The sequence below is a fragment of the Trematomus bernacchii genome, unplaced genomic scaffold, assembly GCF_902827165.1.
Source record: "Trematomus bernacchii unplaced genomic scaffold, fTreBer1.1, whole genome shotgun sequence".
Classification (NCBI taxonomy): domain Eukaryota; kingdom Metazoa; phylum Chordata; class Actinopteri; order Perciformes; family Nototheniidae; genus Trematomus; species Trematomus bernacchii.
In genome coordinates, this window is record NW_022987689.1 from 724,657 (window position 1) to 866,386 (window position 141,730).

Consider the following 141,730-nt stretch of genomic DNA (forward strand, 5'->3'; position numbering starts at 1 on the left):
GTTCTTACAAGGAAGATACATCAAAGTGTACACTTGCTCACTATCACATAACAACAATCCACTCATCCATTTATATATTTACCTTCACTATAAGTTTAGATGAAAGAGCATTTCCTTTAGGGGTGCAGATGGTGGGATACTCTTACTGGCTCCTCTAATTAAACCTAATTAATTGGTACTGGACAGTTTGTTCTAATCCCCTCAGGGTTTTCTGCAATATTGGTAAAAACACAATACAGAAAGCTATTATTAAAGCTTTCATGGACTCAGTCACATCTAATCCACATTTTACCTCACATGTCAGAGATTAAGCAGCCATGATACATGCCTTTTTTCCATTATATTTGGCAGCAGTATCACTCATCATAACCTACAGTTTGGTAGATTTGCATTAATGGTCTGTCATTTTTCCAGGTGTTTTTACATTTTGTATTATTTGGGCAATAATGAAGCACTTTTTTAAATGCAATGCATAAACAAAACAAACAACAACACTGACAAATAAAGCACAATCTTTATATTAACATGAGGTATTTGTAGTCTGGTTCATTTTATTAAAAAGTTATATTATAGTTTTCTCCTGTGCTTTCTCGTTTGTCTTGTTTTGTCCGGACTGTAAAACATTTATGATCAATTGTTGCGTAAAAAGAGCTGTATAAATATAGATTGTATTGTTAAAACATTTAGTAGAAAAAAACATAAAAGTATCCACACGGCTTTTAGCTCACAAACATGTTCCTTTTATATATAACAAATATATAACAATGTCCAAGCCTATTGGCTCGTCTGACATTCATTTTGCATATTTTATAAGTATCTCCTGAAACCCATCTATAGTGTGATGTCTGCTTGGGTTGATGCAGCAGATGGTATGCCTCTGAGTGACAGTAAATCCTATATGATCCCATATGTTTCCAGCTTCTGCAGCTCATCTTTACTGTACAAGACAAGCATAAATGAGCATGTTGTTAGTGGGGGTTGGTGCTTCTCAGTGAATGTTTTTCCCCAAAATGTACTTAGATGTTGCTGGTCCATCTGGGCCCTTTCATGCAGATCAGACTTTAGACCTTAAGGACAAGGAGTTGCTCCCCCACATCACAGTCCCATAACCTTTCTGCCTCACCGCACCACTTAATAAGACTCCTCGTGTAAACATTATCCTCCTATTGTTAAGCATTACCTGTACCTCAAATATGAACTGCATTGATTCACATGTATTTAAAATGTCCCTTCAGGTACATAATACCAGTATATTATGCACATAAGAGATGAAACATTTGAAAATATTGCAAGGTGGGACATGTATTTACTTTGCCAGCCAGTAGCTGTCATCTCTCCTCTCGTTCTTTCACACACTTTCTTCTTCTCTCACTTCTTTTCATCTTACTCTCTCTCTCTTTTGAATCCCCAGCGGTCTGGCTATTATTCTGTGTTTGTTTAGTGTTTCTGCAAGGATGATGGTGACATGAAACACCGGATGTCTTTCTTTCTAACTGTGGAACATTTCATAATTGAGACGTTGAACAGTGGTGTAGAAATCCACCGTTATAGAGAAGCCAAGGTGATTTCTTAACCTTTTTTTTTCCGTTTAACAAGTCTCCATTGTGGCTCAGTACGAGGTGAACCTTGGCTACAAAACATTGAAAACCAACCCATTTATCAGATTCAAATATATGAATCTAAAGTAAAGCACACATTTGATTCTCAATAAAAGTAAAATGGCAATATTTGACCTCTGTTGATCCTCTTTATGAGACTTGGAAAAAGCATAACCTTGTGAAGGGAATAACTTTGTAATTCAATGGAGCTCCTTCAGTTATCATTTCCCCCCTGACTTACCAAAATGACAAAGGCCAGGGATTTATTTTTCTGTTTTCCAATGACAGTGCTTGGACCATTTAAACTGGCAGTTGCATCACATCCACATCTCACTGAAAATAGCTTTATGTGCCGTCTCCTGTGAAATGTTAGCCTCACATTAAGTAATTTCTCCTCGAGGAAAATTGTCATAATTTCACCCAACACAATAACCCCTTCCTCCAACAGTACAACCAAAGACGATTTGCTGAGCCATTAGGCCGCAGTAATGAAATAAACACCAGTGTGAGAAATGATTTATATCAGTCCTGTCCCCATAGAGTCTGATCTGTGTACAACAACAAACACATTTAAGCAGCTTCACATCCAATTAGACTCGACTCTCATCAGACGGACACTCTGTCAACGGTCTAGACATTTGGTCCATTCAACTCCATGACATTAATACTGAGGGCTGTCTTTCATATATGCACATTAACAAATAAAGAAACGTTAAATGGTTATTTTTAGCGTCTTGAGCTTTGCCTTCATAGGTCAGATTTAATGAAACATCCAGAAGTCAGCTTTGACGTCCAAGATGAGTCATCCTTTTTTAAAATAACTTTCTTTAATAAGGTTTTCACCTCAAATAGATCGAGTAATACTTAAATTAGATTCATTTGTGTATGTACAAATCCAACAAATAGTAAATATGTGTCTGCAAAATGTACTTACATCTCCAGGTCTGTGGATACACTCTTTGATAACACTCAGCATCTGTGTCATTCCTAGCGCTTCATCTCACATCCTTAGTGGTCATTTTAGATTTTGTGTTGTTTCTTCAGGCCTTACGGTACATAGACTCGACCATCTTTCATTGTTTGAGAAAGATCAAATAGGTATGCTATGTGATATTTCAACATCACATAGCAGGAAAAGTGGAATTACAATATTAAAAATGACTCCACTCTATTTGCTTCTTCCAGTATCCTGATATTGTGCATTCCCACTCACAGGCTTAATGACTTTCTGGGACACTTACTGAGCCACCATTAATGTTATTAGTTAAACTCGTGCTTTTCCTGTTATAACAAATCAAATTGTCTGCTGCGAAGGAGGCCTACTGAATTTGTAGTTAGTGCAACATTTCATACATATGCTAAAGAGGCAAAGTCGAATTAAAATATGATTCCCTAAACAAATTGCATGATAGCCTATAGGGCATTTTCTTGTTCTTAAAGCTAGTATTCACTGACTCTGGGTACAATAAGTAGTGTCAAAGTCATAGTACTGTTCAATATGTAAGTATATATAGACGGATAAGTAATAGGAAGTTCCTAACATACATCTCTCCATACATGGTTTGTCCGCGAGAGAGATTTTTTTATAATTATCATGTATTTATTTAATTTTAATCGCTCAGTACTTGTCTTGGTCATAATTTTAATGTTTGTGTTTTTATATAAAATAATATATTGGCTGAAAAATCTGATAATCAGAATTGAAAAAAGAACAAAAACAGTGAGAGGTCAGAACAAAAAAATATATATGTGTATGGTTTTTCTTTGGGTTAAAAAGTTGGATAAAGTGTTTTTTTTTTTGTACTGTATGTAAGTTGAATATTTTCAAGGAAACAGACCATTGTATTCACTATACACTCCACATAATTTGGAAATGACAGCATATTGCATAATGATACCTGTAATTTTTTGGCATGTTTGGTCCTTACTTTACCTTTTAATTATGTGTACTTTTATATACAGCAGACTATTTACGAACGTAGTGATTACACCATACCAGTGTTCACATTTCTAGTTTCTGAAATCATCCACTGTGCCTCTACCTGAGGCGCATCTATCCTCCCTCTTGCTGACGTCAGAGCTGCCAGTAGTTTGTCCTCGCCGCACGAGCTCGGACTGCTGGAGATAATCTGCGAGGAGGAGGAGCTGTCAAAGTTTCCCAGGGAAGGAAAAGTCTTTAACTTAAGGATAAAATACACCTAAAGATTTTTCAGTTTTGATAAAGCGGAATATCGCCTGTTGTTGGCATGGAATGACACCTTGTGACCGGGAGCTTCAGAAACACGATGGCAAGCCGTTTGGTGAAGTGGATCATTCTCACCTCTGTCTGCTTAGGCTGCTGTGCTCTGGCGGAAAGGAAAGGTATGTCGGGGAGCTGTTACAACATTTACGTGGCTGGGTTGTAACGCTAAGCTTTCGTTTTTGTCTTAGCTTTCCATAAATCTCAGCGAAGTCTGCTCCAAAAGCCGCAGACAAACTTGATCCAGCGTGGTAGGAAAAGTTTCTGACCGTCTCGCTGTTCAGCCTGTGACCTGGTAAAAGTTACATGGAGACTCTAAAAGGTGTTCAGTGTCAACGTGGGATGGTTGTTATTGATAAGGAATCAGTCATAGTGGTTTCCAGGAAAGTTGTGTTTTTGTTGGCGAATTAGTGCAAAAGTGCGCAAATCCCGTGTGAAATGAAGATATCCAAGTGCGCAAATGTTCACCACAACCATGATGATGATGCTCCAGGGAGGGGATGTGCAATGTAAAATATACTGGTGTACTTTCTGTTCTAATCCCTTTGTTTCCTCTTTTTTTGTAATATCTTTGATATCACGGTGAGCAGTGGAGTGTGAGCACTTTATGATGACTTTGGCCTACTTACGGGCACAAATAGAATACAAATAGAACAATTCTGTCACCTTGAAAAACACTAATAACTGATTCCTCCTCTAACTTTGTATTACATACACAACCTCCATATATGTTCTCATATGCTTTCCCCTCTGTAGCCTCATTGGTTCTCAAATGTGTTTTTAAGTCCTACATTTTGAGCATGCTCTTAAATAACAAATCAAACTGGGGCATGTGCCCAGTTTGCATCTGGTCCTAGAAGGAAATTAGATCAAAATGTGAAGACAGCCACTGTGTCCTAGTTGCAAAGATGATATAAAGCAGAGAGAGTCTGGGCAGTGTGGAGTGAGGCTGCTGAAAGTATGAAAACAAGTGCTGAAGTAGCAGGAACAGGTTCTTGATTTGTCTTGCTCCGCTTATATTAGTGCTCTATTTTGGCCTTGAAGTAAAGGTCATATAAATCTTATTATTTGTAATGACATGCCATTGTTTTGACTGCTACTCCAATGCTTTCTTCCTACATTGTCTTTTAGTAGCTTACGTTTCAGTTGTGAAATGAACACCTCACTTTAGACCGTGGCGAGATTTGTCTGGAAAATTAGAAAAATAATCCTGCATCTCTCAGTGGTAAAATGAAATGTTAAAGTGAGATTCACGACCTAATTTAAGTAAATATATGTATTCCAGATGTAGTTTGAGCCACTCAGACCCCATGAAGGCCAGATGTCTGTGGAGAAAGTGAGCAGAAGTATCACTTTACCCCCTAATGACTCTAACTTCCTATTCTCATGAATCATCATTGTCCACACTCATTGCACCGTTGTTCCTCCTTATACGCAGATAAGCTCAGATTGTTTGTTGCCAGCAGCGCACATGCAAGTTGCATCTTTCCTGTCTGCTCCAACAAGTCACAGCCAGCGCTGGTTTTCAGACAACCATAACAAATCAAAAGTGTTTGTGAGCCAAAAAGACAGAGTCCCTAAATATTTCTGGGCCTCTAAACAAACTAAACAGAGCACATTTCACGCTGCAGCAAGTCTCTCACAGTAAATAAGGATTTAAAATCTTTGTTAGACCTGAAAAGATCAGAAATGAGCAGCTGTGGTGATAGTTATGGTATGCAGTACAATTTGGTTTAATTACTTTTCATTTTCATTTCCAGGGAAATGCGAGGTCCGCCATATGGTCTGACAGTTTTAGCTGTTGTTATTGTTGTTGGTTTTTGTTTTTGGCCACGGGCTAACACAGATGTTCTATGTGGCACACAGTGTATTCCTAGCACGCAGTGTCTATAATAGTCAAAACTTAATGGGAACAAGATGTCAAACTCCAATTACCTTCTTTATGCCAAATGCTTTGATATGTGGAGTTTTTCACATCTTGATAAACACAAGTGACACATGTCTTAATGTTTTTATTAATTAAAGAAAGAGCAGTTGGAGGCTTGCACAATGGGTTCATGTTGTTGTGCCATCCAGTTTGCAGTTGGCTTAGCCGTTAACTCAAAATTAAACCCTGTATATCAGAGTTTCTTTGTGAGAAAGTCTCTTTCCAAAGGATAGACATTTAGATATTAGCTTTTTTACCAAATGTCAATTATATTTTGAAAGAGCTTTTCTTACTTTTCTTACAGAACCTGGAAATTCAAGATTTAATTTAGTCTCTGTCCATATAACTGGGGGGCTGACCATATATTTTTGAGATTTGTATGCATATCTGTTAAAACACAGTAATATTTGTTAATGAATAACTACTCGATGTGAACAAATGTTGCCCTAATGGAGATAAGGAAACTTTTACTTTGAAAATCAGATATATTATTTTCCTGTCTGGGAGTATAATAAAGGATTACTCATGCTGAATAAACCTGTCTGTGTGTCAGCTGTAAATCCACCTAGATAAAAAATATAAACAACGTTGAAATGTAAAGTAATTAAAATGGTACAGTACATGAGGTGCCATAATATACCATTGCCTTTCAGTCTCCAAAATGTCAAATCTTAAGAAAGAAAAACAGAATTGCTCAAAGCTAAGTGACTGAGATAATCTAAAGTGGTATGAATTTTTTTTTTACTAAGCCTTAAGAAGAAGGATAATTTTCTCAGCCCACAAAGGAGTATGTAATCCATCGACTTACCCTAAAATCACCAAACTGGGAGATACATGGTTTTCAGGGATGGACGACTGTTGTCCTGGATCTTTATTAGAAGAGTCTGTTTGACTTAAGAAGTGTTTGTGTTGCTAGGAAGCCGAGAACATCTGGTCAGCTGTTTACACCGAGAAATGGCAAAAGATTGTCAAGTCTAGAAAAACTCAAAATGGATCATGAGTAAAAAACAAACCCTTGGTGCATTTTGTTCTGCAGATGTTCTCTTGTGTATTTTGAGTGAAATCTGTTGTTGTGTTATCATTGTAGACTGCATGTAAACAGTGTGAGGATGGAAAACTAGACAAGTGTCACAAGAGTTACTATAGGGGAGGTTTTTGCAGTAATTTATGACAGTTGACTAAGTATTAAAAAGCAGCTGTATCCAATGATATCACATATATCAAAGATGCCCAAAGGTATTGAATGATAGATTTAAACGATTAAAATTGACAGATTGAGAACGCAAGGTCATTTAGCCCACCCCTTTTTTCAGTTGTGGGTTAGGGGAAAATTGAATTAGAGACTTGCTAATGCACCTGACAGTTGTTCCCACAGGAAACAACCTGACGGCCCTCTGCTCAGCGAACCTGTCATGGCCTTGTGGCTTCTGTGGGAGTCAGACAGGACCTGCTGAATAAAAGAAAAGCTGCTCGTCCCGCGCTCAGTTTATTAACTGTCATCATCTGTGGGGAGGTTGTAAATAATGCCCACGGTTTCACCCTGCAGCCAACCACAAGTAATAACTGTGGTGATTTATTTCCCAGATGAAATGTTAAACGCTCTCGGAATCAATCAAACTCCCCCTGTTTGTGACTGTAGTTGTACTGAAGAGGGGATGATTACATTTTTTACCTCCAATTTTTGTTCTACCTTTCAGTTTTGATTGTTTCTTTTCTAAGCTGCCAAAGTAGAGCCACAGATATGAGGTAAACCTGCCGAGAGCCGCTCTAACTGGGCTATGAGTTAACCTGTGAAAGATCAAACTAATCTCAGGGGCATGTTGACGGCTAAGTCCTTAATCCTTAATGCGAGGCTCCCCGGATCGCTTTGGGTACAGGATAAACCTGATTAAATATCAATATGCCTTTTTCTGAGTTAATGGGTTATTCAAGTTCTCCACAAAATGAGATTGAAAGATAATACATGTAGGAAACGTGAAGTCCAGCTCCATCAGTTCTGCATTTAAATGTGCTTGCACACCTGCAAAAGTGGAGCTGAATCATGATAAAATATCACTCCTGCAGTGCATTTCAGCATCCTGAGTAAGTGCTTTTCCCTCTGTGTTGTGTAGGGATCTAACAAGCCAGCTTTTCTCATCAGTCATCATTTCTTTTCCATCATTTTCCAAAAAACATACCTTTTCTTTTCATTACAGCCCACTCTCTGGGATTAGATGGATGTCTGTAGTCGTGAAATATATGTTATGATCCTGTGTAATCCTAGAATCTCTAGTCTGCGTTTTAGGGTCCTGAGTGGGCCTTACACTACTTGCTGCTGCGTCTTTGTTATATTCGTCTGATGACCTTCCCAGACTTCCCTCTGCTGCTCCCATTGTTGGAAATATTGCTTTTTGGTGTCGACCATAGGAGCTGGAGGATCATTTCTTGTCTCCCTCACTCCTAGCTTTGATAAACTCCACCATGTCTGAGTAGTAGAGATTTAAGGGAACTTCTAGTGAGGCGTAGGATTTTGGTTTCATTCTGGGACAATAGTGCCTCTGTACAGAGGCAGGTTATCTGGCAGAACTGATACTTTTGTAGACCAGGTGAGATCTGTGCCGTGCAGCAGACGCACCCGAGGCTAGGCGTGCATGTAATTGAGAGGAAACAGAAGTGAAGCAGCTTTTGTTCTTCTTCTTACTTTTAACCGTAAAGACACATCTGAATACAGTAAATCTATTGTGTCGCATTAACAACAAGCAGTTACTGCTCCTTTGTAGGCATTAATTATGTGTCTGGTTTCACTATTTTCAGTCTAAACAAACCACAGACAGTACCGTTTTATGTTTTATTATAATGTCTGCTACTGTATGAATGTTTAATAAGTTAGGAAATGCTGCCTGCTACATCACTGATTTTAATTATTGAAACATCTTCTTTGGCCTTATGTTCAAAGTAAACAGGGGTTATTGTGTTGTAGCCACAGCTTTTAAAATCCATTCTGTAGTTTGTATACATCCACTGAGAACCAGCATGGAATAAGTAAGTGAATGTGGTTACTCATTGAACAGATTTTGCGTCCTTTGTTTGTACACGGCAACAAAGAGATCCGCTGCATTTATGGCCTTTCCATGATCCACTGGCTGTGCATGGAGTCAGCAGTGGAAAGAGACCCAGGAATTCACATTGGAAAAAAAGGCCTTCTGCTATCTTCCCATCTCATCTGATGAAGTGTCGTGTTAAAAGGAAAATGAGGCCACAGCTCCAAATGAGTTATTATGCCGGTCTATGTATGTCTGTGTGCTACAGGTTTTATAAGTTAGGTGGTGTTGACGAGTATTGAAAGTTCTGTATGATTTCATTCTTTTGGAAAGCAAGGAGTGTCTCTAAATGTTACTGTCGAATCGGAAAAGAATAAAACAACATAAGCTCACAGTGAATTGATAACCACCGAAACATAGTGTTGGAAGAAATGCATAAATGGCTTTTCGCGCAATATATAATGTATATACTGTATTTCTGTTTGGTAGATGTTTGCACACCATTTACGTTTATTTATGTTGTAAATTACTTTTCATGTGTTTGACAAGGCAGTTTTTAAATGTGTCCTGTCAGGCTGCAGCTGCTGAAACAGCAGCTAGCAAACTAGTGGAGGTAAAGATGGAAAGTGGGCACCAAACATGTTTCCATCCCAGATCATCTCAGCTTGAATGAAAACCTTCGCTTTAATTTGCTCATGAGAAATGTGCAGCTCAGTGCAGTTTAGACTGTGAACAGGCCCTTTTCCATTACAGATAAATAAGGCTTTGAACAGCATTCGTATTCAGCACTGAGCTCTATGGGTCTTTGTGTCACAATGCAAATGTGAGAGATGTCAATGAGATGGACAGGGGTGGTGCACAGATTAAAGGAAGAATCACAGCGAGGGGAGAAAAAACAGGAAATTCGAGGATACACAAACAAACACCAGAAGGACGGGGTGATATCTTTGACTTTTATATTCGTGCCCTCCCTAAATCACTCATCAAACAGGCCTCAGTCTGATCTTTCTAGTCGGTGTTGCTTCACTTTAGCAGTTAAATTGGAGATCAGGGTCTCTCAACATTATCCCAAAGAGCTTCTGTAGGTGTGGCATCTTCACTAATGACCTGAGGGCCATTCTGGGGAGCAGTGTTTCAAACGGTGCGCGCCCAAAAGAGGAATCCCCTACAGGGAAAGGAACAATAGCTTCACAAACAAATCTCCATCGCAGAATATTTCAGAAGAAAGCATTGGTTTAAGGGTGGGGGCTGAACTCTGAAACGTGCTTCCCTTTAGTATTTAGCCTCTTCCTGTGTGGTCCATTAGCTTAGTAAACTAAATGGAGCATTTTAAACTGTGACTCACTGTTTGTGGCTTGGACTTCTGGCACATTATGGTTAATTTATGCCCTTTTTTTTTTTTTAAATGAATACCTGCGTTTTTTAAAAGCTTTTGGGATGGAGATACAGGATGTTTAATTTGTAATCCCTTTTGCAGTGTAAAGAGAGAGAGGGGCTTCCTGCCTCACATCCTGGTTAAAAGGATGTTGGAAGCCTTTAACCTGAGGGATTATTTTCCATTAGTTTGTATTGGCTGTGGTCTAGACTCTAGTATATTGCTTTACGGTTTACCTTTTTTTCCACACTCATACCTGTAAACAATGGAAAACACAGGACTGATTTAAAGATGTTCTGCTTCACTTGACTTTGACTGAGCATTTAACTCAGGGTTAAGGGTAATTATGTTAACATAAATTAATTTATAGAATACATAATTATTTATGCCTTTCAGTAACCCTAATTAGTCTTCTCTGGCAGTTTTCATAGCTCGACTACTTATGAAAAGTATGTTCTCTTTGCCACTGTTATTAAAGGCATTACATGCTTCATTACACAAGTGTGGTTGAGTGTCAATCAAGACGTACAGTACAGTATGTGCATTTCCAGTACTGAAAATATATTATTTGTGGTCCTCATGCTTTATCCTCTGCAAGTAATATAAAAAACAACCTCAGGAATTTTCTAACTTTTTATCTTGCTTCTATCGTGCTTAATGCTAGCCCTTAGATGCGTGCATGAAGGGAATAATAGCTTATTAACTTCCGGATTTGATTTGCACTGAAGCACATAGGGAAATAGGAAACTTTCTTCACAGAAAATACTTTCTCACAAGCAAAGTAAACATCTACAGACATGTTGAATCACTTGTTACCTGATTCCTGTGTTGCCTCCAGGTTTCTTCCAGTCCAGACCCTCTGTCACATTTTTGAATGGGCCTGGTATTGACAAGTTGCAGAGTGAAAAGCTAATACTCAATTTACAGTGTGCCTATTGTCGTATATATTCCCTAGTTTTCCCAGCAAGAGTGTCTTGTACAGAATAAAAGTTAATAAAGTTAAACTTAGACAAAGTGCATGGTGGGTAGGTGGCCAAATTGGTTGAAAAGACAACAGGCATGACTGACAAACTGAACAACTTTTCCTAAAGAAAAAGGAAAGTGAGTGAGACTAATTAATTCTCATACAGCTCCTGTGGCTCACATTTAGACCAAACTTGAATGGATGTCTCTTTCTTAGCAAAAACCCAAAGTCTATGAACAAAAGGTTCTTTATTCGGGTCTTTGTTGTCTCCTTTGACAGAGGCTTATCTGTCTTCCATGACCTTAACTTGCCGTGTAGACATGACTTTACAGCCCTGTGTCAACAATGAGGAGAAAGGCATCCCTGTATGCTAAGCAATATGAAGGCTGCTAGCGTAGGATAATCTGTTTAGCTGTTTAGGAGTGTTAAATTGGATCAAGGCATATAATTCTAGACACAAAAAAACAAACATTGAAATGATATCACGACTAAGACATCTGCAGCCATGCGTATGGCTGCACTTAGACAACCTAATTCTTTAAAATAAAAACATCAACAATCTCGATGATAATACCAACATGCTAGCAGGAATAATGTTTACCATGCTAATCTTAGTTTAGCATTTTAGCACATAAACATTTGATTATAGACACAAAACACAAAACACATACAGCTGAGGCTGATGGGACTTTTGTTATTTTGTAGGCATTTGGTCACAAAAAGTATTTGACATAGGGCCTGAATTTAAAACATATAGATTCCCAAAGGTATTACAAGTCATCATTTAGGGAAACATGAATATCACCATAACATTTAATAGTCTTTGAAAAATGTCAGTCGGGATCAACATTTTGGACAAACTGACCAAATGACATTACCATCTTCACAGCTATGCTCCTCTAAAAATGCTTAATCAGGTATTTTTATATGCCTACATGTTTGTCTCAAAGCTACAAGAAGTCATTAACAAAGAGGACTCAAACAAGTTATCACATAGACCAGTTGAATACACCGACAAGCAAATACCAGACGTCCCTCCTTGTGACATAGCTGTCTGTATTACGACGACGATGATGATGATGATGATGATGATGATGATGATGATAGGGCTGCTGGCAGACATTGTGGTGGGGTGTGTTAGAAAAACAAAAGAAGATGTCAGCCCTTCTCTCACCATGGTTCCAGCATTTTACAAGCCGACATCACCTCTCAGGGATTTCATCAGCATTGTAAAACGTATTTCATCTTAGCCATTTAGCGATGAGATGATAGGGTAATACTTTAGTGGTGGCAAGGCTCAGCTACAGAGTCGAAGTGATTTGTTTAACTCCCGGAGCTCTAAAACATAATATGCTTTAGTCACAACACAGCATCTTCTGTACCACCTTTTCTAATTGCCTAAGTTTCAACAACACCAATGCTTCATTGAGCTCAGAATTAATTTCCTGGTGGGACTTTGAGCGGAACATCTTCATTACCACATGTTTTCATAATTGAAGCCAGAGGCCTGTAAAAAGGAGGAACTCGGCTTGCTTCACTTGCAATGTTTCCCTCTATAAAAATAGGTGGAACTGACCTTGTTATTGCAAGATTAACCACTAAACAATTATTGAAGGCCATATATTATAAGTATATTCCCATGCACCGCATCATATTTCAGCCCCATGACACTTAAAGCACCGCTGATAAATGATCGATATCTGCTACTCTTCTTTCATTTTCATAACACACCACTTCAGCCTGATAGCCGTGTAGCATGGTGGAGAATACCCTGGAGTGCATAGTTGGACTCATGCCAGGCAATAAGGATTAGCCCCCCCCCCCCCCCCCCCCTCAGCCCTGCAGTGTGTCCACTACATCAACAACCTCTTCCTGAGCTGATTAGAAGGCTGTCTGAGATATTTTAAAATGAATGCACTTGTTTAGATTTGATCCGACTATTATTTTGATAATCAGGCACCCATATGATTTACAAGAGATTAAAAATACTCAAAGTGTAATTGGGTTTTTGGGTCAAAGGCCATGTAAACAACCCAATGAACTGGATTGTGTTAAGCAGTCAAGAAGGCAGTATTTGAAATATGCACGTTAGACTGGCAGGTGATATTCTGTATTTTATTCTGTACAGTATTCTGGCTTGGTAAATCAGCATTTTGTATACTTTTTATGTTCTGATATCTTGTGCTTCCCAGTAATAAAGTCATCTGAACTGCCCGAGATTTATTCTAGGTTATAAATGCTTGGCACCTGATGGTGAAAACCATCAGAAATGAAATCCGGGATTTGTGACTGGAAACACCGTTACATCTGTTTAGCTCTTTGTACGTGATCAAAAAAACATCCCAGCACATGGTCCATTTAGGAGCTTTTCTGGAGCGTTTGATCGTCTTCCTCAGCACAAATAGTTTTCCCAGTTAACATGGAATACATCCTTAAAGTTCCCTGGAAAAGGGAAATGTAAACCCATATCCCTTTTGCTGGGAACTTTGGGACTTTTTTGTTGATGTTGGCTTTAGAGTAGAGATGGAGATTTCAATCGTATACCTCTTTAGGAAAGGGCAGTTAGAAGACTCAGAACGTATATATCTTAAAAGTAACTATTGAAAGTATATTTTTGACATTGGAAACTGTAGTTGACAAAGCAATCTTACAGCAGTGATAGGGAGATTGCCTGAAATGATCTGAAGTGCCAGAACAGCTCAATGGATCTTGTGATGGCATTTTTGCCAACATAATTGTTTAGGTTGCATATGTGTAATATAAACAAACAGGTTTCACCAAATATAGGATATATATCGCATTAAAGAGGGAAGTATTTGATGATACTATTTACTTGGAAACTGACTGATTCTCAAATTCTTCCCTAGGTCGGACATTGGATCACTGTAATGCTGGAAAGGTTTTGTATCTTGGCCCACACACCGATTGTCCACTCTCTGGAGTAGCCATGAGAGTTCATACACAGTGATCCTGAGCCAGGGTTCTTGTGTTTAACAGTGTAGCTGATAGCGAGAAAAGAGTCTGCCAAGTCTGATGCCTTTGATGACTGATGCAAAGCAGTCAGGCCTTACGTTGTGCAAAAGACCCTCTGTGTCTCTGCAGTGAGGGGGCGGCCTTGAAACAACCGCCCTCCTCAGTCATAATCATCTTAAAACAAGCTAACGCATTGTTTCTGGGCTTTGTTAACCCTGTGCGATGTGCTATTTTTTGTCAGGAACAGGATAACGCCCCGCACGTTGACAATGGATGAAATCTGAGCCGTGGGCTTGTGGGAGAGGTGTTTGATGAAAAACTACGACCATTTTCTGTCAGTTGTTGCTGCTCACACTATTTCAGTGAAGATGGTTTCGGAAATGCTGTGAAGATTTTATCGGAGCACTGTTGGGCCCCAAGCACTTGGCAGAAGCACCACATTGCATTTCAAGCATTGTAGTTTGATGTGTCACCAGGAAGATGCAGCTTAATTCTTAGGAGCTTTCCTGGGCAAATTAAATTGGTCATGCTTTTGGCGAGTACAACGCAACATGTAACAAAATACCCTTTCAGAGTGTTGAAAATCATGAGCGCTCCTCTGCTGTCCAAACCAATTCCCCAAGCTCTGTTTGTCCCTGACTCTTGCCCTCTGAGGAAGAAACTACTCATCAGTGGATTCAGGGGCCTGCTGATGTGTAAACCAGAGGTTGAAATGGTGAGTAAGGCCTGAGCAACAGGAGTTACGCTTACTAATGCAAACCCCAGGGCTTTTGTAGAATATTCCTTTTATGGCTTCTCTCTCTGTGAACACTCCAGCGGGGCAGAGTTGCTGGAGACATGACTAAGGCAGTAACAGAGTTGTTGGCAGGCAACGCTGCGAAACAGCGGTTAGATCCACACAGAAATGAGCCTGTCAGCAATGGGGCTAAAATAAGAAACCCTTAAGAAGAAAGGGTGCTTCAAGGAGTCTCTATCTCTTTCTGTTTAGACGGATGAGGAGTCCAGTGAGTGAGAGTTATCTGTCCACTCTGTCGATGAGCTCCAATACAGATCTGCTGCTATGAACTGAGGATGATTAAACTAACAGGGGATTCCCAAATCACAGCTGCTTTCTCCTGCTGGAATGATGTGTGAAATGTGTGGGTTCTTTAGCTTGTGGTTGTTGTTTTTCTTTCTCTCTTCCTGCGCTCTTCTTTTCCAGGCATGGCTTAGTGCCGGTCGGTCGACGGGGAGGGGGGGGGGGCATTGAGCAGTGTGTTAGCAGCAGTGTGCTGGACGCCCACTCCTTCTCCAGTCTTCCTCCCGTGCTTCCTGTGGGATTGAAGAGGAGTATGGTTTTAACAGGGAAGGAGAAAGAGGAAAGAAATGTGTGGAGGGGGGTTGTCTTGGCTAGAATGGGTTTCAATAGGGAGAATGTCTGGATTTTAAAAGAGGAAGTGGGTTGAATGTTGGAGCATTTCAGGAGAATGGTGGGTTCATTATTGGAATTTAAATGGGGCTAACAGAGGTTGTGTGAGTTTCGGGTAACAGGAGTGGGCTTGTTTGGTGCATTTATGGAGACTAATGGACTTTCCAACAGGGCATGTGGGAAAATTGCCTTACTAATGATATGCATTGCTTAATTATTTGGGCCATCATATTGGGCCCCTCGTCTGTCTGTAACAGCTGGGGAGTAAAAGGAATGCAGCTGTGTATAACTAACTCCAATAAATCAACTTGGTGCCCAGTAGTTTATGCCCTTTTCAATGCATCTAAGATCATTTATGGTTTATGTATCTCTTCGGTCATGGATATGACTATTGGGTACTGAATGCATCAGCTCTTGAGATGAATGTGCTGCGTGTTGATTATTCACAGCAGTAGCTCAAATGATTACCAGCATGAATACAATGAAATACTGTCTGGTAAATTAGTTACTTCATAATAAATTAATGTTTTTCTAAATTAAAGGGTTGGCTCATTGAAATGACAAAAACATGTCTCTGCTGGTGTGTAGCCATGCAGGCAGTGTTGCTTTTAGGTTTTCAGATATTTGTTTCTGAGATCTGATCTGCCTTCAACCCAATATCATTTAAGGAGAATGGATTAATAGTGTGAGGCTGCCAATTTAAAAAAGAAAAGCTGCAAACACGAAATTGATATATAATTATCATATTATTTATTACATCAATTTTTATATGACGTTGTGTTTCAGGAAAACTGGCCAATATAGCAGTCTCTTTTCAACTGTTTATTATTACCTTTATGTTTTGTGGGAAGCTACTAAATGCTATTTCCACTATTTCCACCAGCTATAGCTGTAAGCTTTTTCTGTCTTTGTTAGCGTATATGCAGGTAGCATAATTGGTTTGTCAGAGCTTCTATGCTAAAAACAACTGCCTCCTGCAGGTAGAAAAAACCCAGATGAGCATTGATAGTGACTCAAAGCAGAAAACGTGTTGGCCAGAAAACCAACATAGTGAGCTGAAAGACACAAAAAGGGCTTTGAAACAATCTGAAAGATGGTAAAAAGGACTGTTTTGTGTTTTTTCTATGTTGGTGTGTAACCACAAACAACCTTTTCTCATCTGACTTTAATGTGAACAGTTTTCATTGGAAATACTTTTTACGGAATACTTTTTTTCAATTAAATAGTTTGCCTTTAACAGAAAGGTCTGTTTATTTTCCAAAGTAACAGGGACACGCATTCAAAAACACGGTTTAGTTACATTTTAAGAATGTCCTTTTAATGCAGTAAGCAGCACAAACTCTATATTATCAGCCTCCTTTGTACTGGGGCTGCACTTATTATTTGAGTGACCTGTGGACTTTTAATCCTATGTCGACCATGCTCTATATTAATATAAATCTAAGAATTTAAGAGAAAAACTGATATAAAAGTAAACACTGGATCTGGTTCTTAAAAGAGGCATTATAGTGGACTGATTTGTGTTCCTTAGGGTCTAAGAAATGCTGATCGCAGTTTGCAGGAGTGTGAGTATACATGGATGTATTCCTGTGTTTGTGCAGAACCTAAATCCACAGTTTCCTCATGCTGAGGCAGAGAGTAAACATTATGATGGGCCCAGCCACAGGTATCTGGAGTGTCTCACTGACTGTCGGAGAGTGCTCTTCAGGAGCAGAGAGTAAACATTAGCCTTTTTGGTCTTTATTTGGTCACTTTGTTGAGGTTTTAACAGACCTAACTTCAGTGACTGTGCTCAGACTCAGGCAGGCCCAGTGAGCATCGTCGCAGAAGCTGAACTGTTTACAGGACATGTGACATATTCTCTGGGATGCTTCGTTTGCTTGTGTTCTACAGCTGGCCGCCCCGGTGTTTTGTCCCCTTTGTTAGGGAAAAGGTCAGTGACGTTCATACATCAAGTGTGAAGCTTTAACACCCCCCTTACCACAGTTTGACCAACAGACGGACCCTGTGTCCCACATCTACATCTCATTTAGTAAAACCACAAACCACTCCATACTCTCCTTTTCCCTTTCCTCCTAACACTTCCTTTTTATCAGTTGTTCTTCTAAAATTGTACATGAAGTTGGATTTAGACTATCCTCCTCCCGTGGAGACGACAATCAGCTGCCATCTGGTTCAGCATCGCGGGGTAGCCGTCTGAAACTGACCCTTTGCAAAGACCAACTTCCTGTGAGGTCAAAGGGACTTGTGTTGATGCATTCACTGAGGATAGGGAGGGAAATGGGGAGGGGGTATCCTCTATTTCTTACTGGCTCCTTTTTTCTTTTTTCTGAGGCCCCAAGATGTTTTCTCTAAGGGATTGATGCATCTCCCACGCAAAGGAAGATAGCGTTTCCCCTGTACAGAGAGCAGGATATCAGGGAATTTTATGTCAAACTACAAAGTGTGTTTATAATAATATAAGTACATACCAGCAAATACTGCACATACTGTCTACTTCTGCTGCTGGTTTTCCCTTTATATGACATTTGATTCCTCATCTCCTCCTGAGCCGTTGCCAGAGAATCTAAGAGTTCGAGCTGAATGCACAGCAAGAATCCAGGGAGTGGATTTTGTTCCCTCTTCATTCCCAGATAGTGAGCTTTGAGAGATTTATGCCTCTCTGAAATCTGGAGTTCTGGAAATTTGAGCAACCCCAAGAGCACCCCAAATTCAAACTGAGGCCAATAAAAGCAGAATTTGTATACCCCCCCTATTATCAGCATCCTCTAACCATAAATACAGAGAGGATATGAGGGGGTTAACCATAAATTACCTTCTAAATAAGGGAATTAATCTTGGCATCAATTTGTTATCAGCGGAGGAACACTGCAGATTGAGTTACATAAGAGACTTTGCCGTAATGCTGTTGGCTTGGAGAGAGAAAGAAACAAGTCATGTCAGTTAGCATTGTAACTTCCCTTTAATTATGTATAAGTTTCCAGATAATGTAATTATCAGACTCTGGACACAGCGTAACTGAATTGCAGGTAGTAAATGAGAGGAAGCGAACGCGGCAGAACCATCTCTGCTGTCTGTAAAAGGTTATAAAGCATGATGGTTTACAAGTATAGTCTCAGTGTACGAAAGGAAACCATTAGATGTGTTGGAGAAGTTTTTGCCGTATCCCTGGAAAGTTTGGTTTGCATTTGTGGCCGATCAGTATTTCCAGAAAACGACAAAGCATCATCCAAACATGTATGAGACTCCACATTTTGTATTCATATTTATATTACCATAGGTTGGTTTTTGTATTGATATCGTACATCTGATCTTACCATATTTAGTTAACGTGTCTCAAATATTTACTTTTGCCGTCCGTGTGACTTTGGTTTATTACCTTGCTTCACTTGCTTTTCCCATTTTCTCTGTCTTATATGTTTTTTATAGCATCAAAGTCGAAAGACAATACGTTTTTACATTTAAAGATTGGTGCCAACATTGCCTACATGATTAATACAATGGTTATAATAATACTGTTACTATTATATTCAACAAAAGTAAAGGTTAAACAACATTAAACATTATTTTGTAAGATTCGAGTAGGATATTTACTCCTTAGCCACCAGCTCCTGGAAAGAAAAACTGGTTTGACTTGCAATCAGTAGCATGTGAATTCTCAATTTCAGTGTGGTTTTTGAGTGTAAACCTAAATAATTAGCACATTTTCTCACATTAATAGCTTAGCAAGTCTCCTTTTCTGCAGTTGTGCAGATCATATAGCCTCAAGAAACAAATATCTACCCACACACCCTTGACTTCCAACACCAGTCCCCATGTAAACATGAAAATAGTGATATGCGACCGCACATTTCAACAAGCTTAGATGACTAATCATCTGGTTTATCGAGTCTTTTGTTTAGCTCTGACTGGTGGCTGATCAGCGCAGTGTAATCCAGAGAATATTTTGTTCTCTTCAGAGAGTTGCACACATGCCTTTACACACACCCACACACACTCATGCCTACAGCACTAAAGAAGAGATATAACAGACCTGCCACTCCTTGCTCCTAGAGTAACCTCCTGGACATTTTGTGACGAAAATACAGCTGGAGGAAGTGAAGCAATCCCTAATTAGTCTTTGTCACAGTATCAGTTACGTCACTGCAGGCCCTACCCTTTGCATTTAAGCACATTGGCAACAGTAAGCTCAGCAGTGTTTCTGTGAATTTCATGAGTCAAAATGTAATCAGCTGTTATGGAAAAAACATTTACAGTAACTTCCATTCAGCACACAGGTGTCTCAACTTTGCGAAAGGTGCTTTGCAAGTTATGCAACCTTTTATGACACATATATCTCCGATACTGTATATGAGAGTCGATTAAAGGCAGTGTTGTTAAAAGAAAATTAAAGTCCATCTAGAACCATGAAGCCATCTTTAGGTAATAACTGCCATGTAGCTTCGACCTGACCTTTTTTCCTTCTCATGGGTTTGCAGCCTGATGAGGAAGTAAGTTTGTGGTCATTTACCACCTGCAACCAAGTAATGAAATCTACAAGTGGACAGAGGAGAATGTTTACTGTGGCTTTATACTGCGCCTTGCTTGAGCAATCAACTGTTTTTTTTTTCTTCCTTGTGCACCACACAAGTCTGAATCTCTGCTGGAGGAAGTTTGTTGAACCTTTACTCACCTGCAGCTTTTATGGCTCTTCATAAATATTAACAGAACAGACAGGAAGCAGCTTGGAAGATGTCCATAGATACTGATATGTACATGCATATGGTGATACAACGCACTTATTTACCATTATCAGCATCCCTATTAGCAGACTGTCATTCAGAATGTCCAAATCAGGTTGATTAATATTCACAGCTTCACACTCATGACAACCTTTTTGTTTATTACAGTATGTTTTCTCGGTCTGTGTAATAATTAGGGGGCTAATTACATCTCACATCGCTCCTCTAATTAAAACGGTCAGCTTGCCTTTGCTAGTCTGCCTCGGTTGCCGTGGCGTTCGGCTGCTGGACTGCAGGGTTCCTGCCAGGGAGATCCCTCAGGGACAAACTAATGAGGAGGAAGAAGAGGCAGGGCGGGAGACAGATGTTTGTTTTTTCATTTTCACTGATTAAGTGCAACATTGATGTTGTTTTGTGTGAATTCAAAACAACAACATGAGAAAAATGCACCTTGAAAGAGGAGAAGCCAAGAAATAGTCTTCAGATACTAGTTTGACTGAGCTAAAAGATGATGTTATGTCGTTTTTTTTTCAATTGGCCAATCAGAAAACACATCAGTGCGTCTAAGCTAACTGTTATGTACAGTTTGGTGAGGTGCGTTTCACAGTTTGGAGCACATGTTTGCCTTTCTTTGCAGTCAAGAGCAGACACGTTGTGGAATGTGACCCGAGATAAATTACACCAGCACCACTATTTCTAATAAACAGAAGGACAAATATTTTCCTATTTCCCACCTATTTCTTAACCCATAATACTTACAAAATAAAAAAGCAATTATATGCCTATTATGTGTGTGTTTGCATGTATGAGTGCATGTGTTTATTGGAGGGGCGTCACCCAGCTGACTCTTTGTTTTACACCAGTCAGAACCTGTCTGACCAGCTCAGACTACTGAACAGAGGAAGACGAGTTTCTGTCTTAATACATGCATTTATCCTTCTAAAGACTGCATGAGGAAAAGAAGCCTCTTGTGTGTGTCCTGCACTTATCAGATATACTGTCTTCCTTATCCAAACACTTTATTGCATAAGGCCAGATAGGCCGCATTATCAGCCTACAATTGTAGTCCTGTGAATATCTGTATGGCTTTGTTGTTATTGGCACTGAAAGTCTAAGAAGGTGCATGGATCAGCATTTGTTTTAAGCCTTAAATTGTTATAGAGTCATGTATAGGACTTGCCCTAAAATCAGATATGCAAAAAACACGGCTGAAGTTATAGAGGCCGTTATCAATTATGGGATTTAGAGAGCTAGAATTCCCCCAACTCACATCTCATGGAATCTGTGACACACCAAATAATTTCTCTGAAATGACACAATAGGCCTGGAGATGCTGGTCGCAGTGGTTGTTTTAACTAGCCACATAGAAGTGGAAATCTCCCGTCCTTTGCCAGTATAAATACAGCCAACTCACTTTGACTCATGAGCCAGAACTGGCTTTGTTAGTGAGATTTGATTCCTATTGTAGATTAAACCCAGAACGGTTATTTTCACATGAAAGTTGGCCAAGTTCTGACTGTGCAGACCAAACACACAAACAGAGACACACACTGAGACAGTCATACATTGAGCCAGGGTGTTACATAAGCAGTGAATGTTACAGACGCTTTGAATAATGCTTGTGTGACTTTGTGGATGATTTACAACCATTTTGTATCTGTTTCAAGAATAATTTGAATAAATCTAACAAATTCCCACTTGTTTTTGTTTTTTCCAGCAGCATGCCAAGGCACCACAAATGGTTTAAACCTCCTGGGTTCCAAAGAGGACCACTACCTGAACATGGTGAAGACTTACAGCAACTGCACTGTCGTCTTGGGAAACCTGGAGGTCACCCACATTGAGGATGGCCGTGACCTGTCCTTTCTCACGGTAAAGCCTGTACTCTGTTAGCAGTGGAGGCCAAACAGGCACATAACAGATGGGAGAAGTTTCCTATCATCTCTTTGGTAGTCTTAATCCAGTTTGCCAGACAATTTATCCTGTATCTTTGCAGGCTGCTCACTGCTCTTATCGCTTCAGTACAGATAATTAAAATCAGTGGAGAGTAAGTCCGTAGTGACAGATGATTCAGTGTGTTCATGATGCTGTGAACACTGTACTGGCAAGGGACAAGCACACTCACATGCAAGCTTACACACACAAAGCTTACAGTCAGCAGATATCGTGCAGTAGTCCCAATGGTCCCTAGTAGAGAAGGGGCTTCCTGCTCACTTTTTGAAATCCTATTTTTGTCCACCCAATTTTTTGTTTGATACATTTCTCAGATCAGAGAAGCTTTGAAGCAATAAAATGCTGTTTTGCTGATAGTCACATCAATTTCCTTTACACTCACTGCAATAAGTGTTAGTAAAATTGACTTATTTCCTGGCACTCTTTGCCCTAGGTTTTGACTATTAAGCTACATACATACTGCTCTAAACTGCTCATCGATTCAATAAAACTAAATGTAGTTTCATGCGTACACCTGTAATAAATAATCAGATATTGACATGCATTTCACCATTATTTTGGATGACCAATTGTTCCATATTGTTTTGTAAGGTTGATAAGAATACAGGAAATAGCATTCACCAAGGTTCAGTTTTTAACTTGTTTTATTTTCATTCTATGCTTGGGGAACAATTGACTTTGCAATTTAGCTACTTCAGTTTTCCACAAGGTTCCCATTTGTATTTCTCCACAGTCTATTGAAGAAGCGGGCGGCTATGTGCTGATAGCCCTCAACACAGCGAAGAAGATTCCTCTGCAGAATCTGCGCATCATTCGAGGTCATTCGCTCTACGAGGGATCGTTTGGCCTCGCTGTTCTGACCAATTATGACCCAGAAACAGACAAGGACACCGATCAGCTTCTTCTCACCAGCCTCACAGGTCAGTACACCTCTCCATTGCCTTAGTCCTCTTTAACATAATTACTGTAAGAATATCAATCAAATAAATTCTGTATTTTTATCAAATTAACGTGGCATTTTCTTTTGCAGAAATTCTTAAAGGAGGTGTACAGTTTGGGACTAACCAACCCTGCAATGTGGAAACGATACAGTGGTATGACATTGTCAACGGTGATAACAAACCCAAAATGGTGCTGCCATTGGACATCAGCCCTTCGCGATGTAAGTAAAACATTCACAGCGCAGGGCAAAAGACTGCACAGAAATGTTTTACATGAAATTATTTGTATATTGTTAAACAAGTTGAAGGATGTGAGGTTCACATTTTAAACGCTTTCTTGTGGTTTGCTTTTATAAAGGCGAAAGATGCGACTCAAGCTGCTCTAATGGCTCATGCTGGGCACCTGGTCGTCAAAACTGTCAGACGTGTGAGTATCATTTTGTGATTTATTTACCCTGGAAAAACATGTTTGGTGAGGTGAAACACTACAAACAGTTTTCCATGTTTTTAGATAGTTTCTATACTCTACTTTTGAGAAACACTGAGTCTTAATGATTTATATTACTTGGTCATTTATTCAAATGTTTCCTGCAAACCAACAACACCAAGTAGGAACACGTTAGCTAACGTTCTCTATTGTTTTAGCCATAACTTGTACATGCAGAATGTTAACATCAAACATAAATAGAAGAACACTTGCTACAGGTCATTCCAATGACTGTGTCCTGTTTTATTTCCAGTCACAAAGCTGAACTGTGCAGAGCAGTGCTCTAAGAGATGCAAAGGACCTTACCCCATCGACTGCTGTAATGAGCATTGTGCTGCGGGCTGCACAGGACCGCGGGCCAGCGACTGTCTGGTGAGAGAAAGACACCTTCACATGGGGCACACGCGTAATGATATCATAAAGGACATTGGGAAGATACAAACTTAAACAACAAAATAGTGTATTTAATACCTCTGCAATTAATCTGGATGAGAGACGTTCAACCAAACAAAGCCCTCACTCATCTGTTTTTATGATCACACATATTGTTATTGTTTCCAATACCAATGAGACACATAACTGCTGATTAAATCTTTCATTTGGCAGTGCCTCGAGTTTGCTCTCTCTCTGTGTGCAGCTCTGAGGATTAAGCTGTGGCTGTGGAGGAATGCAGTGTTATCATTAGAGAGAGGCTCTGTTATGGTCCCTGTGTACTGGATGACTCTTGTTTGTGCTGCAGGCCTGTAGGGACTTCCAGGACGATGGGGTGTGTAAAGACTCCTGCCCAGGCCTCATGCGCTACGACCCCAACCTGCACCAGCTGGTACCCAACCCACATGGGAAGTACAACTTTGGGGCCACCTGCGTCAAGAGCTGCCCACGTAAGATTGGATAAACAGAGAAAATGCATTACATCAATGCACACAATGTACAACAATATTTTGTATTACTGCCGATTTTTATTCCATATTTTATTCCTTCTTATTCCATTTCATTGCAAAGAAAATACTGTTATATTGTACTATATTTTTTATTATTTTAAATATTGCACCAGCTGTGTGTGTGGGTGTGTGTGTGTGTGTGTGTGTGTGTGTGTGTGTGTGTGTGTGTGTGTGTGTGTGTGTGTGTGTGTGTGTGTGTGTGTGTGTGTGGTGTGTGTGTGTGTGTGTGTGTGTGTGTGTGTGTGTGTGTGTGTGTGTGTGTGTGTGTGTTGTGTGTGTGTGTGTGTGTGTGTGTGTGTGTGTGTGTGTGTGATGTGTGTGTGTGTGTGTGTGTGTGTGTGTGTGTGTGTGTGTGTGTGTGTGTGTGTGTGTGTGTGTGTGTGTGTGTGTGTGTGTGTGTGTGTGTGTGTGTGTGTGTGTGTGTGTGTGTGTGTGTGTGTGTGTTAGTGTCGTTCGTTCCGGTGCACTCCGGCAGGACTATAGCACTACATTAAGATTAAACAAATGTCTTTCACTTGGGAATACACATATAACTATGGAGAACCAGATGTGTGTAAATTACTGTTCATGGTAATTTGAAAACAAATGCCGGTGTCGGACACACACACACACACAGAGCGGAGCTGAGCACAAACACACATACATCATGCGCCCTGGTGACCGGACATCTCCTTGATAAAACGAGTAATAGGGGGGAATAATCGGGCAGTTCGATGTGTGTAGAGGTGTGTGTGGTTAAACGTAGCAGCCTCGATCTCTATTCAGCTGTTCTAATGAAGGGAAACACAGTCAAGTAAACAGTAAAAGGCACAGCTCTTTGCAGCTGGTGCTGCTCTTCTCAGATTCTGCTGAGTTACACGTTACTGCCTCCAGTGCCCTGTACGACGAAGCCAGTTCAACAGACCTGGATATGTTTGAGTTACCCGGCTTAAAGGGGACCTATCATGCAAAATGCACTTTTGTGCGTCTTTTATACATGAATATGTGTGCCCGGTGTGTCAGGGAACTCACCAAGTGTCAGAAAACACAACCATCTCTCTTTTCCTCCATACCCAAATCTCTAAAAAACGGGGCTGCAACGGATCTGATACAGATTTGAAATTGTTCTGACGTCAGAAACAGGGAGCTCCGCCTATATGGGCAACTCTCCACCTATCAGGGGAATGGGGGGTTGGGCCACGGCCACGACCATTGCTGCTCGAAAGCGCTGGAGACGCTGTAGTACATATGCCAGGCCTGTAAGTGGCGCTGTAGTCTGCCACAAAAGCAGCGAAGAAGACTTCTCACAGAATCAGCCCTTGCAAAAACAGGGCTGGAAAAGAGCAAATAGAGCGAAATGAGGCATGGCTAAAATGCATGATCTGTTTGGTATTTTGAAAAAAAAATTCACAGACATGTTTTATATAGGTATGGCCCTACAATATATTATTCAAATATAGCATGATAGGTCCACGTTAACTAACCCTAACAAACGCGATCTCGCTAAGCGGTCCTACGAAGCTGGTTATCAACTCAGTAAATCAACCAGGGTTTCTCTGTCCGGCTGAGCGCGTTCACGTGAAAGGGACGGGGTTAGCAACATTCGACCAATCACAAACATGGAGAAGCGTGCTGACAGCGCAGCGTCATACTTCATGAATGAATAGTAAATAGCAAATCATGCTTCGTAGTACAGGCCACTGGTGCCGCAGAGATTTCATAAAGTGAAGGAGGTTTTCCTTCTATAAAACAGCTGTGGGCAGCAGATACTGTGAGAGTCACGGACATGAATTCATAGATCAAAGCAGACTGGTTTACAGACTCTTCTGTTTTGCGAATCCGGTGCTTAAACAAATAGCTCAACCCCTGGCCAAAATGTCCCTAAATGAAGTCCGAGTTTGAAATATATCTCAAATAATGTATGCACTGCCATTTCTCCACATAAACATAACAGTCTGCAATGAAACGGTTGTCTCCTCTGTGCTCCACTTCCTACTTGGCGCACCGGTAACAAAATACTTTCTCGTGCGAACCTTTAGGGGCTCCGTATGATTCTGAAACTTATTATTTTTGTTTTGTATTTTTAGCCACGATTGCTAATACATTACTTAAACCTACTATACAGTGATATAACATCATTGCTATAGATGTTTTCTTGACAGTCATTCAATCAAAGTAAAACTAGTAGACTTCACTAGGCAGTATGAAACACATCATGCATGAATATGAGCTCTTTCACATTGAGGTATGCTGAACAAGGGCCCAAGTTGTCCTTCAGGGTTACACTTTGTCCAAGTTTAATTATAAACTTTAGAAACACGAAAAAGAAAATGATTAAGTTTCAGGGCGTGTTAATGCACAACTGTTCTTTCTCAGTTTAACTTACTTACTCACAGTCTGTCCTAGTGTTACTCAGTGTTTACTGTAAGGCCCAGCATTATTATGTACCTATAATTGTGCTTTTGATAGAAACTTGTGCGAGAGAGGATTGGTTTTGATGTCATTCATACTATAAACATTAAACATAAAATGGTTATGAAGTCAACAGCTTGTGTTTTGGAATGATTCCAGGTAACTATGTTGTAACGGATCATGGATCGTGTGTCCGGACGTGCAGTGCTAACACATACGAGGTGGACGAGGGAGGAATCAGGAAGTGCGCCAAATGTAATGGACTGTGCCCAAAAGGTGGGGGCTCAAACTATCACTCTGCAACCTGGGGACATTTTTGATGCACCAACTACAATATGATAATGAAACTTTCATATTACTGAAACACTAGCTATGATCCAATACATACTTATATAAAACTTTAAGAAACACACTGCTGGTATAATGAATGGACTTTTAGTTGTGATACTTTACAATATGCTTTCAACAATTGGTACTTTTACTTTATATTTTATTTTGATTCTTGTAGTGAAGTTAAGGTTCTGAAATCTACTAGTTTTTCCAACACAGTTTGTCTAAAATGCCATGCTCAGTTTGGTTTAACCTAATACCAAAATGAGAGTAAAGTCAAGAACTCTTAAAAAGTTTCTTAACTGATGTTGTTTTGTTATTGTTTACAGTGTGTAATGGACTTGGAATAGGAGACCTGACTCACATTATGTCTATCAATGCCACCAACATTGACTCATTAAAAAACTGCACGAAAATCAATGGCAACATTGCTATCATCCACACATCAATTCATGGGTGAGTTAAGGACAGTAAACAGTGTTACAGCCTGTATGCCTGTGTATGCCAACTATATCAACTGCAATACATTACCTTTTACCTTTAACAATGACGTAAAACATGTACATTATCATTATTTGTAGGGATACATTTACCAAGACACCAAAGATGGAGCTTTCCCAGCTTGAAGTGTTTAAGACAGTTAAGGAAATAACTGGTAAGACTACATAAGGAATGAGTAATGCACGACACCTTAAATACACATGAAACAGTTTAACAATTAACAATCCATGTGTTGCTTCAGGATACTTGTTGATCCAAACGTGGCCAGATAGCATGAGCTCACTCAGTCCTTTTGAGAATTTGGAGATCGTTCGAGGAAGAACTAAACGGTATGTTCCTTGTAAAGATCCCCCTGTAGATTCACAACCTTTAGATCACCAGAAATGAATCAAGCGTTGAGTATTATTCAAGGCTGTCGTAAAATCTTTCCTTTTTTTTCTTCTCCTCTTCCTGCTCCACTATTTTATCCTTGGTAGTGGTAGCCGTAGTTTGATGATAGCTCAGCTCTCTATCAACCACTTGGGCCTTCGTTCCCTAAAAGAAATCAGCGATGGAGACGTGGTCATCTATCAGAACCAAAACCTGTGCTACACCAACAAAAGCCACTGGAAGAGGCTCTTCAAATCAGAAAGCCAGACTGCCAACATAGAGGGAGATGCTGATGCTGCCACATGTGGTAAATTGAAATTGGTTTCCCACAACAAATTCAGCCAGATCCTTTTCGTTGATTTGTAACTTCTGATTACGCAATCCACCAACCAGATTCAATTAATGAAGTCTAATCACAAAATTGGATAATCATACGGGAAAGATCCTTGAGATTGTTTGTTTGTTTTCAGCCCTGTTGAACAACACTTGCGACAGGAAGTGTACCGCGGACGGCTGCTGGGGTCCCGGCCCTGACATGTGTTTTGCCTGTCGAGATTACAACCGAGTTGGGACCTGTGTTGACTCCTGCAACATCCTGGAGGGGTAAGGGAGTTTAATGCCTTTTAAGCTCTGAAATGCAGTGTTTTTGACGTTAGACAAACAAACCGTCTGAACATCAGATCTGTGCACTTTACAGTTAACTCCTTCAAAGTCCATTTTCATACCACAAGCATTTCCAGACTAGACACTGGGGATTTGTTATTGAATCAATTTCAAAGAGCAAATACGATCCAAGGTATTTTAAATTAAACCTCCAGAAGACAGAAGACAAACACTGTAGCTGAAATGGCACATTTACTCAAATCTGTTGATTTTTGCAGATCTCTGTCAAACATTTAATCTTGACATGCTTACACTTTAACTTGTGCCCTCAAAAAAGGGATTACATGTAACTTAAAACGAGGCGTGCCAGTGGTGAGAGTGTGTCAGCTTTGTTTTTGTTTTTGCAGAGAGCTGCGAGAGACTACGGTGAATAAAACCTGCATCGAGTGTCACCCTGAGTGTCATCGCATGAATGGGAGCGCGACCTGCAGTACTCCGGTACGTTTGACACAACTGAACACAAACATTATACAGAAACATTACTGTAGAAAAGTTTGGCGAACATTATCTATTCATCTCAAATGTCCTTAGTAAATGTCAGTCGCCCAGATTCAAAGAGAACCACAAATTAACAATTACGTAGCATGAATTCCATGGCAGAATTTTTCTCCATCAACAGCAGCTTTATTAGACCATAATGCAGTGCAGCCACAAGACGTGTTGTGTTTGGGATGAGGGGTGTGGCTGTTTGATCTAGCTGGAGCACAGTCTACTTCTGAATGCCCATAATCTCTTCTTTGACTGAAAATAACTGTAGGGAATGTAGGGTTTTATTATTGACAAGAGAAGTAGGCCGTTTGAAAGAAAAGTATTGCTTTGCTGCAACACTGTTGTGCTTGCATAAAGTAAATCCACAAATTCTGGGTGGGTTTTATTGTCAAACATTTGCATCTTTATGAGGAAGATGCGCACATCTAGCTTTGAGAAATTATTATTATGAGACAGGGCAGTTTACATAATATTTACTCCTCTCCTCAAGGGAGTTGTAAACATCTCAAGGTTTCTCTTTGTCTTTCAGGGATCTGGAAACTGTACTAAGTGTGCCAACTACCAGGATGGCCTGTTCTGTGTTCCTCGGTGTCCACAAGGCGTGCCAGGGGAGGACGACATGCTGGTGTGGAAATACGCAGACGAGATGAAAGTGTGCAAGCTCTGCCACAAAAACTGCACTCAGGGGTAACGACTTCCTGCAACCCAGATGAGAACTGGCACTGCATTTCTCTGTGTTGCAAACATTTGTCTGTCGTAATGTTGATGCAGTAACTTAATCCGATCCAGAAGGGTCAGCTGTGCTGCCACAAATTGTGGAGAAATTGGCTCCTAATATCAAGATATTTTTGCTGAGATTAGTGGTGAAATTGATCATTTAGGAGGGGAGGTTAATGAAGATTATAGTACAATTTCTAGTTTTCCCATTTACTTAACATTTTACACATCATTACATGTATTACTTAAGCTCTTTTTCCAAAGCATATTATCATTTTATAGCTTTCTAGATGCTGTTATCATTGGTTTCCATTTGTTTGCAATGGATAGAGGTCTGCACTGCACCATATAACAGAACAAACCTAACTTTTACAGAACTGAAAGCAGATGTTATGTTCACTGACTATTAACTTTCAGCCATGGAGGTGTGTGGTTAATGGTTATCTTGGATATTGTTTCAACCAAACCTGTGTTGATTGGCTTCTGTAACCATATTGTGCAACTCGTGTTTTGACTAGTATAGTGTTTTATAAATACAAAATTGCACTACCTTTAAGGAAACTGACTTCAATGGACCCCAGTTATTGATGCATTCTTGGTATTTAGTCTTGTAGGAAATTGCAGAGAACTTGGAGGCTTTTACAATATTTGCATTATTGCTTTTAGGATGACTATCACCATCTGGCAAAGGGACTATCGGTGAAAACTAGCCTTTTGGCTAATTCGAGTACTTTTACATGTTTTTAATATGTTGATTAATGTACACTGTCCCTTGTTTTAAATAAATCAATTCAATTCAATTCTGGCAGAAGTCGTCTTTTTTGCACACAATCGATTAAATGTGTTACGAAACAGAATTTGGCAGTCAGGGATACAAAAAAATGTGTGGAGACTGATTGCAAAGCCTTTCAAGGATTGTTTTAACTTCAAATGTAAACAATGGACTCATAATGACCCGGTGATTCTGCAGTGTGAAATAGAAATGATAGTATATATTCAAACTTTTTTGCATTGATTTCTTTACAGTTGCAGTGGGCCTGGTCTTCAAGGCTGCCAGAATAAAAGGTGAGTACATATAGTAACACTGATGCTGAAGGATAAACTAAGTTAGGCATTCTCATCTCTCCTTCTCTCCTTGTTTATTGAATTTGTAAATGTGCTCTGTTTTCCCTGCGTTGTTAAATGAGCTCCCACCTGTCTCTCTGCAGCTCTGGCCTCTCCATGATCGCGGCTGGTGTTGTCGGTGGGCTGCTGGCTGTTCTTATTGCAGGCCTGTCTGTGTTTGTGTTGATGCGCCGACGCCACATCAAGAGGAAGAGAACAACGCGCAGACTTCTGCAAGAGAGAGAGGTGAGATGAGGGGACTGAGTCACCACTCTTGTCGAGACATCAAGCTGTCGAGTGGAGCTTTTTTTTCACATGTTAATGATAATGTACAGTAAAACAAGCCTGATTTATGCTGAGACGGTTATTTTTACCCATCGTCTTTTGCTTGTAAGGGCAAGTGCAGGCATCTGTTTCAAATGATATATACAGTATGGGACTTTTCTCAATGTTTACATTTTTTTAAAGACTCTCTATTGCTGTTACTGAGACTGTATATAATATATTCAATCCTTCCTTTCCAGTTGGTTGAACCCCTAACTCCTAGTGGAGAAGCACCAAACCAGGCTCTGTTGCGAATCCTGAAGGAACCCGAATTCAAGAAACTCAAAGTGCTGGGCTCAGGAGCCTTTGGTACAGTTTACAAGGTAATAACACGTTTCATGCTGGTTTTTGTCTCCTATCACCTTTTTGTCAAAATTCGGCTCCAGCGTCGAGCTTTATTAGAGCTGGAGCTGAGCAGTTCTGCATGTGCCAAGTTTACATAACCAACACCCGTCACTGTTTTCGCTCATCTACATCTGTTGTCAATTTTTCAATTACAAGACGCATTTCTAACTTGCCAGATCATGCATGAGTGACTCCACTCAGTGTACATTTACTTAGTATTAATCTCATCAGGATATGTGTTTACACAGTGACATTGTGGGGACTAACTTGTCACACAGAGACAAAAGACTGATCTCTACTAAGTTTTCTTTTAGGGTTGATTTAAGGTTAATCTTTGGGTAAATCTGCAGAGGGAAAATTTAAATAAACCCAATGTTCTTACTGAGTACAAAAACAAGTGAGTGCGTGTGCTTTTTAATGATTAAGAGCCATTTCAGTTTTAGACCTTGAGGGACATTTTGTAAAGTAAGGACATTCAAATGGCTATTTGAGTGTTAAGATTTGGTTATAGGATAAAGGTTGGAATAAGGTTAAAGGACTAGGCATTTAGTTAAAGATAGTCAGTGTTGGAAGAAGTATTCAGTCAAATTACCAATTTCACACTCTTTTAATTTGAATTCATAGTTCTGCATTCATTCATTTTCTTAAGTAGAATATCATAAAAGATAGCATGAGAATGTAGTTTGAGGTTTTAAAAGTAATTAAGCCATTTGGGGCGGGTCGCTGTTGAATATTACGTATGATTGTATTACTTTATTTAGGTCAACTACATGAAGTGGAGTCAAAAGTATTATAGTACACTCTGAAATGAAACATGAAAGTAGCATAAATAGAAGGTCCTTAAAGTAAAGCTCAGTTATTGAGTAAATGTGCTTTTCCCACTCCTGGCAGGGTTTCATTTGAGCAATACATGAGCTTCACTGTTTGTACATTTTACTGTACATTTTACTGTACATTTGCATGTTCGCACTTGTGTTTAGTTGATGATTCAAGTGTAATAAAGCCTGCAAAATAACAAAATGTGTCCATACAGGGCCTGTGGGTTCCAGAGGGAGAGGATGTGAAGATCCCTGTGGCTATCAAGGTTTTGAGAGAGGCTACTTCACCAAAAGCAAACAAAGAGATCTTGGACGTAGGTTTACTGATTCATGTGGTACATTTTGTAACTCTACGCTTACTGTAATACTGAGTCAGAACTAAAACAGCCATTCATTTAAAAATACATTTCCAAGAATACTACAGTGTGTGCTACTGGTAGGAGAAGAAATGTTAAGTCAAAAAGTCTGTGCACATTATCACAATATAATAAAATATAATGCTCAGAAGTCGGAAGTAGTTGATTAATATGAGAATAATTGCTTCCAGATGTCAAATGAATAAAAGGGCCTCCTGTAATACATAGCACATGCAACTTTAATTTAAATGGAAGACTTCCTATTTTTCTTTGTATTAGAGAACGTGTCAAGTTTCTACAAAGTGACCTGTTACTGGCCTGTAAGGAAATGAGATTAATTCATTGGAGGACTGTGGTGGGCGTTGCTTTGTAACCCAAGGCAGAGGTGTTCTGGAAAGGAATGTAGATCTGTAGCCGCACTGAGAGAGCAGCCGGCATTATGATAACTGATGAATGTGTGCATCTGAAATACTGTGATTTTGCGATCATGTTTCTCAGTCACCGTACATCTGGAAGTTGAATCAGACAAACGCGTCCTCTGAACCTTTTGCCTTGGGGGCAGAGGCGTGTTTTTTAAATTACAGGGCTCCTAATAATAAAGTGGCTATGCACTGAACAATGTTCATACTGTAAGAGTCCTGTGGATAATGTTTGGGGTACATTGAATGTAGGAGTTCTCCTTAATAAAGCTAAGTTTAAGTGCTGTTTGCATGGTTTGGAGGAAGCCTGTTGATGGTGGCCTGCGAGGTTTATCCCCATGGTTCTTTCTTTAATTCGCTTTTCTGTTATGGTGACTGAGAGTTTCCACTTGCAGCTGAGCCACATAAAATATGCTTGGCTGGTTATGACTGCTGCTAAGAAACTTATCACCAAACACTGGACATTTAAACAAATGTCATGTTTCTTATGCTATCAGTTTTTTCATTGAAGATGGAAACGGCTGTGCGAAGTATTTCTGAAACAGACAATTTATTCGTAGCTATTTTTAAATAATATGAATTGTCTCCTTTCGCCCATGCACTAGATAAGGGGGTTATTTTTTTTGTTTTTGTTTCACCTGACTGCTTCCAATTTATATAATGCATTAAATGAAAAAAATATCTAACTGTGCCCCACAGGAGGCTTATGTGATGGCCAGTGTGGAGCACCCCCACGTGTGTCGTCTGCTCGGCATCTGCCTGACCTCCACAGTGCAGCTCGTCACTCAGCTGATGCCGTACGGCTGCCTGCTGGACTATGTCAAAGAGAACAAGGACAATATCGGCTCCCAGTACCTGCTCAACTGGTGTGTGCAGATAGCCAAGGTGAGAGAAAAGCTTGTAAAGGCATCAACTTACATAGGACAGGGTCTGTTAAAAAGCTACATTGAGCTTTACTTGCAAACACAAAACAGTTTATCCCGTCTCTATGTCTACCATATATATGATAACAACTAAATAAGTGGGTTTTTTTGCAGGGCAAGTTTTGTTTTGGCAACTGCTAGAAATAAATACTGTTGACTGCTATGATGTATTTGTTTATGATGACAGGTTAATCAAGAGACCACTTTTATATCTTGGATCATGTCTAATCAAGCAATGTTTACATGCCATATCAGACAGCTTTTGAAAAAGAGAACTGCGCTTATGTAACAACTTGTACTCGTTTGTTTGACTAAAGGGTATGAACTACCTGGAGGAGCGCCGCTTAGTACACCGTGACTTGGCAGCGAGAAATGTTTTGGTGAAGACTCCTCAACATGTCAAGATCACCGACTTTGGTCTGGCCAAACTCCTCAACGCAGACGAGAAAGAGTACCATGCAGATGGGGGAAAGGTCGGTGTCTGTCTGCCATAATAATTTCCAAAAGAAAATGTAATACATCCACAAAAAGGAGTGTTATGAAAAATTGTATATTACACATTTGTAGTTTTGCTCTAGATTGTAGCTATTGTAAAAGCTCTGTCACAGAGAAGAGACATGACAACAGAAATGTTCCTTCTCTTATAGATGTTTCTTTGTGACACTGAAAGCAATATGTTCCACAAAGAAAATATGTAGTGTGTGAGCTTGTAAATACAGGGGGACCTACATTATAGACATTCTGTAGCGCCCAATAATGTAATAGTTTCACTATTATTATATATATTATCATACATCCCAAATATTTGTATTATTTTGCTGTATTTTGTGACACAAACTAATCAAATCCATTGCTACAATTGAAATCTATTATGTCTATGGTAAATGTTATCATTTCCAGATAAAAAGGGGATTTTTGTATGTTAGACTATTGCAATTCACCACCACTAGGTGACAGTGTAGTTACTTGTAGTATGTGTTAAAGACAGTGATTGATTTCAGTTCAACAAAATACAACAATTCCTTCTACTAATGAATTGATGGCATTAATCTTGTCAGCAAAAATGATCTGATGCAGCACCGTGCTGTATTCATTAAAAGACAGCTTTTTTTTTGTAGGAAAATATATTCTATGTTAATGATCCAGTGAAGTTTATTGTCCAAATGTAATCAAAGGCACATTAGGGGGGCATTTTTATGTTGTAAATGTGCAGGAATATAGCCTTTTTGGAAGGTGGCAGAGGAAAAATGTAACGTCACTTTGTTTTGTTCTGCAGGTACCAATAAAATGGATGGCTCTTGAATCTATCCTGAACCGAACATACACACACCAGAGTGACGTATGGAGTTATGGTGAGTCTTTACGTGGAGAACACATGCTCTGCTTCTAACCCAGTGAGGCATTAACACTGCTTGCGATGCAGACTGAGCTCGGATCCTTGTGAAACTTCAGATATGTAAAACAGCTGTGCTTCTATACTCCTGAGTTTTGGTGACCGTCTCACTGGAGAAATATTTATTCATTGCCAAATAAAGAGCTTAAACAGCGAAGGCAGTTTTGAAGATAGGATGTTGTTTTTGGATCCATCAACATTTCAAAACAGAAATTGAGAACATCTTGATAGCATCTGTGAGTTTTAGGACACAGGTAACACACCTACACAGCAGCAGTCTCAAATGGACAATAACAGAACAGAAGGGATTGTTGCCACAACCCACGTTAGTATTTCGTCCAGCACCAGCAGCACAGGTGCCAACACACTGAACAGCTTTCTTGCATTGGTCAACCTCCAAATCTTCTTTCCCCGAGGGTTTTGATGATGCCTTCCGCTCAATATGGCGAAAGCATCAACAGATCCTGGCAGAAGTGACAAGCTTCCTTTCCTCCTTTTCCCCATTCCTCAGTTCCTCCAACACAGATATGCATCCTGCTAACTCCCACTCCTGCAAGCAGAGCCAATTTGTCAACACAGTTATTTTGATTCTGTGTGATATTTGGGAAGCTTGCATCCTGTCATTCTCATTTCCTCTCTTTTATCGGGAGCCATACAAAGTGAATGACAGCTCAACAGACTGACATATACCAACTGTCCTCCTCTCTGTAGGCGTAACAGTTTGGGAGCTGATGACATTTGGGAGCAAACCGTATGATGGGATTCCAGCCAGTGAAATAGCCGGGGTCCTGGAGAAAGGGGAGCGACTGCCTCAACCTCCAATCTGTACCATCGACGTCTACATGATCATGGTGAAATGTAAGTGTAATGGGCTATGTTTAAAACCATTTTTTAATAGTGTATTCACATGATATATACCTTTTTGAATCAGATCTACAGGTCGGATGTAAGTTTTATATTATTTCCTTGTCTAATGAGGATATTTGCTGATGTGTGTGTACAGGTTGGATGATTGATGCGGACAGCCGACCACGTTTCCGGGAACTTATAGCTGAGTTTACAAAAATGGCACGGGATCCTTCTCGATATCTGGTCATTCAGGTAGGATTTCACATCACATCTTTAGTCACAGTTTATTTGTCTTTGGATAAAACCATTGTACACCAAGCTGACTAGCTACATGTTATTTTCTATCCCAGGGCGATGATCGCATGCACCTACCGAGTCCTTCAGACACTAAATTGTACCGCAGCCTGATCAGCGGAGATGGCATGGAGGACGCTGTGGACGCTGACGAGTACTTGGTGCCACAACATGGCTTCTTCAGCAGCCCGAGCACCTCCATCACCCCGCTGCTTCACTCCACAGTAAGCTACTTCCTATTAAAAAGTCCCAATCAAAGGTTGTGGAAAAGGTGTGTCTATGTGTATCTATCTCTCAGGCTCAGGTGTCATTAGTTGAACTTTGGCACAGATTTTGGCAACAGCTGAGAAAACGATGCATCCTGGCACAAACAAAACTAAGATGGGATTTATTCAATGCCACTGCTGATATATCAGAACAATCTTTCAGAGATGAACCCTTTCTGCTTTGTGGTCGGGTATTTTAAATGCAAAACGAATGGTATAATTTAGACATTTCTAACTTTATAAAGCCTCTAAAAACCTTACTAATCTAAAGCTGCTGAAACCACTGGTCCAATTCAAAAATGTTAATGCAATTTCAGGCCTGAAGAGTCGTTTTTTTTGTTGGTAAAAGTATTTTAGGCAAACAACCATGTACTGGCCAGCAAAATAGTTATTACGCAAATGGCCTCTGAGTCACTCATGGTGAAGACTGACTACTGCATGTGTATGTGAAAGGTGGAGTAGTTTTACTGAAATGCATACACATACATTGTATACAATGTATATACAGATTTGAAAATACTAAGCTACAATTAGTTGCATTAAGCTATTATATATGTTACCTGATCCACCACATTTACTTCTATTCATATAATGGTTTTACATATATTTGAGATCCAGAATATTATCACAATATTGTCCTGAGTAAGTTTTCAGTCAATACAGAGTTAACTGTAAAAAGAAAAAAGTAAATATAATGATACGCAGATACCTTTACATACACACACATCGAGTCACTCACATTGACCTTTTTTCCTATCGAAACAGTGTAAGAAGAGTAGCTTGCCAGATGCTACGGGGGAATGATTACATTTCTCAGAAAAGAAAGCAGCAATAATTGTTGATTAAGAAATTGCACCACATGCACCAGCAGTGCACATTTTACCGACATGCAGTCAACTATTTGACATTTTAATTGTGCTATTTTAGCAATGTTTTGGGAAATGGGGTTTCTGCATAAATCATTACCCTGAGAGACGGAGTGGAAATAAACTCAGTCATTTCTTCAGCTTGTTGGAAGTAATTAGCTTTCACATGAAACAGAACACTGACAGTTAAACTGAATCCAGGTGATCGAACAGCAACAGTCAAACTGATTGACCTTAAGTTGAATTCAAGCAGGTAGTCGTACCTGACTTGAACCCTGCTCATATTCTGTTTAACTGTGACCAGAGGGACTATTTCTCCACTTCCTGACCCCTACCCACTCACCCTCATCATCTTCCCCTCTCCCACATTTTGTCCCAGCTGCCCTTTGATTGATGATAACTGAAAAGGAGAACTCTTCTACCTCAGGTTCAGTGAAGGCCATGCGTAGGTCTGGCTCTCACACCTGGGAACATTGCCCGCACTGACAGCCTGGTTAGCCGATACAAACTTTAAAGTGTGATTACCTTTGCAGGCACCTTTTAAAAATCTGCGTCCAATAAAAGCTCAGCGGAGGCCTGCTTTTGTAATATCACAGTAGGGGCATGGTCCACGTGGTCAAGTTTTTTTACAGATGGTTGCTCCTTCGGCGCGTTTAATTTCCTTTTCTTGTTGAAAGTAATTGCATCGCCACAGCTGTCACTTTGTTCTCTGTATTCACCCGGTTTCCATGGTTTTAACACCATTCACAGTCCTTTCACTGGAGGATATGACAGACACAACAAAGCTGGTGAGATTGCCTGAATGAATATGAATCGGCTCGGCGGACGTTTATTTCGATCCTCATCAGCTTGTACAGCGATGACAGCTGTGGTTTCGCTGTTACCATAAAAACACATTATTATCACTTTTCAAAGGGAAGTAAATGTCCCCTGGGAGGCTTTAAAAGAAACCACAGTGACCGAAAGTAAATATTTGCCTAATTAAAATGAGCACTATCTTTGGAGTATGCATTGAGCTGATAATGCCTGTCCATTTAAATGGTAAACCTTTCTTCACTTAAAGTCTACTTTATGGTGCACAGAGGCTTATTAAAATGTGTGATGGATGTATTAAAAAAATGTCTTGCTCTGCATTTAAAGTGGTGTCATCATGAGATATTAATTAATGTCTATGTTCATTTACAGAGCCTCAACAGTAGCATTGGAACGTGCCACGGCAGAAATGGCATATTGGTAAGACGAAATCAATCATTTTGAACTTAGAGCAAATTGATTTCCTCTTTGTATGATTTCCTCTTTGAGTTTTATGCACCACAGCCCTAAAAATGTCCTTCATTTGTTGTAGAATGGATTCCCGAGCAGAGATGGCAGCATGGTCCTCCGATATATTCCTGACCCCACAGAAAAACTTTTAGATGACGCCTTCCTACCATCTCCAGGCAAGTATCCTCTAACTTCAAAACGCTTCAGTGGCACCACTATTTTATGTATGTAAAGTGAATCTCAGTGAGAAAGTGGGCCATCTAGTGGACAAGGTGCTGTACTTATTGCACCGCAAACTTATTTAGTATTGGTGGATGCAGTTGAGGGATGAAATGAATAGTGGCAGAATTAAGGCTGTACTCTTGACCATAACAACTTATATTATCATCTATGTATTAGCAACAGTACCACCTTATTTAGATTTTTCTAAATTCCATACAGGTTGTTTTTTCGACTCGTTGAGAGCACTAGCACTAGTCAGCAACCTTTTAGTACACACAAGCTTTGCAATTCTCATTGTTCTTTTGATGTCATCAGAATGTACTTCTTAGTTAAACATAGCTCATAAATGCAATGCTTTTCGACAGCACTAAACTTCCTTGAATGAACCATTAGGGAGACTTTTCAGAACCTACTGTATGCTCCTCAAAAATGTATTGACCCGTGATATAAGTAAAGCAAATGTACTTCTCACTGTGATAAGCTGGTTGCCTATAGCATGTTTAAAGTATTTTGTTAACCTGGTACTCAAATGTTTTTAGTATTGCCCTTCAATTGCAAGAGCCATATTTCTAAGAGATTGTTCAAAATCAATGCAGACAAGAGGCATAGACATCCCTATTTAATAGTTATAGCCCTTGTAATAATGAAGCTTAACAATCACTTGATGCTGCGTTTCCCATAATGTGTCTTAATAGGCATTCACTTGTTTTAAAAGTCCTGCCCATATATTACACAGAATACATTATATAAATGTTTTGACAGTTTCTGTCTGAAAGTTTGGAAATCAATCTGCAAACTTTTTGGTTTGACAATGATCCGCAGTGCAATGATTTAATGACTTGCAGTTAATGGTCTGAAACATACCACCATTATGTTCTGTTCATTTAATAAATGACCTGCTATTTTCTATATAAGCTGTGTGTACACTTAATGAGAACCTATCAAGTGTTGTTGCTAATGTCACTGACTTTCTTACAGAATACATGAACCAGAACGGAGTCTCTGATGTGATGAATCCCATCTACCAGCACCCGGGTCCTCCTCGCACCATGCTGCCCACCATCTCCTCAGACGACACAGAGTCAGAGTACCTTAACTGCTTTAAAAACGAGGCAACTGGACCCGAGTATCTGAACGAAATCCCGCTCCAAGCCACCCACCCACTCCACTCGAATGGCACGGTCCACAGCGTTCAGAAATACCAGCCACAGAATAGCATGGACAACCCGGATTATCAATATGATTTCACTCCCGCCTTCAAGACCCACGCCAACGGACACATCCCAGCGGCGGAGAACGCAGAGTATCTGGGCCCAGACTGAGGTCTTATTGGATACAGACAATACGTTTCCTGTTCCATTAAGGAAAGGCATTGATGTCTTGGATGGGAAAACATAGCTAAGTGGTACCATCAATTATCATTTATGTTAAGTGACACTTGGCTGAGCTTTCCGTGTTGTTTGCATGCAGCCACACAAAGCCCCTCTCGTTCCAAAGAGTTGTTCTTACTACAAATGACTTTTTCTTGATGAAAGTGGCACTCGTACAGGACTCAGTTAACCTGAGATTTGCTGGAAAAAAAGCGCTTCGTTCATCTGTTGTAACCCCTGTCAGAAAGTAAAAATCGCGTTTGAATGTTATGCGCCAAATGCTGCAAGTGATCCTAATGTGTCAGTGGAGGCAGAAGCTCTACTGCCAACAACAGCAACTGGCAGCTCAACCCCCAAAAAACCTAAGGTACATGTGTTGCAGAAACATTGGTTATATACGCAAGGGACACAGTGGTGCGCTCACTTGACACTGAAGTGAAGGCTTAGAGCGTTTCTCTGGGGCGACGGTAAGACGATTAAAGGGTTTTAAGAGTAAAATGCTGGCTGGACTGTTGGGGACCTCGGAGGCCTGACGACACTCATCCTGAGGGATGAGTCAACGAGGAAACAAAATGTTGCAATGTACAGAATGTATAGTCAGTTTAAATGGGAAACTGGTGAAAAGTTTAAATATGTTACTTTTATGGTCTAAGACAGTTCTGTATGAACTTAAAATGGGTTGCTTCCTCATTTAGATGGAAACAAAAGAGTGTGTGATATCACACAAACTTTAAAAAGAATGTAACGGTAAATAGCAATTGCTATTGTTGTATTTACACATCTGTGTTTAGCTGTTGGAAACTAGCAGGACCTCTGTGGCATGGGCCATATTTATGTGAACCCAAAAAGTGAAAATCTGAGTAAGTTTTTTATCAGTATCGCACTTTAGTGTGTGTGCTTATAAAATGTTTTACTTGGGAAGCTACAGTAAAAAGTAAAGGGAATAAAACCACCTCTGTTTAAATGCATATCAATAGTTGTACTTTTTTTGTATGTTACATGTGTCCACTTGTTTGAAAAATGCTGTTAGAACTGTCTTAGGTCATGTCAGTAATGTGTTTCCCTATAAACGTGAGTTGTTTTACAGACTATGAATAGTTTCATGTCTGGTCAGATACAAATATTTGTTCTGATGTATCTATTTTATTACCTGGAGACTTGTCTTTGTTTGAATTTCTTTTTTTAACAAAAGTGTATACAGTTGTTTCACGCCGGGTGTTGACACCATATCTATGAATTTGCTCTTAGCTTTTATGTCTTGTAGTCTTGCAAGAGCATTACATTTGCAAATATTCTTCCTAGTTTTAAAGGAAAATATTATTGTAGCAACATGAAAGCCTACTTTTGCAGATTTGACACAGGTACATGTACAGAAAACAGAGATTATACTGTAATATACCCCAAAATAGTCACCTATAATTTATACACAGGTTTTCACATCATACGTGAATATGCACTTATTCCTGAATTGTGATCATATCATTCAAAGGTGAACATGAATAAATCTTTTTGCTATGTAAATACCATTTGTCTGTTTTCTTTTCCCATAGCTTTAAAGAGTATAGGGCGTGATACAGGAAGAAGGACTTATGACCCCTGTGATTTTCTTATCAGTCTTTTTATCTTGATTCCTGCAGAACTTCAAGGAGCAATTTGATGAAACACTCTTAGCAGATAATAAGCGTCTTTTTCCAATAAACAGATCGAAGGTGGTGTTTGCGTTGATGTTGTTTATTCTCCTAAAATATGGTAATGCCTGCGGTGTTTAAGAATTAAGAAACTACATTAAATTAGTGTTTACCTGAGTGGAAATTAGTAGATGAATCACTTTGATTAATTTATTATAATGAGTTAAGAGCTCAGGATTTCTGAAAAATGTTTTAACTTTAGAGTTAAAGATGATAAAATCGAGTACGGGGTTAGAAATGGGCTTTTTAAGTTTATATTTTAGTTTTGCACATTTTAGAGATGTTTGAGTTGGTTTCAAATCCTAAATATTTCTTAACAACATCTATTGTGTTTGATTAAATCAAAGTGAGGGGGGAAATGATTCATAGTTAATCATTAATTAGCCTTATTGAATCCAACAAAAATAAATGTCAGTTTGATATGCTTCATCAGGACTGATGGCTGTGCTTTGATCAGATTTGACAATTTCCACCACACTTTATGCAGACAAACAGAAACAAGGAAGATGTGTTCACAGTAAAAAGAGCGCATATCATACTTGTTGTTTTATGTATATTTTGATTTAATATTAAGATTTGGATATAATGTTTTTTTTGTATTATTATTATCAATAATTTAATTAACAATGATAATAATTTGTCTTTCTTTGTTAAGCAAAAACAGATTTTTCTTACTTTTATTTTACATGGAAGTGCTCTGTAATGTTCATTCATGCAGTGACATAAACTGCCTTATTTAATTAAAGAAAAGTCTATCATGCATGCCTTTAAGGTAAAGGCAATACTACTTCAGGATGAAGATCCCTAATTGACTCATTTGTTTTAATTTGTGTACATTGAAGTTTGCATGTAAACATTGTCTTCAACAATTGTTCGTTCAATGACAAAGTATGATTTTAGTGTATCTCAAAATGTAAACTTTAATATCAATTGTACACTTCTAATAATCTTTTTATTACTAATTGGTTTTGACATTTTGAGAATTATGTAATTTGTATTTATATATATTTTTTATATTTTTTATGATTTGAAATACTTTAGATATCCAATTTGCTATCTTCATAAACCATGTCCATACTTTGTGGTTTCTCCTGCACAATGTTCAAACATGTTGTACTTGTTATATGCTACACCCAAGTAAATGATAATACAATAAATTACAATCTTGTGAAATAAAATAAATAAAATAAAATAAAATTGAATAAAATAAATGTAATAACAATTTAAATAAATTAAATTAAATACAAATAAATGAACAGTTGTAGTGCGTACTAGGCATCGCTAGGTGGCAGCACTGAGGCAACAGTTTGTCTCCGCCCCGAACAAATAATCCGACGTAGAAGAAACATCAACAAGAAATGCGAAAGTTCATGCGGACTGTCACTTCGAATCGGTCGTCTCAGTAAGAGGGATGGGAGTCCTACCAGGGAGAAGCCTTTTATCTTTACTTTTCTTCATTATTCTCTTGTTGGAGGGACATTTTCGATGGGTAAGTGAAACCTAACGCCCGATTTCTTGTGACTAAAAACATGACTCAGCTCGGTCGTTGCTACGCTGTTGTTTATCTGAGGCGGCTAACGAAACTAGGACGTTTAGCTATTTAAGATTTCTACTCTTGTTTTTATCCCAGGGCAAAAATAGCGTTAGTCACTAATTGGCTTAACAGTAAACAAAACATAATGGCTACCATCATTGCTAGTTGCAAACTGCACAGCACGACAAAATGATCACATAACATGTTAGCTTTGACATGTCTCACAGAAGGGTACAGGTTGTATCTTTCACTCTGAGCCGGTGTCGAAATAAGTTTCCTGCTCACCATCATGCCTTAACAGATTTAAAATACCCCCTAATTTGCATAACTGTTCAAACAAAGCTTAGGTTAGTGTGTTCATGACGGTTAATGTTGTAATTACCCAAAAATATGAATGTTAATACCTCACAAAACAAGTCATTCAGCATGTAGACCTTAGGTGGCTTGAATGCTAGGTGCAGCTAGCTACATTCATTTAAATATCCATGTTTGGATATGTAATATCTTTGTTATGCAATAAATAGGAGTTCAGATAATGCAATCAGATAATGCAATCATAGTGAGAAGACAGAGGAAACTTGAGTGTGTGTTTGTTTGAGCAGCAGTGTTCAAGGGTAATATATTAACTACTAAGAGAGTAAGAATAAATACAAGGTTAAATGAGCAAGTAGTACATGGACATTACAAGAGGAAAGACAGCAAAAATGTTAAACAGATTATTGATATAAAGGTGTAATACACAAAATCCACTGTTCCAGATGCCCTGCTGTAGTTTAATGATGAGTACTCTTTTTTTACACAGACACCATCAATTATATATCAAGTCGATTTAGTGTATTTTTGATAAGATGTTATTTCACAACAAACCAGACAAACAGATCTATTCACCTGATTTGATTGAATCAGATGTAGATACTCACTCATCAATAGTGTCTCCCTTGCATTGTTAGCATTCCTATTCATGTGGTAATTTGGTCAGCCCACTACAAAGCATAACCACTTCGCAACTGTGCTAAAGCAATACATCAGAATCTGATTGATCATTGCTGTTTCAGTGTACATGTCTGCAACTCTGCATCCTCCTTAAAGAAGTAGGATGTGGTACGACTATTAAACTATTAAAAACTATTGTAAAACTATTGACTGTTGGGAGACTGCAGATAAGCAGAAAGGCATTTCTTTAAAAGGTGTGTGTGCTAGTTCCTTTAGTTAGGTAGGGGTAGGAGGTGGTACATAATATTTATGATCCAGAAATCTAGGTGTAGTCATGGACTCTGACCTGAGTTTCAACAGTCACATTAAAACAATTACTAAATCTGCCTACTATCACCTAAAGAATATTTCTAGGATTAAAAGACTAATGTCACAGCAGGATTTGGAAAAACTTTGCCATGCTTTTATCTTCAGTAGACTCGACTACTGTAATGGTGTCTTCACAGGTCTCACTAAAAAATCTATTAGAAAGCTGCAGCTGATTCAGAACGCCGCTGCTCGAGTCCTCACTAACACTAAGAAAGTGGATCACATCACTCCAGCTCTGAAGTCTTTACACTGGCTTCCTGTGTGTCAAATAATTGATTTCAAAATATTGCTGCTGGTTTATTAAGCTTTAAATGGTTTAGGCCCAAAATACATTTCTGACCTACTGCTAAATTATGAACCATCCAGAACTCTCAGGTCTTCAGGGACTGGTCAGCTTTCTGTCCCCAGAGTCAGAACTAAACATGGTAATATCTGGAACAAACTCCCAGAAACCTGCAGGTCCGCTGCAACTCTGACTACTTTTAAATCCAGGCTGAAGACTTTTCTTTTTGCCGCTACTTTTAATTGAACTATTCACATCTTAAACTGCACTGTAACTTTTATTCATGTATTTTTTCTTTTAATGTTTATTTTATTATCTTTGCTTTTTAATGAATGTTTTTAAATGCCATTTTCTTAATGTCTTTCATTTTTTGTAAAGCACTTTGAATTGCCTTGTGTTGAAAGGTGCTATATAAATAAACTTGCCTTGCCTTGCCTATGTATATAAACCACTTTAAACAAATATTGCAGTTTCTGATCCTTGCCCAATAAATCCACCTTTCTTACAATTAGTCCTAAGCAAGTTGACTTAGGACAAAATGAAATCTTTTTGAAACACTAGCTGAAGCAATAATGACACACGAAAGCTGTCCTTGAACTATTCTCACAAGACGCAGTAGGACGGTGAGTAACACTGTGCTTACTCATAAAAAAGTTTGTAGAGTAAGTGAATTAACTTCCCCTCCCAACAAAGAACACGTGAGAGCTCTCATGCTGAATAAACACACAACGGACAACTTTGACTGCAAAAGCTATACATTGTTTTATACATTTACTTGTAATTCTATGTTATTGTATTTTTTCTACCATATATTCAAAGAAAATGTTTCAAGTGCTCATATTGAACTTTTTGTTGTAGCCATAACAACAGCGGCTGTTATGTTGCTGTAGAAATCCGACAACAGTTCTCCTTTCTCTGGCCTTTCTTGACATGGACTGCTGGGTACTGCGAGTCAAACAGTGATCACACGATGTGTCTACACTTACTCTTTATCTTTATATGCTTGAAACATTTTTGCAGAAGTGAAATTACTATTTTCAGACATTCAAAGCACGAGATATTAGAAACAAAGGAAATGAGACATGCCTAGAGGTTTGCTGTGGTTATATATATATATATATATATAAATCCTCAAGGTAAATAGGTAGAGCTTTAACATGAGATCAGAGTTGTCCTTTTTAGCATCCAAAACCATGTCGCATGTCACATGGCCTTTGTGGCATTTTAGAGGAACTATTGGTCTGTTTGGACTCTCTGTTTTCGCTTGTTGGCTAGACATTGAACTTGTCCTTAATAGATACGAATAGAAGCAGGCTCCTATCAGTAAAAACGACATAATATTGAACAGACTCTGGAAAAAAAAAAATAAGAATATTGATTGGATGCGAATAGACTAATATGTTTTTGCTCTAACACTTCACAAATCATCACTGTTTCTTTTGTTGTCTTTCTGTCAGGTTGAGGCCCAGCACTGTGTGTGGTATGGCGAGTGTGGGGAGTCCGCAAAGGTGCCCGGAAAGAAATACAACTGCAACGACACTGGTCCTCCCAAACCACTGGAGCACGAGGGTTACGAACTTCTCACGGTAAATACAATGTCATGATGCTGTTATTGATCACAATTGATGTTCAAAGTGCTCTTGTGTGACCATGCATACCTGCTTTATTTTGCACTGTGTAAAAACTATGCAAAAGTGCATCAAAGTGACCTCATTCCTTTTGTGTTTACTTACAGGAGCTTTGTCCTGGATATGACTATGACAACCGAAGCCTCTGCTGTGATATTAACCAGCTGAACACTCTCAAAGGAAGTCTCCAGCTGCCCCTTCAGTTCCTGTCTCGGTATGCACTGCGCTTATAACATTAACTAATTATGCACATGACATTCTTGGAAGGGCAGTATCATTCCCTTCCTCAAACAAAGAGTAGGAGCATCTGCTCTTTTGACAGCTTAAATGTCATATACTGTTATTCGAACATGCAAGCCTTTGCTTTCCATGTTTCAAATAATGGGTTTAAGACAGACTGGCTCCGAGGCCAAATGAATATGATTTGACTAGGTTGGCATATTTTCTTATCTTTGTAAGCTTTAATTACTTCACTGCATACTGTATTGCCTTGTTTTTGCCATGAAACTATTTTATTATTCTTAATGTCCTGCACATACTCCTTTTCTTAATTTGTTTCCCTTCTTCCTCTCACACTCACTTTGTCTTTGTGCAGTTGTCCCGCCTGTTTCTTCAACCTGATGAACCTCTTCTGTGAGCTGACATGCAGCCCTCACCAGAGTCAGTTCATGAACGCCACCAAGATCGAAGAAGGCAACGTGGTGGAAGTGCAGTACTACATTGGACAGACATTTGCTAATTGTGAGTTCACAGCCAAATGTTGATGTAGATATGAAAAGCAGCTTCACCTTCATTATTTCCATGGCATGTCACATCTGCTGAGTGTACTTGTTCCAGTTCCCTACTTAAACATACAGTCATGCTCATGGTAATGTAATACAGTAGGTGACTAACCGTTGTAATGAGTCATTTTGGTCAAATAAAATAGGGAATGAACCATTTAACCTTTGGAAAATCTTAAGCCTCGTCCTAAAATGATCAAATTGAACTTTTTCAGCCATGTACAATGCCTGTAAGGACGTCCAGGCACCATCCAGCAACGTGAAGGCCTTATCACTGCTGTGTGGGAAGGACGCAAAGGACTGCAATGCTACCAACTGGATCCAGTATATGTTTGATATCAACAATGGACAGACTCCCTTTCCTATCCTCCCAATATTCACAGGTAAGTCATTAATGTGTGTTCCTTTTATAGTTCATGATCCCGCTGTAGAAAAATACACCTACTGTTTCTTTTCAGCAAGTTAAAAAGATGTTTACCTGATGCTTTTTCTACGATTGTTTTTTTTGCTCTAGACGCCCCTGTGTCTGGTTATACTCCCATGAACAACAAGACGTTCGCCTGCACAGAGGGCCTGGATGACGGGTCGGGCCCCTGCTCCTGTCAGGACTGCACAAATGCTTGTGGGCCCAGACCTGTTCCTCCCCCCCTCCCCCCTCCCTGGCTGATCCTTGGTATGGACGCTATGACCGTCATCATGTGGCTCTCATACATGGCCTTCCTGCTTGTCTTTATCGGAGCTGTAATAGGAGCCTGGTGTTACCGGTAAAGGACATTGTTTTGTTTTTGCTTTCAGATTCATGTGTCATACCTGCAAACCCTTATCCACTGTGAAAAGAACATATTGTTTTGTATGCTTGCTTTAGAAGCTTGTATCAAATTGGCTTATGTTTTTTTTTTTGCATGCAGGAAAAGGACTGTCCTTTCTGAATATGGCCCCATATTGGACAGCAATAACCCTTTGTCTCTCAACGGGGACAATCCTGAACAAGGTATTGTGATGCTTCACACAAGTGAACAGTTTTGTATTCTTTCTGATTGTTGTGCCACTAAAGTTCCCCTTGTTTTATTCCTCTTTAGGTGTAATGCATGTAATCACATTGTTAAAGGGGCTCTATTATGCTCATTTTCAGGTTCATATTTGTATTTTATTCCTCAACTATGCTTTAATATTCAAACTGGTCTTTATTTTTCTCATACTGCCTGTGCTGCAGCACCTCTTTTCACCCTCTGTCTGAAACCAGAGCCAAGTCTGCTCTGATTGGTTAACTGGCTGGCTCTGTTGTGATTGATCAACTGCTTAGAGATGAGATGACCCGCCCCTTAACCTATCATGTACAATGTGTTGGACTGCTAGCCAATAGAAGGGCAAGTGTTACATAGTGATCTATGTTACAGAAGTAGGAGTCCAATGGAGGCATTTCAGACAGAGGGGGAGGGGGGGGGGGGGGGGGGGGGAACTTTACGATTTTAGCCTTTTCAGAACATTTACATACACAACAAAACCTGTATAACTCACTACAGCGAAGGGAAAACCCTAAAAAGCAAAGTAGGGCCTCTTTAAATAAGACATCTTTCTGTCTCCTCTCCTCTTAGTAAATGCATCATGCTGCGAAACTTTGGGTGAACGCTTCGAGAACTCTCTGCGGACCCTCTTCACCTCCTGGGGCTCCTTCTGCGTGCGGTACCCCTCTGTGGTCATTCTGGGGACCCTGATACTAGTGGTGGCCTGCTCTGGGGGCCTGATCTACATGCGCATCACCACAGACCCTGTGGAGCTGTGGTCGTCTCCGAGCAGCCAGGCCCGGCAGGAGAAGGACTACTTTGACAGCCACTTCGGACCCTTTTTCAGAACAGTGCAGCTCATCATAACCACTCCAATCGTGGACCCTTTTAACTACTCTCCATACTTTGGAGGATCTGATGTCCCATTCGGAGCCATCCTTCGTAAAGACATCCTGCACCAGGTTGGTTTGTGTGAGAAATCATTTAAAAAGAGGAAATTAGCATTTAAGCCGCTGTGTTTTTGTATAAAGAAGCATTGTTCCTGTCACCAGGTTATAGTTACTTTGCATGAGAAGAGCAGCTGCACTTCTGAAACTGCGGTTCATTTGTTCTCTTTTTTTGTCTTTGTCAATTTTTTCCAGGTGCTGGATCTGCAGCTCCAGATAGAAGACATCGTAGCCACATACGAGGGCCAAGACGTCACTTTAATGGACATCTGCTTGGCTCCGCTGGCTCCGTACAATAACAACTGCACCATCTTGAGTGTCCTCAACTACTTCCAGAACAGCCATGATGTGCTGGACCACCTCATAGGAGACGACTTCTATGTCTATGCTGACTTTCACAGCCACTTCCTCTACTGTGTCAGGTGATTTAATTTTGCTGGTTCACTTTTTCAATATTTTCCAGATAAGCTGGCACTTGTCTTAAATGAGTCTTATTTTCCAGCAGAAATCTGTTGAAGTTAAGGAAACGTTGATCTCGTAGAAAGGTTATTTTGAACCTCTTTGTTGAAGCTGAACACCTGCAGCTCACAAACCAAGTTTCCAGACTCTTGCATCTGCATTTTCTTGAAATAGTCCAATCAGACTTCCTCATTGTTTGTCACACTGCTGTTCCTTATCTCTCTTAAATGCACAGAAATAAGATCAGGTAACGGCACATGTTCCAGTCTATTAACTCTGTTCCTCTTTTCCTCCTCAGTGCACCTGCATCCCTCAATGACACCACTCTCCTCCACGACCCGTGTTTAGGAACCTACGGTGGGCCCATCTTCCCTTGGCTTGCCCTTGGGGGTTACGATGGTGAGCTAGACTAACACTTTTAGAGGGCGGAAAAAGAAGAACACGGAAGCCATTTTACAACTTCTCAGTAGATTGTTATATTGCACTAAGAAAATAAAAATCTGTGCACTTTGTGTCACTAACTTTCTTGGTGTGAATCCAAAATGTTATCCGTAACACTTGATATTGTGCTCTTTGCAAATGGTGCAGTGTGGCCATTGCCATTATTTGCAGCCAAAATGTTATTGCTGTTACCTTAGTATTTATAATAAGCCCTACACAGTTAATACAATATAAGGAGTTTCTGCAGCAGACAGGTGACATGCAAGATTTTTGCAATAGTAGTATAAATGTAATCAAGAAAAAATATAATTTCCACTTCCTCTAACTATTATAAAAAAAAACACAACCCTTTAAATTTTATTTTAATTGTATCTAGGCTATTTGTGTATTTCTACCAAAAGGAATGCTTAGCTTTAACTGCCAATTCAATACATTTTACACATTTGGTTGTGAACTGACATTTTTTTAAAGTGACGTTACAATGAATGTCCTTTTTCCTGCATAACAGAAACCAACTACAACAACGCCACTGCTCTTGTGATCACCTTCCCCCTCAACAACTACCTGAATGACACAGTGAGGCTGGGCAAAGCTCGCGCATGGGAGAAAGAGTGAGACAACTACTTATAAAACTCATTAAAAAACGATTTCTTCCCATGTTAATGTTGTTCCTTGCAACGCATTTACTCAATGTAATTATTGTGTGTGCTTTTCAGGTTCATCGATTTCATGAAGAACTTTAAAAATCCCAACCTCACCATAGCCTTCAGTGCTGAGAGGAGTATTGAAGACGAGATAAACAGAGAGAGCAACAGTGACATCAGCACCATAGTAGTCAGCTATGCCATTATGTTCATCTACATCTCCCTGGCCTTGGGGCACATCCACAGCATTAGGAGAGTGATGGTAAGCGCCCAAACTCACACCTATTACAATGAATCATCGCAGTAGTAAAACATGTGTCATGCATTTGTGACGCAAGAACTTTGATGTAACAGAACTAGTCAAACACGCTTGACGACTTCCTGCTACTCTAGCCTAAAAGGGAGCAGCTAGAGAGAAGAACATAACCTAATCCTCCATCTTTTCCCCTGCTCAGGTGGACTCTAAGATTTCTCTGGGTATCTCGGGGATCCTGATTGTGCTCAGCTCTGTGTCCTCCTCACTGGGGCTCTTCAGCTATTTTGGCATCCCCCTCACCCTCATTGTGATCGAGGTCATTCCTTTCCTGGTGCTGGCTGTTGGAGTGGACAACATCTTTATTATAGTGCAGACATATCAGGTAACCACCTCCCACCCAAATCCAGTCAAATGTTACACAATGACCCAGAGAGTGTATTGCTTATGCTCATCTTATGTAAGTCACCCCTTAAAGGTCACCTTTTATGCAAAATCCACTTTTTCATGTCTTTTATACATAACCATGTGTCCCCTCTGTGTAAAGAGAGTCTGAAAGTTTCAGGGGAAAAGATTCTCTCACTTTTTGTCCTGATCCATTTATATAAAAACCTGCCTGAAAATGAGCTGATCAGATTTTGGGCCCTTCATGATGTCATAACGATTTTTGGGCCATTAGCCAATCACCAACCAAGGTAACCTCCCCGCCCCCCTTATCACCTGAATCTGTAAAAGACAGAATCAGCACTTTTGAAACAGGGCTGAAACAGAGGGGATTATGGGATGCTGCAATGATCTGTTTGGTATTTCGAGCCAAACACTTCAGAGACATGTTTGTATATATCTGAGACCTATAATACGTTGATGAAAAACAGTATAATAGGGGACCTTCAAAAAAAAAAGAAAAAAAATGACCCTTTCTTGCAAATAGAACCTGTTGTACCTTCTAAAAGTGATTTGTATTTTTAAACAGAGGGATGAGCGGATGCCTCATGAGGAACTTCACCAGCAGATCGGTCGTATCCTTGGAGACGTAGCCCCCAGCATGCTCCTCTCCTCCTTCTCGGAGACAGTGGCCTTTTTCTTGGGTAAAATATACACTCTATAGTACAGACAATACAAATCAAAAAAGCATTCTCAACGTGAAATTGAAACATTGAAAGAAAATATTTCCTGATTGACGTAGTAAGTGTAATATGTGCCACAATTTCCTGTTGAGTCGCATGCTGATTAAACTGTTGACTTTCTTCTTCTGCAGGCGCCCTGTCCAACATGCCCGCAGTGAGGACTTTCTCCATGTTTGCTGGCTTGGCTGTTTTTATTGATTTCCTGTTGCAGATGAGCTGCTTCGTCAGCTTGCTGGGCCTGGACGCCAGGAGACAGGAGGTGAGTCTGGAGGAAGTGGTTCTAGAGGAGGGGTCACACATGCAGAGTGGGAAGTTTACCAGAGAGGGGTTTCCTGCTGATTAACAGCTCTTGTTTAATATACAAATGTATGACTACGTTTTCATCAGTGGTGGAAATTAATAGTACATTTACTAAAGTATTTTATTACAATTTTGAGGTACTTTATTTGAGTTTTATGCTACTTTAAACTTCCACGTCACTGCATTTTAGTAGCCAATATTGCACTTTTTACTCACCTATAATTATTTGAAAACGTTAGTCGTTATTTACTTTATATATTCAGATTATTAGCTAATACAAAATAAAAATCAAGTAATAAAAAAAAAACTGACATATATTTATAGCTAATGAAATATCATATCATTATAGGTTAAGATAACCAGCAGCAGTATACAAAGTAATTAAGATTAGCTAAATCATAAAAAGCTGTGATGAACACACATCAATAACATAGCAACATGTCATAGATATATTTCTGCACATAGGCCCTTACGCATAACAGGTATTTTAACTTTTGGTACTCATACGTTTATTTTGATGCCAGGTTTTTTATAATGATTAAAATGCAGTTATTTTACAATTAAGTATTGCTACTTTTACTTAACTAAAAGATGTATGTACTTCCATCATACCTCTCTCTGCAGTAGCTAACTTATATGATGACTCTTCTTATCTGTAGCATTGTCATTAATCAGTGAAACATCCAAACTGATTCAACACACTATTGAACCTTTAAATTAGTTAGAGTTAGTGGCACTTATTAAACGCTGTGCTGTCTTTGTGTTAAAAGGCGAATCGACTCGACATCTTTTGCTGTGCGAAGCTGCCGGAGGGACAGCAAGCAAAGACGGATAGCTACCTCTTCAGATTCTTCAAGAAAATCTTTGCCCCATTCATCCTCAAAGAGTGGTTGCGCCCGATCATAGTAAGTACCACAGTGACACTTTGTAGTATTCTAACATGTAACTGTTGTTTATTTGGAGTCATTATCTATTTGATGATTTTAATTTGCTTATAAAATGTGTTTCTTTGTTTTAGGTGGCAGTGTTTGTGGGAATGCTCTCCTTCAGTATTGCTGTGGTGAATAAAGTAGAGCTCGGACTGGACCAGAAGCTCTCCATGCCTGACGTAAGTGTGACGGAAATATGTTCAGTGATTGCTCGGGCACATTGCTTGAATTATTTTTCTTTATAGATGTCGTGGATAAAGTAGAATGGTTTTACTTTGAAGTGTGTAAACTGTTTCCTGTCCTGTCAGTCATCCACAAAGCTAGAGTAGCAACACATCTTTACCACAGCCTTCCCCATACAACATGAATACAAGTCTTGGTTTGCAGACCTGTACTTGTGGAGGTTTATTCTCATTATCTGTCTCTCCATATAGGACTCTTATGTGATGGACTACTTCAAGAACCTCAGCATGTATCTGCACACGGGAGCTCCGGTGTACTTTGTGGTAGAGGACGGTCTCAACTACAGCAGTCGAGAGGGGCAGAACGCCGTGTGTGGGGGGGTCGGCTGCAGAAACGACTCTCTCGTCCAGCAGGTCTACTCCGCCTCGCTCATCAGCAACTAGTAAGTCCGAGCTATTACATCAAAGACACGAGACGCAAAGGATATTTAAGATAAAATTAGGAAATGTTGGAGAACCTGTTTCACAAGATTTAATCACATTAAACATACATTGATTGTAAATGTCACCAGAACCTAAGAACCTGTGAGTTCAGATGAGGTGAAGGTCATGAAAGGACTACAGTCAGCCTGTGATTATAAGCTCTATTCAGTTTCAATGTTTCTTTTGCTTCCAGCACAACCATTGCCTTCACTCCGTCCTCTTGGCTCGATGATTACTTCGACTGGGTGAAGCCGCAGTCCACCTGCTGTCGATTCTACAACTCCAGCGGGGATTTCTGCAATGCCTCTGGTACATTTGTATTCAATGCCATCATGCCTAACAACTGTCTCATGATGTGTCGTTTTGATACAAGTTAAACGTTTTTCATCCATAACATGCAGCAAAATAAATATTTTTTAGGATAATGCATTAAGCAGAAACTAACACATGCTGTATTGTTAAAACTCTACGTGTAACTTTACATGTAATTCAAAGTCAAATATGGATATAGATTAAAATGCAGTAAATACTCTAAGTAACAACAGCTATAGTTTTTCAGCATTCAACCCGACATCTATAATAACCTATAATTCCCATTTACTGCTGATTCTTAGACTCAGTATTCAAAGAGGTTTTTGTTTATTTTTTGTGTCAAACCTTAACATGCAACTGTAGTTTACTACTTTGTTTTCAGTTCATGCCTTTGTCTCAACACACATTTATACATTCTCCATTCTTGTTGGTTAGATGTATAAATATATTCCTGCTTGTTGTGTTCCAGTGGTTAACCCCTCGTGTGTTCACTGCCGGCCCATGACTCCCGACGGAAAGCAGAGGCCAGAAGGAGAGGACTTCATGCAGTTTCTGCCCATGTTTCTGTCAGACAATCCAAACATCAAGTGTGGAAAAGGGTAATTGTATAGCTCTGCTGGATTCATTTCTTGGAATTGTTTTATTGAAAACACATGACATGTCATTGGATACTTTCAAATGAACTTTGGTTTCCACACAGTATAACAGTTTCAGTGTGGTTGCTAATGTTCCCCTCTTCTATCTCTCACAATGTGTTAATGCTCGTCCAGAGGCCATGCAGCCTACGCCTCAGCAGTGGACCTGTACCCCGACCACACCGGGGTGGGGGCCAATTACTTCATGACGTACCACACCATCCTGAAGGAGTCCCCAGACTACATAGAAGCTTTAAAAATGGCTCGAATACTGGCTGCTAACATCAGTCAAGCCATCGACCACAAAGTGTTTGCCTACAGGTAAATCCTGTTGTACTAGATGTAGTGCTCTCACCTTTAATGTTAAATAATAGCATTAATTATATAATAACACTTTTTTTTTCTGACCAATATATTTTTTTTTCAGTTTGAGCCACTGTCCTAGGGTTTTATGTTTAAGTTTTCTGTGATGAAATACTTGTAGCTGCACGTTTGCTTGTTTTGAAGTCAATGTTCAAAGGTAATTGAGTGTGTGGGGGGGGGGGGGGGGGGGGTTGTTAAGTAGGTCATAGATAAGCAAACAGCAAGAAAACATAATAAATGGCCATATAGCTCAATGTTTACCTTGAATTTATCTTCCTTCTGAACTTCGGATATGGAGGTTGAACCGATATTCCGAGAAACTAGTTTATTGTTTTGTTGTCTATCAAATTGTTAGAATTAGTTGGCTTTAAAGTCTCTTTTGCAATGAATGCCAGTAAAATGGATTCAATGAACATAACAATAAGAATAGAAAATGATTCCAATAGCTATTACAGACTTGCCACATGCTGTTTTTTCTGTTTCAAAAGGCAACAGTTGTCAGTGTTCTTTAAGGGTACACTAAGATATGTTTTCCTCCTTTGCAGCATCTTCTACGTGTTTTACGAGCAGTACCTCACCATCGCGTATGACACCGCTCTGAACCTGAGCGTGTCGCTGGCGTCCATCTTTGTGGTGAGCACGGTGTTGCTGGGCTTCGAGCTGTGGTCGGCGGTGATCGTCTGCATCACCATCGCCATGATCCTGGTCAACATGTTCGGGGTCATGTGGCTGTGGGGAATCAGCCTCAACGCAATATCCCTGGTGAACCTGGTCATGGTGAGAAGCAACAGGAAACACCTCACATTTACACTTATACAACACCTGAATAATATCAATAACAACACAATACAACATTTGTTTTAAATGAATCAAGAACTACTACAACTTATACATTAAAACAAAATTACTTTTTGTAGTTTTATCCATTATTTCTGTCAGGTATAACACCATTTTACCTGTCAATTTACGTGTTTGTTCTGGTACACGGCAGCATCACTAACATATTTTAGCATGCTACCAAAACCAATTATTGGAATGTGAAAAAAAAGGTTAATGTTACCGTTATGTTAATTATATTTTGCTAGTAAACTTAAATTAGCTGTATTATTATAGTCTTGTATGCATTTTAGGGCATTAGACAATTTCTTATAATTGAAGTTCATTATGAAATCTGTAAAGGCAAGATTCATCTGTTTTAATAATACAACTCCAAAGTTTATTAAGCAATAGATATTTAAAGATTGTAGCTTTCTTAAAGGTAGGGTATGTAAGTTTGAGAAACCGGCTCGAGATACACTTTTTGTTATATTCCATGGAATGCTCTTAACATCCCGATAGCAATAAATATCTTAAGTGCTTTGACAAAAAATCCATTAAAAAAAGTCATCTGTGGAAGCCGTAGTACTGTAAAAAGCACGACCAATCATTTTAGCCGGCCCGGCTAAAATAACTGGATGGCCTACCTGCCTGTCAGCCTTCCATCGGGGCACAAACTTATCTCGTGCCCTCATTGGTCATGTGCGTTGGAGGAGGGGCTCTATAAGGAAGTGGCAGATTTTTTCCGGCTGTGTATTTTCAAATTCTAGCGATCTCGAGCCGGTTTCTCCAAAATTACCTACCCCACCTTTAACTCCCCATAATTAAAAGGTAACTGCTTTTTCACAATCATGACTGATGTATAAACCACCAATCACCAAGCTTGGCATATTGTTATATCTGTGTATTAGAAGACTAGCTGATCAATGTAAGAGTGACAGCTGGTGCATGGCTGCATTTTGAATGGTGGTCATCACAGACTGCTCCTTTAAACTGCTGACGATCTGTCTGCTCCTCTGACCCCTCGGTTCACCCTGAGGGAACTTGTTCTAGTAATGTCCCCGCGTCCCTAGATATCACCACTTATGTTGGCAAACAAAATGCTGTCATAACATCAGAAGGCTTTTTTTCTCTTACTGTTAACCCATTCATACACATTTAAAGAATATTCCTTTGTTTGCTAAATCTAACAATTGTGTTTTTCATTGATGAATTGTTTCCTGTCCTCTGTTGCAGTGCTGTGGGATCTCGGTGGAGTTCTGCAGTCATATTGTGCGAGCGTTTTCCATCAGTGTGAAGAAGAACAGAGTGGAGCGGGCTGAGGAGGCGCTGGCTCACATGGGCAGCTCGGTAAGTCTCACTTTGACTCTTAAAACCCATGAGAGGAAGCTTTTTCAACATTAATAAGTGGATGTAAAAGGATTTCTGCACGCTAGTAGAGTGGATATCCTCCATGTGTTCTGAGGAAAACCTTATTTATATACAGCATCTGTTGTAACTGAACATTTTTTTTTTTTTTTTTTTTACATAAGTTCAGCTGTAAATAATGTTGGATCTCTGTATTATTACTGATTTCGGTCATCATCACATGGTATGACATTAAATGATATTTTTCCTTTTTGCAGGTCTTCAGTGGGATCACATTAACAAAGTTTGGAGGAATCCTTATCCTGGCTCTTTCCAAGTCGCAGATCTTCCAGGTCTTCTACTTCAGGATGTACTTGGCCATCGTGTTGCTAGGGGCGACGCACGGCCTAATCTTCCTCCCTGTACTGCTCAGTTATATCGGTCAGTAATCCACACATTGACATTTAAAAAAAGGGTATAAAAAACAGACTTAATTAAAAATTAAAATTAAATGTAAAATGTTGTGATTTGTTTCCACAGGTCCTTCAGTGAACAAAGCCAAGGTGTTAGCTGCTAACAGCCGCTACGCTGGAACAGAAAGGGAGCGCCTGCTCAACTACTAACAGTCCGTTTGGGACAATGAACAATGTACTGTTTGACTGTGTGGGTGTGAGCGCGAGGCGTTTCTGAGATAACTGACACACTCATCATCGTTGCCACTACTATGCACGGACTGAACTCAGGAATATTCTTGGGGATAGGAATGCCAGAGGCCTCTTCCAAATGTATTGATTTTCCTCAGAAGACTTTGGACTCTCCTCACACTACAGGACAAGCCCGGCTTCAGCATTTGAAGCGCGAGCAACATACCACTGAGCAAAGAAAACGCCACTTTGACAGCGTGGACATAGGAGACCCCCCCCCCCAACATCAGTTATAGACCAACCCTCAGTCACCCCCATATGCTATGAGCTTCATTTGGAAATAAGCTCTAAAGGGTGAAACTGGACAGTTTTTTTTCATGTTTTTAACCAGTAATTTGTGTTTTTAGGATATCATTTTGAAAAGTTTACTTATGGGGAACTATTTAATACTAGGAACCATACACTGAATCGAACCATGCACACAGTGGAGCCAACAAATAAGAATAGTTATATCACAGGCCCTTATAATACCTGGCTTTTACATCATATACTGTGTCTACATACTGTATTAGCTTGTTTTAACATTTCCTCTAGCAATAATCCGGTTCATTTATACCAAACACTGGATTTAAAAGGAAATCTGAAGTTAAAGAGCTGACTTTTAGCTGAAAGGACTTTTGGAGGTGTTTACATCCCTGTTGGGAGAGCAGTGAAGGAATTGTAGCCCCCTCTTACCTTTTGGGAGGATATAAAACATATAAAAAGGCTAAAGCTCAACATGGATGTGGACGCTAACACCTTCAAAATTAAAACCTCAAAGTAGTTGTTTCATTTTAAGTCAGTGTCAAGATCCTGGTATGCAGAGCCAACACGAATCAGTCCAAGTACGTGTTGCTCTCCAAACGGCATCCTGCCTGTACTTTTATTTCCACATTGGAAGGTATTTACATGATCCGGTGCAACATTTCATTTTAAAGCTAGTTCCTGTTTCTTAAGTGTCCTTTTTAAAGTGTTTGCATGACTAGAAGACCCTTTTAGGTGCTTTTACAGAAACCCCTGTGTGACATCAGTCATAATTCATGTTGATGCTAGCTAACAAGGGCAATTCACGGTTTTAGATTTACATTTAAAATACTCATTTTGAAGTTACTGAACAAACATGTGTTGCATTAAGAGTTAAACTGTAAATATCTTACACAGGACTAATTCAAAGGTATGCATTGTCATCTTGTTAATACAGAATTAAGTAGAACAACTGGATAATGGTACAGTCCTGACTTTTTCATTCCAACATATAAGTTATTGTTTTATTTTGTTAACTTTTAATTTGTTGTTACCATGCAAAGTTGTCTTGTACCCCTTCCACTGACCTTTGACCTCTGTTTTTAAGGAAAAGAAAACTATAACATCCCAGAACCAGAATCTGAGATTTAGCTCGTCGAGATGAACCCTCTTCATGGAGAATAGGGTTGTAAACATTTGGAAGAGGATTATAGAATTTTATATAGAAGGTGTAAAAGATGTGCGGGGATTTAAAAGGAACAGTATCATTCCTTGTTTTAATTTTTTTCCCGCCGTTTGTTTTATATGATGCAGTGTTTTTTGGAATGTAAGAAAGTGGATTAAATTTGTGAGCAACCGACTGAGAATGTTTTAACATGAATAACGAATAATTATGCTTGTTAACAGTGCTGTGCATTGAAAAATCTTTTTTTTTAATACTTTAGTTTTTAACAGTTTTAACACATAATAAATAGTTCTCAGAAAAGCATGTGGTGGAGTCCTTAACTGTTGTACGTTTAATGTTATATGTTATGAGACATGTCATGGAAATAATCATGGTGTAGTATGTCAGGAAAAACGTTTTTAAAAAATCAGTTGGGTAAAATAATTTGATAGAAAAACCATTGTATAGTACGTCTATTTAACTATTTAATTAATTTAGTATATTATGACAACATTATCAGAAAATAAATTCTAATCATAGTATGTCATATTTTAAAGTTGTAGTACATTAAGCCATTGAAATCATATCATAGTGTGCCAGAACAATTTCAAAAATAACACGAGTAAAAATGTAATTCAAGAAAGTGACAGTTCAGTATGTCAGAAACAAACCAAAACTATAGTTTGTCATGAAAATAGTTGGTGTATAGTTTAGTTCATAGTGTATATAGTTACAACATCAGAAAAATAAAGTGTATACTATGCCATAAAAAGTCATAGTATAGTATGATGTAGAAAGAAAGTCTGTAAAATACCATGTCATAAAAAGTAACAAGTAATGTAGTAGTAAATAAAGTTGTATAGCAGGTCACACAAATTCGATAAAGTAATACAATAGTATATTTGAAAGCAATCTGTATATTGCCATTAAAAGGTCATTCTTTAAGAAAAAGAATCATAGTAGCTACATCATGAAAAGTATCCGGAAAAGAAATACTCTTAAACAATATATGTAATACCCAAATTAGAGTTAAGTACTAGTTCATCCTTAAAAGCCACTTAAAGTGGTCCTCCTTAGTCGGTTGTTGTTTGTTCAGCTTCTGCTTAAAGAAAACTACGATCATTTTAAGGTTGACTGCAGATGCTTCTGTATAAAGAAAGCACAAACAGTGGTAGTTGCCCACACTGACCACTGTGTGGCGCCTGAGTCAGTCCATGAGCTGGGACTGCATCATGCTCTCAGTTATGTAGTGGGAGTGACCCAATTTGTATGTCTTAAAGAGCAGCAGTCTGCCTCTGCCATGCTTTTACATCCTCAGTGAATTACATTTCTGCAGGGTGCAAGAAAACAAAAGCCTAGCCTGCAGAGCCATTCAGCTAATGCATCTGAATGGAGCTGCTTCTTGAGCATCCACTGTAAACCTGCAGCTTTTGGATATTAACATAGAACTTTACAGCCCATTTTGAAGTGGCTCCCAATCCCCCGAGCTGTACTTCCTCCCAGCATGTGATTTTGTGTCTGTCTGTCCGCCCTGGTGTCACACAAACCTGCAGCTCATGATTTATTTATCCTCTGCCCTCTGAGAGCGGGGACTGTTCTTTGAATCTGGCTGAGAGATTAAAATATGAATTTCCTCTGCTGTGCTGTCTGCAGGGGGGGGGGGCACTATTATGTAATATATGCAAGGCTCGTCTCTCACCAGAATCTGACCCGTCCCCCTCTTTCACACAGGAACAACGAGCGCACAATAAACCTAAATCGAAATTGCAGTTTTTGCTGACAAATGAAACTGATTCAATTAAACTCGCTTATTTGAGTATAGTGCAAGATTTCCAAATATGTGATAGGAATATTTTGCTAAAATGTTGATACCTTGATGTTGCTCAGTTTACTGTGGCATCCAGCTTTTGCATCACCACATATCTAGTATACATACACTATGTATGAAGTATAATCTCCAGCATAAAAACACTCTGGTTGATTTATTATGAAATAACTCCCACTGAATGAAAGAGAACCTGGACTTTAAATCCCTCAAATAGACCATTTTAGATAAAAATGATTAATAGAAAATAATCTGTCAGTAATCTGATAACTATTAAAGCTCAGGAGTTCTAATTACAGCAATACGTTTCTTCAATTTAAAGTTATTTGTGAGAAAAATGAGTTTTCTTTTTTTAGATCTATTAATAAAAGTAGTTATTCAAGTGTAATCCCTCCCCAACTGACTACTGTTAACTGTTATATAAAGGTGCAGGAGGAATCACAAACTGACACATTATTTAGTCCCATTTTTAGAATGAACTTCTTAAATTATTGACAGTTTTTCACTCTTCTTTTGGAAAAGAGAAGGTCATTTTAAAGTAGAATTCAGCAGCATACTCATTGACCTTTTCTAGGCAGGTGTCCCATTCACATACATACAATCATACACACATGCTCGCTCACACGCACGCAAACGGCAGAGTGTCCAAATCTACTGCTATCAATGTGCAACAGCCCTTCCCTGTGCTCTCCTGAAGTTGTCCTTGAACTCACATTGAGGCCTCTTCACACGTACCTAAATCTATAAAGTTGATCTGTATGTTTTTTGAAGATCCATCAATAAGTTAGTGTATGAAGCGTTTAAGGTCCTGCTCTGCGTCACTGGTTTTCTGTTACAGTGGGTTCAGCTGTCTCTGAAATAGACTCTTGGGGTGGAACAAAAGAGATTAGGTAGCCTTGTTTAACACGAACAGAGGATCAGATTTTCAGGTCCACCTGCAGTGCTTTCCCCTCCTGACCATGGACCAGTGGAAACATAACAGTAGGAAGCAAACGAAAAAAAGATTGTGGATGATCCCACAAAGACTGGCCTGTTTAAAGCCTGTACTTTATGTCAAGAAAATGAAGATACCGTATGTACAACCTGACTGAATATTAATGATATCAAACACAGTGTCATCCCACCATTTGAGTATTTACTATTCCTCTGTGTTCACTACTTTCTTGTTTACAAACTACTGTACATGCTGGAAAAGCCCTGAGTCACAGTGTCATGACAGGAAGGGGGCAAAATGCAGTTTCAGCCAAATGTTGTTATTTTAAAGGGAAGAGCAATAGATGGCAGCTTGCCCCAAACGATGGTACATATATTTTCACAATGAGGGTCACTCACTTGTGTGTGAACAGGGCTCAGGAAGGGCTGTCAATAGACCCCTTTATGAGGCAGTGCGGGGGGGACTTAGGTCATCAATGGTGAGGATTAAGCCACGTATGCCGTGTGTCCAAACTCAGCTCTGGCCTGTTTGTTTTGATGGCAGCGAGAGACTGGCGTGACTGCGGCCTTGTTTACGTTGGATGAGAGTGAAGCAGGAGAGTTCCCACTGGATGATAAACTGACCTCTCGGATTGCATCAGAGCCAGAGGTGCATCCAGTCAAAACTTCCTGAGTCACACCTCATTCACTGTTTTCAAATAAAGAGTCATGACAGTTTGAAAATCGGAGTTATGCATATGACACCTGTTTGTCTTAGCATGGCTAAAAGAAACAGGGCTTATTGTGCAAAATAAGTCACTTTAAGAACTGCTTCTTCATATATATTTCTTGATGTATGTTGTTTTATAATAGTGACATTAAACAAATGATGAAAATGCTACTTACATGCCTACAGCAATGAGTAAACGTTAATTATTAGCTTTGTTATAATTGCAGGGCATCCAAAAAGTGTTTTGAAAATGTGCACGCACTTTAGACGTAAAAAAAAAAGAAGGCATGAGCTCATATTTAAAGAATGCCATAAGTGCAGACCATGTCAAATTGTGATAAATGTAACATGTATGCAATTTGACTTCGACATGCTCTGTAAAATGGGCTCAAGTTCACAGAGCAGCAGTTAGAGAAAACTTCAGGGACGCACTCGAGAGTCTCAGTCTGGCAGATTTATTGTAACGATGGTTCAGCCGCAAGGGAAGCTGCAAAACGCTTAAAAACTAGCCTGAACAGGCGAGTCTGGGGGGGAAATGTTCCCACAGTAACTAAGGATATACTTGTGTAACCAACCTTTGTGAAAATAAGCCCAATTATCTTAGGTAAGTCTGTCTTTACCGTAAATCTTATCAGCCCACACGTTCATTGCACAATTGATTTTGGAAAGATATTAGGAGGTCCTCCAACATTTTTTTCTCAATCAGGCCCTGTCTATGGGTGTTGGTTTCACAACAATAACTTCTCTGCCAAAGTTGGAAAAGTGTTACTTCATGAGAGATTTCTATATCTAGTATTTTGGCTGAGGATCTTTTCAAAGAAGTGAAGTGGGCGGGCCTTGACTGTAAAGTATTACATCACATATTGTTTGCACCAATCAGAGTTTAGAAACATTGCATTCAAAATCGGATGACAGTTGCAAGACTTATGTCACAACGACCTCGAAGAAACAAAACCACGCCAACGGCCGAAGGAGTTTGACTGAGTTTGTGATTAATAAAGATCTGTTTATCTTTTGTAAATTGTACAGGTGAACTACAGGACCTCTGACATGTTGGGTGTGGTCACAGGTACAACAAACCACATTTTTAATAACACCTTGTACAGAGGTGAAACCGGCTCTAATCCTTCCACAAGATAGGGCAGCAAAACATGCTTTTTACCCGTTAAGTGCTTCACTTGACATTAAAGAGATTCAAAGTAGGGTTTCCACAGGCGTTAACGGTGAATTTAAGGGGCTGTATGAAGAGTTAAAGGGGACCTATCATGCAAAATGCACTTTTGTACGTCTTTTATACATGAATATGTGTCCCCGGTGTGTCAGGGAACTCACCAAGTGTCAGAAAACACAACCCTCTCTCTTTTCCTCCATACCCAAATCTCTAAAAACGGGGCTGCAACGGAGCTGATACAGACTGATCCAGATTTGAACATTTCTCTGACGTCAGGACGGAGGAGCTCCGCCTATATGGCCAACTCTCCACCTATCAGGGGAATGAGAGGTTGCCGTGGCATGGTAACAGCATGGCAACATGACGCTCGTGCCTCGCCCCCCTCCTTTGCAGGGGGCCGTGGTCAGCTGCAGCTCATTTGCCACAGAATGAGCCCATGCAAAGACAGGGCTGGAGGAGAGCAAAATAGAGCGAAATGAGGCATGGCTAAAATGCATGATCTGTTTGGTATTTTGAAAAAAAAACTTCACAGACATGTTTTATATAGGTATTGCCCTACAATATATTATTCAAATATAGCATGATAGGTCCACTTTAAAGGAACTAAACCTGGGGAGGGGGCAATGACGCAAAAAGTGCAATTTCTGTTCAAGTAAAAACATGCCAGAGTCTTTTTTTGATTGAACAAGCAAAGCAATTTATTTACAAACATACACAGGAAATAAGAGTTGCCCACCAGTCTTTCCTCACAGAGTCTTCAGTGTGCATCTCATAGCGAACTCTTTGGGCTTGCAAACAGAAATAAGCTCAGCATTTGTTCACCTTTAATCACCATGCTTTTCTCATTACAATTTGTTTTGATATTGTGATCATTTTAACTCATATCGTCAATACTTGGAGCAGCATGAAATACCTTTTTCCTCAACACTCTGTGGTATTTTGTTAAACTATTTTAAGGTAATATAAAGAAGCTGAAATCAACTTGAGATACATGCCGAATGAATGTAACTATACTATAATTAGTTAGATTATTTGTTGTTTCTAAAAACATTATTTCCAAATCAACAAACTCTGATTCGAGTGATATGAAAATGTTGCATCCCTCATTGATTCCAGTCAGGATCTTGTTAAGATTTTCCTCCGCCTCAGAGATCAGGAATCAGGACAAATAAAGTGTCCTTGAAGCCTGAAGTACACTTCAGCAGGACGGAGGATTACTTGCACAGGGTTTCAGTCCAGGTAAAGTAATTTACTCTCAATACCAGAGCACCATGTGGCCAATCTGCTGCTAATCCTGATCACTGTTTAATGGCATTTTTGCACTCATGAACACCTCTTCAAACCTGCCTTCCTGACCCCGTTATAGCACTGTAAATGTGCTAGCAATATACTCTAACATAGAGCACAGGAAACTCAACACTGATAAAAGTGGGTCTTGTCTCATTAAGTCCATAGCAAGCATTTGATATAAAATGAATGGAATGGTAGAAAATGAAAGGAATGGTAGAAAATCAATGGAATACTTCAGTGAAAATAGGAAGTCCCATCTTGTCTGCAAGGACCTGTATGCAAACAATCAATACTTTTCGTGCAGATAGAAAATGAGATAAATAATCCAAAACGTTATTTCAAATGACTTGTGAGTGGTGTTTATGAACACAGCTTATTTTCCAGGGTTAGTTCAAGCTCATTAAAACTGTCTCTCTTCCCTCTATGTCTCGCAATATTAAAAAAGTGCACTTTAAGATGATTACTTGCGAAAAACACGAGTCACTCGGAGGAAGTCCAGCCAAAACCAGCCGCTTGAAAAGGCTTTTGTTTAGATTTTATGCAAGTCAAGAGGCAACCAATCATACATGGAGAAGATTAATGAAAAGAGATGATAAAATGTTACAATCATTGGTTGCTTTAACTGTCAAAAATGTCCCCATCAGATTCAAACAAAAAAGGCTCTCTTAATCAACAAGAGAGCTTTGAAATATACAATGTGAATATGAAGACGTTAAAACATGCAAACAACCTGTTTGCAGACGGTTGAACAATTTCTGTCAGAAGTCTGTGTTGTGAAGATGAATAAAGTCAAACAAGGGAGGAACGTTTTAGAAAATGTGTCCCTTTGGCTGATTTCAGATCTCCTGAGAGGGAGGAGAGTTGTCGGCTGCAGGTGAGTGACAGCCGGCTGAACCTCGGAGCCGTCAGACGTGGCAAAGAGAGAGGGGGGATGGAGGATGGGGGATGGAGGATGGATACCGTGGGAAGCAGAGGATCAGAAGGAGCTGGGCGTCCTCCTGATGGTTCACTAATGCTAGGAGGTCTGCAGCAGGCGTCTGTAGTGAGGCATGATCTCGTTTTCTGGCAGCTGCAGGTTGAACTCCAACGCCACCAGCACCGGGAACTCGAAGGCTATCAGCTCTCTGCGGTTCACTCTGAACCTCTCTTCCAGTTTCTGCCAGAGAAAAAGAGAGTTAAATAATAGATATACAATGCTGCATTCCTAATAGCGTCTTTACTACACCCACAGCATTTCATGAGGCCTGGCATGGTAGATGTTGCCTGTTTGGATGGTTGTCAGACTACAGTTGAAATTAATAGACAATACACAGCTGGTTGTGTTGGCCATTCTAAAGCACTGACTTAAAGGGGGACACATCTGCCACTATAAAAGCTTTCTTCGAAATAAGGGATTTTACAGATGAAACACTGTTTACAATTCATAAGAAGTACTACTCAGCCTGTGATGTCTTTTGATGTTATGAAAGGAGCTTTCTAGAGTCAAAATAACTCAGTGTTTCACGGTTAGCTCAGGTGCTCCCTGAGACTTGAGAAAAACTGTGATTTAAACTAGAGGTAGCCTAAAAGGGAATTTCATTTTTTACTTTTTTAAGCTTAGAGACACTTTTGTTTTTTCTTAGATGCAGGCCTGCTGAGGATTCTGGTTCACTGATTGGTTCGGCTACATTTCTGATTAGATTGTCCGTTAAAGATAGGGATCTTTTTAGAGAGGATGACGGTAGAGCAATAAGAGAACAAAGGTTTCAGATCCAGCGAGTCTCGAGACAAAAAAGGCAGCCCTCCAATTATGGGATTTCAAAGACAGCCTATTAGCAACATCAGAACAAGCGTTTACGTAAAAACAGGACCAAACTCTGAAGGTCAGCTTTGATGGTATTAAAAGGTTATGTCAACACTTAATCCTCTTATTTCTGACTGAGACTGCAATACTTATTTTCGCCTGACTGTCAATTTTTTCTCATCATTGTTTTAATGCATTATGGCTTAACTTTGTCCCATTCTACTTGTCCTATCAACAAAAACAAAAACTTGTGACCTCTATAACAGTTTTTTGTGATCTGGAAGCAATTTCTTCAGTCTTATATTTGAGTGTTGAAACCTGACAATTAAAAAGTCAGTCTCCGGTAATCTTCACATATCCCTTGTGGTATCTACTGTAGTCCATGTTTTGATTAATCAGCTGTTGAAACGTCTGCCACCAGTGGAAAAATCAATCGAAAAATCAATTTCCACTGCAGACAATTTTCACCCTTTTTGACCTGTGATTTTGGAAATGAGAATGTGAGTGATGTGAATATTAAACCTGGTGCAACATGAGGACAAATAAACATGAAGAAATGATGAGTGTTAGCAAAGGAACTTACGTCTATCAGGTGCTTGACCTCGTGTTTCTTGAGATCGCCGCCAATCTTGGCCGCCAGTAGGACACAAGCTCCAGCGCACAGTTTACGATTCTGCTTGTTCAGTTTGCCGTGAAGCACCAGTTTCTCAAAGTAGACGAAAGCCATGGCCACCGTTGGTTCCTCATAACCACATTCATCCTGGGCCAATTTTTTGATCTCTCTTTTCAAGCTGCAGGGAGGAGATAAAAGATGGAGATGGAGAAAAAAAGAGAAGCCAATCAATAAATTGATACAGAAAGCGTTAATTAGAAGTTGACTTTTGATTGTGTTCTGGTTTTATGTTTCAGTATTTGTAAGCAACTGTGACTGAAAGAATATTGCTTTTATTTAACTTTTTTATGGTTATTTCATTTTTAAAGAAGGGGCAGGTAAATAAGATGTTTTTCTCCCTGCTCCTTTCCACCATGCACTATAAATAATTAAAAAAAAACAGTACAAGTGTACATGTTTTGTTTTAAAATAACTGCCATGTGTGGAATAAACAAATAAAAATAATAATAAATATAAAAGGAAAGGAAAAATAACAGGGCATTGTAGAGTTAAACACTTAATATGACACATTTTATGCATTTCTGTAGGTTTTTACCTCCTAATCTTGCTGAGGGTAAGCCTTATGTGGGGGAACTTCTCCTTGAAGGTTTCGTTCATGTCTTTCTTGAGGTCAGAGGGTTTGACGTATTCAATGACCGTAGTCTGAAAAGAAAAACCAGAGGTGGTGTCACGATGACCACGCGTTCAGCACTGGGCAGAGTGACTGGATCCTCACACACTAGTGTTGGATTCCACGGTCTCACAATAAGAGCTGGTGTTACCCGTGTCACTTTAAAGATACGTCTGCTGATACTCTATATCTTTCTTCACAAATCCAGTGAAAAGACCAGAGCCAACAACGAACCGATCCCACTAACACACATCCCACTGTGTGAATCCAAAGCCTGACATATCACGTCTTCTTCTGTGACATAGAGCACCATTGTCGTCCAAACACACCAATAAACCACACTGTTGCCGTGGGTGACATAATCCTTCACTACAATGAACATGGGCACTGTGGTGGATTTACCGTAAATACTACATGCGCTATCATGCTGCTGTAAACACTCATTAGCACACCAAATATGTATCAATCCGCCGTTGAAAACAGTCCTCAGCTAAATAATAATTTACTTCAGTGTCTCGGTGTTTAAGCAAATAACAGAGCTTTATGTGCGTCGAACTGAATGACGCACACAGCGAAGCGTTGAAAAACATTGAGATTGGCTGAAATATATTGTTGGTTTGGATCTTTTCAAAGGATTTGCAGAGGATAAGAATAACACAGATTATCGCCGGCCTCTTCCTGTGGGCACAAGACATGCTTGATTGCTGACCAAAGCTTTCCATGCCTTCATCAGGTTTCTAATAAACAAGCTTTGGTGCATGTTATAACATGAGTAGAAGGAGGGTGAGTCACATTTAAAGGAGTAGTTTGGGTATTTTAAGTGGATCTTAAGTGGTACAGTACTACAGTATATTCCCTACAGTAGATAGCGGGTGGTAGGACCACAGTGAGCGTATCAGAAAACTTATTTTGGCCAAAAAAGACAACCTAAACAAATCAATCACTTGAAGTGTACGCTTTATTTAGAATTGTTTCACCACTTTACCTTTGAGACAACTCTTTTAGACACTGAATTATATATGCACTCTTTTTATAGCCACCAGACTACATTGAAATGGTAATTTTACATCGAAAGAACACTGGATTCGCTGGTAGAGATAGTTTGTAACATCCAAATGATCCCCTTAAGACAGTAAAATGAGGGGCTGAGTGTTTATCTGCAACTTACATTAAAGATGTTCTAGAGGAAAAAATAGCAAGAAGCCTAACTGCTAGATGTGCAGGATAATGCTGATTGATTATGACATGGGTCTTATTTCTGTCAACTAGGCCATCAATCCTCTTAGTAATAACAACAATCACCAATTTCATTCCTAAGATCTAGGAACATTATCTAAACCACTTCCTTTGGCTTGTTTTATTTATTTATTTACTTACCCTCACACATACATGCATACTGAAAGCCATTTTTTCACATGCTATCACAAGTATTACTGCAATAACATTTAACTGTATTGCATTTATGTTTTGTAGATTTATATCATCTTTAAAACTCAAGTTTAAAAACTAAATATTGGATTGTTTACATCTATTTGATCGTTGTTCGGTATGTGTTTCTTTAATAGCCAAACTTTGCTGTAGCAATGTCACTGAGTTTCCAGACTGAATACATTACCTTGTTGTAAAGCTAGCTTAAAACATGTAAGACATTGCTTGCTTTCCTTGTCACATATACAAAGGTGCTAATAACATAAAAATGACACTCAATATGTAGGCACCATATGAAGTGTGAAGAACCCACCCTGAACACCACGCTACTGATCATGAACCGTGATGGAGAACAAATGCCGATCGATGTTTGAAGCCGCGAGAAATGAAGCAAAGCTAAACACTGACTTTGCGTGACAGAAATAGTCCACCATGACCATGTTTTACACTTATGTCAACACATAAAGACATGTAATTATTCCATGTTTTACCCTGAGGATACTTTTACACTACACATATTACAAAGCGACAACAATGTTTTTAAACACATTTCAAATGACTTAAGTGAGGCTTTCCTTGCTTTCTAATAATATTCCAGGTGATACACATTTCCTGAATTGAACACAGAGCCTAGAAACTATTGTTATGCATAGTTTGAAAGTGCAGTTAGAGAGTCATGCTCTTTAAGTAGCCTGTGCTCAACCAGCAGAATACTGATGTAATGGTTCGGTTCCTTTAGTAAACACAAAAGCCATTGTTTGAGACGCTTGGTTTTGTAATTGGAGGAAAAGGAGAAGAAAAAAACACATAGCCTGGCCTTGACTTAACATTTCAACTGTGTCAGTCCCTGTTGTGTACTCTGCCAGTCTGCATAACAAAAACAGAGCCGAGGAAAGAATGAGGTGGGAGTCTAGTCAGGTTTTTTTCCCTGTTCCCCCATCCACAATAAAACATCCGTTCTTTTCCGGAAAAGAGCGAGAGTGATTAGGGCTCAGATACAATCGCTACACTCACTGTTGCTCCGGTGGCTGCTTAATATCTGCTGCTCACTATAGTAGAGGATAAATCATTTCCATTCATTCAGGGCCCAGAAGGTGGGAGAGAGTTTGGCCCAGTGACCTTGCTGATTAAAACTGAAACGTTCTCCTGGCTTCTTCTCAAAAACAGCTGATATAATTGAGTTTTTTTGTTGAGGCAGACACATCTTTCCGGTGTGTTATCTTTCCTGCTAGTGGTGGGAAAACTGAGCACAAACTGTCCTTAATGACACAAATAACCATTGAAAAAAAACATTAACTGTGGGATGTCCCGGTACATTTCAACAAAAACAGAGGTGGGTCTCTTCCAGGGAATTATGTCCTGAACAAAAATAACCTTTCCATTCCGGTCTCAAGAGGAAACGTTGCTGTAGTATGTGTTGTTCCTGGTGCTGGTGATGTGTTTATAGACACAGTGAAGAGTGTTTTCTCACCATGTATGAGGGGAAGATGAGGACCCTCTTGTGTTTTCCACAAGGCCACTGCGGGTCATCTAGCAGGTTGGGATCGTACTCACGAAATTCCCCCAAATCATTCCCTGATACAGGCACAAACACAACAACAAAGGTAGAGGCAGATGTCAGTAAAATAAACACTGGAGAAAAAAACAACAGAGTGTGAGTCATACGCCACATTCATAATGGATGAGTCGACTACTTGTTGGACTGACCTGTGTCTACGCTGCTCTGGTTGCTGTTGGCTCGGCCCAAACTGAGGCTTCTATGGCTGGCGTTACGAGACGCAGAGAAGGACGAGGTGGAGTCGATGGTGTTTCTACGACCACCCAGCGCATTAGTGGGATACAGGAACTGGGTGTAGGACACAGTCTGCAGACACAGGGGAAGTTATTATTTCCAAAGGCCTAAACATTATATGCCCTTATTTTTTCACAGCAGCATTTTGTCAAAGCAGGAGAAGCACAGACAAATAATATTAAAGGTTGGCTGGACTGGAACACACTAAGGGATTCAGGCTAAGAAATGTCCAAATGCTGCTTAAAAAAAAGCCTAGTTAAAAAATGCTAAGAACTGTGTTGAGGTCCTTTTAATATGAATCACAAATACATATTCTTGGTTTGAAAGGCAATACTTGAAACAAACAGCTGTGTATTAAAAATGCAAATAATGTGGCTGAATACATTGCCTAGTATCATTCTAGGCTATATTTATAATTATTACAATTGGCCCTTTTTGATGTTTTTATTCCTTAGGTGGATGTGCACAATATTCTCCTTTTAATAACATTTAGTGATTAATGATCATGTTTTTTCCATAAAGGAGCTAAAAAGCTATTTAGCTTTTCCATCACCTCTCAGTGTGACATTCAAAACTGAATGCGAGTACATCAAAACTGATGCTACTAATTATACTCTGAATTACATGCAATTGTACTTACAGTAGAACATTAAACACCTTAACAATATGTTTTTTTACTGTGTGAATCAGATTTTCCTAAATGGTTACAGTAAGTTTAGCACATTTCAGCTCACCTTTCCATCCGCTCCTAGCTCCACTCCCTCCAGTCCTATCACCATCTCCTTGGCGCTTCCTGACGGATGCCGCTGACGCCCTCCTCCTTCCAGCTTCACATCCCTAATGAGCACAAGACCTTTAGATCTTTCACTGAACAAATAAACCTCAAAGCTTCGTTTAACTCTCTTTCTCCACTTTCCTTAACCTTCTTACTGATGCCTGTTCTAGCCTACCTCCACATCTGTACCTCACAGATAGATCTGCGCTCATCAGCTGGACTAGGTTTTATAATTATGGCGTTTGGTGTATTTGTTTCTAGCAGGCCGATGTCTTCAGAGTCAGCTGCTGCCTCATTAATGCTTAATATGCAGTACTGCTGTAAGAAATCTGCAGGAGGTCAAAGGCTCTGCTGGAGTAGAAAGCTGCTGGAGAATAAAGTGTGTCAGTGGAGCAAACAGTGGAGAGCCCACAACTGCACACATTTTATATGAGCTGAATATTTATTTGCATTTAATGTCTGCTGCTGAGAACATATAGACTGGGGTGAACTTGCAAAACTAAAACCATGGGGAAATAATAGTAAAATATACTAATTCAAATAGACATTGGTTATCGACATGATTTAACATGCTATGATATAACTTCACTTGATGATCACTTAAATTGTTTTCAAACGATATGGGCTTAAAAAGTCTCTTGGACTTGCTTTCACGTCAAAGCGAAAAGACAAGTGCGGACAAATATTACCTTGCATTTCTGTAATATTAACTTTTTATAACCTAATATTCTTACATGACATTTCAGAATGTGAGCAGACAGCAGATATTAAATCGTAACAGTCTTGTTTTTCTACTCCTCCCTTATCTTCCCTAGCTCAGTCATGCTTTCGGTTAAAATTGTGTGCCCAGATAAATAGAAGGAATAACAGAGAGGGACTTCACATGACTCCCCCAGTGTTTTGATGACATGCGGGGCAAATCTGTTATAAATGAAAACAGTGTTATTTGGCAGACATGCACGTCAGGACACAATGTTGACAGATGCATCATAGACACAAAGATCCCCAGGCAGCAGACGTCCGACAGAAGAGTGGAGATTAAATAAAAAGGGGGAAACATACAAACAGAAAGCTTTCTAGGAGAAGAGCTTTTCTAAGAGGCGATCCAGAAAATAATTTGTTGTGCTTTAGTCTGCTGAAAGTAAGAAGAAATGAAAGGGAATTACAAGAAAAGCCGACATTCATGGATAGGAATCACTGGCAAATACCTGAATGTTAGTAGTGTTATAATATATGCAAATTGTTCATAATGCCCTACAAAATTATTCTAAATCTAGGATAAAGCAAATTAAGCATTAATATTAACAATACTGAAAGTATCTTGACCCTTGCTGGCCACTTTACTACTGAATGCTTTACAACTCAAATAAACAGTTTAATATTGGCTTGTAATAATATTCCACGGCAGTCTTGCCCAAGTTTCACACATAACACTACTTTTATGAGCATCAGTAGGTTATACTTTATTAATCCCTGTGAGGAATTTAGTCCTCTGCCTTTGACCCATCTAACTTTTTACACAGTAAGCCAACTTTTCTACAATTCAATGCCAGGAGCATTACATGCATGTATTTTAGGGTCAGATAAACTGAAAAATATGAGGAAGCCCATGCCAGCACAGGGAGATGCAGAGTCAGAAAAGCCACGGTGGACTCTAGCGGGGTTTGAACCCAGAACCTTATGGGTGTCAGGAGACAGTAACGCCCCATAAACAGACGACCAATCAAACAGTCTTAGTCCGCAAAGTTTCCTGTTTTTCTTTCTTTAATGGAATAGTTCGAGATTTTGGAAAAGCATACCTATTTGCTTTCTTACTGACAGTTGGATTAAAAGATTAATACTCACAAATCTCATAGCCATAGCCTAAGCATGTTAAATGCTAATATCTGTTAGCATATTTCAGCATTAAGACTTAAAACAGGGGGAAAACAGCTAGCCTGGCTTTTTTTGTTAAGAGCAGTAACTTAACTTAATCATTGTGAAAGAAGTCACTTCGACCGTCCATAATAATCCCCCATTTACTTCCTCAAATAAAACCAAAGCTAAGCTAGTTATTGCCCCCTGCTTCCAGTATGCATGTTAAACTCAGCAAGCCATATCCTGGCTGGCAGTAGTCTCATATTTAACAGACAGATACAAGAATGTTAATCTTTTCCTCTAACCTTTGGCAAGAAAGCAAATGAGGGTTTCCCGAAATGTCATTCCTCTGTATTCAATTATTTAATGTTTGAACTGTAGGATAATTGTCTCCATGTTACGTCCCCAAAAGTAGGGCTGAACTGCAAAATTGGCAATTTTGTACATGAGGCAGAAGTTAAAGACAGAGAGACAGAAGGAAACAACTACATGCGATCAGCAATTTTGGGCCCAGTCGTCTCATAAAATGTTGTTTTGCAGTTACAACATTTTAACTGAGGCAGCAAAAGCCTAACTGTTAACTGTCAATTAACAGCCAGATGTGTATATTGGATAGCCCTGGAGGTTAATTAACCCCCGACCTGGCACGGATTAGCTGGCTTTAGATGGATAGAGCTTTCTGTGCTCTTCACTTAGCACCGGTGTGGAGCTTTTCTTTCTGTGCATTGTTTTCACTGGTGTTTATATCTCCGATGTCACTTTCACTTCCTCCCAAACACACCGTTTCATGTGAACTGGAGGTCTAGGAGCCAAGGTCATACCAGAGCTATCCCCATGCAAGCCAGCCATAACACACCTACAGTTAAGCGTATACGTTTTCTGGGTCAGCACTAATAAATGTAAACTCTTAAACAAGGCAAAATGTGTTAATTAAAAATCAAGCAGCGCTGGCAGCAGCAACTGCATCTGCCAGCAAAACGGTAATAAGACCAACGAACACATGAAAAACGTTTAAGAGCTATAGTTTCTAAATATAAGAAGAACAGTAACCTGCAAAAGGTGAGTCTAAAGAGCAAAGCCAGCAGCAGTTTTAACAGACAAAAATGGGTTGATTGAACAAAAAGGGAAGAATGGCTTAACACCACCAGAGCCATTATGGGAAAAAGCAATACAAGCATTAAGCACAGGGCAACAACATAGTCTAGATATATAGGAAATTACGCCTTTGAAACCCATTTCAGCCCACTGTTTATTTATTTATCAGACGTTAATGGCAAAATGCATCCACCAAAACTAACCCTTAGGAGAGTACATCCACAGAAAAAGCGATGGGAGAAAAAAAAAGGGAAAGAGGCGGCACAGGCCGGAGGAGGTTACAAAGTTCGGCATGCTGTAGGATACATACCCTGCTTGGCTACAATCTCGATATGGCAGGACAGAAAAAACACTATAGAAGGATCTTCTGCCACTGATTAGGACTATCCTATAAAAACAAAAATGTTAAAAAAAAGCTGATCAATATCTATCTGACAAGATCCACAGATTAAAGTTGGAGCGAGTGTGCAGTAAAAATTTGAATGAAGAGAATGAGCTGCAAACTTCAGAGTGAGTGTGTGTTGGTTTGTAGAAATGTGGGACATGTAGCATGTAGTCAGTGGTTGAGGCAATCATGATGCATTTTTGTGTAAGATACCTTTAGTTAGCATATGCTATTATTATATTAAACTGTGTTCTACTAGTGGAAACATTTATAAAGTATCGAGTCAGAGAATTTCAAGTAAGATATGTAAATTATTTGTTTTAATATCTGCAACTCACAGACACTATATGAATCTTACAACTGGATATAAATAACATGCGTGTTATACCATATCTCAGTTAATAAACAAATATGTTCTTCTTAAAAGTTTGGAAAATACTGCACAAAATTACTCTACATCCGATCATTTAAACGGGAGGAACTTAGAAATATACACTGTTTTCTAAACAAGAGATACTGTTGTTAAAACTATCTACACTACAAAAAAACAACAACGCACTAGAACTACACTCACAAAACACCCTGAAAAAAAGCTAACCGAATTAGATTTCAAATCCAAAGAATGTGACAATGATGACATTGACCACAGCAGTAAAAACTTTCCGTGTCTCCTGACCTCGATTAAACAACCATTTTTCCTTGGGTTACTATAAGCAAACCCAGTAACATACCTATGCCATTTCATTTAGATTCAGACTGAGATATATGTGCTGCAAGCTAATGTAACCTGCTGTGACACAATGATATGCGATTTATCTTGTGATTTCACAATTTTAACAGTGAATAAATGAAGTTTCAAATCTGAATATACTGTGTGAATGGACAGGTTCCTCAATCGACTGCCTTTTATTTATGAGTAAGAATGACATGAAGTGAATGGAGCTGGCCTGCTTGCCTACGATGTGGCTGTAATGTGAGAAACATCCAAACTGCAGTTCATTGACTGGGGCAGCCTGCCATTATCCACTGAGGACTTGTATTGACTAAACGGATAGCATTGTTTGCCTTCATACCTTCCATTGCGCATATCATGTTGCCTCATGTTCTTTATGAAGTGGATCTTCTTAAAGCTCTTTGGTCGGGGTGAACCCGATAGGGTCCGGCATCTAAAATGTTAAACAAACACAAAACATCAGGACCTCAAAACACAGAGACACTGTGCCAGTGACTGGGATATATTACAGTGAGGGCAGCAGTGGAAAAGGTAATGGTATTTCTGTGCAGTTTATTACCTGCGAAGAGGAGCGTTCTCCTCAATGTCCTCTAGCGTTTCAAGCGAAGAGCGTTGAGAGATGAGTCTTCGTCTGGAAACAGATAGACAAAGGGAAGGTTTAAAGTCAGGGGCTATGAAGAAACATCACACCAACAAACACAGGACCAATTGTTCTAATGCAAAAAAACAGCTTTTAGAAAAAAATACATTTGGCAAAGATAATGTTGATAAAACCTTATTGTGATCTTGTTTGACAGGCAAATGGACACTTGGCCCATTGGAAAGCAATTTCATTAGAAGGCACAACACTTAATCAAATTATTTTCCACAGCAAAGTAATAACAAAAAATGCAAGAATAGACCTCGAAAATCAAATCAATTTTTCTTACACAATAAAGTCAGCCTAGATTTTAGAATAAAACAGGGTATTAGCAGACACAAACACTCTAGGGAGCTTAAACCCAAATCTCCTTTTTACCTTTTTGTGTAAAGCAATGGAAAGTGGAAAAAGCCATCGTCCAACACATTGCACTTGTTACACAACTAGTGAAAATTTGATATGACGCACTTTTTGAGTTAAAAGGTTACAGCCAAATTTCGGTTAGCATTCAATCATTGTTGAGGTTCTTCACAAGGACATGGAAAACTAAATATGTGTGGTCACTGAGGGCCTTTGAGCAAAAGGTCAAACAAAGTAGTTAAATTATGATCTGCCTCCGTCTGTTCTGTTATTATTTTACAAAAGCCAGTCTTGGACGGTTTAGTTGGGACCATCCATCGACAGCACTGTGTGCCTGTGTGGTCAATCATCACTCCTCAATCTTACGTTCATCACAGAGGTTTTTCCAGTGTCAGAGCTGCTAAGAGGATAAGGCTCGGCCAGCACTTTGTGTAACACATTTTGTCACACATGGCCTTTATTTCACACTAGTTTCATGACTCAACAACTCAACACTTTTATATGATCTGCTGCCACTTTAGAAAACAAACCCACATGTGACAGCTAAGTATGCCTGAGCTGTCCCAAAATTAGGTTGTAATTGTATATTTAGCCCCAGAATAACAACATAATCCAACCCATTAATCAGCTTACAAAGTGGCCACATTTAAAGGCAATGGAAATGAACAAATTAATGGTCAAATAACTAAATCGTGACATATTTTCCCAACGGGAGATCTGTCAATAATAAATACATTTTCAACAGGGTTGGAAAAGCCAAGTAAGAGTCTAAGCATATGTCCGTTCACAACATGCATACTGTAGATCATCTTGGTGTACGCAATCCTTTTCATAATTGACAAGTGTTGTAATGCTATGGCCATGAACGATAACAGAAGCTGATGACACTTGCCTTCCTCTTTAAAGAGCATTTCAGCCAAAGGAGGAGAAAGACAGCGGAGTGTTAAGCAGAGTGGCTGGTTAATAAACAACAGATCATGAGGACAGATTAACAAAAGATGACTCCAGCCTTGAGGATCTCCCAGGGTTTAAACCAACACAAGCTAAGTGAACAGTGTATGCTGGAGGAGAGGGGCTGAGATAAGTGTTTACATGACGAAACGCACCGAGCAGACGAGTAACCGGGAGCCATTATACTGGCTAACCTTCTGCACTGTATATTATGACCCCTATAATCATATCCTGGAAGGGGGAACATTAAGCTCTGATAAAAGGCATGAACAGAACATGTTATAGTCCACTTGAATATAATGAAGGGGTTGTGACTTTTACCTGAAAGTCAGATAAGTGCTTTCATGTGATTTATGGTCTTAGATCATCCTTCTGATGGAGCAGATAGCTTGGCTGGATAAAGATCTGACGACACAGATAGTTTAATGGCGCATTTCCACTACACGGTCGGCCTCGGCCACACTCGGTACGGCTCGGTACGGCTTGGCCGCGTTGGGCCTTAACAGGGCCGACTCACTTCATGCTGCGCTTCCATTACAGTTTAGGAACTGGGGTAGTTACTATAGTAACGCAGTGTAGGCGGAGCCGTGACGTCATCTTCAATGAGAAATCCAGAAACACAACACAGCCGTTAGCTGTGAGCACTCAGAGCTCACAGCTCCTTATATATGTTCAGAAACTCGACAAAAGTTAAACAAGTACACACCACAGACTGCCTGTGTCATGGTGAATACAGTCGCTGCCTTATTTATGTCTGTATAGGCCGTTGTTGTGAGTGTGGACGGTCGGGGCATATACTGCGTTAGCTTAGCCAATCTCCATCTAGAAAAACACGAATTTTAAAAGGTTTTTTCGCCTGCCGTCTGTCTGCAGACTTGACAAAGCATTAATTCATGGTTTTTACTAACCGGTATCAGTATGTTGTTACTTCGGCATCATTTTGAAACGTGTATTACAATTAAATCACGGTCAAATATGTCCATCTTGTTGTAGTTCTAGCCCTCTTGCCAGCGCTCCTCTCTCTAGTTTAGCATACTCAGCCCGACTCAGCCCTGTTTGTTGGCCCCGATAGAACCACAATTTTCTAGGGCCAGAAAAGAGGGGAAAAAGTGGCCCCGCGCCGTGCCGCGCCGGAACGAGGCCTAGTGGAAGCACAACCAAAAAAGGGGACGGCACGACACGGCACGCTTAAAGCGAGCTACGCGCTGCAATGGAAATGCGCCATTAGAGGACTTGACTTCGAGGTTCCTCGTGACGGCGTGACACTTCATCCCTGAAACTTCTGGAACAATTCAGGTCATAGGAAAATAGTTATGTCATGCTTCTGTATATTGATATGTTTAAAACCAAAACATGATACTTTTAATATCTTACTCATACACTTACTCAAAAAATAGTTTGGTAACCTGTAATCATTCCTTTTGTTCATACCTTCCATACAAGCCTTAAAGCGATCACTCCTAAGTGTGAATAGAGAATAGGACAGAAACTACAGTTCTTGTTCTGCATCTTAAATAACGCTGTTGGCAGTATAAGACATTAGAGGTCTGATTTAGACAAATTAAGTTAGTTATGGCCTTTCATAGTGCTTTGAAAGTGCTTGATTTCTCTAACTTTGACTGCTGAAGCCACACACAACTTAGCAAAGAAGGAATGTACACTGGATTTCTCTCATCTCTTACGGTGATAACTTAACAGCTTGTCAATCCTAAAGAAATGACTAAAGCGGCCAATATCTCTGAACCTTCATACAGGCATGAGTATTGCATTAAGATTGACAGAAACAGAAAAATCCAAACCTGTCATTTAACTCGGCAAAGAGTGTTACACTGTGTGCCCAAGAAGAAATAACCTCTTATTGAAGCCATCTGTTTCCATTCTGTGTGACGTTTTGTCATTTCTTTCCAAGCCAATGTTTTGTGAATTGTTACTGATCTTCAAAAAAATCATTCATCAGTTAGCCAAGGGGCATGTTTCCAGTTCAGGAGGACACAGCTGAACCATGAGGACTTTGATCCAGGCATCCACTGTGGCTCAACAGCAGCATTCGGACGTGTTTTTCATGCAAAATATGTTTTCCAGGCCTCTACAAATCCTGGAAACAATAACACTGGCCAGGCCACTCATTCACCTCAGATCCAACTCCTACAAACTATGGTTAGAACAGCCTGTTTCTACCCAGTTTGACATTAACGAGGCCTGGTCAGAAGCTTCAAAGAAACCTCAGTATAAATCGGTAGCAAAGGAGCAGCAAGCACACCATAGCATCTCAAACTATCCCTGCTATTGAAGCCTCAAGCGATTAAACTTAAGCATGTTTCATAAATGCAATCAAGGCACTCCAACACAATGACATCCTCCTGCAATGAGAGTGCTTCAAAAAGCCATTGATAATCCTACCCAGCAGTGCCATGCAATGAGCTATACAACTCAAGTGGACTATTTAGATGTGGAGATTAAACAGTTTTACACGTACGCCCTGTTGGCAGCGTGCCACAGGATATAGTCTTCCATTTGCCGGAGAGTCGCTGAGTGGAATTAGATGTAATGTTCTGGCCTTCTTCACACAAATACTGCCCGGGCAAACGGAAATGTGATTATTCTGATAAAGAAAAGCACAGCCGTTCAGCCTGTCTGACCTGCAAACACATAGGAGTAGAAAAAAATGCATGGGCTAAAAGGAAGTTAAAGAAATGGGAACACAGGGTGAGAAACAAGCAATATTATGGACATCTTTCCTCAGGGGTTTTACTTTAAACTGCAAGACGAAAGCATATGCTTGTTACTCAAGCATGTGTTACACTTCAAGTGGGTTTTTCAGTCAAGACATAAGGGGTTGTCTGAGTGTTTGTTGACAGCACACACTAGAAAATTAAGCATTCTTTTATAATCCTGCCAACCATGACCTCAGTGAACAACAATCAACCTCCTAACCAAAAGTATGTGACCCAGTGGCACAAAACTCCACAGGACCATTATAATGGGTTACACTGCTTGTTTTCCAGCCACAGTCTCTGGAGTCTCATGAAAACATAATCTCGGCACTACCTAACGGTTAACTAAAAGAGGCATGAGAAGACCTGGATGTGTTTTAAGGGGGAAAGAATGAAATGAGAATTGCTTAACACCTAAGGCAGACAAGACCAGATGGTAATAGAATGCTATATTTAAAATCTGCAGCTCTAAGCGTGCTAATTCATGATGGATGAAGGCTGAGGAGTGGAAGGAAAGCTGAATATGAAATCATCCATCATTTGCATGCATTAGATTTTGATGAGGATATGGGCAAAAAGCACTTTTGGCCTCAGAAAGTCTATTTTGGCAGTACATCAAAGGCTCTTTGACTTCCTGAATGGGAGCAGGACTGAGGGCCAAATGTCTGAGGGGAGAGTGTGTTTCTGAAGCCCCTGGGAGAGGAAGTAGAGGACAGAAAATACAGAGCGGAGAGCCAGGCTGCTTCTCAGAAAGCCTGGGCATCCTGCCTCTCCCAGCCAGGGACCTCTGGACACATTTCCACCAGCTGCCCTCAAAAAAACAAACCAGGCACTGTGCAGAGCGCTCGTCTGGTGGAATATGGCCACGTTCCATCAACAGGTTGCTTACATTGCAACATTAGAATACATTTTGTTTGTATATCCTCCAATTCATGTATTAACGGACTGAGCAATACAATGGCTGTGTAGAGACAATATGCAACACTTTGCTTAGGGCTAGGTGTTAAACCTCAATGCTCAGTTTGGTACCAACTGAAATGTGTCAGGAGCAGAAAATATTGAAAATGATGCAGTATTGTAGTACTGAAAGCTTATAGGCATAGAATGTAAAGGTTTATGAGTAAATCCATAATTTTGCCAGATTTTGACTGTACACCATTGAGGCACAGCTGCTAGCGTTTAACATTTTTAAGTTTGGCTTCTTTTGTTGCACAAAAAAAGTTTTCAATTTAACATAAAACATAACTAAAAAGGCACTCGGACAATGCAGACGTCTGCTGAGGACAAGAAGCCTTAAAAGGAAAGTAAATATTATTCTGTGTGTCTGTCCTGTAATGTGGAGCCTCTCCAAAATTGAATAGGCACTTCAATGTCCACCACGTTTCATTAAAAACAGGATGATAGTTCTTATGTGATTCTGCTTACAATATATTAATATAATGCTATTTGAAACCATTCATACCTATTTGAACCAAAAGTTCATTCTTTACCTTAGAAAACAGAACTTGACAGAGCAATCTCACCAAAAGGTCAATTTAGCATTTGTTCTGGAGCATTTTATCTTATCACATGATCTTTCTCAGCAGTTGAATTGTGCACAGCTGTCATAGAATTGTAGATCTTCACATTTCTATTTTTCTGAGCACTTGAGGATCTTAAGGAATCAATCATTTAAGAAGTTTGTACCTTCTGGTGAATGTACTTTTAATCTTGACTTTTACGCCAACATTAACAGGAAGTCCTTTAAGAGCTCTGGAAAATGGAAATTCAAACATCTTTAACTCCATGACAACTGGGCAAACACCATCTGCTGAGGAAGATGATCCAAAACAAAACAAAAACAGCAACTAAATTGTGGTGAAGCTACATAATAATGGATATATGGATATAACGGATTGTGCATTGGGAGGTATTTTTGCGGTCTCAGAAAAAAATGCAAATGTAAATGATTAATGGTGTCGTTAGTGTAATATAACCTAATTAGTGCACTTCTTTCAGTATGAAAAATACAAATTAATACATTCGGAAGCTGTTAGTTTGGCAGGGCAATTTCCATGAGGTCAGGAAGGGGAACTAAATGCTTGTTGAGTGTTTCACCACGAAAAAGATCTTCCTGAGAAAGTCTGCCAGAGACACCAGAGGAAGGAGAGGATTTGGGTAAGAGAGGGGCTCTGAATATTCTGACAGTGAGAGAACCATGAGATGACTGTTACTGACAGCTGTCCTGCTGTGAGGTGAGACCCTCAAAAACTCTCCATGTGCCTACAGTGTTACAACAAATGAGATGGACAGGGCAAATAAAATAAATGGAGCAGCAAGCCCTTGTTGTTTATGGAGTTGAAGGGGTGTAGAATTACAGGATGTCAACATCACGCTGAGGAGATGAAGGTAGCAGGTGTGCTATATGTTTTTGAAATTACATTCACTTATAATAATTTAAGGACTTTTAGAGCATTGGAGCAGGTTTGCAATAGGAAAAAAAGAAACTGCTGAGTTCCCTCTCTTGGGAAACCAGGTTACTGCTCCACAGCTGTTGGAACTTTGATCACACTGCACATATCTGTCTTTATCCAGACCAATGAACACCTGCATGCAGTAAATAAACAAACAGCTGGTCTTTGTATTACTGTATCCAGGCAGACTGCGTTGCTGAGAACCAACACTATCTTTCCAAAACCTAAAAGAAAAACAATTGCCCCAGTTCATTCATTCAGGGCCCTGGTAATGTGGTTGTGTGGAAACAAAACACAAACACTTACACTGGAAGTTCAAAATAAGTTGTGCATTATGTGTTTAATCTGAAGATCTACTAAAATGTAACATATGAAACAAGAATGTGCTGTAGTCTGTAGATGTAAACACAAATAAACTCCATTGGGTTTATCAGTGGTATCTTATTGGAGCTAATAATCGACCTATGCAACATGATTGTGAAAACAAATGAAATGTGTCTGCAGGACTAAGTGAGTTCAACAATCGTGCATGGGGACTGATTGCTCCTACTGATATCTCATGATTCCTTTAGTGACATGGTTAGGTTTGTGTTTGCTTGCTATGATGACATCAATGCACAGCCTGACTGTGCAGATCCTGCAGACAAGCTCCCACCTTTGACATCCCTGTACTAAATGTTCTCAAACACCAGACATGGTTACCTTGATCTCTGCAGCTCTATCGCAGAGTTGGCTATCTGTCCGCCCTCCAGGCTGTAGTTCTGGGGGTTTTGCCTGGAGTATGGGGCAGGTAGGATTCCCTGAGTGTACGTCTGCAGCCTCCCTCTAGTCGACACTGGCACCGCGGAGAACGGCGAGCTGAAAGTGGAGGGCAGGAAAGCGTCGCCCTCCGAGTCTGCACCCACCGGGGCAGCTGCGGGACCCGTCCCGAAACTACCCCGTCTGTTAGCTAACAGAGCCTGGTTTGCAAAAGCGAGCGCCTCGGCGGCCGTGGAGGCAGCCGCCGCCGCAGCAGCCGCAGCCCCGTACGCCGTGCGCTCCGGAGAAACCAGGCTCTGACTAGTCCTAGCGTCAAGTGAGTCCTCCTCCTCGTTCTGATTGTCTGCATCGTCTTGCACGGGTCGTCCATCCAGGGAAATGTTGCTGAGAAAGGACAACGCCGCTTGCCTCCTCCTCGGGTCTATGCGTTTCCGCGTATGCTCGATACTGGAGTGCTTGATCTGCAGCGTGGCTGTGGATGTGTTGCTGCTCGTGGCAGCCGCCATGGTCCGCTCCCAGTGGTCCGAGTCCCCGCAGCGAGCGATCTTACCTGGCCGACATTAATAAAGTGTTAATCGTGCTTGTGTTGGTGAATGGTAGTGGCCTGTCTTTTAAGTACATGCGCTTAACTGGGTGAAAACAGGGAGGTCACGTGTGTGCAGTATTGTGGCAGCACAGGAAAAATGTGGACCAATGGGCGGTCAGGAATACATGTGTTTTTTTTCTCTACCTTTTCCTGACTGCTGAAAGCTCCACTGGCTCGTCTGACAGGGTATGCCAACATTACGTAAACATAAGTACGGTGTATGTAAGACCGGCGTCTGACCTGCATTATATTCGTCTTAATGCTTACTTTTCACGTTTTTTATCAATTTGGAAAACCTCCTACTGTACAAAATAAACTTTCAAGCTTTTCTCATTTCAAATTTGACAGCATGCTGCATGGTGAATAACTTGCTTGTTGATGTGTCAGTCCGCAGAACAAGGAGCAGTGGTTTGCACATTGATCACTGGGTGCTGACAGAACAGGGCCTGGCTGGCTCAGTTTGTTTTGGGAAAATAGATCATTTTCTGAACCGTACAAGTCAGCATCTCTGCAGCAATTGCGCCATCTTTCTGCTTGACATGCAATGCGTGTGCTGTTTTTCCCCAATAACCCCATTAAATATGCCATCTAGAGGTTTTTGGGTGACACAACCACAATAACGTATGCAAGGGCGCATTTAACTGGTTCGTACAACGTCCTGTGAACGTTGAGACCCCTCAGCCAAACTACGGTGGCCCTGAAGTGCAAGACACCACAGCATTTCACAAAACACTACAGCATTTCACAAAACACTACAGCATTTCAGAAAACGCAACAGCATTTCAGAAAACGCCGCAGCATTTCAGAAAACACTACAGCATTTCAGAAAACACTACAGCATTTCAGAAAACGCCACAGCATTTCAGAAAACGCTACAGCATTTCACAAAACACTACAGCATTTCACAAAACACTACAGCATTTCACATTGGACGGAAAGGGTATAGAGTGGCGAAGTCCCTCCCCTTCCGGTTGAGCCCCATGGGACCTTATTTCGGAAAAGTTATGCATTGAAGTCAATGGAGAGAGAAAGATTATCTTTCGATCCCGTTTGAATTGTGCCACGAATTACACATATGATGTTTGTCAATTTAAAAGATAATTTTGCAAGTCAAAAAAATTAAAATGTGTCGTAAAACTGTGAAGTAACACATTTGTTTGTGTGAAAGGCTCAATGAACTACATCTCTGGTCAACCACACACGTCACCAAGATGGCCGTCACTACTGTCTTGTCAACAAACGATTGACTATCACCACAATGAAACACGTCCTGAAGAATGTCATGCAAAGCCTGCCTTCCTTTGATTCTCTCTGAACTGCCTGGTCGTTTTAATGTTTAATGTCAACCATTTGTGCAGATAGCATGAAGTAGAAAAGATCGCCGATGCTAACGTTAGCGTTAGCATTTCTCCCCCGGAATTAAATGGTGTATTATAGAATGATCACACCGGTGACAGTACTATTCAAAGGGTTCACGAAATATGACTACTACTCTTACTGTTTAACATGTTGGGTTACTTAATGTTACTTCATGTTAAGGCTAATAAAAATGACAAGGCTGTAATGCTAACTAACGTGCTAGCTACTAGCTAGGTAGCTAACTTGATCAAGCCACTCCTGGTCGTTTCATCAGACGGGAAGCAAAAGAACGAGCAAGACCCATTGCTGGTATAATAACAACCTGGTACTAAGCACACAGGCATCTTGTTAAAGTTATCTTATCTTAGCCAGCGCCATATAGATAGATTATATCTATATTGCGCTGATCTTAGGTATCTGAATGGTGGAGGTAAACAATTGTGACATCACTTACGCGACTCTGGGATTTGTAGTCTTTCTAGTTACGTATTTTTCATAGTCTTATATTTCAACAGTTTTACGACAAACTGTGACTTTTTTGACATGGAAATGATTTTTTAAGATTGACAAACATCATATGTGTAATTCATGGCACAATTCAAACGGGATCGAAAGATAAGTTTTCTCTCTCCATTGACTTCAATGCATAACTTTTCCGGAATAAGGTCCCATACCTTGGAAGTAAGTGGGAGGGACTTCGCCACTCTATTCCTTTAGGGAGAACACTTCTTGTTTGTGATTGGACAGAGCCAGCCAGAGAAGCACTGCTGTGATTGTTTGTTTTTGCTGCCAGTCAAGAAATGACGCTTTGTGATTGGTCAGCACCCGACAGCGCAACATGTCCCAACACATCAGCTGTTAGCTGTTAGCACACAGAGCTCACAGCTCCTCATATCTGTTCAGAAACTGGACAAAAGTTAAACATGTACAAACCACAGACTGTCTATGTCATGGCGAATACAGTCGCTGCTTTATTTATGTCTGTATGACGTTGTTGTGAGTGTGGGCGGAGCAGCTACAGGTTAGCCTGATCGATCCGATCTCCATTCAGAAAACACGCATTTTAAAAGGTTTTTCGCCTGCCGTCTTGTCTGCACACTTGTCAAAGCATTAATTCATGATTTGTATTAACCGGTATCAGTATGTAGTTACTTCGGCATCATTTTGAAATGTGTATTAAACACAGCTGACAGCCGCGGTGAAACTCGAGCGATTAGAGCGATGCGAATATTGGGTAGTCTACCATAGTATTTACATGGAGATAAGCTCCTTAAAAACCATGAATTAATGCTTTGACAAGTGTGCAGACAAGACGACAGGCGAAAAAACCTTTTGAAATGCGTGTTTTCTGAATGGAGATCGGATCGATCAGGCTAAACTAACCTGTAGCTGCTCCGTCCACACTCACAACAACGGCCTACAGACATAAATAAAGCAGCAACTATATTCGCCATGACACAGACAGTCTGTGGTTTGTCCAAGTTTAACTTTTGTCCAGTTTCTGAACAGATATGAGGAGCTGTGAGCTCTGAGTGTGTGCTAACGGCTGATGTGTTGGGACATGTTGGCTCTGTCCAATCACAAACAAGAAGTGTTCTCCCTAAAGGAATACCCTTTCCGTCCAATGTGAAATGCTGTGGTGTTTTCTGAAATGCTGTGGTGTTTTCTGAAATGCTGTGGTGTTTTGTGAAATGCTGTGGTGTTTTCTGAAATGCTGTAGCGTTTTCTGAAATGCTGTGGTGTTTTGTGAAATGCTGCAGCGTTTTGTGAAATGCTGTTGTGTTTTCTGAAATGCTGTGCCGTTTTCTGAAATGCTGCGGCGTTTTGTGAAATGCTGTGGCGTTTTGTGAGCTGTAGTGTTTTGTGAAATGCTGCGGCATTTTCTGAAATGCTGCGGTGTTTTCTGAAATGCTGTTGTGTTTTCTGAAATGCTGTAGTGTTTTGTGAAATGCTGTGGTGTCTTGCACTTCAGGGCCACCATACAAACCTTTACAAAAAACAACAGATAACCTTAGGGAATGTTTCCTCCAGGTTATACGATTTCAGATTTTTTTTTAAAGTGAAATACTCCCTGACTTGAACGGAGTCCTGGGGGGACAAAAAATACTCCTGGGCCCCATTGACCTTTGAACCCGGTTGTATACCCTGTTGCCCTGTTCTTGGCAGTACAGAACACACATCAGCTTCTTAGTTAAGCCTAGAAAACAACCAGTGCTCCCAGTATGTCAGTTTTGTTATTCTGAACTTTTGTTCTAGGATAACAGACCATGTGAGCTAAATATTAACTAAATGTATAAAAGTCCTATGACAAAACGTTATTTTCCCTGCCTCAAACCAATTGCACTGTGATAAACTAACATGGTTATAATCACAATCACACTCCTGGCCTTGACAAAGGGAAATAATATTTGCAGAAAGCCATTTAACTCAGTGTCTTTCAAAGCCATGTGACATCAGCAGAGGATCTTAATAAAAGGAAAACTCTTTATTTCTCTAAGGCAAACTCTGAATATCTGAGAATATTATCAATTAGTAGTTTGATTAGCATTTATCAATACCTATAGTTGTGACAAATAAAGTTAATAACTCAAAATCTAATTTTGGAAATGTTCACTTAAAGGTGGGGTAGGTAATTTTGGAGAAACCAGCTTGAGTGCGCTAGAATTTTAAAATACACAGCCGGAAAAAATCTGCCACTTCCTTACAGAGCCCCTCCTCCAACACACACGAATGCGCACATGACCAATGAGGGCACGAGATAAGTTTGTGCACAGATGGAAGGCTGACAGGCAGGTAGGCCATCCAGTTATTTTAGCCGGGCCGGCTAAAATGATTGGTCGTGCTTTTTACAGTACTAGGCTTCCACAGGTGACATTTTTTTATGGATTTTTTGTCAAAGCACTTAAGATATTCATTGCTATCGGGATGTTAAGAGCATTCCATGGAATATAACAAAAATCTGTATCTTGAGCCGGTTTCTCAAACTTACCTACCCCACCTTTAAGCCATGTTTAACTGAAAATGTGTATGTAAATGTTCCTATATAGTTGGACACTTGCAGCCACTCCTAAATAATGCTGATGTCATAAAGTTAAAACTTGTAATAGAGATCTATCTACCTTTTCCTCATCTGCAGATTAGGTCTTACAAAAATAGAGAAAACATGTTAAAAAAGTCAAAAGTTTGAACTTGTTTTGGACACTGCCAAGAACATAGCATTTTCTTCACCAGAAGAGGTCCCTGTTGTACCTTAAATCTGCACAATGCTGCATGCCTCTCACATTCTGCATTAGACAAAGGAGCACGTAGTAACTGATGTTTATAAAGCCCCTGGGTGAATGTACATCATAATATCAGTGTGTATACTTCAAACCCCTGGCTGTGTGTTTTATTGATTGCTGAACTGCTGTGACAGACACAGGTTAGAGGCACTGTTGATATACACTCTTTATTCATTGTATTCACTCATCCTCATACAATTATGGGTAGGATATATACAGCACCACTGATGATTAATGTTTAGTTAACTTTTTGTTTTCTCTAAATACTTAAAGAAGTTGTAAGTCTTGACAATGGTTTTACAGGGATAGATTCCCCAACATTCATAACCAGAATGCTACACACAATATACATTTAACATTTACCCATAGATCTATGTTCTGATGCCAATCTGTGGGCAGCCTGGGCAACAATAAAGTGTATGAACTGCAGGTTCTTTAGTCGCAGTTAATCTGAGCGGCCCATCAGTCCCTGCAGCGCCGCAGCAGAGACTCCTGCCCTCGATGAGAAACTCTGAGCTTCCTGTGTTTGTGTGAAGTTTCCTACTCATGAAGTACTTCAGCACCTCATTGTGAGTCTCCGCACACATGACTCTACTATTACTTTCCCAATGATTCAAGACAAACATGCCAACGTTCATCATACATTTCCCTTACTACCATAAGAGGTAGAAACACAATACTGTAATTTCTTGATTAAACTAATTTATTTTTAAATTGAAAGACTAATGGGATTAAGGTGAGAGGACAGATTCTGGACGGAAGAAGGCAAAGAGACAACAATAGGGAAATAAAACTGAGTCGTCCAGGTATTTATTGTTCTTATAAAAACATGGAACAAAGTTCTCACTGGGAGAAAATCCCTGTCAGTGACGTACGATTAGTGTTTCTGGTAATCCTACGCCTGGGAAAGGTTTCGCCCTTTTGTTTTTTTGCACCAATAACATTTTGAGCCATTGCAGGGTAAAGCAATTAAAATGCCTCACCATCTATTTCAGGGGTGCTAATGTCACTGCTTGCCTTAGTTGGTCTTGCTGGGACACACACTTTACATGTCTCACACACACACACACACGCACACACACACACACACACACACACACACACACACACACACACACACACCACACACACACACACACATACATACACACACACACACACACACACACACACACACACACACACACACAGAGGTGGGAAGTAGTGGAGTACAAATACTTCGTTACTGTACTTAAGTACATTTTTCTGTTATCAGTACCTTACTCCACTACTTATTTTTCTGACGATTTTTTACTTTTACTCCTTACATTTTCCAAACAGGTTCGTTACTTTAGTTTTAATCTGTGTTTGGTGGCGTGATCATTATTATTTAGAGCCTATTGATTTTAACACGATTCGTGTATCCATCATTTCCTGGTCTTCTCTAAAGAAGAGGGACCAATGAAAACGTTGTCATGTTGCCGTTGTTCAGCATCGAAACATTCATTAGCTAACAATGACATTATTGTTTTATTAATATAAATGTCAAAAGTCAGTTACTCTATAAAACAGTTGGTAGTTATGGGTACTTTTTACTTAAGTACATTTCGAAGCCCATATTTCTTTACTTTTACTTGAGTAAAGAAGTTTAGTCAGTACTTCTAATTTTACCAGAGTATTGTTAAACACGAGTATCTGTACTTCTACTTGAGTAAAGGATGTGTGTACTTTTACCATCTCTGCATACACACAGATACATACACTTTCAGGGCCATGAAAGCACGAAAACCTCACCTATGTGAGGAAACTATACCAACATCATATACAAATATACTGTAGAGAAGAGAATTCTTCTAATTCCAGAAATCCCTAATAAAAAAATCCTAACAAATCCCTATCTACAATACGATAATACCAATAGTTTGTTATTGTATGATTTTTGACCCTGAGTTCTCCCATATTCCCCAGTGGAGAATCAAATATATCAACATTAGCAGCAGTGGTCAGATAAGGTGTGCGTTGATGAAGGATTTAGATAAGAGCGAGTGTGTGAGTCCAGCGCTGAGCTCTCACACAGGGACAGCTCCTTCTAATGGGACCGGAGTCTTATCAGAGGAATCAGGAGAGCTCCCTGAAGTTCACCTTGCAGGCGTTTGGACGACACTTATATAGCCCAGTGATGTACTGAGCAGAAGGATGAAGTGAATAATATGGGTAATAGGTTCAGTGAAGAAAATCTTGTTTTTATTCTGTTCAGGGAGCGTTGCAAACTCAATAGTTTCTCGAGTTGCTGGGAAAAATGATGTGAAAATAATCTACTAAAGCTTTCGGAAATACACTTATTTATATCTTCCCAAGAGTTAGAGTAGAACATCAATACCAGTTTTATGTATGAGAGTGAATATGTTTAGTTAGCACAAAGACTGAAAACAAGGGGCGACAGCTAGACTGGCTCTGTCTAACATTAGATATTAGTACCTCTTAAGCTCACTATACATGTTTTACATAGGCTTATGTGCTGGAGCAGTCACCTTCATGGAGTATGGAGTATTCATTGAAAAGTGGCAGTTACACTGAATAAGTAATGTGTCTGTGTTTCTAATTCTTGCCATCTCAGAGTGTGCCTGTTTGTGCCTGACACACACAGATATGCTTATCCTGGTTGTGTGTGAGTGCTCTGTGGTCAAGAGGGCAGGGCTGGTTGTGGTCGAGTCCACGGTTAGAGGAGGAGGAGGGGGGAGGCACGGAGAGGTCTGCAGTTGTGGCCTGGGATTGATGACTCTGTTATAGGTCGTGGGGAAAGAGCCCACCCGCATGCCACAGACCCCCACAACATCAAACATGCCGTATTGTGTTGATCTATGGAGATGGCTGGGCAGCACTTTCAACTGAGTCAGGCCAGGTCCATCAAAGGATTTATCTCTTCACAAGATTAAAGGGGACCAAGGCGTCTGCCAAACAAAGGCTAACTCTGAGGGTCAGCCCAGGTCCTGAACTGAAAGATTTACACAACCTTCAGGTCGTAGTAAGACCCAGAAGAAGACATTTCAGGCTCTATGACGTCTGCCTTAAATCTGACAGCCTGTAAATTCAGTTAGCAGTTAGCTAGCTGATACTCCATCACGATTGTCCACCATGAATGATAAATGATCCATGAATATAATTTTGACGTGGATGTCTTTGTATGTTTGAATGTTAAGCAGTACCATCTGATGCTAAAAACACATTAGCACACACTTTCTGTCTGACCGTGAGGCAGGCAGAGTTAGAGTTATTCAAAACCTCCTTTATATTTCTGACATGTTCCTGGCATCCTTCGGGATTCCACAGTAATGACGAAATCACTTTTTGGGAACATTAGGTCAGTTATTTTTTCACATCTCTTTTGAAATAGTAAGACGGGATCTATAGCTAAACTTGTACGTGAAAATCTGAACTAATTTTGTACAATTTCTTGTCATTTCCAGTGACTTGTTCCTGTTTCTTTGACCTTTGAACCCCTTCCTATTAGTCACTTTGTAATGTTTTTAGTCTAGGAATGCAGGGCTGTTTCAGTGTTGCACGTATTCTTAGATGCTTTGGATAATCTAACAGCTAAATGCCAAAAACAACGTAATGCTGCATCATATTTATGTGGAGTACAATGAACATTAATTATTAACCATGTGTATCATTTCACTGCTAATGTTCTTCCTCATTTTCTGTTGTTCAAACACCAAATGCAGACATGAAAAACAATTTGCAAGAATTTCCAACTTGTGTTTTTCTTTTAGACGACTTTGCTCCTTTTAAGAGTATTAGCCAGTGTTTTTGGTAACATACTTTGCTGTTTTCGTTCTGTCTCACAATGAAAACACTCGTTTATATTCATTTGGAATTGAGTGGGTGAGAGACATAAAGTGGACTTGTGGCAAGATATGATCGGACGACATGGGCTCGCACACATGAGCACGCAGGGTTTTAAACAACACTCAACCTTGGGCAAGAAAGCCTTAAATCAGGGTAAAGCATTTGCAGGAATGTACCTTCACATAGCATTCACATGGGAATATTTGTCTCACTTATAAAATCCTAGCTTCAGAGTGTTAGGTGATGCTAATGGAAGAGTGAGATGAAGGGAAGAAAATACTTTTATTTGAGTTCTTCTGTTCCTCTTAAACTGTCAATCCATAATAACTTTAAAGAAGAAGAGAAATGTGACCCGTGAGGACTTTTTTACACCTCGTCATTAATAAATCTACAACACTGTTTTGATTGGCAGCCTGCTAGCCATTGTCTAATTGCAAGGATAACAATAACTATGCAGCTGAGCTTTTTGCAGAAAAAAAAAGAAAAGGTTTTGGACAATTAAACTTTCTAAAGCAGGCTTTACTCCTGCAGATTATGAACTTTGAATGTATTTATGCATTAAACAAATATCACAGTCTTTATTCTTTGAGTGTGTGTAGGTGTGTGCCTGTGTGTCTGTCTGTTGGCCTATCTGTGTATGCACATATCAGTATTAGCACAGTGTTGCTACGTGCTTCACCACCAAGCCTCGCCCATAGTAGGAGGAGAGTACAGGGCAGGGTCAACACTGTGTGAGCCAGAAGAAACGCTGTGCCTGGCACCACCACACACTCACACACAAACACACACACACACACACACACACACACACACACACACACACACACACACACACACACACACACACACACACACACACTCTCACACACACACGAGACAGGCAACCTTGGGAAACACAGCCAAAGCAGAACAGAATGTACATTAAGGAGGTCGTCTCTCCTATGCTCTTCTCCATATTTGTTTTCCCTACACCGTCCATTCTTACCACATAGTGAGGCTAAGAATGATTGGGTAAACTTATCTCTGTCTTATTTGTGCTACTTCCCATTTTCTGCACAATTGTGTCTATTTTCAACCCAAAACTATGGCTAGAAATAGCACCTGGTCCATTTTACTGTGATTTTTTGCGTTTTTATGTCTTTAGATTAAGAACGTTTAAAGGTTGAAGAGTAGAACGCCATAATCAGGCCCTCGCCCTGCTGCTCCCTTCCTCCTTCAGTCACTGTCAGACAGTTTTAGCATTGGAGGTCACATGGCTAAACTCTGCCTTGTAAACACCCATTGCACGGTTTTATCTTTGTGTTAAATGTCCTGCTTTAACAGTGCACCCAATGAGTAGCAGATGAGGGGAGTTGTGTGCGTAAAGTTTATAGGTGTGCATGTGTCAGTGTCGGGTGTGCTGTCAAGTAGGACTTGGAGGATCTATTGCAGTTCCTGGGACTTTAGAGTTAGTACGGGGGGGGAATAGTGCTCTATTTTACAGGAAAAATCTGAAATGGTGCCCTTAAAGGTAGCTGACCCACAGAAGAATCAAAGCTAGCTCAAAGCTAGGATTTAAAAAGGTCAGTGTTGAGGGTTTATGTTTCCATCAGGCACTACAACTTGAACTTTAAAATACAGACAGAAATACAAATTCTTAGACGTTTTTTAAGGGATTTATTCAAAAATGTTGCTGCATTAAATTATTCATTTTTATTAAATACCACTTTGGTCTTATAGCGTTACTTTTGGCCATTATTTCTATTAGCATAATATCATGACAATATTAATGTTAAGTAGTTCTGAGATCTGGAAACAATAAAATTGTCTCTTTTATCCAGACGGGTAAAAGAGCTTGATCATACAGGTTAAGAGTACCACAATTAAGTCAATTTTGGTCTGAGATCACGATTAATATGCAATGAGGGACCAGAGTGCCCCTATCATTCCCTAACTCTATCACAGTAGTTTCCATTTACAGTTATTGGAGAAGAAACTTTTTTTTTTAACGTTGTCATTGAACACAATGCTCTATTTGGCAGCATTGTCCAAAACCTACATTGTTGTTTGGTGTTAAGTTGTTCATTGTAAACATTCATCAGTTTACATACAAGCTTCATTGTGACTTACCATACTTGTAGTTTTGCAAGCACATAGTTTTCCTATTCAATGAGAAATGTCAGATTTGTAGCAAAACTGTCATATCCCTGGTTTGGTTATTCGTAGGAGCGCTTGATACATGCCCCTCTTTCCCTGTGTTTGATTTTTACATCTAAACTGTTAACTATCAAATAAATTCCAAAATGCCAAAATAATTATGTTTAACTGACATTATAAAAGTGTTTCTAAGTGCACAGATTTCAGTCCTGTCTCGACTGCAAGCTCACCACCTTGTCCTAGCAGCTTCCTGTTTTAGATCCCTGTTGCTGTTGATGAGAAAGGGTTGAGGGAGAGAAGAGAAAACACAAGCAGCAGATTTCAGGCATTCTACAACGCATTAGGTCATGAGAATTGGATCTCATGCTGTTTAAATGATGAAATGGTTCACCAAAGGGACCACGATTGAGGTCCACACAATTGGTCATCAAGAGGTCATCTCCGTCTGAGAGAAGAGAAGGAATGATAAATACACTCGGCTCCACACAATTATTACATTTCTGTCCCTTATTTTCTCTTCTTAACAGTAAATGAAGTTGTTGTTGAGGGCTTTTTTAGGTTTGAACATGATCTTTGTCTTCGTGTGGGAATTTAAATGTGACAGACACGCGGAAAGCGACGAGGCCCAGAGAACAGAGAGGTCGTAGCCAGACATTGGAGCTATTTTTGTTTGTAGAAATTCAGAAGTGGTCCTGTTACCCTGGAGGCAGCTCGTGTTTTCCATATAGCTCAGCGACTTGGCAGGCTTACAGGGCCAGTTTCTCATTGAGCCCCCTCCTGTCCCTCCCTGCCTCAAGCCACTCTCTCTCTCTCCCCCCTGCATCACCCCCACCCTCCTCCCTTCCTCCCTCCCTCCATCCTCCCACCATCCTCCTCTCACCCCCAGCAGGATAACGCTCGTGGCCCGCAATGGAGACAGCCTGACTGCGCAGGCGGCCCGGCAGATGCACTGGAGATAAGTTTGTGTGCGTAAGCTGGGCCGCGACCCTTGGCGGCAGGACATTGACCAGATCCTGTCAGTGAGAGGGCAAGAGCCGGCCTAGCACCTCTTCTGCTCATTTGCTTCTACAGCCCCCCCCCCCCCCCCCTCCTCCCCATCCTACTGTCTCCATGCCTGGCTTCCCCAGCAGCCCAGTGAGAGCCAGAGGGGAGGACAGGCCCCCTGGAGCCAAGACTTTCCTCTGGGATTCGAGACTCCAGCCTTGGTCTCCCGACACCTCCTGTGTGCACAGTAGAGGTGCCACAAACACAGTCAAAACTCCACCGAGCATACAATGGGTCCCCAAGATAACTTCCCCTGTCCCACGGGAAGATAATGGATAGTAGTGTGTGGCAGGCTTTGTGACAGAGACGCCAAACCACTTATGAAAACACCATCTTTCATGCTACATCAGCACTTTTGGTTTGTTTTGTCCGTGAAATGGTTTTGGAGGAAACACCTAGGCTAGAAATGTGAATGATTTGTCATGTGAAAGTGTAGCTGGTGGCATCAAGTGGGGACTAAGAGAAAGTTGCTTAGGTTTTTGTATAGTCAGGGTTTTTCCGCAGAAGTGGTAGTATACAACAGGAAGTCTTCTTGTCTTGAGTCATTAATTCAGAGAGTCAGTGAAGCTAAGAGGAAAGTTACCTCTGACACCATGATATCATAAAATACAGAAACAAGGTGTAGGAAAATTGTCTCTCTATATATATATATATATAAATCGCCTTGGCTCTGACATGTCTGCCAAGCAGTGGCAACAATTTCCTGGCCCCTAAGTGCCCGGCCCTAAAGGACCATGGGCAGAGATGAAAGAACTGGCACAACTTGAAATGTCATTGGGAAGTATTAACAATTTGATTGCTCTGAAGTAGAGATAATTGAGCTTTCACTAGTTTTTATCTTCTCCCGAGAGCTATATTTAAACCAATGTGCACTGGCCAGTTTCATGTAAGCCTAGATCATGTCAGTAAACGTATGTGGACACGGATCATAGACAGTACACTATGTATTGTAGAGTTTTAGACTAATAAAAAACCTTATTTGATACAATTACATACATATTCTACAATTACAGATAACAATGTGTTTCTATTTATGTTTTTGTTTTTCAGAGGGTCAATTCAATGTAGATATGCTAAAGCAATGCGCACTGACACAGAACATGCAATGAAAATATAACCTTAAAAAAAACAATGGACAACATGCTCTGTGATGGATTACACAACATGACCGTGCTTCAATAACCTGCTAATGGAGTCTCTTATCATACAGCATTTAGTTGAGAAAATATGCTGCCTGGAACTGAAGAATATACTCCAAAGAAACTGTACAACATTCATTGGAAAATAGTAAATAGAAAATAATACGTAATTTGTAGGAGCTAAGTGTTTAGAGTTAATTAGCTGTTTAAGCTAAAGTCGAGTGAATATTGGATGTACATGCAGTTGTACAGAAACTCAACTAAAAATAAATACCAATGTTGCTCCGTGTCTCTTAGATGTTTAGAACAAAGATAAAAATCTACTTTCTATGATAATATGTCAAAGTTGTGTTAACAGCATGATGCACTGCCCCCAAGTGGCCAAAAAAAATCAACAAACACAGGTTTAACCTAAAAAAAACACAAGGGAATCTGAATGCCTTTTGTCGAATTCAGTGAAGCATCTTAGTCTGAGACTTTAGGCCTAAGGTTTGCAAATGTTGAATTCAACTAGTAATAATGCAGAAAGCCAAACAATCTCAGTTTTTGTTTTACAATCAATTTGCAAAGCCATTGATATATTCCAATCTGTTAAAGTGATTAAAAGGTGCTTGTGACTCAAATCACACACTGCTGGAAGAAATCTGATTCCATACCTCCTGCTATCCTGAATCATAACCCATCACTAGAACTCATCTCTCACTAGAGAAGAGACTCCTCCACACAAGCAATAAGAAGCTGAACCCAGCTACTCATAGCCGAGAGGTTAAACCTAGTTTGTCATCAGATTCAGTGGGAGGGAGGGATGAAGACGTTGAGAAAAGAGCAACCAGACCCGTTCACAGGCAGGATCTGACTCTCACCGACACCTCTTCTAGGAAATCTCATCAGAAATTCCCTTTGAAACAAGAAGCTTCACGTCTTTCGAAACTCTCACTCCTCTTCTTGCATAGTTTTCCAGAAATATTTTTTGTGAGGCAAACCCAAGCATAATTTGTCTCCACTCAGAACCTCAGATTTACTTAAAGTTGATCCTAGTAAAAAGAGGTTAAAGGGCAAAATGAAACAGATGGTTTACATAAGCCAGTGGGGATTGATTTCATTTCTGTGCAACACTGAAATCAAGAAAAGCTCCTAGCCAGCTATTAGGTGTATTTCCTTGTGACTCAGAGATTCACCTGTCCTCCATGATAAATGACATCCAACAAACAAAGGGTTTACAGGAGAAGTTTACCAAAAAAATAAAACAAATGCTGCTGAGCTATTGACTCTAGCTTTAGTCAGAGCACATGTCAAAATGAGCTGCATATTATTCCAAGATCAGATGACATGATATCAGTCCAACCCAGAGCTGTGGAGCATTTGGGACAAAAAAAGGGTGTCGGACGTCACAATGTTGTTTTATCACCAGAAAAAAAACACGAAATTATCTACATAAAACAACTGTTTTGTTTTTTTAAAGTGACTACACATGTGACTCAATAGTGTTGAAAGCTACATTTTTGGTGAGTAATCTTTTTAGCAAACATCCCCCTCACACCCACTGCATGTCAATGAGGAAAAGTTATTGCAGGTCGTAGAGGCACGAGAACCACATGGGACTGAGACAGCCAATCACGGTGCTCCTTGTGGTCTAAAAGAATAATGTATAGTGACAGACATTTTGTTGTGTACAGCCACACTCCCTGATGTCCCACTGTGAATTTAATGAATTTCCTGTTGCATTGCACAACATTTTAGAGGCTGTGGTCCAAGGTAAACACTGTAATAACATAATTCATCATCTTTACAAAATGGCTTCATCATCAGCGTGCAGCTGTCACAGTAACATTTGGCTAAAAATAAATCCCCTTAATTATTGTAAAGCAGTGAATGCATTTTAGAGTCTGATGTCAGGGTCAAGACGTGTTAGTAAAAGTGTGTAAATTACTTGAGTATATCCATTTTATTTGTATCACTATGAGGAAAATAGACTTAGATTAGTATTAGATGCTTGACAAATGAAGATGTTATATAACATGATACTTGTATGAAATATGATGCAGATTTTTATATTTAAATGACCATACTTGTGTGTGTGTGTGTGTGTGCGTGCGTGCGTGCGTGCGTGCGTGCGTGCGTGTGTGTGTGTGTGTGTTTATGGTGTCAAATGTAGGCTATCCCATACTTCATAGCTAAGTAAACCATGTTGTTGTTTTTTGTAGCGTTTTCAAATCATTTCTAAGCAGATATTGAGTCTTGAGAAACTTTCTAAACTTGCGTAACTTTTGTAATCCATCACTGTGCATGGTAGTAGAGTTTTAATCCAAACTGATTTGTGTGTTTATGATATGACTAAGGAAAATGTATGCGCAGTGAATGTTCAATGTGATGGATTATATAACACAGTTGGTACATTTTAAGTCTGCTTAAGGTGTTTCCCTCTGCACAGAAATGAAAAGGTGTCCCTAACAGTAGCAACATTATGGTGTTGATTTAATTAATTGAATGATACCGGTCCTTGTTTCACCCCTGCTGGTGGTCTGCATCAAAGAGAGCGCTGATGTAAATCTCCTGTTATCAGCACCATGTGGATAAATGCATTCACTGTCACTTCATTATGTGTAGCATATCTTCCCATGAGATGATATCTACTGTTTTAGGTTGTTTCACTTTCTGCTGCCACAAAAATTAATGGAGAAATTGTTACACCATAACTCATGTACTTCAGTTTCAATTAGCGTGTGAATGACCATGTTCATGAGGGAGGGTCTTGTTACAATGAACGTTAGAACAGTCCCATTCCTGAGCACGGTGCTCAGCCATCCAGGGAATATGTCTTCAGTTCTTATGAGCGGGTCTTTCAGCACAAGCAACAACGCTAAAAGATTGAATGCATTTTAAAAACATGTTGGGTTACTTCCAAGATTAGAAGATCAATTATGTTTTTCCCCAAACTCTTCTGAGACAGGAAGGAATATTAGTGTGACAGATGTGGCATATTTATGGTGGCTATGGCGGAGCTATCCTAGGTTTAATTAGAATAAATCTTATTTTGATTTGGACACAATGTTACCATAAATGGTTGAAACTGTAAGGACCCACAACTTTGCAGCTTTAACACAAACCTCACCTACTGTTTGCTTTATAAAATATTACCGTCATTGAGCCTGGGAGTTTGTGATCACTAATGTTAGTTTGGTGAGGTGGAAGTATTTTCTTTTTTGTGTGTGATTTTAAATATCTTTTTTCGTTTTATTTATGTAATACGTTATACTGATTCTGACATAGGATAATAACAGATCATGAATGCAAAATCTGTATTTATCTGCAGCCATATGAAACAGATATCTTGGGGATATAAATGAGAGTATGCTTTAGAGTTCATGGCTCTGGTCTATGAAAAGACAAGAAGGAAGAAAGAAAGAAGTAGCTAATATATTAAAGAATGCAGAAAATCGCCAGCAAACAATGAGTTATTTATCAATGTCAAATAAACCCCAAAAATTATCTGGAATGCACCATATTAACAATATTAAAGAAATGATACCTCACATTAACAACCATAACATTTTTAAGCTGAGCTAACATAAACATTTAATGAGGCTATATTGCAGATGCTAACCCTCATCACCGCAAGACAGTTAATGTAAGATTACATTCCTATACGTATTCCTAATATCATTTGTCATACTAGTCATTTTAAATCCAACAAAGGTAAATTCCAGGAGAAAGTGAAAAAAAGAGTAGAGAAAAAACACAGTCCTGGCAGCCAGCAGCCTTTCAGTCAACATCCGCTGACTAAACCTGGAGTAGGTAAAATATTGTTCTCTGGTGTTTACCTCACAAACTGGCTGACCTTTAATCTCTAATCCCTCTCTTAGCCCTCAGACAACACAGGCCAGTGGAGCCATTGTATGGATTTCAACGTCGCTCTCTCAAGGTGTGTGATTAACCCCTACTGTACATAAGAGCAAACAGCAGATCAAAGGCAGCTCAGAGGGTGTCTGCAGGTGACGGGTCAGCGGGAGGTGAGGGGTCGGCCGCAGGCTGGTGGAGCAGTCTGAGCAGGCCTACAGAAACACAGAAACATGGTTGGCTGAGTCACAGACCAGGGTGAGAGTTTTCACTATTAACCCCTACTCCTCCACTTCCTCTGAAATGAAACTGTTGCCATTTAAAAACCCAATAGTCCCAATGTGCCAGATGAAAAATGAACCAACAAACACTGCCATAATGGGATAAAGTCGACAGGACAGATTCATCAAAGGACTGGCTGAGAATGCTGAGTCTGAACTAAGCAGTGATGTTGAGGCTGTTCTTTTAACTTATTTTTCTAACTTTCTGAGGAAAAAATGCTTAACATAAACATGTTATACTTATGTAAACCATATCCAGTATCAATATAAATTCCCTGTGATGTTGAAAACATAAGAATGCACAGACCAACATGACATATAACATGTGCTGGTGTTCCCATAACGCTCCTGCATGTTTCACACAATTCCAGAAATGGTTTAACCTCTTAGTCTTTGTTTTGCTTTTTTTTTTTACGGTGAACAAGAGTTCAATCCTCTGAAACTTAAAAAACATGGCAGATAGACAAAACCTCAGAAAATGACTTAAAATCATCACCTATTTCATAGCACATCAGGAATATCGTGCAGAAATGCAGGGGGAAAACAGCACGTCTTACACAAGAAAAAAAGTGACAAAACAAAAAAAAACGTTTCCAAGGTAAACTAAAAAACACTAACACAGTGAGCTCAATGTAGTGACATAGTTCTGTTGATCTATCTACTGTTAATACTTATATTTTAGCATTAAGATCAAGATAGGTCAAGTTAAGAGCAGTCATTAGTAAATGCAGCCTTAAGATAATTGATGTTGATGATCCCTAATACTGTGGAATTAAAATCCCAGCTATCTATAAACTGAATTATCGTGAAATACTTCAAACTCTGATATTACTAAAACAGCGGATTTAGCTTTTTAGGTCCTATTAATAGGCTAACTGTTCACCATAACAACAGAGCTAACCCCATTTACTATACAAGACCATGAGAGCTGGTTGAAAGCCCCATCATAAACTATGAAACCGTGAGTTAGGATTATTTTGTCAAACATTCTGTAAACTTTAAATAATTTGTATATACTAATTGTGCACTATGATTCATAACAAATCAAAAATGATAATGTCCTGACATAGTTGACATCACATGCAATGGTAAGTAAACGTACACATCAAACTGAGGGTAGAGTTAAATGCATATTTTCCTAAATGTATCCCTTATTAGCAGATTCAGCTGCAGGCCTAGTAGTTTTCATAGTTGGGTGATAGGTGTATTTAGCAGGTGTTAGCAACAATGTGGAGCCAGGTTGTGAAGTGATGTTACTCTGTGTAAACAGTCAGCACACACACACACTCACTCACACCTATCCCACCAACAGAGAACTCACCACAAGACCACACAAACTGTATTTACACCTTTGGATTTCTCTGCATAAACACCGCTGCTATTAATTGAGCTCACACTGTTTGTATACTAGCCTACTCTGTGTTGCCAGTATGGGTTTTGCAGAACAAAGATATTTCAGACCCCCCCCCCCCACCCCCTCCTCCTCCTCCTCCTCCTCCTCCTGCTGCACTAATTGAGTGATTCAGAACAGGGCTCAGACACGCCGCCCCTGCGACTCTATCTGACTGGGATATTATCGGAGTGGCTGTCAGACGAGGGTCCAGAGCGGCTTGGGAGGAATGCAGCCTACAACTGTGGGCCAGCAACAGACCCTCTGCACACTGCAGAGCCTCAATGCTCCCCCTCCTTATTCCCCCAAACCACCTCAAGCCAATCAGTCAACAGGACCCCAGGGGCCATTTTCAAAAACAATCACTCTCTCTAAGTAGTCAAGAGGTGCCAGGGCTAATTATAAACAAACTATTGATGTTCTAGCTAAGGATTGTGCTAGACTGTGCCAGTGCAGTAAATGTTTGTGTGTGGTGTGTTTGTGTATGGTGTGTGTGTGTGTGTGTGTGTGTGTGCGTGTGTGTGTGTGTGTGTGTGTGTGTGTGTGTGTGTGTGTGTGTGTGTGTGTGTGTGTGTATGTGTGTGTGTGTGTGTGTGTGTATGTGTGTGTGTGTGTGTGTGTCAAAGGAAGGTTCTGCTTGACAGAGCATTCAATTGGCCATTTAACAGACCTCACCCGAAGTGAACGTGCCGTGAAGATGGCGACGGACTCCAAATGACAAGTGCATGGGTTTCTCTAAATAAAATAGCAAGAAACTGTAAATATCAAAGAAGATACATGTCCTGAGAATGATAAATACTTTGTTATTGTTCAGTGAACAAATCCAATATTTGAATGCACTTGAAAATAAGTCAATTGGGTATTGAGTGTAAGGTACGGCCATATTTACCAAGTAATTGAAAAAAAGTTGTTGTCTGTATAAGCTTTTTCAAATTTAAAAAAGGGACAGCAACACTAAATATAAAAACATTTCAAAACATTAATACGGGAAATTAATTCGAAATTATAGATGATCAGAATTAGTCAAGAAAAATGGTGCAACGTACAAATATTTGTCTTCCAACAAGTCTAAGGGTGTTTCTCAATGTCGAGGACGCTTCCTTGGTAGGACATGTCTTCAGAGTCAGGTCCTTCAGAGGCTAGGCAAGAATCCTTCCTGGCATTCGGAGAATGAAGAATGGAACAGGCTAGCAAGTGTGCAGGTGTGCGTCATATGAGAGGCCCCGCCTTAAATTGAGCGCGATTGGTTTGAAGACTCATAACTGATTTGAGAAGATCGAAGATGTAGGGTAGGCCTACCTACTTGAGTAACTGTATTTTGTAAAATGATCATCTCTCCAGGACAGAACCACTAAACTAACATAAAACGTTCTCCTTCTGTTTGCAGCCTTGAAAAAGTCCTGGAGGATAAGCAGCCATAAGAAAATCATAAAATCACCATCACCAATCAATAATAAAATGTGCATTCATATATCATACTTGATGTCTGCAAACCTTTCTTACACATATTGGTGCACATTGTAGCATAAACCACAAATATCAACAAAAGAGGCAAAGTCAAAACAAGGTTAATTTAAATTATTTATTTAGGTGCAAAACGCTTCTCATTCAAACCGAATAGTCCGCTTCTCTGGTGCGCACCAGACGACAGTTTGTTACATTGTTTCATTTTTCAGAAGGTTCGGTTTGCGTTCACACGGGCAAAACTCAAACGGACTATAAACTTTAAACACAAGTCATGTGCACATTTACTACGCCACTGAACATACTTACATTTAAATGTCTGGATTCAGCCATTTTCCGCCAAAGATTTTGGAAATTGGTCCGTGCGCAAAGCATTGTGGGGCTTTTAAGACCGCCGAGGATACGCATGTGCATCCTCGAAATGTCCCGCAACGAAGGACTCAGTCCTCGGTAGAATTCCAAGGATCCTGTACATTGGAACAGTCCTTTGGCGGGATTCGATGACGTAGCATCCTTGAAATAGTGGCTCTGAAGGATCCTTCCTTGACATTGAGAAACACCCTACAGTAAGTGTTTACAGCGAAGTGAAGTGTTAGGCTAAATGCTATGCAACATGTTCGCATTGACCATGTTAACACAATGACAAATGTAATGTGTTGTTCCTTGGCCCATGCCACCCAGTTTCATGAAATCTGACCAGCGTGTCTTTATATAATGTTGTTGACAAACAGACAAGCACAACAACTCACAAACCAACAAAATAAATCACAGTTTTAACCATTTTTACCATCAGCAATATTGGTCATAAACAAGATTTGACATGATTGTGGCTCTATAGATGAAACGTTCAGGAATATCCAAAGTTATTCCAAATGGGGAACAAGAAAGTCTACCAGATGTCACAGCAATCCATAACTAAAAGCATGTATCACCCACATGGTGGCAAATAGAGGAAAAGTCACAGAGTCCCCAAAGCCATTTGGACACATCCTCTGGGTACCATGAATGTTTGTGTAAAATGTTATGGCAACCCATCTACAAATTGTTCAGATAAATCAGTCTGCAACAAAGTGGTAGACTTACAGATTTTGCCCTAGAACTATGCTGCTGTTAAAGCTAAGTTGTGTTAAATAATATAAAAATCACTGCTCAAACCTAAAGCTCAGTCTCAGGACATTAACTTCAGAGTGACACCGAGTGAATCTGGTTTCACCGCTGAGTGTTACCCACTTTAAAATAATGTATTTAGGTCTAAATCATGTGATAAGGCCGCATACTGCTGGTCTGTGTGACGGAGACAGAGAGCAGAGTGACGGACGCTCTGCAGAGCCAGAGAGTTCCATCCTCCTCCGGTTAAAACAACAGCCTTTCCCGAGGAGCTATCGCACTATGACACATGGTCTGATCCAAGAGAGCCGTATTTATTTTCGTTTGGGCTACATTTCTTTCCTTTAAGTAATGAATTAAGAAAACAGAGCCTGGCGCTGCGATTTGGAGATGTGTGGGAGAGAGTTGTGTGCACTGTCTCACTGCAAACGGGAAAGGAATGGAGTTGGGCGTGAGGTATCCAGGGAAAGCAGCATTCCCATCATCCTTTCATCCTCTCATCCTTTCATTTCTCGACCCTGCAACCTTTCTCTCTGCTGAAGCCATGTTTTCAGTCCTCCGTCTCACAGCCAAAACTTGGGAGGACTGGATGAAGTGGGAGACGGAGAGTAGTGGAGTTCAAGGGAGTGGGGGGGAACAGTCTGAAACACTTAATGGCAGAGAGAAGACAGCAACTGTGTGTCTCTACATGATACTATATGAATCTGCATGGGCTTTTATGTGTGTGTTTAGGATATGGGCTAAGGTTGGTAACAGGTCAGCCAAAGAGAGTGGGGAACAGCTCCCCCCCCCCCCTGAACACCCTCTACGGAACACCTTCTGCAGAAGGGTTAAATAAATGTTAGTGATGTGATAACCAGGCTGTTTATTGAGGGGCCTCTAGCAGGACAGCTAGTAGGCCCGCTTGGGTTTCCTCTTTGATGATGTCATACCGCCAGTCCACCAAATCCGGCACGTCTTTGTTTCTCACTGTTTTTATCCGTTCTCATACATTGCTTCAGAGTTTGACAGACTCGTAAAACACCCAGCAGAGACACTCTAAGGGTCCTTAGAGGGCATTGCATCAATGGTAATGCAATAAGTTAAAAAGGCAAATATTCTGCACTGTAAGTGTCAGCTATTAAGACCTGTGAAGTGTCCAGTTTTGCAGAAACACTTTGTGACAATTGCTTGAGAATGACTGTAATTCAACACTTGACTTGCTCTGAATCCAAGGCCAGGATCCTCTTAATCTTGCCAAATAAGTCATAAGTCAGTTGTCCTGTTTCCTCTCTGTTTAAATGAACAAATTACAAGTATGTTTTCTTTCTCTTCAGACCTTGAAGAATGACAGGAATTCAGCCACTTGGGGAACAATGTTAACCATCACGTTTTACGCTGCGATATCTTTTGTAAATGTTACATTGCAAATGCCACCCCATAGCTCAAGGAAATCAAATAGCAGCAATACAAATGATCGAATAAACCACACCAATTGGGGCTGACTCAAAAAAGTTTAGGGTTGGTGAGTCTAAGTTTGCCATCTTAAGCCGCGTTTCCAAAACATGGTAAGATACAACTGACACAATTATTTGTAAATGTTCTTCTTCAGATACAAACCCATTGAGTGTTGGCGGGTTGATACGGTTTTCTCACCGTAGCAACTGAAAGTGCCGTGTAGTACACCCTAGCATCAGTACACCCTAATATAAGAGAACATCTCTAGAATTAAATGATCTCTGCTATCCACTCTCAACATAACTCAGTGCCTCTTTATCACTCATCAGTCAAAAGGTGAAGCTTTTATCCATAATAAGTATAGATACAAAATTCTCATGTAATTTGTTGATGTATGTTTTGATGGGACACACCCCCAGTAGATTCACTTATAACCTCACTGATCTGACTCAGAGATACCACAGCAGAGAACAATACATGGTATTCACCTGAAATAATGTGTCACTTTCCACTGTACTACATTCTTAAATAAGACCAGCCTCTTCCAGGTTTTCTAAAGAAATATGCCACATAAATTCCACCTTTTAAAATGAACCAGCCCTGGTTTATGCGTCCATGTACGTCTTCACTTTCTCCTCCTTTTTCCTGTTTCCCAGTGAAAAACACAGAGGGGTGAGGCCTGGAGCTGAGATGCTGTTCAAAGTTTAAAAGGGCAACACTGAGAAACACTGGCAGGTGTTCAACAACTATGGTGCATTTATGATAACACTCAGCTTTACTTAGTGCTCTTGAACACTGGCTGTAGATTTAGCGTAACAGAGAAAAAAAGGCAGAGAGATATGAAGTGTGTCGGCTGTCAAGGTCAGTTTGTCAGTTTGTGTTCTGACTCCTTTTACTCGGCTAACGTGGCGATAACAAAGCCATACAGTGAAGCTGCTGCAAACGGCACAATGTGGACGTGTGGACTGTGTCCGGACAGTTGAATTGTGCAGTGTAAGTGAAAGCTTGACCTCATAACTGCTTAGTGTTAATACTGCAGGAATTCACTGGAATTTTGTTTTCATAAATGAGGACAGGAAAGGGTAACAGCGGAGGCATAAATCAGGGTATTTCTTTCTCTCTCCTCAGAATAAGTGACCGCATGAGTGTAATAATAAACATCTCAGGCAGAGATTGATGTTGGATGGGTCTGACTCAGGGCACGTAGTTAGTAATCCGTGCACGGGCTGTGCCCACGTTGGGCACCAACCCGACTTACAATTCCCACATTATTCGGGGCGAAGCAGGAAGAAATGACAGACATCATTTCCCTGTGATCAAACATTGTTGGTGTACATTAACACTGCTGATACAATCTAGGCACAAAATAATTAAATGTGGTGAAATTTGAAACTATTTTGAGGTATTTCCTCTCTTTAGAGCGCCAGGGCAGATTGGCTTAATTAAAGAGGGAAAAACAGGAAGTTTTAAAGTCACGTCTATAATTAATTGGTCGCCTCAGCCAAAGGGTCTGCCTGGTCAGGGCAGTGTGAGGAAGCAGCTCTGTTGTTGTGCTCAGTCACTGGGTTCACATTCGACCTAATACAGTCCACGATCCTGGGGATGTTTCTAAAATGGAAAACTTCAGTTTATTTTAACCTTGGTTGTATTTTTGTAATTCCGGCCATTAGTTAAAAATATTTGCTGACAACTAGGAATGCATGAACATTGTTAAAGTAAGTCTGAAGAGGTCACAAAGACAAGCGATCAGGCAATCATACAGGCAACACAAGTAAAACGTATAAACTGGTAAATGCATGTCTAGTGTTGCTAATCATTCCTAATTGCCGGAGTTTGCACGAGTCTGAACATGACACATGAAAACATGTCGTTTCAGTAACCTTAAAAGCTATTGTAGTTTAATTGTAAAAGATAATCAGTTTAGGGACACAAACAAAATCAAACTGCCAGGATTCATGTTTCCTTCACTTGTCTTCTAACCATTTTAGACAGCTTAAATTCACACATTTCAAAACACTATTGTTATCTTTAAAGATATTCGCTTCACTCAGTTGTGATGGTTTTGTGTTGTTATCATTAAACTAAACTAAAGTAACACGACTCAAATACAATTATAAGTCTAGACGTTTATGTTAGAAACTTGTGTAAGATGACTTCTGTGTGTAAAGTGTATTGTCAGAGCTGGCTGAAGCTATTTAGAAAACGTGTACTTTTATTTTATTTTAAGCTATAAAAAGAAATTGGTTGGTTGAAAAGAATTTGACTTCAATGGCTGGTTAGATTTTAATGAGCTGCTGTATCTTCTGTTTGGGAGCCTGCCATGTGTCAGACTGTTATTTATGTTAGATGCTCATTTGGTTATCAGTGTTCGTAAGAAGTCTCAGTGACCAGTCGCCCAATCAGCAGGCAGGAGAAGAGGAGCCTCACTGGTCGTCTTCACTGCACGGCTGTGCTGCTATCTTGAGCTCTAGATGAAAATGTATTACATTTCAAGTCTTCAGTGAGCCAAATGATGTTTACACAAGCATGCCTCATTCTAAGGTCCAAACGTCTGAGATGCTGAGCTGCATTCTGGGTAGGATGGGGCTGGTAAAATCCCACCAAACTTTGGATGACCCTAATGACTAACACAATGACTACAAGCAGATTCTCCAGAAGTCTGGAGACTTTGAGCTGAATAACTGATATCAGTCGGGAAGGTCCACCCCTACCTCTTTATCCAAGTCAAACACAGACACACAAACATACAAGAGCGTCATGGAGTCAAGGCAAAAATCACCAGTCCTCAACGCTTTCTATTGTTTTTTCCTTTTCACACTAGACCTGAACAACAGAGATAATGGCAATAAAGTATTGAGAGAAAAGATTTATGCCACCAGTTTTCACAACATTTAATCAGCACAGTATATTTCCCATCAATCTTAAAACTGAACTTTTGTCTGCGAGTTCTCTCACAATCAGGATTGACTTCTGATCATGCATCATCAGGAGAGAATTTGCTCTCCCTGTCACCATAATGATTAGCATATTGCTTGTTGACATATGTTTAATTGATTAAAACAGTCATGCTGTGATTTCACTGTGTTTTGTTTTCAAAGGCTGGGGTTCTGACAGAAATACTCCGGGAAGTATTGCATTTGGCGGCGAGCTCTGGTTCCCATACACGAGAGTGCTGAACTTAATTCAAAACGCCTTGGACACAAGGCTGACTGCTAGTAGGAGAGGAAAGATAGCTGTAACCTTGCATTGAACCCCGACAATCTCAGCATACTCTTTGGATCACAGCAGCAGCAGAAAAGTTACATGATTTAGTGGCTGAGTTTCAAGGCCCAGACACCTATAGGCAGAGGGCTTGGTAATTAAATAACCTTTCCATAGAGAGCATAGCCTTTACATGACAAAAATAGCATTGCATTTTCAAAAAATTGAGATAGATTTGATAGTAAAATTGTGCAGAGCTTGTCCCACACATTCCATAGTTTACTTTGTTCATGCGAATACACACAGCATTCAAATAAATATTTTGTTGAAAAGGATTTCACTGAAGAGAAAGGAGAGAAGAGAAACATGGCTAGTTTTGTGGTGAAATGTTAAATATTAAGGAGTTTTTAGGGATCATTTAAAACTTCATAACAAATCCTGTTTCAGTCCACATGGCGCTGCCATCTAGTCAGTTGGTTAATTTTTTAATAACATTAAATTATTATTTACTTTCAAATTAGTTTCTTCAACAACCTGTCCTCAGCTCAGAAATGCAGCAACAACACAGCTGTATCTCAGCAATGCATGGATGGATTGCCATAAAGTTGATCTTTGTGCAGACATTCATGGTCCATATTTACTTTACATTGGTGATACCCTGCCTTTTGTTATTTTTATTTTTTTTAAATAACCATTTCAGGAATTGCCAAACATTATGGGGCACACAGTCATGTCCTCATGGTGATTTGTAATCATTTTGGCAATCCTATGACTTCTTTCCTCAGGCACAATGAAAGTGTTTATACCTTTTTTACTTTATAGTTATACTTTGTGTCCAGTGGTAGTTAAAAAATGTTTGCATGCTAAAAGGTTAAACTAATGAGGAGAACATGGTAAAGCTGCTTAGCTGCTAAACAACTGTATTGTAATTGTGATGCTGTTAGCAAGCTCAAATGTGCATCCAGCTCAAAGCACAACTTCTTCAGAGTACAGCTAGCATGGCTGTAAATAAGAACTGGATGGTTAGCATTAGCAGCTTTAGCTGAAAAGAGTAAAACCCACAGAAATCCCAACTACACAGACAGGAACATCTCCCATACATTATACAGCCCTTTTGCCCATGAGTATTTTATCCAAGACATTGTGGCGATGGTTTTGTGAAACGCCTCTAAACACCCAAACAGGTGCTTTGATGGTAATTTATTAGGTCACAAATCATCTAATAGGAATGATAAGGGTCGGAGTTGGCCCGCCCCAAAGAGGTGCTACAAGCTCAGGCAGATGTCACTCAATTAGTCTGTACACGCCCACAAAGTCCTAAAAAGAGGTTTAATCAGCCGGGTTAACTCAAAACACCTGTGTGGATGTTTAAATTCCTGTCAATGAATCATTACTGAACCAAAAACAGTCCTAAAATCACTCTGGAATAATACTTTTATGCAAAATCTCAAAGTTTTGTTATTATTATTACTTTTTTGTCTTCTATTTTTTGTTGACTACTCTGTATTCTACTCTCTACTCAAATTGGATTTTGTTAGGAATTTATGATCCAACAGAAATGTTCCACACTGCCGTCATTCAAAAACAAAATGTCTACAACTCTCCATAACAATGGCCTCCTGTTTGTGTGTTTGTGAGTGCCCATTTGGCACACTGTTTAGCAGAAAGTCCCTAGCCGTCTGCACCTTTAGGAGGAACAACAGATTAAACAAACACAAAATGTGACCAGTTTTACTGGCAGGTCAGGCATTCAATCCCTTTATTTGCACATCAGAATAGAGCTATATTTACTGTGCGTGCAGCGCCAGACGCTAACATATTGAAGGTGGAAATATACATGGGTGTTACTTCTCTACAGCATCTGGATCTCTGCAGCACCATTTTGGGACTCATCCACATTAAATACAGTTTACATTTCATAGTTTACACTATAAGGTACACAATTAAATCATGGTGGCTCACAAGTCAGTATTTTTTCAGCATCGACAGCAATCTCTGCATTCATGTTAACTTAAATTCAAATAAGTCCAGTGAGTTTTAGAAAGGGAGATTTACAGTTTTTAAAGTTGGGACAAAGGTATGAAAAGCATAGTACTCCGAATGACCAATCTTTTTAATAATAAACTATTGCTCATTACTCATTTAAAAAAAATCTAATATAATGTATAAATTGTTTGCAGTTATGTACGTTCCCATTACTTTTTGTTCCCATTTATCTGTTGACTTTTCCTTTTTAAATAATAATTAAGCTCTTAAGTTTTGTATGTTCATGTTCTTTCAGCCATCTCCTCCTATTGGGCCCTATTCCTATTACAACTTCCTGGCATTCTTGACAAAGCACTTCACTCATCCAGAAGTGTCACTTGGTCCAACACCCAACCTTCCCTGAACACACTCCCACTGTTTCTGTTCGTAATGCTGATTATACATAGTGATGTAATCTCCAAATGTCAGTGTCATTTTTAACTGCTGTATTTGTATTAGAGAGAGGATGAGGGGTGAGTTTCTCATGATTAGTTTTTATTTCTCTCTGACGGGGGATTATTTCACGCTTGTGTTTGCCACAAACTTCCTGTGATTCAACTGTAAGATATTATTTATGACCGGGTGGAGGAGGTGCCTTTATTCTTTCCTCTATAGTCATGGATATGTTTGCTAACTGAGAAGGCCGTATGGGCATACTATTGAGAGCACATTTTTGCTTTCTATGAATCTGACAGGGCGGTTTAATCAAAGAATAATAACCAAGACCAGTAAATGATTTATAAACACGTCGCATTAGAGCTCTTTTGATGGAACTACAAATCTTGAAAAGACTCCACAAGCAGGACAGCTATCATGTTGTTAAGTGCTGTTTCTCTCAGAATGTGCCCCCGTGTCTGTCGAGGAAACCCTAAAGGGCTGAGTCAGAGATCCCATCTCTTCCGGAGGCAGGGCCAGCCTTTGAAAGGCAGCATGGAAAGATCAACGGGCATCTCCGGAGGGAGCCACCGGGCTTCAGTGTGCTGCTGCCCCATGGCCAACAGCCCTGGGGTCTGTAGTGTGCTGCTGCTGCTGCTGCTGCTGTTAGCTTGTGTTGTTTACTTTGGGAGGACTTTCAACCCTGTGCAGCTATCTAGATCTCTGCTCTTCCCCTCGTTGTCTGTCTATGTCTAACTCAAACTGCCTTTTCCCCCTCTTTCCAGTTTTTGATGGCTTACTATTCCCACTCCCATAGATATTGTCCCAGCTCTGTGACAACATTCACAGTTACTTTCCATCACTATACAGATCATTACTGTGAGCTTACCCTTTGCATCACTCTGTGTGAACGTGGCGGTTGATGTGACCCTCAGCTCTGTGAACATCCATCCACATAAGAGCGCAGGGAGGATTTCTGCGCTGTTGTGTTTATATTTCCTCCCTCGCAGCACCATGGATACGAGTCAGACAGTGCCAAGGAGGACCACCTCATAAATTCAGAAACCTATAAATATTTGCCCATGTTTTGAGTTCAACACTAGTTTGCATTTACATATCTGAAGGTGGTTTGGTAATTTATCTGCGAAGAAGCTTAAGGTCTTAATGCTTGGTGGTCTCAGTGCGTGAATTGAGTTTAATATAACACCCAGCAGCCAATAAACACATGCAAAACATTTCCATTTGCCACATGCAGCCAAATTCAACATAACACTGAAAAATAAAACGTTATGGTGGATGATCTTTAGCTAAAACAAATGGCCCTTGGTGTATTGTTCTAATAAAATGTCAAAAAGTGTAATCTTTTGCAAAAACAAAAAAATAAGTCAAACTACAATGTCCATCCCAAACCTGTGATGTGGCTGTTGTGTAGCACATTCCTCTACACTCAATAAAGTCAGCTAAATCAATGTCAAAGAGCAGACAGATAACGCTAAGCCTAGACATAAATCTTAACCATCTCTAAAATCTTTTCATGTGGTATTACTCACAGGCCATATTCGCTTAAGTACAGTAAACATTGTGACAGGTACTTTGAGCTGCTGGTTCAAGAGGACACAGGAAAGTGGATTGTGCTTTGAGCCTTCTGGGGCCCGTAGAGAAAAAAAAAATCTTAAGTAAAAAGGCTTGCTTTAATGAAACATAAGCAGAATGTGGAAGCAAACCCAGAAAAACCTGGACATCAAAATCTGCAACAATCATTTTATAGGTCTGAGATGAAGCTTTTAAAACGTTCTTTTTCCCCCCAAGAAATCCTCACCTTGCATTACTGTAGCTAGTTTTTTTTCTTTGTGTGCTTCACTCCGAATCATGAAAACATCTGAGAAAATAAAGCCAGTTTTTTTTCCACCAGGGAGAAAAAGGGAGTTAAAGCATGTCTCCGATTGCCTCACAAAAGTATGCCCGAGTAATATTAATATTATGCAAGAACAAGGTTTCTTCCACAGCTTTGATTATTTACTTTAAAACACAGGGTAACCGTAAATCATTTGCATCACGAGAACAATTTATTGGACTGAAATTTAAATAGAATAATTTGTTATAAAAAATAAAAACAACAGCAAAACATGATGCTAAAATAAACATGATATTTCAAAAAAATTAATTCAGAAGAATTAAATGAATGACATGCCCTTTTTGGATGAAGCAAGTTTTGCTAGATAGGATAAGATAAGGAATAAACCTCTTTACGCCAAGTTTCACATGTATCTCATCAGATTGCCTTTAGGTTTAAATAGACCCATGATTGTGTTGTGGGCTAAAATGGCTTTTTTTTACTCCACCAACACAACACGGCTGGAGAACAGCGTGGAAAATTAAAAATAACCTCTTGAATTTCGATTTTGCATGTGACCCATGCATCTGTGGTCAAAATCAATACCAAAATGAGCTTGTATTCTGATGAAAATATTGCATTGTAATATAACTCACTAGCTTCTCGTACTTTAAACGGTCCACTTTAACACCTCAATATGATGTCCTCCTGTGTCATTGCATTCCATTATTTCCATTATTCAAAGTCTTCAGAGTAACATGAATTTGTTCAGAAGTGACCTCATGCTCCGCTTTGCTCTAATTTTGGTATAAAATGATGCAATTGTACATGCTTGCATTGTGAAAGGTACACAGTTTATATTGAGTCAGGTAGTGCAGCCAACAGTCTTCTTCTGCAGTTTATGTCTTGTAACATAAAGGTCAGTAGGCCCACAGCTATTCTGGGTGTGCTTTGTTCAAACAAGCCATTCGACTGCTTTACATGTAAAATCATTTGTGTAGCTTTGCTTTCAGAATAGTACCTTAATGCTACCCAACAGCTGACAACATTTCAGTATCAGAAATTAGTCTGAAAGAGTTGATTATTTGCACTTTTCTCAGTAAATGATCAAACAAAACCACTTGACGACATAGTCATTTATACCCTGTTTAAACCAAACTAGTTTCAGTCAAATACAGTAAGAGCTTTCAGTGGAAAACATGTGCAACACTACTGTACTACAAACAACCACTTATGAAGAAAATAAAATTAGAAAAAAGACATCAGAATGGTTTAACTTCTACTCTATATTGATATCTTTATTAACAATCATAGCCATGTTTTCAACAATGGAAGATTTATAAATATTTTTTTTCTTTTGATTCATAAAAGTTGTCTTGGCACTTGTGGCATGATTCCAGTTTTGGAAAGAAAACAAAAACAAAAAATCTAAAAGTCCTTAAAGAATATAGCGCTTTACGAAGCAGTGGTATCCAATCAACAGCTTTTTTCTTCAGAGAGGAAATCCAATATGTACATGATGGCTTTATTTTAAGAAACGAGAGCTGGTTCTGTGCCATGGTGGGTGGAGAGATACGAGTCCATGGCAGGTCCAGAGACCCTCCGAAGCAGGCCACCTGATTGATCATCTGGCCTGGTGATTCCCTTTGTTTTCTTAAGGCAACAAGATCCCCCACACCAACCTGGAAAACAATCCCAGCTATTCCACGCTCGGTTCAAGCTTGCAGTGTGACTGAAGGTCGCTTCTCCATTCTTTTCCCTTCTGTCCGACTCCTTGCATCAGCCAGGAAACAAACATTGCCCCCCGAATACTTCCACACTACATAGCATCCAGACAGAGGGGGCCGGGGATTGCTGTCCTCCCAAAGATTTAGATGTTCAAGCTAAGGCCATGGGGCACCAGGGTTCCCCCCTCACTGAAGCTACGTCTGAGGACTGGGACAGCCCCACGCTGGTGTACAGGCTGTCCTGTCCCGGGTACTTCACCGCTGAGCCGGAGCCGGGTCCCTCCCCTGAGCTGGACAGCACAGACGAACTGACCTGCAGCAAAGCAAATATGCATTGTTAGCCTCATTGTATTTTCAAAGCAGACATATGTTACAAAGAAAAGGTATCATTTGGTATATGACTCATGTTTACATTTTGGACTGAGATTCCCAAAAAAGCACCAGATTCTGAGCAATGTGAAGCTCATCTCACTGTAATATCATGGTGACACATAAAGAAGCAGTAGTCAGCTCCACAAAGCATCAGTCTATCTGCATGTGATCTTTTTAACAAAACACCTGCTATGGCTAATGCTCTAGATTTGATTAATTTCAAAAATATTTAACCCAGAGGATGCATCAAGGACAACAATTACTTTTTAAGTGAATTGTAGTATAGTATAGTATAGTATAGAATAGTTGAGTAGAGTATTATAGCGTTATATAATATAGTATAGTTTAGCATATTATAATTGTGGTATATTTGAATTGAGTTATTCAAAAATAAAATATCATTCCACATCACACATATACAATACAAATATGTCATTCTTTAAATTGAAATGGAGCAGGACATATTTTATTAAATTGTATCAAAATAAAGAGAATAAAATCAAGTCTTACCCCTGACACCTGTCCAGGAGGAGAGCTGGTTTTCGAGCAATCTTCGGAATTAGATGAAGATGTGGATGTGGGAGTCATAGAGACAGAGTTGTTATTTCCTAAAAGAATAGATATAAAATATATTGTTAAGAACAAATTGTTTTAAAAAGCAATATGTTGATTATAATTATCCATGAAACATATTTATGAGCAATCATTATAGGAGACTTACCAGAGGATCCCTTGGATTTATTCAAGGTCTTCGGTTTTCTTTTTCTCGTTTGGATCCCCTCTTTCTTCATGGCGAGAGGCCGAGGTACCTGCAGATTTGATCATATTTGGAGACAAATTAATATTTTGGTTTTGGATGCTTTGATTGATGAAAGTGCGTTAGAATACGTTTTAAATAAATGTGAAAGTAAATCTGGACTCACCCCGTGTAATTTTGTGTAGAGCCCACACGCGTTACACACCGGCTCTCCCTCCGCGTTCCTGCGCCACAAAGTGGTCGTGCTGGTTTGACAGTTAGCGCAGGACAGGCCGATTCTTCTGGAAGTTGACTGATGATAAAATCGTAACATTCAATTAATTATTATAACCAATTTCAGAGATAAGCATGATATTAATAGACCTGTGAAGACTGCAGTATGTCACCTGAAGTAAAAGTTTAAAATGTTTTAAAAATGAAAGCCACACTCCACTATTTTAACAACAATTAGACCATTTGCACCCTTTTTCCTAAAAATAATACAGGCCCTCCATTTAAATTCCATTTACGCACGGCTTTTTACAGGATGTGTATTTTCAAGGAGTCTTTATGAGACATCAGATTTCCTAGTAAAACTGTGCGTAATGCACGTAATGGCACCAGGAAACGATTAGCCCTTTTCACACCCATTCAGATTAATTTACCGAGCAGAAGCAATGTGACAGACTGAGTGGTTGATTAATATGTTAACAAATATCTCCATGCAGGCTATAGGTGGTTCAATTTGTATTGAAACCACCTTCAATTGATTTAAAATAAATTATGGAGAATTTACTTGTAGACATTTTCCTTGGCAAATATTCTAATCAATTAATGTTGGCTGAAAAATGTATATTTGTGGGTACAATAATGTGTAAGCAAAAACTAACATTTCAAACGTATGTGGTCCTTAATTATTTTTAGATTTCTCCTGATTCCTGTCACAAATATAATGACCACAAGAAAAATCAATCTGATCTAAAGCTATCAGATTGATTATAGCTATAGCAGACATACATGTCTGCTCTGGATCAGACACAATGGCGATAACTTCCAGCCATTGTTTGAACAATTAGGCAGGAAATTGAGCGGTTAAGTGCTTACCGTCCGTTTCTGTGGTTTAATTAATGGCCGGCTCAGCCCATTCATTTTGCTGTAAAGGCCGCAGGCGTTGCAGAGAAAGTGGCCCGTGCAGTCGCGCCTCCACAGCGGCGTGGAGATGGAGCCGCAGTTTACGCATTCTCTGCTCTCCCCCATGTCGTCCAGAATATCTGTAATTTAAAATAAGGCTTACATCAGAAAAACGTTTTAACATGAAAATTGCCCACTGAGTGTCTTCCCAAGGGACTGTGTGACTCTGACATGAGCACATTTAAACAAATTAAATCAGATCCATGGATGTCATGTTATAAATACATTTTCCTGGCAGCTTACATTTATGTTTTGGGGAATTTAGATTTTTTAAATGTTTAGTTTAATTTAGTTTAATTATTTGGTTACACATAATGTCAGTTATGGGCCTATACGCACAACAACATGCCTGTTTTTAACTTGCGTATTCTCATGCACATGCCCTTTTGGACCAATTCCTGTACAATTTTGAAACATAGTTAGAATATATGGGTAGAATATTACTTTTAATCTCATGACCTCTTGCCTCTATGAGATCTGGTTGTGTGTGCACTGGAGTTTCAGTTATTTTCATAAAAACACATGAGCATGTCTGAAATGAAATCATTATCTCTGACAGCATTACTCCATCAAATATGTCCTCCTCTATTCTTACCTCCATTGGGTCCTCGGATCAGGGGCGCGCCTCTGCTCTGCAGGGTGTGCAGCATGGTGTTATCAAAAGGTCCCCCGGTCCAGGGCGAGGGCAGCTGGGTCAGCTGCGGTGCAACATAAGGAGAGTATGGACTCGCGTAGGTCCCACTGAGGGGCCGAGAGAGGCCGTACTGATCCCTGCTGCTCACATTCAGCGTGTTACCGTAGGTGTCCCTGGGGTTCCCGTTATTCATGGGCGGGCTTGGAGGGTAGTGGAACCGACTGGAGGTGTGCGGGCTCCCGGTGCTGTATGAAGGGCTCTCCGGGGCGGACTGCGACCAGACCGAGTGGCTGGAGACGGCATGGCTGGGCTGCGCAGGGCCGCTGGCCTGCAGGTAAGAGAGGCTGGGTATCATGGAGCCCACCCGGGAGCTGGGCACATACACCGGGGAGTTGGGGTTGGAGTGCATATAACCAGAGGAGGAATCATATCCAGTCTGGCTCTGCGCCGCGGCGATGGCCAGTGTTTGGTACATGTCGCTCGGGTCCACCAGCAAGCTCGCCTTGTGCGCTCCGCTGGAGAGGACGAGTTTGCTGCCCTGGTCTAAATCCGTAAACAGCGGGATGTCCTCGACAGTGGTCAGGGTGTTGTTATGGTGTCCGAAATGAACGTAGGAGTGTAGTGATCTGCCGTCGGGGCGGCGGTGCCCCAGTGTGTCAAGGTCGATCGGAGGTGTCCTCAGCTCGTCCCTCCTGCTGTCCCCGGGCAGGTAGGTCTGCTCAGCCGGCGACCCTGGGCTGCTGGATACTTCTCGCTTGACCATGGACCAGCTGTGTTCGCCCAGGTCCATCCAGGAGCACTTTCCATACACCGTAGGGGTTAATAAAAATCGTAAGGGAGTAGTCTACCCTGTAACAGAAACAAGTTGGAACTGTTAGGATTGTAGGAAATTAGAAGAAAGTAAACTCATGTGTTGCAAAGTTATTGACAACTGGATTTAAAGTTATAAACATCTGGATATAAACTCGTCAAGTTATATACCTCTGATGCACGGCTTGTTTTCATCTTTTAAAGTCCAGCTTACATTTCCACAGTTAAACATAAAAAATACTATCCAACTACAGACTTGACCGTACATTCACTAGCTCCGTATCATCTCCAATAAAACACGCAGTGACTGCCATACTCCCATCAAGCGCTTTAAGAGGCACTGGATCCTTCAAATCTCTGTCCTCCCACACACGCACACAACTACACACACACACACACACACACACATAACAGATAGGAAACAAAACGCAATATGTCTTCACAGCAAAAGAGATAACTGTTTGATAAGACCCAAAACAGATAAGGGCCGAGAGGTAGGCTGGAGCGATAAAACAATACCCCGAAATGATGATAGGTCCTGTGCGTAAAAAGTGTAAAGCAGCTCTGTGGCATATCGGAGAAAAGACAGTCAGAAGGAAAAAGAAGAGACATACGTCGCTTTCCACCACATACCTGTTATTTGTGTGCCATAGGTCGCACTCAAAGTTCCTAATAGTGAGCTGCTGCTTCTCCTGGAAGTAATGGGAAACGTTAGTGCGGTCTGACGAGGTTTATGAGAGGAGGCGCTTCCGTGGCTACGGCTGCACGAGGAGGACCAATCAAGAGGAGAAAGAGGCTGAAAACACGATGGGGGTGCCAGCCTAGAACTCCTCCAATCAATCACTCCGAGGAACACGGAGGAAAGAAAAGAGACTTGATCATGTCTGAAAGCTATAATAATTTGCAAATGTAATCAGGTTTAAGAGAGTGTTCGACAGTTGCGTTTTGGACAGATGAAGCTCCACCCCCTCATTTTTTGTCTTGCTTTTATTTCATCAAATGTGTTTATACAAAATAACTAAAGGGCTATCGGTCGCCAGTCTTAAGCTATATTTGTATTTCATCTTTCTGTATTGTAGGCTTTTGTTTTTCTCTACAATTTTAGTTGAATAAGTTACTGCCATTTCCCCAAAACATTCTGCTGATTTAAATAGTGACATTTAACCAAATGAATGTACAAAATTACTCTCGTTTAGTAATATACAATTGTATTGTACTGTTACTTAACTTAGGTACTTCAATTTTATTTTATAATAGTTTTACTTCGCCTAATTTGTACAATTTACTGCACTATATTTATGTTTCACTTTCCCAATTATAATTATATATGGCCAGTTATTTCAACAGAACAAATTATTACACTATTAATTACCTAACAGTATAAAATGCTGAATGCTGAGTTAGAATTCCCCCAAGCTGGACCAACTACATCAATAAAACTACAAATATGATTCAACAACAACATATAATATATTGAAAATATAGCAATTGGGGTTTGTCTGCATAAAACATTGTTCTATCAATACCTCTACAATTTTACATAAAGCAGATTTTGGCAGGATTTTTACTTTTAATGGAGTATTGTTACACTCTTCTTTTTCTACTTTCACTTCGGTATGAGTACCTATAGGCTACTTCCACCACTAGCTGACAATAACAACTATATTGGGCTTTTAACACAATGCCATTTTAGATGACTTGAATTGATAACTGCTGGCTTAATCCAATTAAATGGATATTAATGTTTGTGTAGAGCTGTTTAGGAATATGAATCTACAATGTATTGTCTTGTGAAATTAAGCCTCATTTATGCGTAGCCTATTTCTAATTTCCTAAAGTAAATGTCTTGATTCCGGCGAATGTCTCCCTCTTTGTTTATTCTCATATGTTCACCACACCGATCAATAAATCCCTTGGCTAATTAGTTTATTTAAGTCAGACGCTTTCATTCAGATGGCTTGAGCTGTGTAGGAGCACAAACTCTCCAGCTCGCTTTGAACCGCGGTGATTCGTTCAGCCAGAATATACATAGTGCTGAGTGAAGTGATCAAAAGTAGCGCGAGGTGTCAATTGAATCATTCACTCATTTACAGGGCTACCTCGTGCGTGTTCACAGAGGTTAACAAATAGTTTATCACACTCACGACCATTCAGCAGGTATGTGTGTGTTTACATATTGTCTGGATGGGAGATAGCTGAGCAGCAGAGAGATCTGAGGAACACAGCATTTAATTCATATTACTAATAATACTACAACAACTACTGAGTAGGCTACTCCACCATTTACTGTGTATCTGTCTTATACTAAGCCAATGGGGGCAGTCTGCAAGGGAGATTCATGGCTCCTGTAAATAATATTGAATGATAGCCACTTTAACTGAGTCTGACCCTGGAAACAGAGAATGCTGAACACATCGATTAATCGCTATTTCACTCCTATATTGAAAAATATTTCGAAGTTACTATGTTGCCACCCCTGCATTATACGATTACATGCACACTGGGGAACTAGGCCTTCTTTTTTTTATTCTAAATCTCTAATGGAAGCTGAAGAACTGCACTCAACATTTAATTATAAGTATTTCTTATGTTGTTAGTAGGCTACAGGGTTTCTTATTGTCTTTTTATTTTTACCATGTTGCAAAATTAAAAAAATATTCTTGACGAAACTAAAATTATTTTACTTTATTATTTATTACCACTACAACTGCTTATTACATGTGTTGTTATTATGGCTTACTTAATCTACCACCAGCTTAAAATTCTACTACTTTACTTTGAGTCATACTGTTATTGTGATTAGCCTTTTGATTTTTAAATGGTTATACTATACACCATTGATTATTATAATGTCTTCCTTTATTGCCACACATACAATGAACTACTTCCACAATTGCATTACATGTCATATTGCTGCTATTATATGTTGTCCTGGCTGCTGATGCATGCACTACACTTACTATATTTTAATTTGTTGTATATGTGTGGTCCATATAAATGACTGAGGGGTCTTTGTGGAGGGAAGCACATTGTGTACGGCAGCTGCTGATACATGCAGTGCTGCAGTTAAGTCCACTGAGACATGGCTGGATCTGTTGTCTCTGCTACTGGGACTACAATATGTCTGCTGCTCTGGATTTCTAAATTTAGATACAACAATGGTCTGAGATGTGTGTTTATGTTTGTAAATAAATAGAAATCCCTGCATCTGATTTGGGGATGCATTTCCAAGTTCCTTTATTACTTTAATAATGCTCTTTTTGGGTAGATATTATATTTACGCATGCAGCCACACTCCTCTGCAGGTCTAATGGCCTCGGCCTGCTTTAGGATCAAATTCCTGACAGCCAGAGAGATTCTGGAGATGCGGTTTTATCAGAGGGAGTAACCAAACCATGCGCTACTGTCTCCCATCCCATCGTCTCAGTGAGTTGTCAGGGAGGTGCGAGAATACAAAATCCTGTTGTTTTTACTTCTCTTTTCTCCCCCCCTAGACTCCTCTCAGTTCTTGCTCATGGCTGCGGAGCCTCGAGTTGATAAATGAGGTGTTTTCGCAGTGATGTCAAGTGTGCTGCTCTGACACACCGAGCCTGTGGGGAGAAGTGGCAGGACGCCGCCCTGTCTCCACATTTATCCGCAGACGGTCAAACACTGCGGGCCTGCTCCACTGTCAGCCACCGTAAAGAGACGCAGGCCTGTAATCTAATTATTTTACCATAAATTAACTAGGAAACCCAAATGTAGCTATGTGTGTAATTCTAGGCTCAAAGAACTCACGTTACTGCTGCCCAAAAAATATAAATACTTATTATAATAAAGCAGTCTAGTTTTAGATTAAATTAGATTTACATATTGGATTTGAATTCGATTAATAATAATTATACTGCTGGTCCCCTTGCGAGGAATATACAATATTCAACCCGGACAGTATTAGTTTCGTTATAACAAAAAAATAAAGAAACAACAATCGAACATAATAATAATAACAATAATAATTAATAATAATGATAATAATAATTTAAAATCGTAAGAAATGTATATTTAAAACCTTTGTTTCCAATAATGATTTAACTTTTTTTATTGATTTAACTTTTTTTACCCAGAAAACCATGGCCACAGTTTTATCTGAATGATGTTTGTTTCTTTCAGGAGGGTTGCAGTCTGATGGCCGACCCTCTTCAGGTGTCAGTGGCTTATGTACCGACTTGATAATGATTATCTCCAACACTCCAGCTCTTGTAATAGCCTGCTCCTGATTAGCCAATTCTGCTGCTATATGCATGATGTTATGGAGATAACAAGGAGCAGGGGGGACGCTGAGATTAGGCTTCACGCGCTAAAACGAGGATAAATATCAGCTTATTGCCCAGTATGAATAATGAACGATTGTGAAGTAGTGATTTCTCGTTTTTATTTTAAATCTGGTCTGATTGCTTGCTAATTTATTTGTGACTCAGCAAAAACACAGTTCTGATTTTCCTTCTCTTGTAGTGTAATAATGCTTTGTGGACATTTAACACGCCCTAAACACACGGAGGTCTCTGATGTCTCGATTGTGATTAATGAGAAGCGACTATAGCCACATGTAAAACATGCAGGAAAGAGACTCACTTCATCATTTTAATCACCACTCAGCTGATTTCTTTTATCTTTTAGACAATGAGTGGTAGAATTTGGAATCATACTCGGTGTAATAGGCTCTTAATTAAAAATCCAGGTTCATTTTAATTTTAGATTAGAAAGGTTTGTATAATAAAATTGTGATTTTGTTACCATCAAAATAAAATGATTCTGTTTTCCCAGATAATTTACAGATTAGAAATGATAGTTTGGTTTTATTTATCTGCTGATAAAACACAATCTGTAATTTAAAACAAAATTATTTAAATGTTATTTAAATATTTGGTTGTACAGGTTGTACTTTAAAACGCACACTGCTTGTATTCTTTTTGATTAGGTGTTTGTTGCTGTTATTATGGTAAATATGAGGGTCCTGGTGATGTTGGATAACACCAAAATATTTGTATTTATTATTCAAAACATTATTTTAACTTTTGGATTTGACATGTTCTTAATGCATGCTGATTCAATTTGACTGAGTTTTAAGGAGATATTTATTAAAAATATATATATTCATGGGACAATTAAATAAATAGCTATATGTATTTGGGGAGAATACATTTACAAATGGATTGGGTTGTAAAATTGGTAATCTTATTATTTTTCAAACACTGAACTCTGTGTCTAATGCTGGATGTCTTAGTCCAATTCAATCACTTCATGAAGGAAATCTCTGAATTTCTTCAGTTTTTAAATGAGCAAAAGTGAATATGAAAGCAATTGCCTGTATTTATGACCCCCATGTCTAGCTGCTGAAGCCTTTAAATCATTGACCTATTTGCTCTTATTTTATTGAAGACACAGTTAAGTTTTATACCTGTACAGTTCTGTTTCTCTCCGGCCTTCTACTGAATGGCAGCCTGTCAAGATCTGCTGGAGCAAAGGCTGCTGGGAGGCCGCGAGCGTCAGACTCGCCTGTTTGAAGAGGTAGATGATTAAACGGGCCATGACAGGTGTAAAAGCAACCTTTGTCATTTCGGACATGTACCGTCCTTGCTTCCTCGGCTCGCCCACAACGGAACGCCCTGCTCACCTGCCTGTGTATGTGTGTTTGTGTGTTTGTGTGTGTATGAATTAATGTAAGTGTGTTTGAGTGTGGAAGTCAGTGTTGGATCTGTGTTTTCTGGTGGGCTGCTAACAATCCTGTACTAGGCAGTGTCATATAATGAATAACAAATATATTGCTGATCATTTTTAGTGTAAGCTTAGCACGGCCCCTAGTAGACCCCCACACACACAACAACACAGACTATAACACCTGTTGTTGTTAAATACCAACTATGTGCAATATATATAGTTTTGTTATGCATGCTTAGGTAACATTACGCTGTCTTTGGCTCTTTTCTGCTCTAACAATGTACATTTCCCCTCTGTGGGACTAATAAAGGTATTCTGATTCTGATTCTGTCTTTGGGGTTTAAGCGTAACAAATGAAAACATGACGTCCCCCATAACACTCCTGGGGAACAGATGTAAGCATGTCTGTGTGTTGAGAGAGATGGAGGCATGTCTATCTGTTGTTCTGGGTTATCATTCGTGTCTCCAGCAGCTCCAGTTTATCACTTCAGTGTCATGATGTCACATCAGACTTCAGGGTTCATCTGACCTATTCTCTTAACTTTAAGGCTCTAATCATGCGTCAGCTATAGCACATTTTGTTATTGTTTTATGAACTTTTTCTATCATTTGTTCTGCTCCTGCCTCAAGGAACATGGATATCAGTGCTAATACTCCAGATAAAAAAAAAAAACTGTGGTTGTAAGCACAACTAAATCAGTCAAAGATTTGATATAAAATATAGGGTTTACTGTTTTCTGTTATTCCCTTGAGTTAAATTCAAACAAAGCTTTGATAGGACAAACAGAGGCTAAGCACATTTTGCTGTAATATTAGGGATTAAGTGGATTAGTAGAGCAAAGTCTTGCTGCATGTAATTATAATATTAATTTGCACACTCTTCAGGTTGTGCTTAGTCATATTGGATGTGGGATTAAGCCGATAAAGGGATGGAGCTCCTGCCACAAAGGATTATAAAATAAATGTGAACACTTTTTAAAGCTGTGCTATATTTTAGATGTGGATTTTACTATCAGCAGCAGGTTTCTGGCAAAAGACAGAGTCCATATACTATTTTTAGATTTTCTATAATCTGGATGGATAACAGAGAGCTCCACTAATGCTTTATTTTTGGCAATAGAAAAGTACATTCTGATGGGAAAAGGAGTTTGCTGTATTTCTGAATGAAAGTCTCTTGAGGTTCAAGAGAAGACAGTTCCACACTTAACTCTTATCTTAATTATTTTTCATAGGCAGATTCGGACTCATAATTTAGTTTAACAAGGCGTCAACTAGCAGTCATCTCAGTGTTTCTGGGACTTCAGGGAGCTGGGATCATTTCTGCCACTTTCAGTTCCATGTCAAAAGGATCCTTGCCTGGAAAGAGCCAGTAGTCAGATAAGCCTCCCCCCGTCCCCCCCCCGTCCCCCCGTCCATCACCTATAAAACGTAAGTGTTTAAAAAGCCATTAAAAGAAGATAAGGGTAGAGGTGTGCAATTCAACACGCTTAGCCACTAATTGAATTTACAATGTGATCACCACAGTGGAGCTATATTATGTGTTAAAGGCAGGGAAAATACCTCAAGAGCAGCATTTCAGCCACAGCTGCAGAGAACCTGAAAAAAAAAAAAAAAAAAAACAGAGACTGTAACAAAAAATATGCAGATTAGCCTCGTTGTGCCTACAAAAACGAATAATCTTCTATGGCTCAATATGCAGTAACATTGGACTGGTATAAATATTATCATCTTACTGTCAGTTGCATAACTGTACTTTCCAAAATGTCAAACTATTTCTCTAAAACTTCTTATGACCCATCATCAAGGTTTGGGACAATTGGGACCAGAATAAAATACACTGAATCTCAAACACCAAATCATTTCAGCTGGGATAAACTTGATAGCATTTTCAGACATATATCAGACTGATAGGAAATATTTGGAAAAACATTGTAAAAAAGGAAAATGTAGTTTTTGATTAGAAAAGGAAAGTTTTGAAACCACTTCACAATAAATGATTTGAGATGAAAGAGGGGTCGAGTGTTGACGCAGAGTTTAATCGTCTCAAAGACGCCCGGCTGCCCGTCTTTCTGTCTCTGGAAAACAGAGCCTCATGTCATGTGTAGATTCAGAGGCCGTGTTATTGTTTCCACGCTAACGTCTCCATCCTGTGGAGCCAGGCCCTCTCTATGTGTTTTGTCTCATGAGAGAAGGTCAACTCTCCAGTACACTTTGTGACTTTCCCCTGAATCAGCTGTTTGGAGCCTCAGCTCAAGAGAAAACAGCCTTGAGTAGAGGTGACGTCACTGATAGCAAAACACAGACAACTTGGAGTCGAGGGGTTGGCAGTGGGGGTGGGGATGGGGGTACAAAGGGTTGGGTACTTGGGCCTGGTACTGTAGTGGATATGTACAGAGCAGCTGGCAGACCTTGCAGCCTTACTTCTGCTTTCAAGGTCTTAGGAGGCTCAGCTGCTTGTTAGGAAGATATGAGAGGAGTGGGGGGTGCAACTAAAACAATCACCAATTGTCAGAATCTAAATCACTGGACTGATGCAGTAATATAGGTGCCCATTTTGGATGTTGATCAAGCATAGAGCAGGTTATCATAATACAAATAAATGTGTGAGTTTCAGGGTCCTGGTATTGTACATGTTGTCTCACTGTCAGACTATTGTTGTTTATTGGGACCACATTCGTGTGCCGTTTGAACGCTACCAAGTCAACATTTACACACTGTGCAAGTGTTCACAGTGTATGCATGGTAGAGTACTTATATAAGGAAATAATCCAAATTGAGACAGTAAATCTTTCTGCTGTGAAAAATGCCTTTGCAAAAGAAATGCATTTGTTCAAAGCCAGACCTAAGTTGCAGTTAAGTTTCCTGACCATGTTCTTATTGAGAGGATAACATTTCTGTCATTTTAAAATGTCAGTACAAAACACTATCCTTTGGTCTTGTCTCATCAGGTTGAGGTATAACAGTCTCTAAGATAACCGCATTAACCTCAACACGATTAGGGTATATGGATTTGTTTCACCTACTTCCACAATTACAGCAACTATTGGCATATGTATCGACTGCTAGATATCACTAGAGGTATAAAGCGATAAATTGAGGGTAATTTGGGTTAAACAACCTTCTAAATGCATGCAGAAACAGTAAGATTCGAAACAATGTTTCAAAGAAAATGGCTCTCGAAGCAGGAAGTGTTACAGTTCGGCCTTGACCTTTCTGTAAATAAACTTTCTTCCAGGTGAAAATGTGTTAAAATGTGTCTATAGCTTTTCAGTCAGAAGAACAAATAGGCCCACTGAGATCTGATAAGATTTGAGCTTCACTCAAAGAGGTCTGGAGCTCCACCATTGGCCGACTTTGCATTGCGGTTGTCCTTCTATGACCGTACAACCTCGCCTCCCACACTTAACACAAATGCAGACTAAAACACACACTCACACAGCTCCCTTTCCGCACACATTAAACACACTCAGACTGACATAGAGGTTTCTGTCGCCCTGTCCTTCACTTTAGTCAGTTGCCAGACAATGAAAACATTGAGTGGCAGTTTCTATGGCGTGACTGAGGCTTTTGTTTGACTAAAAAACATATGCATTCTACATGCTCCAATTATGGTTTTATCAGATCGCTGTCAAACAGACCAATCATGCGCCTTCATTGTGCCCTCTCTTACGGTGTGTACTGTACCAAGCGGTGCAGTGGCTCGCTGTGTTTGCGTGTTTGCCCATGGTGGGAGTATAATATCTCAGACAGGTTTGAGTCCCCATTGGCGGAAAACACGTAGTCAAAAAACAATGTGTCACAAACCCTCTACTTCACAGGAACAGATTGGTTTCGAATGCAGAACTTCCTTGTGTGAATATTTCCGCAATTTTCAACAGCAGCAGTGTGGACATTTTCCCGTAGCTAACAAACAGAGTTTCTGCTTCGACCGCAACTGCTTGGTGCAACAACAACAAAAAAACGCCATATCAGGGTGATCTGCAGCACGTACAGTTAAATCCCTCATTGTGACTTGCACTGTACGCCTCAACAAAAGAGGCCAAGAAAGACATGGCTGATCTTTCTTACCATTGGCTCAAATCTCAAATGGCCTCACTTCCGTTCACTGTCAAAGTCACGTCCACATTGCCAGTTAGTTATTTCACAATAATGCTGTTATCCTGACTTGAGTTGTTTACTATAACATGTGACTATATGGCACACATGTAGCTGGAAAATTGTTGGTAGATATATATGAGCATACAAAAATTAATAAAAATGCCATTTTGAACTTCAAAAGGAGAAGTCCTTTTTGACCTCAGCCCTTTGACACAAAGACAAACCCTGCCCAGTCTGTGTAGTTTGTTTTAGCAGACTGCGTTTAGCAGCTTAGGTGCTTAGGCTCCACTAAGTCCAGTGTTTACAGCTCTGCTAGAACGCAGCCTTCTATGCTGCGTCCAGACAGACGTCGCTGAGGTCTGGACCAGCTGATATTATCCATGAAACACGATTAACATAACATGATAATGCTGCTGAATCAAGGCGAGGATGGAGAGGTTGTCACAGCCGGTATCTTTAGTATGACTTCATGAAACAATGCTTATTGGAGAAACGACATCTGGGGTGCAGCAGTAAATATGACAACAGCATGATATCCAGCTTTTTGTTTATACTGTAGTGCTTGATTTGAGAGCAGCAACATGAAAGACCTGCCGTCTAGGCTTTGACCCCCCGTTTCTTAGATTTATACCATCTCTCCAATACATTGGCGGTAAATGGGATTTCCTTTGTAGTTGTCACAGTATTAACATCTTAAAGAAAAAAGTTGGACAACGACATCTCTTTCCAGAATGAGTGCCCCCAGTGATCTAAGTTAGTCAGTTAGGAAATATTATTTCCAAGCTACTATCCAAACCTATTTATATAAACATTATTCATGATCTGGAAAACAGTGCAGAACCATCTCTTTCTGCAAAGTTTAATACGATATTCTTTTTTGAAAAACTTACATTTACTTTTTTTTTTTAAATGAAAACACTTTGGGGAGTTGAATGCAGGAAGCTTGTTAAAACAAACAAGATGACACATGGTAATAGGTAAGTGAGCCGAGGTGTTTGTTAGGCTGAAGTAAGGCTAGCTGTCTGCCATTGATTCCCATGTTGTATGCTAAGCTAGGCTAGTTGCTTCCTGTGTCTAGCTCTAAACGTAAACACACAGACTTCAGGCTGGTGTCAATCTTCTCACCTAAGTCAAGAAAAGAAAGTAAATTGGTGTTTTACTCAAAATGTTGAGCTATTTCTTTAAAGATACAAATGTTCTTTATTTTGATCATTTCAAAGCTAGTGGCTACTGTACTGACAGTGGCCAAAACAAAATAGTAAACCAAACTCTTTTCAAACCACATCTCAAAGCAGACCTGTGATGTCCTAAGTGACTTAAGAATAATTTATAACTTGCTAATGTGTCTTTATCTTGCTGCACTATATTGGAAATACAGTATAACTCAGCATTGTTGCATTAGCTCTTATCAGTGTCATTTCCTCATCTCTCAGCAACATGCCTTGCTGTACATGTGCTGTGCGTCATTCATCCGTGTCCTCTACACCTTAGACTTTTGCCCCACAGTAAAGTACCTGAGGCAATACATGTCAAACATCTTAACTTTGTACAAGACATCTTTACGTCTCGCGTTTTATGGCAGCGAGGATAAAGGTCGTCATTAAGGAAGTTGAGAAGATCCAGTGAGGGAGAGGACTGAACTGCGTGAACACGTCTGCGTGGGAGAGAAGGAAGCAAAGAGGGGTGAAACAGAGGGAGGGAGAGGAAGAAAGAAGAAAGAATTATGACCTTAAGGGAGGCCGCTTTCCAACACCAAGCATGGTGAAGGCCGGTGTGTAAGAGCCACACCGCAAGAGCGTGCGCACATGCAAATACACACCTAGAGGGATTCCTACCTGTGACTTAGGTCAGTGGGAGTCTCAAGAGCGGGAGGCGGTAATCAGTAACAGTGTTATATGGCTGTGTTAATAGTTAACATGGCCCCTACAGACTGTGCCCCTGGCCCAAGCACCTGCAGCCCCTTTTTACAGGCATCATCCATGGAAAAAACAAATAGTCTGAATGCTTGTTGGGCACATCGGCTTTACATGAACCATCTCCTCTGACATGCCAACAAGGTGTTTGGTGTGAAACACTCCCGAAAAAGGTTTGATTTGCAGAGCAGGGTTAATTATTGGAGGTCAAACTTTGTTATTAGCTCCATAAAGCATCAGCAGGCTCTGTACAGCTTTATTGCAGTTTTTCTTTTCCTATTCTCCTCTTTTCTTCTCTCCCCAACCACTATCCTTCCAGGGTCATAGTAGCAGGAGTGAGTGTTATCTGTTTGAGTCGACTCCTCCACATGGCCTTCTGGCTTCACACACACACAAATGAATATTTGACAAACACCTTTGTTAAAATAGTAGGAGTTGCTTCAAAATTAGCCCTTGCTTTCCATCGTTTCTCGCTCTCTCTACACACAGAAGCAGGCATTGGCAGGCACACATCCGTAGAAACACACACACAGAAACATAAGCCTCCCTTGGTTCTTGATAAATAGAGTAAGCGTAAAATGAAGCTCAGGTCAGGATAACCTCATAGTGACCCACCGGCTCCATCTCCTATAGTGACCTCTCTCAACAGCTGCCGGGTGTGGCCTATTGGGCTCTTTCCCGCTGCCATGTGAACCACTCACACCCAACACGTGTGCATAAATGTACATTCACACCATTACTTCCATATACTTCAAGCTTCGACATCTCCTCTCTTTGTTTTACGTTTGCTTTGCGATACCTCTTTTCTGTATTCCACTTCCGAGCAGAAATGATCAAGTCTCAAAGTCCAAGAGCTTGATGCGAACGTAATGGCAGTGACATCAAGAGAGCACTAAGGCAATGTTAATGCTTCTCTGTGCGGGCAGATGGAGGTGTGTGTGCACAGTGCAAACAGACCCTTGTACCGAGGAAGCTAAACTAGAGCACTCGGCAGTGTAAAAAAATCTGGGCTAATGTCAGTTTCTCCCACTAAATAGTTTTTTGATAAGAGAATATCTCGAGATAAGTGTTCTCACTATCCTATCTGAGAACCGGAAGCCCTTTCGATAAATCTCCTCTGTAATCTAATAGGAGTCATGGGTAGTAGCTGCCATCCAGGGAATACCGGCCTCTGCTGAGCTTGGACTGAAGGGGAAGACCTACTCTGATTAAAGAACAGGGGAGAAGTTAGCCAACACTGTCGGCTTGTAAAATATTGATAACATCTTTACATTAAACAAATGACTATCGCTAGTCATTCAGGATTACTTTGGATTTGTTGACATATTAAAGCAATACTGATAGCCTCTGTCAGTTGCATACTGATAGTAAATCTCTGTTACAGCATACGAAGCCAAAAAGTGAAACACAGTTGAAAAATGTGGCATTTGTAATAAATTCCTGAGGCAGGGCTGAGATGGTGACCTATTTTTAGATGTCAATTGAAAATGCATGTATGATATCTACCTACACAGAAGATGGTGTATGTAACATAACTCATACAAGTCCTTTTCTAGAATACCATAACAACAAAATAAGTGATTAATGAAGACTTAGTTTAAACAGAAATGTCAACATTACTACAGTTAATTGTAAATACTAAAATAACTACAGATCATGGCTTTGAATAGGACCTTTACCAATCTCTTGTTCAAGTATTTCTGGAAGAACACTTTATTTTATTATTGTTTTCATCTTCCTTCCACAATTAGACATTGAACCCCATTGTTGCACACAGTAGCCAAAGCTCACAGTTTGTTCCTTTGGCCCTTCATTGTTGAAAAAACACTATTATATGATGCTTTGTTACTATAAATGTGTGCACTGTAGAGTATTTGGAGTCAATTCCGCATACACTGTCCTGCTGCTGTGTGCGCATATATCGGCAATAGTTAATAGTCCATAATACATTAAGTAGTTACTCATGTCTGAGAAACATTTGCTGAAAACGGCAGTGCCTATCCATGATAGAAAATGTCTTGCCTTTTTTTAAATGTATTATCTTATATATTTGTGACCCATTTTTTGATGTACGGCTTAAATGTGTAAAAACATCAGAAGCTACTGAAACATGGACAATTTTATTTTACTCAAAAAATAAAAAAGGCACGAGCTGCATGAGACGGGGCACGAGGGGAAAACTGTCCTGGGGTTTGGCCTGGTAATTAGTAAGGTCTAAGGCAGGGACACACCAAGCTAAATGCATTTAAAAGCCATTACAAGGATAACCTTTCACCCCATCCAGAGAATTGGATTAATTAATGTTGCCTTTATGTTTGAAAATAATGTGAAACATTTTTGTTCTATTGTCTCTTCCACGTCAGCATGTATATAATATAAAAATTAAACTTCAAGAGAATCTTGTTTGAGACAGCTAAAGAAATATTTATTCTTGGTATTAAAACTGTGAGCATGGGCATCTTTTTGAAAACAGTTCCTTGTTGTTAAGGTTAGGGAAAATCCAACATCTGGGATTGGAAAGTCAACATCTGGGATTGGAAAGTCAAGTTGAAGAATTGCTCATATGTTGTCAGGAAATCAAACCTGAACAAAAACAACTAACTTGTTGTAAAACTACAAAAAAAGAGGCCCTTAATCATCCTACTTCCTCACTGTTCTCCAGACCTATTTTCTGTGACAACAATCTCAAACTCTCAACCCCCCCCCCCCCCGTGACCCGAGCTCCCAGGGGTTGTTGGTGTTAAGTAAACTTTGTCAGCCGAGCAACGATCTCCAGCAGAGAGCTGTCTCTGTGCTCATCGGGAGACCTTCTCCATGACCCCCACCTCTCTGCCTTGGCATTCCTCTGCCACACCACCTCCCTGACCCACCTTGTCTCCCTCTCCCCCTCCCTCCCCCGTCACCCCCGCCATCCGTCCGTCGCCTCGGGTCCTGCTCTCTGTCCCAGCAGCCCGTGCGGCCGGCTGGTGTCTCCTCCGTTGGAGACAGCCTATCAGGGGCCTCACGTCATCTGTCTCCAAGACCTGACTGACATGCCGACCTCAGAGATTACCAGCTACTATCAGAAAAAGAGGAGGGGGGGGGGGGGTTGTGTGTGCTCCTTAAGTGGATGCTCCTTTCTCTCACCATAACACTGTTTGGGAACAGGAACCTGCTTTAGGCCTCTGAAACTCTGATGGGGCATTTTATCTGTCTGGGAGCTGCTCTGTTGATTTGCTACAAGGTCTGCGGGGAGAGCGTGCCAGACAGCGACAGATATCACCTATCATGGCCAGTGTAGACGCAGAGAGGAGAAAAACTTCCAGCTTGTTGGGCTTTGCTGTAAACATGTAGTGAGTTTCTGCTCTCCATGTAATAACAGCACGGAAAATGTGGCCGTCAGCTATCAAGGTCCAGATGCTGCGTTCCCAGGCTGCACGCTGAACCCTTTAACCCGAATATTAGCAGGGTGGGTTTTATTCTGTGTGAAAACATAGGTTGAAAATATAATAAAAAAATCAATATTAGTTTCTTCTTTAGTCAGACACAAAGCCCAAAAGAAGCTAATCATTAAAAATGAAACTGAAACAGCATACCAGCACCTCTGAATCTCGCTTAGAAACACATTATATCTGTTTTTTTAATGTACAAATAACTATTTGTGTTACAGGGCCTTATTGTCCGGAGTGTTTGCCACACTTTACTCCTATGCTAACTAACTGGCTATAGCTTCATACAAATATAAAAAGGTATTGATATCCCTGTCTTACTCTAAGCAAGAAAGTGAATAAGTGTATTTCCCAAAAGGTCAAACTACTCGTTCTACTTTTGTTTTCTAGCCATTATCCACGTATAACCTTCAAACTGTAAAAACATGACTTGATAACATCTTGCTTGCCACAGGAGGCCTGGCATATAATCTAGTTTATCTTTTTCTACATTGATGCTATAGCACAAGCTTCTGGGCTTCAGTAAAAAAAAGCTTCCTTTCTGCCAGGTGTTGTGAAGCTGGGTAACTCTCAAGCTCTCGTCATTGCTCTCTGTCTAGAACATGGAGCCCTGGGATATTTGTGTATCATGTATTGATTTGGAGGTACAACCCTTGGCTGTAAAACAAAGATAAAGAAGTTAGCCATTAACTATTTTCTTTCCAGGGGTCACTCTGAGCTCGTTTCACATCGCTGGAACCCACCTGGAAAAAAAGAAAAGAAAAAAAGACACCAAAATGCCTGGCTGTGTGATGGACTCTGGAATATTGATTTTTCTCTCGCAACAAAAAAAGGCTTTGCAGTCAGTATTTCCCTCTGCGCTCAGATAGGGCTGCTACATTCCTGTTTTCTCCCTCCAAGGTTACTGCCTGCTCAGCGGAGGCGAGCACCTGTCAGATGTACGCTTGTTTTGTTATACAACGTGTCTTTGTAGCATTAGCTGTCTCCATAGAACCCCCCTTATTTTTCAGAAAGAAATTGTAGGAAACACAAAAAAGATTGCTCAGGGGGATTCAGTTAACTCTGGCTTGGGGAATTTCCTTGTTGTCTCTCTTGGAGTTCACAAGGCTTAAACACAGTTGAACTCTCTTCTCACATGTGGCTTAAATAGTGATCCCAAAGCTAACCTTAGTTAGAAATCCTCACCTGGATTTCTAACAGCAGTGTCGTCAACACAGCCTTGTTTGCTTGGTTAAGAGTTAAATGGGATGAGGTTTGCACTTGTTGATTAAGTATGTCTACCCCATTGTTCTACATAGCTGCAAACGCGTGAAATTAAGCACATCTAAAGAGAGCTCTAGTGCTACGTTATTTGAATAATTTACTTGTTGATCTGGTGTAAGGTTTAACAAAAATACATCTTAATTATGAGCATACTAATAGTTATTTACAAGGTATGCTTTTAGTGATCTATTTAATCTCTACTTATTTATGCGCTTTAAACCATTTTACGTGACTGGACATTACTGCTGTGTTTGTGTTTGTAATCTTCCCCATAAAATTAATAGGTTTCAGCATTTTTAACCCCGTCAGGAAATATTTTCAATCTCAGCATCAAAAGCACTTGACAGTTTACTGCCCAGGCAAAGGTTGCACCTCCACCGTTTTATAGAATTATTAAGTAAGCAATTATGATAACCCACTGTTTTAAAGATAATAGGATGATAAGGTTCTGCCAAACTCACACTGTAGTTTGCCCTTACACTGCTCTTCCTGATGAGGAAATCAATATCTTTTGCACTTAGGCCACTTGGTCCTCTTGACTTGCAGTGTTTATTTTACTTGTTGAGCATTCAAAGTTCCAGATGATCCACACTAAATAAGAATTAGAATCTACAAATGTGTCTCCTATCTGCACATTGTAATGACCCTGCATGGATAGTGGCGTTTTATCAAAGCTCATAAACCTTGAATGACTATATATTGATAAAGACTGTTTAAAGTGTCATTGGAACGATAACATTTGCACTGTAAATGTGGCTCGCAGGCTCCAGCCTGCAATCGGGCTGGATGATAAGGACGGCACTGAGTGGGGCTTCAAGCAACAGGTCAAAAGCCACACAAGATGTGGATGTCGTAAGCCAAGTCTTACTTTGTCATTAGGTGAAGATATTTAAATCAACTTAGGATCAAAACCTTTGGCCTATATAAGAAATTAACTGTGATAACTCCAGGAAAACAATTAAAGTTGACGCAATTTCTCCTTAAACTAAGGTCTAGCAATCATTTGTGTTATGTAAGGAATACTGAATGTTCAAAACAACCCTGTTGTTATAATGCTATTTTCAATTGTTTTGTATAATACAAACATTGAATTAGAAATACGTTTTAAATATACATTTTATTACAAAAATATCTATGTGCTTCTTATTTGTATTCATTGGATAAATATTACACCCACATATGCAGGACTTTAGGGAGTGTTGTTTGTGTTAACGTTCTCCCTCTGCATGCATAAATAACAATTACCCTGAGAGAGAGATGGACGAGTGGTTTGACACTTTGCCCTGATCAATATCAATAAAGCAATCAGCATGCGAGGGGCCTACATGTTGTGAGGAGGGATCTGTGGGAGAGGATTACTGAGTTTATGGCTTAACTGTGGAGGTGGGGCTGTTGCTGCTTAAGGTACACCCACCCTTACAAACTCACAAACACATGTGACCATGTCACCTTTGGGGACATCGAGTGACTTAAACTTTACGGGGATTACCCTTAAAGTTTGCGAAAAGTTATTTATGTCCTAAATTGACACATTTCCCCAATTCAATCCCCATGAAGACTAAAACGGTGTTCCAAAATGTGAGAAAAACAAATCTTCGGGCCCTTCCCTTCTTCTCTGGTACTCAGAGGGAGCAGACGGCCAGATTGCACTTTGTTCAGCCAGACAATAAACTGAGACAATAAATTCAACCAGACTTCTGAACTGCATGACATGAGGGAGAAAGAGAGGGAGAGGACCTTCAGACAGCCAGCAATCAATTCCTTCCAACATGGAAGGAAAGCCCAGGCGGCCAAAATAGATAGAAGTACGTCTCCCCTTTTCTTTATCTGTGGGGTTTGACTGAATCAGGGGGGAGATTGATTTCTGCAGGCATATAGGTTTTGAAAAATAAAAACACTGATATTGAGAATTTGATTTAGGAAATGTGTCTCAGTCTAATAACTGTGCCCTCTTTTTTTTGTTGTATGCCTGACGTAGAACTCATTTTCCACTGAAACCTCATAAATCCATACAATGATGCTGAGACCCTAAATTACCGTCTAGTACAGTTACTGGTCACACCTATCAAAACATGTTTAGTCCAAGTTATATATCATATAGGCCTATGTATTTACACTGCTGTATTTCCTGTTTCCAGCCAAGGTGAGGATTATCAACTCTTCAAACTGAGCTTACTGCTCTGAAACATAACGTCTAGATGAATGATGGCGTATATAACTAGCGGTCAGACAAAAATAGAATGTGTCTAGCGTGACTTATTGTAAATTTAGTTGATTTGTCCTCTGCCTCAAACATATAAGTGCATCTATGACAGGAGAGACCTCCAATATGTAGTCGTTGGGAGTACTGCCACCTGGTGATGTGCTCTGAAACCTGCATGTCAAGCCTGTGTTATCAGAGCTTCATTTAACAGTAAATGTGAAGTGAATATATTCATTTTTGTCAGGTCATTACTTCAGAACCAGCATCAAGGGCAAAGCCTGAGGGGAGACGCAGACTCCCCCCCCCCCGGCATGCTGGGTCCACCGGCAGATGGATGTCACTGACCCTTCTCAGTGATCACAGCAGAGACTTGAAGCAGGGTCACAGTCATTTTCCTCATCGTGGTTGCCCGCTCTGCTCTCCAGGGGTCCAATTCATCTCTATCTGCTGCTCAGTGAAGCCTGCAGTGCCGAGCCACCATCACTCACTCTCTGCAGGGCAGCCGGTGGATTAGCTGCCCCCCCGGTGGTGGAGTAACAACCCCTGCAGTCCAGTCAGCAAACACTGCAGTCCTCCAGCAGCAAGAGCGTCAGGCGTGGCGGTCAGGGACCCTCCCCAGGACCAGGCCGGGGGGGTGGGGGGAGATAGCAGCGTCTCCAGCACCCTGCCTGTCAGTCGGCGTGCGGGTCAGTCTGCAGGCAGGCACCATGATGGACGAGCAGCTGGGGCCTGACATTCATGAATGGTTTCTATGATTCTGACTGGGGGTGTCACAATTAAACATAGCAAATAGCCAATTGATATCATGTGAATAATACACGTGTGATAATATGAGGCTTGTTGAACAGCACCTCTTAAATAATTTCTTTCCTTTCTCACTTGTTCTGCCTACCCTATGGCCCAGTCACCAATAACTGTAATGATGGTGTAATGAAGAGATGAAAGCAAAGATACATATGACTTTTTAATTTCTAAAGATATCGCCAAAATATAGTTGATTTCTTCAATAATGGAGGTGAAAATCAGATATTGTGACAGATCTAATTATGAAGTATAGTTGATTGCCAAAAGTACATACGAGTAACACAGGAATTAATATGCTGCTTACCTGTCTCCACTCATCAATAAAGGATTTCCAACATGTTGGTGCCTGACTGCAGGTCTTTCTTCCATTCAGCCAGGATAGCATTTTTGACTTTTGATTTATAAAAAAAGAAAACACATTGATAATAAAAACACTCTTAAATTGCAACCATAGATTAGATATTAGCCCAGCTTCTGCAGGGGTAACTAACACATCGTTATTTCGTACCAAGCCAAACATCTATTAACACTACGTGTTCGCCAAGCATTATGTAGTTCCTAATCTTAAGAACAGAAAAGGGGTTACTTGGCAGAAATGTGTTATTATTTGACAGAATTTGTCTCGTATAGTTTGAATTTATTGTGTAACTTGAATAATTGCATAAAAGACTGAATAGCATCATTTGAATGTAGTTAGTTTGGAACTGAAATAAAATAAAATAATAAATAATTAAGAAATGTATGAGTATGAACCAAACAATAGTATTTAGAAATAACTTAATTGGGGAATGGGGAATTTATATACCGGTAGTTATGTAATGTAATGTTTTGCAGATAGATAATCTTCTCTTTTAAAAACAATGTTTTTTTATATGTATGGTCTCTGAGAAAAATAAAGTCTATAAGTGTAATAATAAAAGCCAGATGAATATTTTTGACATAACTTAGTAAAACAAACTGGGTCTGAGACAAGAGGCGCGTTCACACCGGAGTACTTTTCCCCGTACTTTTCCCGTTTAGTTCCGTTAGTACCCCTTATGTTGCATTCACACCAAAAAGAGTACTTAGTGCCTGGAACTTTTACCCCCATTTTTAGTGCCTGCTAGAGAGGTGGTACCAAAAAAGTACCAAAAAAGTACCAATTTCTATTGGCTGGGCGAATTGCAAACCACGCCCCGTAAAACTCGGAAAAGTTTTGGGAAGCCGCCATTGTATTTGTGGCGTG

At 39.9% G+C, this 141,730-nt stretch overlaps 4 protein-coding genes across 8 annotated transcripts; 2 read left to right on the top strand and 2 right to left on the bottom strand.

Moving 5' to 3' along the window:
* The first annotated feature begins 3,695 nt into the window (after positions 1–3,695).
* Positions 3,696–40,771, top strand: egfra (epidermal growth factor receptor a (erythroblastic leukemia viral (v-erb-b) oncogene homolog, avian)). 2 transcript variants are annotated; one of them, XM_034137344.1, is made up of 28 exons: positions 3,696–3,959; positions 21,943–22,097; positions 22,912–23,098; positions 23,209–23,340; positions 23,478–23,546; positions 23,860–23,978; positions 24,346–24,487; positions 27,098–27,214; positions 27,598–27,724; positions 27,850–27,923; positions 28,011–28,098; positions 28,246–28,445; positions 28,609–28,741; positions 29,149–29,239; positions 29,820–29,977; positions 31,034–31,072; positions 31,216–31,357; positions 31,636–31,758; positions 32,814–32,912; positions 34,073–34,258; positions 34,614–34,769; positions 35,573–35,648; positions 36,401–36,547; positions 36,693–36,790; positions 36,889–37,056; positions 39,150–39,197; positions 39,310–39,403; positions 40,428–40,771. In XM_034137344.1, exons 1-28 carry the CDS (start codon positions 3,884–3,886, stop codon positions 40,769–40,771), a joined length of 3,588 nt encoding a protein of 1,195 aa, XP_033993235.1. In that variant the 5' UTR covers positions 3,696–3,883. The 2 variants fall into 2 exon arrangements, with proteins under 2 accessions (XP_033993235.1, XP_033993237.1); XM_034137346.1 differs by having other exon boundaries at positions 3,884–3,959; positions 21,946–22,097.
* A 3,073-nt stretch (positions 40,772–43,844) lies between these two features.
* Positions 43,845–60,693, top strand: npc1 (Niemann-Pick disease, type C1). Its single transcript, XM_034137849.1, has 25 exons — positions 43,845–43,996; positions 47,084–47,212; positions 47,362–47,468; positions 47,850–47,995; positions 48,252–48,419; positions 48,551–48,800; positions 48,945–49,027; positions 49,632–50,002; positions 50,183–50,409; positions 50,745–50,845; positions 51,396–51,498; positions 51,604–51,793; positions 51,987–52,169; positions 52,758–52,872; positions 53,043–53,170; positions 53,982–54,116; positions 54,230–54,319; positions 54,575–54,765; positions 54,999–55,114; positions 55,587–55,716; positions 55,888–56,073; positions 56,661–56,892; positions 58,168–58,281; positions 58,557–58,719; positions 58,819–60,693. The coding sequence occupies exons 1-25, from the start codon at positions 43,919–43,921 to the stop codon at positions 58,899–58,901; spliced, it is 3,819 nt and encodes a 1,272-aa protein (XP_033993740.1). The 5' UTR covers positions 43,845–43,918; the 3' UTR covers positions 58,902–60,693.
* Positions 60,694–65,678: 4,985 nt separating this feature from the next.
* On the bottom strand, positions 65,679–85,944 carry cables1 (Cdk5 and Abl enzyme substrate 1). 3 transcript variants are annotated; one of them, XM_034137878.1, is made up of 10 exons: positions 85,249–85,944; positions 77,988–78,059; positions 77,769–77,861; positions 76,621–76,698; positions 73,318–73,420; positions 72,499–72,655; positions 72,263–72,366; positions 69,289–69,395; positions 68,664–68,871; positions 65,679–67,453 (listed from the first exon to the last, which is right to left on the bottom strand). In XM_034137878.1, the coding sequence occupies exons 1-10, from the start codon at positions 85,809–85,811 to the stop codon at positions 67,313–67,315; spliced, it is 1,626 nt and encodes a 541-aa protein (XP_033993769.1). In that variant the 5' UTR covers positions 85,812–85,944; the 3' UTR covers positions 65,679–67,312. The 3 variants fall into 3 exon arrangements, with proteins under 3 accessions (XP_033993769.1, XP_033993771.1, XP_033993770.1); XM_034137880.1 differs by lacking the exon at positions 85,249–85,944 and adding an exon at positions 79,701–79,719; XM_034137879.1 differs by lacking the exon at positions 76,621–76,698 and having other exon boundaries at positions 85,249–85,941.
* A 29,023-nt stretch (positions 85,945–114,967) lies between these two features.
* Positions 114,968–121,812, bottom strand: gata6 (GATA binding protein 6). 2 transcript variants are annotated; one of them, XM_034138037.1, is made up of 7 exons: positions 121,733–121,812; positions 120,251–121,138; positions 119,569–119,735; positions 118,652–118,777; positions 118,450–118,537; positions 118,239–118,336; positions 114,968–117,669 (listed from the first exon to the last, which is right to left on the bottom strand). In XM_034138037.1, the coding sequence occupies exons 2-7, from the start codon at positions 121,077–121,079 to the stop codon at positions 117,508–117,510; spliced, it is 1,470 nt and encodes a 489-aa protein (XP_033993928.1). In that variant the 5' UTR covers positions 121,080–121,138; positions 121,733–121,812; the 3' UTR covers positions 114,968–117,507. The 2 variants fall into 2 exon arrangements, with proteins under 2 accessions (XP_033993928.1, XP_033993929.1); XM_034138038.1 differs by lacking the exon at positions 121,733–121,812 and adding an exon at positions 121,271–121,426.
* Positions 121,813–141,730: the final 19,918 nt, after the last annotated feature.

Excerpts from the sequence above, each read along its gene's own strand:
- egfra (XM_034137344.1), top strand. The coding sequence starts at position 3,884 with ATGGCAAGCCGTTTGGTGAAGTGGATCATTCTCACCTCTGTCTGCTTA. Across the intron at positions 22,098-22,911 it reads GTGACCTGTCCTTTCTCACG|TCTATTGAAGAAGCGGGCGG; the intron begins GTAAAGCCTGTA and ends ATTTCTCCACAG. Across the intron at positions 31,759-32,813 it reads CCTTTGGTACAGTTTACAAG|GGCCTGTGGGTTCCAGAGGG; the intron begins GTAATAACACGT and ends GTGTCCATACAG.
- npc1 (XM_034137849.1), top strand. The coding sequence starts at position 43,919 with ATGGGAGTCCTACCAGGGAGAAGCCTTTTATCTTTACTTTTCTTCATT. Across the intron at positions 50,846-51,395 it reads TGCCCTTGGGGGTTACGATG|AAACCAACTACAACAACGCC; the intron begins GTGAGCTAGACT and ends CCTGCATAACAG. Across the intron at positions 55,717-55,887 it reads AACATCAAGTGTGGAAAAGG|AGGCCATGCAGCCTACGCCT; the intron begins GTAATTGTATAG and ends ATGCTCGTCCAG.
- gata6 (XM_034138037.1), bottom strand. The coding sequence starts at position 121,079 with ATGGACCTGGGCGAACACAGCTGGTCCATGGTCAAGCGAGAAGTATCC. Across the intron at positions 119,736-120,250 it reads GATCCGAGGACCCAATGGAG|ATATTCTGGACGACATGGGG; the intron begins GTAAGAATAGAG and ends TTTAAATTACAG. Across the intron at positions 118,538-118,651 it reads TCTACACAAAATTACACGGG|GTACCTCGGCCTCTCGCCAT; the intron begins GTGAGTCCAGAT and ends TCAAATCTGCAG.
- cables1 (XM_034137878.1), bottom strand. The coding sequence starts at position 85,811 with ATGGCGGCTGCCACGAGCAGCAACACATCCACAGCCACGCTGCAGATC. Across the intron at positions 78,060-85,248 it reads ATAGAGCTGCAGAGATCAAG|ACGAAGACTCATCTCTCAAC; the intron begins GTAACCATGTCT and ends ATCTGTTTCCAG. Across the intron at positions 67,454-68,663 it reads AGGTCAAGCACCTGATAGAC|AAACTGGAAGAGAGGTTCAG; the intron begins GTAAGTTCCTTT and ends TTTCTCTGGCAG.